Raw genomic sequence first — 139,861 nt, 5'->3', positions numbered from 1 at the left:
CATCAGTCGTCTTGTGTCGATACACCAGCTTAAAATGGTGTTGTAGAAAGAAAAAATTGCCACCTACTTGAAGTAGCATGTGCACTTTTGTTTCAAATTCAAGTTCCTAAACCATTTTGGGCTAACGCGGTCTCCACTACATACTTTCTTATTAATCGAATGCCTTCCTCTGTTCTTGATGGTAACTCTCCCTTTTCTACCCTCTTTCCTTCTAAGCCTTTGTTCCCTATTGCTCCTAAGATATTTGGGTGTGTCTGTTTTGTGCGGGATGTACGTCCATCTATTTTAAAGTTAGACCCTAAGTCTCTTAAATGTGTCTTCCTTGGATACTCCCTAGTCCAAAAAGGTTATCGTTGTTTCTCACCTACTCTCAATCGGTATTTAGTATCTGCAAATGTCACCTTTCAGGAGTCCACACCATATTTCTTGTGTTCTTCCCCACTTGCTCCACCTGCGGAGGAGGATGACATTCTGATGTACTCTATCACTTCACTATCACCGTCTTCGCAAGCACCCGCTCCCGCACCCGTTCAACCATTTGATCGTGTGTATACACGACAGTCAAAGGAGATTACTACCGCCACGCCAGCTTCTATTCCTCCCTTGTCCGCTTTGCCATCAGATCTTGAGTTGAGCAACACTGAACCTCGTTCTGACCCTAATCCTAAGACACCTCTTGTTCTAGACCCGGATACCTCTCTTGATCTACCCATTGTCCTTCGCAAAGGTAAACGTACTTGTGCCCATCTTATTTCATCTTTTGTTTCCTGTGACCACTTGTCTCCTGTGTCCAGTTCCTTTGTTGCCTCCCTAGATACTATCTCTGTGCCCAGAACTATTCGTGAAGCCTTGGCCCACTCGGGTTGGCGTGCTGCAATGGAAGAGGAGATAGCGGCCCTTGATTGGGCTGGTACATGGACCCTGGTAGATTTACCAGCGGGCAAAAAGGCCATTGGATGTAAATGGGTGTTAACTCCGAAAACTAAGGCTGACGACACACTTGACCGCCTTAAGGCTCGCCTTGTGGCTAAAGGTTATGCACAGACCTATGGCATTGATTATTTCGAAACCTTTTCTCCTGTTGCTAAGCTCTCATCTGTTCGTCTGTTCATCTCTCTGGCTGCTACTTATGATTGGGATCTACATCAATTAGACATTAAAAATGTCTTCTTGCATGGTGATCTCTATAAAGAGGTCTATATGGAGCAACCACCTGGGTTCGTTGCTCAGGGGGAGCGTGGGAAAGTATGTCGCCTTAAGAGGTCCTTGTATGGTTTGAAGCAAAGTCCTCGTGCATGGTTTGACTGATTCAGTACTGTTGTACAGAAATTTGGCATGAGCCAAAGCAAGTGCGACCATTCTGTATTTTATCAGAGAACAGCGGCTGGCATGATTCTCTTGGTGGTATATGTAGATGACATTATGATCACAGGCAGTAATGGTTCGGGCATCTCGTCCCTCAAGTCCTTTCTTAATTCCCACTTTCAGACGAAGGATTTGGGCTCTCTGACATACTTTTTAGGTATTGAAGTTACGAGAAGCAAGAAGGGCATACTACTGACACAGCGCAAATATGTCCTTGACCTACTAAAGGAAACTGGAAAGTTGGGAGTAGCACCGGCTAATTTCCATATGGTTCACTACCCACTCCTTGACGCTGATGGGAGAATACCGCCTGATGACTCTCTTGATGATGAGAAACAAATGCTTGAGGCTCAAAAGAGCAAACCATTTGAGAATCCTGAAAGGTACAGGAGAATGATTGGTAAGTTAAACTATCTCACTGTAACTCGTCCAGATATTACTTATTCAGTCAATGTACTAAGCCAGTTCATGGCATCCCCGACTGTTAGACAGTAGGAAGCCTTGGAGCACGTGTTACATTATTTGAAGGGATGTCCAGGTCGTGGGATATTATACAAAAATCATGGTCATACAGACATTGAGTTCTTCTATGATGTGGATCATGGTGGATCAAAGGCCACGAGACGGTCTACTACAGGATACTATGTCTTTGTGGGCGAGAATCTAGTATCCTGGAAAAGCAAGAAAAAAAATGTGGTGTCCCGATCGAGCGCAGAGGCAGAATACAGAGCTATGGCACAGTCTGTATGTGAGATAATCTGGATATATCAGTTACTGAAGGAGGTTGACCTCAAAACTACTTTGCCAACAAAGTTGTGGTGTGACAATAAGGCTGCCCTACATATAGCCTCTAATTTTGTGTTCCATGAACGTACCAAACATATTGAGATTGATTGTCACTTTATCAGAGACAAGCTTAAAGAGAACTTCATCTCTACTGGATATGTGCGCTCTAGTGATCAATTTGGCGAACTTTTGACTAAGGCTCTAAATGGGACTCGTGTTGACTATTTGTGTGACAAGTTGGGCATGATTAACATCTATGCTCCAACTTGAGGGGGAGTGTAGAGATATGATATGATATTATGTAAATATTATGTAATTATGATTAGAATTTTATATGATATGATATTATCATAATGAGCCATTAATGCAAAGGCTCCTCCCACTTGTATATATATGTGCATATTCTGAGTAATGAAATACAAGAGGATTATTTTCCATATTATTCTATAATCTACAGTTATAACTTTCACCATTACAACTCATGATTTCTACAGCGATAGAAGATGGTAGTTACTAATGACAATCAAGTAATGCAAATTCATAGAGTCGATTCCCTTCCAAGTGTTTAAATCAAACCTTTTCCCTGCCAATATGGCGTCCTCCGCCTTAAATTGATCATATTAATGATGAGCTTGATCTCCACAGCTTTTTTCTGGGAGTGATGATGGCGGTGATCATGCAACTGTATGGGTTTGGGATATTTCCATGGCCAAGAGGAAGAAATGCATAGAAACACTAAACAACCATAGCTCCACTGTGACTTCTTTGGCAATATCTGAAGATGGATGGACGTTGCTTAGTGCTGGAAGAGACAAGGTAGGCCCCTCGTGGCCCAACCTGTAACAAATAAATATGGGCTATTGTACCATCATTCGATATCTTAATTATTCAAGCATAACAATATTGATCATAATAGTCAAACGCACCATCGAAGTCGTACACTCACATATATCAAGGTTTTGAACTCTTACAAAGGTAATAGGAATCAACTTCATGATTTCTAAGTTGTCAACGTAGGAGTTGATCAGAAATTATTCAAATCCTTTGTATGCTTATGTTGCCTAGTATGTTTTCCCTTTTATTGATCCTAGGGAAGCTATTTCTTAAACACCCAAAAAAAAACACAAAAACAAAAACAAAACGCGCGTGCGTGCGCACACACACACTCTTTCTGCTCTTTTTCTCCAAATATATGATTGATTTGCCCCAGTCTGTGTCCTGTGATAAGTGCTTCTACCGTTTCTAGAATTTACCCCATTAGTACTGGTGGTCCTGCCAACTTTACGGGACAAGATTTCTGTTACTTAGCTTTGATCATTCATCTGTTTTGTGTTAACTTACAAGTGTTTTATATCAAGTTCTTTTCCTTTTGGTTTCTGTTCTGGTACTCTCTCTCTCTATATATATATATATTAGTTGTTTCTTCAATCCTTTCTTTCACTATCAACTTGCAATATATTGCTGCCCTAACTGATCAGCAGAATGTTCTCAGGTTGTAACATTGTGGGACCTTCATGATTATAGCAACAAGAAGACTGTTGTCACAAATGAGGCGGTTGAAGCTGTATGTGCAATCGGTCATGGGAGCTCTTTTGCATCATCTTTGGATTTATACCGTCAACAGAGTACAAAGCAACAAAATGGCTCACTAGCAATCCAATTCATTACAGTCGGTGAACGTGGAATTGTGCGAATTTGGAGTTCTGACAGGTAATATAACTTTGTCAGTGCTTTAAGTATAATGGTGTTTAATGCAGAGCCTTCAAATGATTACATCTAAAAAATGCATTTAAAACAAGATGGAATGGCTGGCTGTTTCATGGTATCTTTTTTTTTTTTTGGTTGACAGTGCAAGTTGCTTGTTTGAGCAAAAAACTTCAGATGTTTCAGTCAGTAATGATGAGGATGGCTCACAAAGGGGTTTCACTACTGCTACTTTGCTTACCTCAGATCAAGGATTACTTTGTGTGACTGCGGATCAGCAGTTTCTTTTTTACTCTCTGGAATGCAGCAGTGGAAATTTGCAATTAAACCTAACCAAAAGACTCGTAGGGTATGAGGAGATTGGGGATATGAAATTTTTGGGGGATGATGAGAAATTCCTTACTCTTGCTACCAATCTTGAACAGGTACTGAATTTTGCATTTGCTATCTAGAAATTTGCGGACTGACTGCAATTAAGTAGAGCTGTATTTTGTGTTTAAGAAAATAGTACAACTGCATTTGTCTATCAACCTAGCTGTAGAATTGCATTGATTGTCAATTTAGAGTAGAATACATTACTGATCTAAAGGATATTGCTGCTACAGGCACAATCTCATATAGCAGGGAGGCCGGGGTGGTTGTGTGGAGAAGCACACAGGCACCACCACTTTAGCCCTTGCGCTCCTTGATTATATTATCGTAGCTGTTGATTCAAGAATTAATTGGAAAAATGATGAAGGAAAAACTAAAGGTAAATTTGAGGATTACAAAATTTAATTTCATTATTTATACTATTTTTTTTAACTGTTAACAACTATTATGCAGTTGCTGACACTAGCTACAAGCTATGGAGGCTCAAGCCTAATTTCCTAGGTACATCAGCCGGACACATGAAGCACTGCCAACAGGCTTTTAATTGTTTTCAGAAGGAGTTACATCAAGGGAGTATATCTTCACTCACGCAAGCTTTAGAAAGATTCTCTGACATACTATGCCAAACCACTGATCCAGGCATACCATCAGCCAATCAAACAATACTTGCGGGATAGAGTGAGGATGGGGTAACTTATTAGTTATTTTTCAGTGAATGATTTTTTTATAATTAGTTCTCTTTTCTAGCTAATTAAGTTCTCTAACGAGTATATTTTTTCAGACTCCAGGTCTATATGGGATTACCAATGCAGAGACGAGCATAAATGTATTCACAAAAGAATATGTAACATCTGGGAGTGGGAACATCTTTGCTTTATCAATATTGGCTACAAGGTTAATTGATATTTTATAAATAAAATTTGTTTAAATTTTAGCTCTTATATAATGATACATAAAGTCCTTGTCTTATAGGTATAGAAGAGACATGAAAGTTGACGATGCAGTGGAGGTTGCCCGACAAGCAATGCATCAGGCGGTCATGAAAGACCCATTTATTGGGGGAGAAATAACAATTTGCCTTGTGAGTCGATGGGATTCAATGATAGTATGGATAGGTGACGTCATAAAGTATTACAAGGCTGATAGGATAGAGATCTACAGAGAAGATCCTCCTAATAGGATAGAGGATGAGGCTGCTTTTGATGTCATGGAGACTGACTGAGGAGAGGAGGAGTAGGAATGTGATTCTTTCTTTTAAATTTTCAAAACTTCTTCTAGTTGGCATTCATGCAAATTATAATTAAGGTATTAATGGTTTTCAAAATGGAATCAACTCATAATCAAACCGGATTAAAATAATATAATTTAATTAGAATATACAAAATATTCATATTTAATTCTAAAAAATCTTATTTAAATAAAAAAATTGCAATATGCCACCAGTTGATGAATTGAGTTATCTAGGAATATTAACAAGCACATATTATTAATTAAATATTCCTCTAAAATAATAAAAGTAAAATTTAAAGCTTTAAATATAGAATATAAAAGCATAATTATAAAAGAGATTTGCATAAGTATTCATCACTAAAATAATAAAAGTAACTAAATTATAATACCCCTAAGCACAAAAATTTATGATCTTTAAATTTAAAATGGCTTGGCTGGTAAAAAAATAAATGGGAGTTGGTACGTGAGAGGTAGAAACGAGTATGGGTGTGACTAAAAAATTGGAAATGATCTTGTTGGAAAGTGAGACAATGACCTATGATTCTTTTAATAAAAAGAAATGAAATCAAGGGTGTGAGTAAAAAATTGGAAATGACCTTGTTGGAAAGTGTGGGACAATTACCTATGACTCTTTTACCACCTAAGTTGTTCTGGCTTAATCAAGATCTCAAGTTCAAGACTTGGGCACGCACCATCGCAGGTGGTAGAGCTAGCCACATGAAAGGGTCCCTACAAGGCTCGAATACGCATTAGTCTGGGCTTGATGAGTTCCTTATGAATAAGGGCTGATCTAGGATAGGAGGTGCGGTCACTTTAAAAAAAATGAAATGAAATGAAATCATGACCTTTCATATATGATGAACGGTTATGATACAATCTCCCCTCTCTCTCTCTCTCTCTCTCTCGGTTGAATTAAAACACTTTGATTTGAGACGCTGAACTGTACCATGGATTTGGATCTAGTTTCAGAGTGGAAAGGAGAAATTCGTAGAGGGACTCTGGCGTTCAACTGAGAAAAAATCAAAAAATTACTCAAGTTGATGATGAGGTAACTTGATATAGATCTCGTAATAGAGAATATCTGACTGGTTCTTTTTTTTCCTTTTTTCTTTTTTCCCCTCTTAGTTTTTCAATTTTTTCTATCCTCGTCTTCTTCATTGCTCTTATTTCTTCCTTTCTATTCCCGTTCTTCACTTCTGGGGATGAGACTTTAAAATTACTGTGTTGTATGAAGTGATTTTCATGAGATCTTGCATCAATTTTATGTGAATCACTCGTAAATTATTAAAAAAGAAAACTATCATAACCACATATTAGAACAGACATCAATTTATGAAGAATTAGGGATGTACCTGGGGATGGCGGTTTGATACCCTGTGGTCAACGGAGGAGGGAGAAGTATGGGGTATGGCTATTTCTTAGTCGGGTGTGTTCGGTACTTACATCTGGGACAGATGTAGAAGTAGAGATAAAGGAGGCACCTTTACCTCTCACCTATGGCGGCAGGTCCATGGTCGCTGATGGAGGAAGACGTAATCCCAAATTGACCGTGAGGGGGAGCTGACTTTGTGAGATGAGATGCTGATGGAGGAAGCAAGCTCTTAGGTCGGCAAAAGCCAGGGATAGGAACTGAAAAAGTCAAGGGTTTCTAATCCCATCCAAGTCTGAAGTAAATCTTGTGCGGATCTCGAATCAGTACCTCGACGTGATGTAGGCTGATGGAGGCCGACGCTGAGATAGATCCAAAAGAGGTAAAACAATCAGGGGTAATGCCAGAGGAAAGTCAGGGAGGTTTTTTTCGGACCTCACATGATTGTGAAACGAGATTTTAGCCAAAGAGAGAATCAGGGGGAATCAAAGGATTTAATTCAGATAAGGAGGGGCTAAGAAGGGGAGGAACCAAGGATACAATCAATGGGAGAATCAAACACATGCAACGAATATCAAGGAAAGGACCATGGTAAAGATAACAAATAAAGAGGGGAATAAGGAGGTGGAGAAGCGAAGATTCGGAGTAGAGGTCAATAATGATGAGAAAGAATAGATCGTAGTTGGAACACAACGCAACGCCCTGCCAAAAAAGAAAACACAGGGAAAAGAAAACCTAACTGGGGTGAAAATGCGGGCCAGAGAAAAGAAAATACAGGCCAGGAGTCAACTAGTGGATCACAACAAATATGGTCCACAAGCTCCTTTGCTGCACTAATGATTGGGCAGTCCAATTTTGAACAGGCCACCAATCATGACCCAATGAAGGGAGGAAATGAGCTGGAGGGGATGATAGACTGGAGCAGTGGGTCGGGTAAAGAGACACATGATTATAGAGGAGTGACTATACGGACCCAAGAGGACATAATGATAGGCCAAGATGGGCATGAGAAAAATGAGGAAGATACTCATATGGATGCGATGAGGGTCCCCCCTCTCGCAGAAAGTGAGTGTTCCCCATGAACTGCTTACTATGGAACACTCGCGGGATCGGGGTCTGCTCTTTCCCTAACCTCATCTGTGAGCTTAGGATGAAACACAACCTGGACCTTGTAGCCATTTTTGAAAGACGTAATGCAGGAGAGAAGGCTCACAAAGTCACTTCAACTCTTGACTTCTGTAATATGGAACTGGTTGATGTTGAAGGTTACAGAGGAGGAATTTGGTGTTCATAGTCAAACAAATTTTGAATGGTTGAAATAGTGCTAACTAATAAACAATTTATCCACTTGAAGCTTCAAGACGATGAGTTAAAATTTTGGGAGATGACTCTCATTTATACTAGTCTGAATGTGGTGCACAAGCGCGAACTCTAGTCAACTTTGAGTGAAGTAGGGAGAAACACCTAGAACCCGTGGTACGTTGGGGGTGATTTTAACGTGATCACATCTAGGGATGAACGAAGATCAAGTGCGTTAACCTAAGAGCCCGATAAAGAGTTCTGCAGGTTCATTCTCAACTCAGGACTTAATGACATTGGGTATGTAGGGCCACAATTCACGTGGCGAAGGACAAGGGTTGAAAGCTGAATTGACAGAATGCTCAGGTCGTTCGATTGGATGGAGCTGTTCCCGAATGCTCTAGTCACTCACCTACCTTTCTATAAATCAGACCGTCGCCCATTGCTGGTGTAATTTGACGAGGCCCGACAGAAGAGACATATCGAGAGACCGTTTTGCTTCATGGCTGCATGGGTCCTTAACAACCAGTTTGAGACCCTAGTGAAGAATAAATGGAACCCAGCAACCTCTTGGACAGATACTATTAATCACTTTGCTGAGGAGTGCAAAATCTGGAACAAGGAAACCTTCAGACACACAACGCCGAGGAAAAGGAAACTCATGAAACGCCTGGAAGGTATCACAAAAACTAAGGCCACTTATGGGTTAAACGAGAAACTAGAGGAACTCTAGAAACAGTTGTGGAACAAGCTAGAAGAAATCTTAATCCAAGAATCACTAATCTGGGCCCAAAAAGCTTAAACAGAATGGATGATAAATGGTAACAAAAACACGAGATATTTCCACTCATGAGCCAATAGACGAAGAAAGCATAACCATATCGGAGCAATCAGAAACTATAGTGGGGAGTGGAAATATGATGTGGAAATCATTAAGAATACGGCCACGATGTTCTTCTCACACTTATTCCAGGAAGAAGCCCAAAACCGAGAAGAGTGTAAATGCAGCATAACCTACCTGAGTAGGTCGCAAGATACACTGAGAATGATGGGTCGGACAGTTGGGGAACTGGAAATAAAGACGCTCTTTTCAGTATGGGTCCTTTGAAGGCACCAGGCTTGAATGGTTTTAACCAATGATTAAAGAACCGGACCGGACCGGACGGTCGGACCGGTTGAACCGTCACCCGGACTCGTTAACGGCTCGGTTTAGACCAAAAAACCGTTCACATAGTTGAGCCGGATTGGACCGGAGTTGAGCCGTTATTAAGCCGGAAACCGGAGTTGGACCGGGAACCGGAACGGTTTTCAGAAAACCGGACGGTTTTTTAGCCTGACTGAAAAATACTAAAATTTTTTTAAAAAATAGAAGAAAAATAAAAAATTGATCCCCTTAAATATCCTAATATATTTTTAGACTAGTTATAACCATATAGTATTATTTCATTGAAAATTTCATATATTGTGGTGTTAAAATCGTGAGTCGCTAGTCTTTTTGTTTCGATATTTGATCTATCTTTTAAAAAAATATTTTGATTTGAATGAATTGATAATTTGTAATACATTAAATATTTTAAACATACATAAAATTAAATATATATATAAGGTTTTAGTCCATTTTCAATGATTTTATTATAATTTTAGATTATTTAAATGCATTTCTAAATTATTTAATAATTTGATATTTTTTATATATACTAATTATATGTATATAATATTTTTTTAAATTAATTATTGCGTCACCGGTCTGACCGAACGGTCCGACCGATTGAACCATAACCCGTTGATCTTTCCGGTTCGACTTCCGGTCCGACTTTTAAAACATTGCTTTTTTCACTCGCAAGACTCTCGCGACAGCAACATTTAAGATTATATCTCCATCATCTGAACTTGACCCAACCCACATTTTATGGACCCAGCAATGCAGCCCAATACGATGATAATTTTCAAAACTAAGGCTGACTTTTTCTTTTCGGCCGAAATAAGGCTTGACTTATGAGAAAATGACATGCGTTATCCCATTATTGTTGTTTTGGCCCCGTTTCTCATCGGTTGATATTGCTGACAATCGGAGATGGATTTTATCAAATCAAACAAACCCAAAATTCCAAAAGCATAAGATTGAGAAGCCTATCTAACAAAGAAAGGCCAAGGAAATGGCCTCTCAATCACTGTCTTTGGAATACTTTTGGGAAAACAAAATGTGTTTTGTTATACTTTGGATCGTTTCTTTTCCTAGTAAGAAACGTGTAATTTTGATGAGAAAAAAGCTGTGAATTTAGCATATAAAAACTCTAATAGCAAGGCATGCATCTTATAAAATATGAATATGAATATGAATTTCTCAAATTTCATGCTGCACATGAGACTCTGTATGTTTAAAGATACAAAGAATTATGATTATTTCTAATGGCTAAAAGTAATTACTCGATAATGCTCGTATTTGAACTTTTAGCAGCTGGGAAGCAGAAAAGCGAGGTGAGGAGAAATAGGATTATGAAGAAATGAAAGGTGGGAAAAGTATGGTAATAGACAAAAGAGAAGGGGTTATGAGTTGGAATGGAACAAAGCTTTTGTGGTGTTGTGGCATTTGAAATGATGAGGTTGGTTGTATCATGAAGCACAAGCATCCACCACATTATATTACAACGGAGCAGTTATTTGATCCTAATGCCGTCATTATCAGAAGTTAATCAGCCCCTCTCCTACAGCATCCATCCACAATCCATGCATGCACCCGTCTTTGATTATCCATGTCTGCCGCCAGGGGCCACTCCCCCTTAATTCACACATCAATTCAGAAAATGACTCCAACAGTCATCACGCTTCTATTATTTTTTTTTTCTCGAAAACCAAAGTACTCACTCTGCTTTTAAATAGATAAGCTAGTTAATTATGAGTTTATTTTAATCATAAATATAATACTCTTCCGGTCCTTATTATAAGACCCAATTTGACTTTTTATTTGGTCCTAATTATAAGACCCAATCCATTTTCTCTCTTATATTTATGCATTTTTTTCCAAGATAATCCTTCTAATAATGATAGTTTTAGCCAATATACTTAATTAACAAGGATATTTTAGGAATAACAACACTTATTTATTATAAATAACCAACTTAACTTACTTCCTTAATCTCCTCAAATAAGTCAATTGGGTCTTATAATTAGGACCGGAGGAGTATCTCAGTTTGCTATATATGTCTCCTAAACTTATATTATTTTTTTCCAAACTATTCGGGTTTGTGTCAAATTCAATATAAATAATTAAAAAGAATATTTTAGAAAATCATCAATAATACACAATTTTTACAAGTAACTATCTAAATTAATTTTACTAATTTTGATAAATTAGTGATTTGGCCCTCATATTAAGGACGAAAAGAGAATAATACTTTAAATTTTAGTATGAAAATGCAATCTGCAGCAAATTGAACTATAAAAAAACCTGAACATTGTGATGAGCAAAAATTCTCTCACTGCTCTCATCTCCTGCTCTTTTTTAAGGTGTATTAGAATACACTAACAACTTTACTTTTTAGTCTCGTCAAGTTAAACATCTTGTCACATTTTTCTTCCCATTTAAGAAGACTTGGACGTCACCTTTTGGATGTATTTGGTTGTTCCTTGAACACAATCAAACCTGTGTTTTGCAACTCAAAAGTTGCTTCTTCCATCAAAATCAGCAGAAAACCAAATATACACTAAGGCACTAAGAGAAAATTCATAAAATTCACGAGTCTCTGTCCAACCATTTTCTGGATTCTTTACAAGTGTATGGTGCCCACCCGCATCTATAGATGTAGATATAGACACATGCCTATGTATGCCCCACGTTGTGTGCAGTACAAAATATTAAAAAATACGAACGGATATGAAAATGTACACATAATAATTGAGAATGCATAGGAAGGGGTGGTGGCCAAATCATTGTTTCAACATACTTCTCTTCCATAAAACCTGAACAACAAGAGAGCCTTTCTTCATTGGTTGTCTCTCAGAATCTCTCTCTCTCTCTCTCTCTCTCTCTCTCTCTCTCTTCCTCTTACTCTCATCATCTTCACCACTTCTTCCCACAATATTCTTCCTCCGCAGTCTCCCACCCGCACATGGCTTCCACACGCACACTTTGTCCCTGTAATCATTTCATTGGTCCCCACTCCTTCATGCACATATCTCACCCTTTGTTTGTTTGACTTTCTGCCCACCATCACTCGGTGCACAGGAAGCCACGTGGCATACATGCATTGCCTATCTATGTCTTGTTAGAGCATCATGTACCTTTGATTGGAAGGCACGTTCAATTGAGATTGCTGAGCAACCCCATTGGGTTTCTCACACATGCCCTCCTCACTTCTTTCTCATTCAATTCCTCTTCTTATATAGTAATAAACTATTCTCACGTCAATACTTCCTTCAAATTTCAGATAAATATTTCAAAATTTTAAACAAGAAAAATGTAACTTGTACCTTTGCTTGTAAGATAAATTTTTTTTTGAACTTCACAGCACAAAGTAATTTTCAAGTTGCATTTTACTCCTCCGGTTATTAATATATGACTTAATTATTAAGTTAATTTTGATCATAAATATAAAACCTATTTTTCATATCTATTAATTTTTTTTTCTAAATTACCCATATGGATACTGCTTCAATTATAATCAAATAAGTAAGGAATTAAGGATATTAATTAAGAAAGATGATTATGGTGTTTAAAAAAAACATATCATATTTCTTATAATTAACTAATTTACCTAACCTTCTTAGTCTAATCAAATTAGTTAAATAGGTGTTATATTAAAGATCGGAGGAGTATTTCATTTTCCCCCAAAAAAGGATAAAAACAAAGCAGTCCAGTCACTTGGCAAATGTTTCACACACACACACACAAGCATGATACACTATTTTAATTATGGAAGGTTATGATGAGATAACCCCATGGTCACTCTTGGTACAATAATGGACATGGATGCCATGCTACAGGTTATTTTAATTAAATTTAGTAGTGGAGTTGTTGTTCCAACATTACATTAATGATAAAGGTTTAATAAAAAAAAATATTTTGAGCTTTTTTGTACGCTATTCAGATAAACTTGTCAAAATAAGTTTTTTTCCCCCAATACATATCCTGTACATGTTTACTAGCTTGCACTCTTTCAATAACTTCCTCATACATCGAACAATTTTTCATCTTTAACCTTACTATAATCACTTTTTTTTTAAATCTTAAACGAAGTAATGTAAATTGATTAACACAAAACATATAATTGGTGTTTGCTAATTGGTGATATTTTGGATGGGAATGCAAAGTTATGGGGGGCACACAAGATTACGCAGTGATTGGTGCCTTGCCTTTTTGAGATAACATCAATGTCCCACCCTTTTCTTCCTTCTTCTTTCTCTCTTTCTCTCTCCTCCATCCCATTCTATTCTTCTCTCTAAAATTATGGCTCCCAACTTACATACTTTACAGCACCACCACATATTTCTCCTTGATATTATCATTAACCTGCTATAGCTTTAATTATATTCTTCTCACTTTTAAAATAATTACTCTCTTCCCAATGATTTTTACGAGCTACCCACAAATATACTAATTATGTCTTCATTTTTACAAAGAGGGGGTGAGACAGAAATTGAGTGGGGGAAATAAAGGAAAAATATGAGAGACATATAATCAAATGAGAATTAAAATGGAAAAAATATATATTAAAATTTAAAAAAGAACCAAACTTATTTCAAAAACTGCAACTTGTAAAAAAGACTTGAGCGAGTATTGTCTCAGGCTATGCATTACATGAAGGAAAATATCAAATAGCTATGATATCTAATATAATCCAAATTCTCTTATGATAGATATTAAAATATCATTAGCGCTTGATATCTATCTATTATAATTTTTACTAATGAAAAATAATATTATGCAAAAATAACTAAATATTTTACAAACATGTAACATGTGCATGAAGAAAGAGAAAAAAAAAACAAAACAAAGCAAAACAGAAATATTAGTTGGATGTATTTCCCCAGTCGCTTTCCCTACTTCGTGAGAACCTTTGTGTAGGAAAATGGAAATGATAAGGCTGAGTGCGCAAAAAGGCTTTGGCTGTACATTACCTGATTTTACCAATTTGTAAGACAATATTATTTATATATGTGTTCGTGTTTTATTATAATTTCTTGCTATTGATGCAAAAACAAAAGTAATTACAAGCAATTTATGAGACCTAGTGGCAATTACATATTTGATTAAACGTACTATAATAAATGTCAAGTTTAGTCATTATCACTTGAACACTTGAGAGAGAACAATGGTTTGAAAATAGTTAATTTTAATTCAAAATCTTAAAATTTAAAATCATGGGTCTTGTCTCTCATACTGCCTCCGGTCCTAAATATAAGAGCTAGTTGACTAATTTGAGGAGATTAAAGAAATAAGTTAAGTTAGTTATTTGTAATAAATAGATATTGTCTTTCCTAAAATATCCTTACTAATCAAATGTATTGGCTAGAACTACTATTATTAATTAAAAAGACTACTTTGAAAAAAAATGCACAAATATGAGAAGCAAAGTAGATTAGGGTCTTATATTTAGAACTAAAATAAAAGTTAAATGAAATCTTATATTAAGAATCGGAGGTAGTATTTATTTATTTCTTTTCCAGACAGTCCTTCTAATAATAGTAGTTCTAACCAATAAACTTGACTTGCAAAGATGTTTTAGGAAAAACAACACCTATTTATTACAAATAACTAACTTAACTTATTTTCTTAATCTATTTGAATTTGTTAACTAACTCTTATATTTAAAATCGAAGATACTACTAGTAGTATTTATGGAAAATAATCAGCAAACTAAGCTACCTCATTTCTCGGCAAAAAATTTATTTACAAACTACAAATTTCCAAAAAAGTAAAAAAAAAAAAACACTAATAATTTCACCGTTAATGATAGATTGGATGCTATAGTTGCCGCTGAGCAAATGCCATCAATTAATAAAATAATGTATATTTGGCAGCTCAGTCGCCGCTGTGTAACCAATTTTGTAATAGCCTATATAATAGATAACAATTCAAAATTTTCTCAAAAAGCCACGCTAAATTTTCCAATATTTAAATCCTATTAGAATATATTAAAATACAAAAGAAAACAAAAAAAATTCTATCAAATTCAATAGAAATTAGAAAGTGGGAAAAATTAAAGGGCAAAAAAGGCTGTATGCCATCAAGAAAAGCCACGTTGGTTATATAGCCTCTGAACAGCTGCTTTTCGTGGCTAACTGATGAAGCGCATCTTTCTTTCTTCTTTTTTTATGCACGTGCTTGGCGTATATTATATTAAATTGATTTCGTAAAAATTACATACATTTTTTTCTTAAAATTCAGCAACAAACCAATGTCAATGTAAATAATAAAGTTTATAAAAAATTATATGATCAAAAACTTTGGAATAATGTTGCTCATTATTTAGAAATCAGTGCCATAATGAAAACATGTCTGATTTAAACATATGAATAAAATCAACCATCAACCAATATTTAAATCCATGACATGCTACATTTTTTGTAAGTTTTAAGTAGTGTGTAATTTCTCTGGTCAAAAAATAAGTAGTGTGTAATTTATTTCTCAAAATTTATACACACTAGATCATAACCTTAGGGCAAGATTTCGTCGCAATAATTATATTTTTAATTATAAAAATTCAAAGACGTTAGATTGTGTTTGCCAAATATATTTTAGAATGTTTATTCAAATATCATATTATTTCTAGTTATTAATATAAAAGCTGGTTGGCTAATTTGAGTAGATTAAGAAAATTTATTAAGTTAATTCTTTTTAATAATTAGGTTTTGCCCTTTTAAAAATATCTTTGGTAATCATATGTATTAGCTAGAATTGCCTTTCATAAAATTTTTAACATGTGTAACTACTACAAAAACTATTTTGAAAAAACTAGATGAATATGAAAGACAAAGTAAATTGTGGTCTTATGTTTAGAATAAAATTAAATGTTAAACTACCTCTTATATTAAGGACGGAATTACTACCTCTGATTTTTAATATAAGACCTCGTTTGACTTTTATTTTTGTCGTAAATATAAGATCTTAATCCACTTTGTCTCTCATATTTATGTATTTTTTTTCTAAGGTAGTCCTTTTAATAATGGTAGTTTTAGCTAATATACTTAATTAGCAATGATATTTTAGGAAAGATAATACCTATTTATTACAAATAACTAACTTAACTTATTTCCTTAATCCTCTCAAATTAGTCAACTAGTTCTTATAATTAGGATCGGAGGTAATACTCTTCTAGTCTTTAATATAGGACCCAATTGTTGAGTTGGTTTTGGTCCTAAATATAAGACCAATTTCTCATATCTATTAATTTTCTTTAAATTACCCCTGTAGATACTTCCTCAGTCATAATCAAGTAGAAGAAGGAGATGTGGTATTAAGAAAGATGATTATAGTGTTTTAGAAATAATGTGTCACATTTTTTATAATTAACTAACTTACCTAACTTCCTTAATCTAATCAAATTAGTTAAATGGGTCTTATATTAAGAACTGGAGGAGTAGTAACTTAGAATGTTTGTCACATATCGTTGAGTGGTAACGATCTGGGTGTAAAAAATTGACAACCCTTGAGGATATACTACCTCCGGTCGTAATTATAAGAGCTGATTGACTAATTTGAAGAGATTAAGAAAAGAAGTTAAATTAGTTATTTGTAATAAATAGATATTGTTTTTCCAAAAATATCCTTACTAATCAAATGTATTGGTTATTGTATTGGTTATAACTACCATTATTAGAAGGACTAACTTAAAAAAAAAAGGTATAAATATGATAGACAAATTGGATTGGGGTCTTATATTTATGATTAAAATAAAAGTCAAATAATGTCTTATATTAAGGACCAGAGGTAGTATTAATATGAATTTTTTAGTTGGCAAAAAAAAGACTTTTTAGCATTAAATTTTAGCTAAATTTGACTATGATAATTTGGTTAAAAATGTAGCTTTGGCTCTTTGCACATCTTTAACACATATTTTCTATATTAATTAATAAATGATTGTCACATCAAGAATCATGAATCATGAATCATAAATCAAACGATAAGAGAAAAATGTGTTCAACATTTTTGCTGTTATATAATTTAACTTAATGGTTAAGAAATTACTTTTTCTTGATAAGATTGATTAAAAAATTTATATCAAATAAGTATACAAAGCATCCAGGCATTATATTTCTCTTATTTCATCTTTAATATTATACGGTTTACTATCTTAGTTTTACATTAGGGTGCTAGGGTAACTTAAATTTTAACACAATATTTATGGCATTTTTTCTATTCATATGGGAACGATAGCTTATTTCTTTTATTTTTTCACTAAATCACAAAAATATTTTTAATTATAAATTATTTTTAGTTTTATTTCTTTTTTATTACATTTCATGTAACATACCAAATTTTCTTTAAATTTTACGGGGATTGATCATGACTATCTATACATATAACTTGATGTATAATAATGTTATGCAACATCCTAAAATTCGTGATTATTGTTCGTTATGAAGTTTACTAGAAGCCGGATATAAAATTATCATAAAAAAGAAATATAAAATTAATAAAACCTTAAAATATGCTAACAACTTTGGTGTTACGAGAGTTTGCATTTTTGGCTCTTTTGAGAATGAAACTTCAAAACATTTGTTCACTTTTGATAAGTCATTGTGGTTTATTATTTTTCTACGAGATTTCAGCTGCATAGTTTTAACAGTTCTAATCAATAGGCAAGAGATATCCTTTTTTAGTTGGATAAAGATGATAGACAAGATCTAATTCAAAGAATTATAATTCTCATCAATACTCTTTGGAGTAAAGGGAATTTATTTGGCACTGCATGAAGGTAAGTCTTAACAAATAGAAGTTGTAATTAAGGAGATTCTCAAAATTTGCGTAAAATACACTAAAGTGTCTTATAAATAAGATTAGAGGAGTATTAATTTTAAGTCACATGAATCTCTTCTTGTTATTTGCATAAACACAAAGTTTATCAATTTGCACTCTTTCTCATTTGATTTGATAATGCTCAACTCCTTTCCAAATTGTGATATTTGTTCTTTTAATAGTGATTTAATTATAAACTTTTTACTATTTTTCATTTCTAGTTATTCTGATGTAGTATTGTAAACTCTGTTTTTTATTATCTATACATATATTGTCTTTTTAGTTTTTATAAATAATACTACTACTAAGATTCTACAAATTTATAACTTGAGTTTTATAATCAATTAATTATAATATTTGGGTCATAATATGTAATTTTTTTAAATAAATATAAGCTCGCCTCGTTGTCCAAACTCGCTCCGTCGCTTCTTCTCTGGCTTCTCTGTTCTAATGGAAGTGTCAGGAACTTTGTTTAAAAATTAAAGGAAAAAAATGAATATTCTTTCATCAAAACGTGAACAGTATATGCCACGTCGCCTCCCACGTAGATTTTGTGTCTTCAACCCAACCCCCGCCTGCCTGCCCAAAATTTTTTGTCGTTGCAGAGCAAGAGAGAGAAAGAGAAAGGGAGGGAGACAGGTCTAAACTTCGAAAGAGTTTTCTCCTTTTCAGTCCACTACGCTTCTTTCTCTCTCTATCTTCTCTATCTAACTCCATGTGGGAATTCATTATCGCTTCCCATTGTATCTCTTTTTGATTCTGTTCCTCCCGCATTTTCTTCCCTATCCCACGTACTCCTTTGCTCCACTTCATTCCCTCATTCTACAAGTTTACCTCTCTTTTATCCTTTTTTTTTTTCCTTGATCATGTTTCCTTTTTGAGATTTTCTTGCTTTGACTACTGCGTCCGCCTTTCTCTTTCTGGATGTTCTGCTCTCCTTTGGATCACCAGCTAGCTTGCTGCTTCTGAAATTCGCTTTTGCTCTTGCTCTCACTTTCAGTCGGCGATTGCTGGGATCAATTGGATGGTACTGGGCTTCTTCGAATTGGGTGATTGCAAGATCTGCTGTGCGATTTGCTGAACGATACATTTTTTGATCTTGCTGGCGGTCAACCGACTTATCGGTTTGGATCCGATCGGGGTAAAAACAGCGCCATCTGATGGCGCTGTTCAGAAGGTTCTTTTACAGGAAGCCACCGGATCGGCTTCTGGAGATCTCCGAGAGAGTGTATGGTAGGCTTCTTTTCCTATTTCGTCAGTTCCAAATCCCCCCCCCCCCATTTAATTACAATGAGCCTATAAACGCAAGAGCAATTGTAAAATTGGAAGCCTGTGTCCTATTATTTCCCCCCGTCCCCATACATGGAGTTTTGTACTGCTCAATTTGTGGCTTGGAGGAGGCAAATGCGGTTTAGGGTTCAATTACTAAGCTTCGTTTTCGTTTTACAATAATGCGTATGGCAACTCGTTAAGATTACGAATTTTTATGAACTCCTTTCCTCCTCCTTTCTTCATCTCTTAATGCTCCGAGTCCGGTGAAAATTGTGTTCGAAATTTTCTATTTTCCAGAGTTTTCGTTCATTTCCCCTCTTTCTGTGAACTTTAGCTGGGGAATCCTTTCTTGGTTTCTATCTGTTGCTTCTTCCCTATATGAATGGGAGAAACTGGTGCTCAGCTAAGGAGGGAAAATGTGCTGTCAAATTCACCGCGACGCGGAGGTCCAGGAATTGAGTTAATGGTTGGACACTTCTGTTTATTACTAGTCTGCAGCTCGTAGCATTTGATCAAGTCGTTGCTGGTCTCCATATAGTCGGTGATATTAAAGGAATGGGACAGTTAATGGCCAAAAAAGAAAAGAAATGGGATGATGGAGCATTCCCTTTATATACCCTGTGCAGAGCTGGGATGTTGAAGGCCCCAGTTTGAATTTGGGTACAAAATGATGAAAATGTTTCTAAGTTTTAATAGAGAAATGGAAAGCAATGTTTCAGTCAGAGACTGGCAAGTCATGATTGGAGGATTGCTAGCTGAAGAATCAGGGAACACTTTTATTCATTGAGACTTCTCCTTTAAGCCAGTGTTTTTATACCTTACCAGGAATGTTTTTGTTTCACTGGAGTGAGTTAGTAGCCACGGTAATCAGCAGGGCATAATTGCATCCATTTTGGTTGTCTAGTTGTGATTTTATTTATTAAGTCCGTGGATACCATAGCTGTTATGCTTAGTAGTTCAGTATACCTGTATAAACTAAACATTAGACTTATTCTCTCTCTGTTCTTGCAGTTTTCGATTGTTGCTTCTCCACAGATGTATTGGAAGAAGATGAATACAAAGTTTATATGGGGGGGATTGTAGCTCAGCTGCAGGATCACTTTCCTGATGCTTCTTTCATGGTGTTTAACTTTAGGGAAGGGGAGAAGCGAAGTCAAATTTCAGATATATTGTCTCAATATGACATGACAGTTATGGAATACCCTCGACAATACGAGGGCTGTCCTCTTCTGCCTTTGGAAATGATCCATCACTTCCTTCGATCAAGTGAAAGCTGGTTGTCTTTGGAGGGCCAACAAAATGTTCTTTTGATGCATTGTGAAAGAGGAGGTTGGCCTGTGCTTGCGTTTATGCTGGCAGGTCTTCTATTGTACCGGAAACAGTACAATGGGGAGCAAAAAACCCTTGAAATGGTCTACAAGCAAGCCCCTAAAGAACTTCTCCAGCTTCTATCTCCTTTGAACCCACAACCTTCTCAGTTGAGATATCTTCAATACATTTCCAGGAGAAATCTGGGTTCTGAGTGGCCTCCATCAGACACCCCCTTATATTTGGATTGTCTGATTCTTAGAGTCCTTCCGTTATTTGATGGAGGAAAAGGTTGCAGGCCTGTTGTACGTGTTTATGGTCAGGACCCTTCAAAACTTGTTAATAGAAGTTCCAAGCTTCTTTTTTCTACTTCAAAGAACAAAAAACATGTTCGCCTCTACCAACAGGTGACGTATCGCTTAAGCTGTTGATGCTATTTTTAATCTGACCAGATAGAATATCTTAGTTGGGAAATTTTAACTGCAGGCAGAGTGTATGCTGGTGAAAATTGATATCCAGTGTCGTGTTCAAGGGGATGTGGTTCTTGAGTGCATACATACGGATGATGATTTCAGTCGTGAGGAGATGATGTTCAGACTTATGTTTCACACAGCATTTGTGCGTTCAAACATATTAGTGCTCAACCGTGATGAGGTTGATATTTTGTGGGATTCTAAGGATCAATTTCCCAGGGATTTTAAAGCAGAGGTAAGTCATTGTTACTCTTCTATGCACGTAATTATATTAACCAGGAGTTGAATGTACATTTATATTTGTACCAGGTACTTTTCTTGGACGCTGATGCTGTTATGCCTAATCTGACCACAGTCAGGGCAAGTGAAGATGCAAATGAGACAGGAACTGCTTCACCTGAGGAATTTTATGAGGTGGAAGAGATATTTAGCAACGTAGTTGATGTGCAGGAAGGTAAGGTAGACTATGATTCTCTTCCGGCTCATGATAGCGTTGTAGATGATCAAAACCAAAAAGAAGTATGGAAAGAGGACTTCGATCCTCCCGCTTTTCAGGAATGTACATCAGATGATCGGACCTACAAACAGGGCAGAAGGATGGATTCTGGTACTAATGCAGTGAAAGACATTGCTATTGATGATGTGAAGTACAAGCTTGATGACAGCGTGGATTCTACTATTCATGAAGTGAAAGATATTGCTGTGGATGATGGAGAAATTAGAAATACTTCTACGATAGTCACTACTGATACCATTATGGAAATGAAGGGTGTCAATTCAGACGTGCATGGACAATTGGAAGATATGGACTGTAAATATGATGAATTCGGCAATGCAACAGAGGAGAAATTAGATTCCAAGGCTGGCCACCAGAAGCACGATATTTCCAGGCAAAAGTCTGATAAAGTACCACCTGTGGCAAAAAAACAACTTTTATCAAACTCGAAGCCAGTGGGAGATACATTTACAGCTAAGCAAAAGATTAAGCAGCTTGAATCACAAGGTACTCAGGCAAAACAAGCGAAGCCAAATGCAGTAACCAGGTGGATTCCTACTAACAAAGGTTCTTACACAAATTCAATGCATGTTTACTATCCGCCATCAAGGTATAATAGTGCACCTGCCTCTCTTTCCAATGCTAACTCTTTAAATGATAAAACTATGGATGCCAAATCAAGGTCTGCCTCTGCACCTATTGTCTCTGGGACACTTGTTTCTAGTGACAAGACAAATGGATTGAAATGTCAAAAGGTGGATGGACCAAAATCTGCTGACTCCATAGCGGAAATGGAAGAAGAAAACTTACCATCAATTGTAGAGACATGTCTTCAAACACCAAGTCAAGCACCACTTAATGGCCCAACACAAGCATTACAACCACCTGCTCCTCCACCGCCACCGCCACCGCCACCTTCATTTCATGCTAAAAACTCTAAGGCATATGCATTTGAAACATCACCAGTTAATAGACAAAACCAAGAGATGGATTTACAACCTGTAACTTCACCTCCTCCTCCCCCTGCAGCTCCTCCTCCTTTTACTAATAGAACAATCACATTAGGAGGTCTTGGAATGTCTAGTGTAGTTGCCCCTCCTACTCCCCCTTCTTGTCCTCCTCCACCACCTCCACCGCCGCCACCTCCAAGATATGGATTTTCAATCTTTCCGCCTCCCCCTCCTCCCCCACCCCCACCTCCACCTCCACCTCCACCTCCACCTCCACCTCCACCTCCACCTCCACCTCCACCATCTTCAAGGGCCATTTCTCCGTCTTTGTATACACCACCCACTTCACCACCCACGTCATTGCCCCAGTCTTCACCTTTACTTACTCAATCCCTGCCTTTTATGAAAAAAAGCTCATCCACCACCACCACCACCACCACCACCACCTCCTCCTTTTAGTAGAACTCCACTACCCTCACCATTGTCTTCTTTGAGTAAAGACCCACCCCCCACCTCCACCACCTCTGCCAGCACCTTCTTTGGGTAGAGCTCCACCTCCACCTCCACCGCCACCTCCGCCCCCTCCTTCGAGTAGAGCTCCACCACCGCCACCTCCCCCACCTCCTTTGAGCATAGCTTCACCACCAACACCTCTTTTACCTCCTTCAAGTAGAGCTTCTCCTCCTCCTCCTCCCCCCCCCACCACCTCCTCCTCCTCCTCTTCCTCCTTTTAGTAGAGCACCTCCACCTCCACCTCCACCGTCAAGAGGAGCACCACCTCCCCCATCAAGGGGAGCACCATCTCCACCACCACCTCCCCCATCAAGAGGAGCACCTCCACCACCCCCACCTCCAATGTCTAGAGCCCCACCTCCTCCCCCTCCTCCTAGTGGGCGAGGCATACCTCCTCCCCCTCCTGCTGCTGGTCGAGGCCCGCCTCCTCCCCCTCCTCCCGGAGTGCGTGCTCCTAATGCTCCAACTCCCCCTGGACCTCCAGGTGGTACACCACCACCACCTCCACCTTTGGGCTCAAGAGGTTCAAATTCTGATCCAAGGGGAAGAGGACGTGGACTTTCACGTCCTATTGGGGTTGGTGCAGTAGCACCTAAACGTTCCTCCTTAAAGCCTCTACATTGGAGTAAGGTGACAAGGGCATTGCAAGGAAGTTTATGGGAAGAATTGCAAAGACATGGAGAACCTCAAATGTAATTTGACTCATTTCTATTGTCTTTTGTTTGCCTGAGTTATTTTGAAATTTTATAATTATACATTTGTCTTTTTGTTTTTCACATCCTTTCCTTTTGTGATGACTTGTTTATTGTTCTATCTTAGTGCCCCAGAATTTGACTTTTCAGAGCTAGAGAGCCTTTTCTCTGCAAATGTTCCTAAACCTACTGGTTCAAGTGGTAAATCTGGAGATCGACGTAAATCTGCTGGGTCCAAACCTGACAAAGTTCACTTGGTATCATTTATTATAATGTTCTTTAAATTCGGTATTTTGACTTAAGGCATGTGTGAATGGTGGTCTGATGGCTCTTTGTCTTTCTAAAGTCCCAAAATTTGTTGTTTCATTTCTTGAGGAAGTTTTAATACATTTATCGCTTGATTTATATTTGAATCGGAATGTGATCCTATTATTTGGTGTATGTGAAACAAGTCAGCTTCGTTATGATCTGAGTTGTGAATATTCTAATAGGCATTTGATCTTAATTTGTGGGGGAAACGTATTTTATAGCTTCCCATTATTTATAATTTCAAGGAGATAAACATGACGCTAATGAAGTTGAGAAGTATGATTACACTAATGAAATACACTGTTCTGTTGCCCCTTTGTAGACTCCTCTTTGTTCAGCAAACTATAATTCTATTACTGCAGCTTGAATTAATAGTTCACGCTGTACTTGTGTGGTTTTTCATTGTTCCTCTTGACTTATTTTATTTGTCACTTCTCTAATATACAAGCAATAATCTTTTTTATTTTTTAATTGTAGATTGACCTGAGGAGGGCCAATAATACTGAAATTATGCTTACAAAGGTTAAAATGCCCCTTTCAGATATGATGGTAAGCTGATACCTTGAAATTTTTTGTGCTTCTATGGGTAACTCTTCTAGTACATTTATGAAATTTGGGCTTGACGCATTGATAATGAATATTAGTTTTAAATTGCAAGAGGTTATGACAAATGTACTCATGAACATATGACTTGGGGTTAGCTAAGGTGTTGGTTGGCGGGGGATTTGGGTAAAGGGTAGCATGTTCTATCCTGTTCTAGTAGCATTTGAAAAGCAGTCATTAAGAGTTCTTATCTTATGTGCACCCTTTAGTGATCTTCTGCCATGTTGTAAGCGTACTAACTATTCCAAACTTCTGAGATTGTAACATGTAATTATCAACTGTTAGGACTGTCTAACATATTGAAATGGTTATTCCCAGGCTGCAGTACTAGCTATGGATGACTCCGTATTAGATGTTGATCAGGTTGAAAATCTCATCAAATTTTGTCCTACTAAAGAGGAGATGGAACTTTTGAAGGTTAGACTTCATATAATGATGGCTGCTTCTTGCACATTATTCTGGCTATTTGGGGCCCCGTTTTTGGGATATGCTGTTATAATGGCTTGCACACATTTACTTCGATTTGCTTTTTTACTCCCTTTTTATTCCACTTGGTTACAATCAGGGATATGCTGGGGACAAGGAGAATTTGGGAAAGTGTGAGCAGGTTGGTTAGTGACTTTTCTAACTGTACTATAACTTCTAGTGTTTTAACAGAAAGGTGTGAGCACATTGAACTTGCATTGGTGTTGTCAAATTGCGTGAATCATGACTGGGTATTTATAAAAATATAATTTTCCTGGAGCATATTAGTGACAAAAAATAATCATACTCTGCATTGTAAATTGAATATATAATATTCATTATGAATTGTTGTTTGGCTCTTTTTTCCTTTTCATGTTATGGTTGCATTAAAATTGAAAAGAGAGGAGCAGATATTGTTGGGAAAAATGTGGTGCAAGTCACATTTAAGAGTTTTGAAACTATGTTTATAAATGAAAGTTGATTGTAAGATGTAAAATGTTTAAAAAGAGATCAAATTCAAGTCAGAGGCAATGTGCCGCAGTTTATGCGGTTTTTATATATATATATATATATATATATATATAATCATATTCTTATATACGTTTGATTGTATTTATTTCAGTATTTTTTGGAGCTGATGAAAGTTCCCCGAGTGGAGTCAAAATTAAGAGTATTTTCTTTCAAGATCCAGTTTGGTTCTCAGGTTCTGTGATGTCTTCAGTATCTATAATTTTCTTAGGAGGATTCTTTTTCTCGTGCTTCAGTTGTAATTCTTGCCTCTTTATGCAGATTACTGAATTCAAGAAGAGTTTAAACACTGTGAACTCTGCCTGTGAAGAGGTACTTAACTCATGATACTAACATTTATTCGCTTGTGTATATTTCTTGACACTGTTCACTTTCTCTTGGTTCAGGTCCGAAAATCTATCAAGCTTAAGGAGATAATGAAGAAAATTCTGTACTTGGGGAATACATTGAATCAAGGAACAGCAAGGGGTTAGTAATTTCTTAGACCAGCATCTTTTCTACTATGAACATCTAGTTTATCTTTGGCATTTCATGTGTTATCTTTCAACCTTTTATGTATTTCTCTAGGATTTGATCCTATGTAGAATATCTGGTTTGTGGAAGAAACTTTTAAGTAAGAATGTTGTCATTTTATGCAGGATCTGCAGTTGGATTTAAGTTGGATAGTCTATTAAAGCTCACTGACACTCGAGCTTCTAACAATAAGATGACACTGATGCATTACCTTTGCAAGGTACAAGTCTATATTTCAATAGATGAAGATACTGTTTGGTGGCTATATTTCTTATCTGGAATTAGGTCCTTGCTGAAAGGTCACCTGGGCTCCTTGATTTTCACCTGGACCTAGTCAGCCTGGAAGCTGCTACTAAGGTGATGATTTATTTTTGGTCACAGAAAAATGGTTTTGATGCTGACTATCAGGTCGGGATAGTTGGATTTCTCTGTATATTTATTAGTAAATCACCTTGCAGATACAATTGAAGTCGTTAGCTGAAGAGATGCAGGCAATCATCAAGGGATTAGAAAAGGTCAGGCAGGAGCTTGCTGCATCTGAAAACGATGGACCTGTATCTGAAGTTTTCCGCAAGGTGTTTGGCTTTTTAGTCTTATTTCATGGTTCATATACTAGGGGGAAAACTTTTTTTTTTTTTTTTTTTGGGGGGGGTGGGGGATCTAAGGGACTAATATTTTTGAAAGAAAACTGGAATGAATTTATATGCTGATTTCCTGCGCCATGAATTTTTTTTTTTAAAAGTATTTATATTAATGTGACTTTAACATCATCACGGGATTTAAACTTTTGGTTACACATTGTTATTTCTTGTTTAGATAGATAGATTAGCACTCGCCCCATTAGGTTCTTGGTTATAATTGGTTTACAGTATCTCTAATCGTACTAATTCAGTTTTGGTTTAAAACCCCCTCCATTTTTTTTTTTGAAAAAAAAAAAGTTTTGATTGCCTACGCAAAAGGGTGAAAGGCCGATACTGTTGTTGAATATTAGGGAAGGGTATATTAGTATATGTCAAGATGTGGTGCATTAGGTATTAATATTCCCCAATCTAATCAAGGAAAAGATTGGTTTGAAAAACCATAATAAATCAGAAAAACAAAATTGTAATAAAAAAGTGAAGGGAAGTTGGTGGTTGGGGATTCTGTGGTCCCAACTAGGTCTTGGATTCAGCAGCAAAGTCCTAGATGAAACTCAAGCTTAAAAAAAGCCTGAAGTTTAACTGGAGTGGGAAACTCTTGCTAACTCTGTAGTTTTTGACTTTGTGTAGAATTGATGGTGAAACTCCTTAAGAACCATCTGAAATCAACTTAATACCAAATATATCAATCAATTGGAAAGGAGTGAATAAAACAATAGTCCAGTAGTCCTATTTATAGACAGAGGCTGCAAAAGTTTAACAGGAAATCAGATTTTAACTAAACTAAAACTCCTAACAAATATATAGTTAATTTGATACCAATCATTTCAAAATAAAAGGAAATTCAAATTCTTGAGTTAGAATCCTGTGTAAATCAAAACTAGATTAATAAAATTTGGCATCTGCATCACTTACCTTGTCAGAAAGACACTTTCATGTGCTTCCAAGTTTTAACTACGGTGGTGGTGAAGCGATTAAATTAAACCTGTACTGTCATTTTGCACGTAACTAACTATGAATAGAAGAAAATACTTATCATGTTCAACTTTAGATTTTAAGTGCTTGTTTTTTAGGTCTTAGTTTGCACTGATTGCTAGGACTTAGCGTATTTGTCCGTTTAAACTTTCTACTATATGTTAGAACTTTTGTTTATCACTATCACCTTTATTATTGTTAAAAGAAAGGAAAAAAGGGAATCTTCTGCAAAAATGTCTACCTTTATTTTAATGGAAGAATCTCTTTTGTTTTTTATGCTGATACATTTACTTTAACATCGTTTCTTGTTTGGCTTATATTCCTGCAATTTTGACTGATTTTTAGTTTGTTTTAGACATCAAAAGAATTTGTTATTGGTGCTGAGTCAGAGGTGACATCTGTAACAAGTTTATACTCTGTGGTGGTAATATGTTAACCTTCCCTTTGGCACATTATGCTGTGTTTTAAAGAGAGAGGATGACCATCTATTTGTCCATGGACAGGGTAGAAATGCAGATGCACTAGCACTTTATTTTGGTGAGGATCCTGCCCGTTGTCCATTTGAGCAAGGTAAGTTAAGGATTAATATTTGGCCGTGTTGTTAGTCTGACATGCGCCCCTTTTTTCTGGTAGTAATGATTTCAATTGTATTGGATTATAGCACATTGAACTAATGTCTCTTGTGGTTTTAGATTTCCATGAGCTCTGTCTGTTGCATCTATGTTTGTGACCAGTGTAAATTTTCTTAAAATTTGGGCTAAGTTGGGATCTCTTAACTTAGAGTTAAGGATATTCCTACCTCTTCGAGTGTTTAGACTGGGCACAGATTGAGTAGCTTTTTTGAAAATAAAAAGGAAGACAGCCCTTCTTGGATCCTTGTGTAAGTGCTGTGAACAATTGGAATAAGACGGAGAGAGGTGAGGAAGAGACAATAGTCATGTGCAATAAGATATATGGAGAGGAAAGCCTACAGGACTTGTCAGAATGAAGTTTCATCATCTTAAAAGTAGTGATTTGTTCCTTTGGAATTCTCAGGCTGATTTCTACTTGTTTCTGGTTTGTTGATTGCAGTTACTGCAACTCTCCTAAATTTTATAAGGTTGTTTCGGAAAGCACATGAAGAAAATTGCAAACAAGCAGAGTTAGAGAAGAAGAAAGCTGAGAAAGAGGCTGAAATGGAGAAGGCTAAGGGCATTAACTTGACAAAGAAAAATGCAAGGTAGTTGATAACTGGCTGCTTGCTCCTCTGCACCGACATCATGCTCTTGCAAAAGAGCTAGAGGTCTGCCCTTGCGGTGGCAAGGTAATGTATTAAGGTGGAAAAGCAATTTCTTGCCAGCTTCAGACCTTTGAATCATCCAACAGGCTTAGGCATTGATTCTTTGACAACCAGAATCTTATGGCCTATTGATCTTTGTGTTTGAACACACTGGAAAGATCAAAATTTGAGACAATGGGTGCTTATTGTTGTTGCTGGAGATGCCCTTAGCATCCGGCAAATGCTGTAATGCTGTAAAAGGCGATGGATCTGGTCCCTCGTGAATCATTTCAAGAAGAAATTTTGTGGTATTGAAGATTGAACACGGCTTCCATTGCAGAAGAACTGCCTCTGACTTCCATCATACAGCGCCAGAGCAGATGCTTTGTTTTGTGAAGTACTGAAGTCGATCAGTGGTAGTGTAGTATCGAAGAACTTTGTACAGAGTGCTAACCCTCTTCGTTAGGATTCAATTCTTTTTCATGTAACATAGAAATTAGTTCCTTCCTTTCATTTTGATAGATTTTCGTAGGATACAATCGAGGAAATGTTGTATAGCAATCGGGTTTAGAATAGAAATTAGGGGCTAAATCTCTGTATTTTAACTGTAATTTAGTGAAGAGCAGGCGGAGTTAGATGATTCTCTTCTTTTTTCTTGTGAAATACATTTTTGTGAAGTGTAAAGGGTTTTTGAAATTTAGCATTCTGGACCAGATGACTCACTGATGATTACAAAGACAAATCCAAATTCAGACAGGAAATCCGCGAGTTTCACCATTGCTGTCCGGAGGTATTTATGCTTCTTACATCTCTGGTTGTATGCTTTTTTTCCCTAGGGCCGAAATGGCAACACCGTCATACATTATGAGACTCCTCAAGGTGCATTAATTCAGATTGTTCATCGATTCCTGTGATCATTGATCGGCCAAACCATCGAATTTTTGAGACTGTCACGGGTACATGGTGCTTATCAAGGTACATTAATATTCTCCAGAATTCTATTAACTAGATATAATTTACTGTATGGAGTTCAATAAATATGTGGTGGTGTTTATGGCTTGTGAATCATGTGCTTTGTCACAGGTTTTATATTTGGTATTGGTGATTAACACTTTACTATCGGTTCTTATTTGCAAATAGAGAGAGGGCAGGGTCTATTAGAAGTGTGTTTCGCTCACCGACTCTTCAACGAAATGGTTCATCCTGTGGGCCCTGTTTAGTTGGATTTGGATTCATTTCAAATCTGCGCATGCTTGGTTTGTAGGACACATTTCATGCTGCTTCCTACGAATTTGTTCCTGAATAGAACAAGCAGATTCCACGGTTTGGGATTATAATTTCTTAAAATTCGAGTGAATGAATCAGGTTACCTAATGAGGGATGGGTCGAGACTCTTCAGAGCTTCAGCAAACTTCTATGGCTTTTCAGTTTTTACTCGAGAGGGCAACAGCTTCTAAAACTTTCTAGAAGACTGTTTTATCATGTTTATGTTTTACTATAAAATAAAATTATTGAAATTTCATAAAAGAAATAAATTTGCATCATTCAAAAATGAAATAGGAAGGTGACAACAAAAACAAACATTTCATTAACATTATTTTTTTCCCGTATTTATTCACTCCTCATGCCCTTGTGCAAGCGGCCCGTTATCAAATGAACAAATCAACTCCTTGTATCATGTCGCTTCCCTCTCCCTTAACCCTTACCCAACAAAGGGGGGCTCTAAGCACAAACTTTTCAGTTTTGACTTTAGGGTCCTTGGGGACACCCTCGCTCTCATTCATATTGTCATCTCTCCCCCTAGTCGGTAATTTACATACTTCCATCTCTTACCTCTCATATTTCTACAATGCACATTAAAAGCAAAATACATGCACGTGTATATCTAACCGTATCAGGTTCTACTTCAAGTAGTTCAATCATTAAAAAACAAGCAACTCAATCAATCTTATCTATTCCAAAAAGTTTTTTGAACTATAACTCGATGTGCTTCAAAATGAGTCAAACGAATTTTTGTGCGTGGATAGAATACCAACGAAAATTGAATCAAATGGACAGAGTTTGTTAGTTATAGTGCATAGTCTTGCGTATAAAAAAATTATAAATAACCAAATTAATATGTGTGCATGCCCGCGCTTATAAGGAGAGTTTAACTGCCCGTGTGGTTTTACTTGCTTCGACTTGAATTACACAAAGTGCCCTTGAACAATATTAGATGCTTTTATACCAGAGATATAAATTAGTTTAACTTTTACGGGTAATTTGAATTGATATATTTGAAAAATCATGTGCTTAATGGTTTCCAGTTTAATGATTAATACAATCATCAAAATGTTGGCACGAACACTCGAGTTTAATAGAAAGTTAATCTAATATCTGATTTTACATGAAGAATCCTACTATACGAAGTTTAATTGCCGTGTTTAACTAATTCTCTCCTCTGAAGATGTTCCTTTGAAATATCAGAATGCTTTTGCTGAGGATGAAGATAGTTAAGTTTGGATGCGACCGGTTTCGGTTTGGTTCTCTAAGCTTTGCTTGCCATTTTTTTTGGTTGGTTAATACTGCTCTGATTCTAAATATAAGATCTCTTTTATAGTATAATTTACATTACAAAAGAGGTCTTATATTTAAGACCAAAGTAGTATAATTTTTTGTTCTTGAAACTTGGATTTATTCTATTTTTAGTCTCTCAAATTTTAAACCCATGATTTTAGTCCCTAGAATTGATTCTGTATTAAAATGTTAGTGTTTGAAAATATAAAGTCATAAATTGTGTTAGAGTGGTGAAGCTAACCGGATCTTGTGTGAATAATAAGAGAAAAAAGAACAGATCCTTAAAACGTACTCTTCTGGTCCTATTTATAACACACTTTCGGCATGTTTATATAGATAAAAAAAAAAAACCTTAAGCTTCATTAACTCTTATTTAAAATTTAATAACTTTTCAACTTTATTCCTGTTTAATATATATTATACTTCATGTAAACAAAATCAACACAATAATAAATGAGGAGTAAAATTATATATCTATATAAAATATTTCTCTCAATGCTCTATAAATAGGACCAAAAAATACCTTCTCTCTCTACCCTATAAATAGGACAAAAGGAGTAGCTCTTTAGCCTTCTGTTTTTGCTACATCACTACTCATTTTCAAGAGAAGCTGTTCACTGTGCTGCATTTTATTATCCACATAAGACCCTGTTAGATATTATTTAGTGAGTCTATGTTACCATTTTTAACATCACAACATTTCAGTAGTTTTTAATGCCATTCATTTTCATTGACTAATATTTTAAGACATATTAAATTTCAGAGACTAAAACCAGGGGTTTTAAATTTAAAGACTAAAACCAAAATGAGCTCAAATTTTAGGGATAAAAAATTATATTAATTTTTTTTAAGGGACCAATCCTGTCCCTTTTCTGGGTGTGCAATACACCGTCAGATCGAAAGAACGAGACACTGTCAAAAATTCTTGGGTCCAATGGCACTAGACTCTCTGTTTTGAGAGAAAGGTCACATGTTTAAATCTGCGCCTGCGTGTTCGGATGTGTGTGTGTGTATCTGTGTGTGTGCTGAATATTTGTGTGTATTTCATTTTTAAAAAAAAGAAAGAAAAGAAAAGAAAAGCGAGGCTCATACAGCTTGTGTAGAAGTTCATGTGTTTCCAGAATAAAAGCGCATGAACAGAAGTGTGTTGTATCATTATTCACATTGTAAAGTGTGAAACAGAACTAAACAAGTTACTGGACTTGGTGGAAAATACCAATTAGTTTATTATTGAACAATCGATCAATATTTATACAGCAGATATGAACCCATAATGGGCTTACAGCCCAGTACATCAATACACTGGACACCTATCTCTTAACACCCCCTTCAAGTTGGGGGCTGAATAAGCTAACAGCACCTAACTTGCGTATCAATTTCTCATGATCTTCACTACCTAGAGCTTTTGTCAAGACATCTGCTAACTGATTCTTACTACTAACATGTTGCAAATCAATGATTCCCTGTTGCAGTTTCTCATGCACAAAATGACAATCTATTTCAATGTGCTTCGTGCGTTCATGGAAAACGGGATTGCTTGCAATATAAATTGTAGCTTTGCTGTCACAATAAACCTTCACTGGCTCAACTCCTCTAACATCCAGATCCTTGAGCATACGTGTCAACCATGTAACTTTAGAAACGGCTGATTCTAGAGCTCGATATTCTGCTTCAGCTGAGGACTTGGACACTGTGGGCTGCTTCTTGGACTTCCAGCAGATTGGAGACCCACCAAATTTAATTATGAACCCAGTTACTGATCTTCTTGTATCTTGACAAGCTGCCCAATCAGAGTCTACATAACACTCTAAGTCTGTTCTACTTGTTGCAGCAAGAAATATTCCCAATCCAGGATTGCCCTTCTAGTATCTCACAACTCGTGTTGCCACCTCCATATGAGATTTCCGTGGAGCACTCATAAACTGACTGAGAGTCTTCTGCCTGGCAGTCACTACATCTCCCAAGCAAATATAGTCATTCAGCCAAGCAGGGGATTTTCTGTCCCTGCTTGGTCGATGTGACCCTTCCATGTGGTGTTCAGGATCAATATGAACTTCATCACCATGATCATTATAGTCAATAATATTAGGATTAGTAGTAACATTGGTCTGTGTGGAACTAGATTGGACAGGAACATCTTCATCATACAGAAAATAATCTGAAACAGATTTACCAATTCCATTCTCTGAAGTACCAGACAAGGCATCTTTGAAAGGAAATTTGTTTTCCACAAAATTGACGTGTCTACTTACAAACAGAATCTTTGTTTTGAGGTTATATAATAAGAATCCCTTTTGACTAACAGGATAGCCCATAAAAATACAAGGCTCAGCCCTAGGTTGAAATTTATCAAGATTATTCTAAGAAACAGCAAAAGCAAGACAGCTAAAAACTCTCAAATGATTCACCTCAGGTTGTTTTTGATATAGAAGCTCAAAGGGAGTTTTGTAATGCAAACTTTTTGAAGGAGTTCTATTAATCAAATAAGAGGCAGTTTTAATACTTTCTCCCCAGAACTTAATTGGAATACCAGAGTGGAAAAGAAGACTTCGGGCCACATTAAGTAAGTGCCTACGCTTACGTTCAACTACTCCATTTTGTTGTGGTGTATATGGGCAGGTTGTTTCATGAATAATACCCTTGTCAGTGAAAACAGTTCTCAGTTTGTTGTTGGTAAATTCTAACCCATTGTCAGTTCTTATTCGTTTTATCATTGCTGAAAATTGGGTACTAACATAAGTCATAAAATTTAACAGCAGCTGAAAACTATCATTTTTATTGATCATCAAGAAAGTCCAAGTACATTTGGAGAAATCATCAACAATAGTAAGAAAATATCTGTCCTTTATAGGTAGGCTCCCTATAGGGACCCCAAATATCAACATGTATCAATTCAAAGCAACAAGAAGTAACAGAAATAGAATGAGAAAAAGGGAGTCTTGCTTGCTTAGCAAGAGGACAAACATCACATTTGGGACTGGAAAAATCTATAATATCTTTCTTTATCATATCTAGATGCTTGAGAACTTCTAAAGGTGCATGCCCTAGCCTATAGTGCCACAGTTGAGATATCTCCTTCTTTGTCCCATTGGACTGAAAATTCATAAGAGCATTGTTCAAATTTAAAATTTTCCCAATCAAGTACAGTCCACTACAGATTCTACCAATCACTAGAGACTTCCCAGTTAAAATCTCCTGCAATGTACAAAACTCAGGGTAAAAAGAGATAATGCATTGTAGGTCCTTAGTTAATCTAGACACAGAAATGAAATTATAACAACATGCAGGAGTATAATAAACATCAGATAATATAATGTTAGCAGAAAGTTTTACTGTGCCAGTATGTGTTACTGTGATCTTATCTCCATTTGGTAACCTAATTTTTCTAAGGGGTCCAGAATAAACTATAGCATTATCTAACATAGTAAGACTGCTAACAACATGACACGATGCTCCTGAATCTAATATCCAATGGGTTCTGCAAAGATCAGAGGAAAGTGCATTAATATTACCAGAAATGTGTTCCTCAATATAGTTAGCCGTGCCGATTACTTCTTCGTTAGCATCAGTTTTGAGTAGTTGCAGTATCTTATTATACTGCTGCTGTGTAATGGAGGGCTGTGTCCCAAGATTTGCTGAAGTTGCAGATGAACTAGATTTGGGCTTTGCTATTGCTTGGTTCAATTGAGGCGCTGGAACCCTTCGACCTTTGAAGTTAGGAGGATATCCCACCAACTCAAAACACTGTTCTCTCTTGTGGCCCCGGCGATGGCAGTGACTACACTCATCTTGTGATCTTCCTCTGCCACGTCCTCTACCTAGTCTCCCTCCTCTAGTTGCAGCAGTAGTTGCCTCAAATGGGTTATATGATTGATGTGAGGATATAAGTCATTGGTCTTCATCTTGGCACACCATGGCATATGCCTGATTAACATTCGGTAAAGGAGACATAAGAAGAATTTGTGACCGGGCTTGCTGAAAATTGTCGTTTAATCCCATAAGAAACTGGAAAAGACGTTGCTGCTGGACTATTCTGATATATTCTCTGGCAGTCTCGCACTTGCAGGTAGGTAAGGGTACTAACAACGAATATTCATCCCATAACTCTTTGAGTTTGGTATAATACGCAGATACCGTGATAGTCCCCTGAATTATAGAAGAAATTGCTTTCAGAAGAGAATAAATCTTGGCACCATCAACTTTATGAAATCTTTCTTTGAGATCATCCCACACGGCATGTGCATCATTAGCAAATACAATACCATTAGCTATTTCCTTGTCCACAGAATTAATGAGCCAGGAAAGAACTACCGCATTACAGCGGTCCCACTGTTCCTTATGGTGCGATTCACTTGCCCGAGTGTAACTACCCTCAATGAAACCCAGCTTATTTTTGCCTTGTAATGCTAGGCGCATGGCTCTGCTCCAAATAACGTAATTACTGGAGCCGGTGAGGATTTGGGAGACTAAGGTGGTGGCTTGGGTATCTAAGGGATGCAGAAAGAGTGGATGATTTGCATCAATCACTGAAGTGTTGGAAGTCGACTTCTCACTCATCATGGTAGGTTCTTGAATAATCTTTGAACGTGTTTACGATCAGTAAAACTAAAGTGAAATTCTGGGAAAATTGTTGCAAGTGGATCACTGGCGCAGCGGATGACAAAACAATCAGAAACGTAGCAGTCTTCAGGATCTCAGTGATGACAGATCATGGAATCTTGATGTGTCTTGATTGAGGAGACGCAGAAAGATTGGTTGAGGAGATGCAGGAAGATTGAAACTCACCTGCGCACCAGATGGCAGCGGTGTAATCGCGGGAATCTTCAGAGTCTCAGTGATGGCGGTTCCTAAAATTGTGATCTGGCTTGTTGAGAAGCAACCGAAATGGCGCAGTCACGGACCTTTCTTGATGATCCGAGTACTACTGATAGCGCCGATATCAATATCTCTTACGCAGAACAAAATGAGAAACCCTGCTAGATCACAGATTGGGTTTCGGGTATTGCAGATGGTGTTGCCGAAACGACTGTGTTGCAACACGGTAATGATTTCTGGTGAGGAGGCAATGGGGCCTTCGACTTTTGCCAACACGGTGATGATTTCTGGCGAGAAGGCAATGGGGCCTTCGACTTTCACCTTGCAAACGGGCTCAATCACTGGACCTGACGCTCTGGTACCATGTGAAACAGAACTAAACAAGTTACTGGACTTGGTGGAAAATACCAATCGGTTTATTATTGAACAATCGATCAATATTTATACAGCAGATATGAACCCATAATGGGCTTACGGCCCAATACATCAATACACTGGACGCCTATCTCTTAACATAAAGGATTGCCATTTTACAAGATAAAAATCCAGAGAAGACGAGAGTCCAAGAATGCAAGAAAGAACAAGACAATGAAATCAATAAGAATGGTGACTCTAAATCTCTGGCTTCTGCGTTTTTTTCCACATAGCCAAACTCTTTTATGTCTTACGACGCTGCTCCGTCCGTTTCCTTCCAGCAGCATAAATAAATCTTGCACCCAAACACCTCCTATACATACCTTTTTTTTAATACTATATTCATAATAATAACAAAAAAAAAAAATCATCATCATCATCCCTATCTTATCCTTCACATAGCCATGAAGATTGCAGAAGCAGAACAGAACATCCTCGATGACTAGTTCAATGATCCTAACCTTATTTCAAGGCAATTCTTCGAAATTCTTGTCTTCTCGAACTCATAATTGTCCTCCCCTGAGATCTCAATCCTGACCAATAATTTTCCATCTTCATCATTAATCCGTGACCTCGTCTTACAAATTCTGTAGAACATGGAGGCCACAATAGTATCAAGGACGATGAAGATTGAGTACAAGTAAGCAATGAAGATAGCCTCTAAAGCCATCGAAGGTTCTGCTCGTCCACCAACACGATACGCTCTCACGACCCGAAAGTGAAACAAGGCTTCAATGACGGCCAGAGCCATGTTCATGGGCAGAGCCAAGAGCAAAGCCATTGATGTTCTTCCCCTTAAAAGAACACAAGCCTTAAGAATCGCTAAATACCCTCCACGTCCTTCCATACCAGACACAGCCATCGCCATACTGCTGATGACGAGTGCATTGGCTAAAAGAACAGAGAAGATAACCGCCCCACATGTTGTAACCAAGAACAGGGTATCAGGGGAAGTGTCGTCCAGTCCTTCGACGACACCAAAGGCAAAAAACATAAGACAATACGATGTTGCAATGGCAGAAATAACCAACAATGAGTTGCTAATGCAGGTTTTTAGGAGTGGCTTGTACAGAAATATCATGGAAGTAAAAGAAGAAGCAGAGGAAGCTGGCCTGTGGGGTTGTTTCAGAGCCTCAAAAATGGAAGCTTTAGCGATGATGAGGAAGCTGAGGGTAAAGGGAAGGATGAATATTATGGAAGCGATGGTTTCTGAAGCCTTGTGGCCAAAAAGGGTAAATATTTTTGAAGAAGAAGAAGAAGGGAATCCCGCAGCATCGAACAGAGTCTGCAAGCGATTGGAGATTTGGGGAAAGAGCGATGAAGAGGAAGGGACAAAAGCTTGAGAGAGGAGAATGGAAGCAGAAAACGGAAGAGCGAGGAAAGCAGAAACAGAGGTGAAATAGTGATAGTTCAGAAGGAAACCATGAACTGATCTTCTGAGAATCTTGCCTGCAAAATCCATCGGAATTGGATGTGAGAGAGAGAGAGAGACGAAAACTTCAGAGTAGGTTTTGAAGAAGAGAGAATTTCTAGAACGGAATGTGAAGTTTTGTGAGAAGGGGATTATAAGGAGTGTTGGCTGGCAACACGAAGAAATGGCAAAAAGGAATGGGGCTGTTTGGACATAGTTTTCACCAAAGATTTTGGAAGTATCCTGTGGGTTATAGGAATCCTCACCCGCTAGCTTTACACAAGACAAACAACACAGCCCTCCCTTTCCTGTTCTTACTCTTTCTGTAACTGCAATAATGAAGTTGGTATGGAAGTGGAATTTTTGAGAATTTATCAACTGACTCCGCAATGAGTCATACCAGATTCATTTTATCATTTATGATTTTTATTTTGCGGGCACTCAATTCAATCATTCATTGCATATATCTATTCAGGTCCTTTTTCTCCAGATTATGAATGAAACTTTAAGGGAGTTTATCCATTAGGTGAAGAAAGATTGTGCATTTTTCATTTTACTATTTGGTCCGTGATTTTTTCCTGGAGTGCTCTAAAAGAACTTAAACACCCAGCTAATTTGAAAGATATGCATTTTAAATATTGTTTAGTAACTAGTCCAAGATTAAAAAGAAAGAATCTTTCAAATAATAAGCCAACATATTTATGAATGTCAAGTATTATAGTCCCTGTATGTTGTTTGAGAAAGGATAGCTTAAAATGCACTTTAAGCTATAGACTTAGAATTGGTGGCTACAGTATTTTTCAGGTCCAAGTAACGTACATTTTAAAAAATAATCACAAAATGAAGCATTCAGTTCAATGTGCCCCACCTTTCTTGCATCTTTATGCTTTTTATCTTCAAGTATACTGCAAATTTTTTCAAAAAATCCAATTGAATGGAATGCTTCAAGTAAAAATTTGTTGAAATGGTTTTAGTTTTGATCAAGTTGACTTTAAAAGTTTTAAAAGCCATCCCGCCAAATAATAAAATTATTCACAGTAGTACTAGATAAGGGAGCAGGAATAAGAAGTCAAAAACCATCAAATACAATAAAAATGAACTTGACATGGAATTAGTCAACGCTTAGGTTTTTAAAAAAAAAAGAGAGTTAGGTTTTGTTTATGATATTTCATGTGGATTTGTTGTAATTTCGTGTGCGCAGTAATATTTTCAAGAGTGGTTTTAACAATTCAATTTTAAAAATTTATAGAGCAGAATTATTTAGTTAACAATGTATTTAAAAATTTCATTATTGGTTGAACACAATAATACTATGTGATTTATGTAACCAATCTCATTTAATGAATTGTTATTGCTGCTGCGATTTTAACTTGAATCATAAGATTAAAAAAAAATTATGGATCATTCTTATCATTGCCCACTTATCAATATGTTCCATTTTTCATTTTGCGTCAATGATACCTTGAAATAAAACAATTATTGGGAAAAAAATAAAATTTAATCAAAGATTTCATATCATAAAATGAACTTTATAATTATTTGTGATGCGTGCTCCATATGGCAGGTCACTTGGGTACTTTTCACATGGTGCCTCAATTATTATTATTCTTGGCTTCCAAGATACAATAACAATAACAATAACAATAATAATAATAATAATAATATAACACCAACAACAACAGTAGTTATGCAAAGGACAGATCAAAATGCATATTAAAATGGGGGCTATCTTGTTTTGTATCAATAATAGTTAGATTAAAGGGACCCTTCACCCTTGCTATATCTGGTCATTACAAAGGGTAGACTTAATTTAAAATCACTTCACATTTGTAAAACGTTAATAATTATTAATTGCAAATTATTGTACGCATACATAGACTATGATAAAATGAGTATGTATAACTCTACATTTTTCATTGATTTATATTTATATTTACTTTTCTTATTGCGTTTCATAAAAAAATAAAATGAAACCAATAAATTTCTTTTATTTAGCCAAACAGTAACGTTTTTTTTTTAAATACAGTTACTTCATATCCCATACGATTGAGTCAAAGTAATTAAATAAATCATGAATCAAAGAACAAATTAATATATCTATAAATCAAAGAGAAAAGTAGAAGTAACATTTTCTTAACATTTTTACCTCAAACCCACTCATAAAATCTTACATTGGCAGTGAGATTCGAACTCACAATTTTGTGGAGTATAAACTGACTCTTTATCAACTGGACGTCTCTCTTGTTAGCTTAAACTCTCTCTATTATTCGTATATGTGAAGGGATTTTTTTTAATCAACGGTGTAATTTTTAATACATATTACTACTTTTGGTGCTTAATATAAAAACTAGCTGGCCAATTTGAGTAAATTAAGAGAATTAGATAAGTTAGTTATTTGTAATAAATATATATTATTTTTCCCAAAATACCTTGATAATCAAGTGTCATTTGTTAAATATTTAACATGTGCAACTACTACGAAGACGTTTTTTGAAAAAAATAGATAAATATGAGAGATAAAACGAATCAGGGTCCTGTATTTATGACCAAATTGAAAGTTATACTAGCTCTCATATTAAGGATTGGAGGTAGTACTTAAAAGGGTATTTTAAAAAACTGAACACACATTTTACATAAATAAATAACTTAACTAGTTTTTATTTGGCTATGATTTAAGTACTAAATATACTAAGAAAAATTTTAATAAGGTCTCATTCAAGAGAATTAAATACAGAAAGGTCCTTTGAAATTATCAAATTAGTTTAAAGTCCCAAAAGACCTCATTATAATAAATTTTATTTGTTTAATTACCAAATTACCTTTGTTTTTTTAAAGGTATGTATTGACAATTTAAAGTGTAACGATTAATAACTATCGCAGCAAATATTGACAACTAATGCATTACGTTTTTATGATGCGTTGAAAAAATGTGTTATTAATATTTGTCGCTATAATTATTAATCATTACAATTTAAATTGTTAACAACAGCCCTTCTAGTTGTTAATGCATAGTTAAAATGAACAATTTAGTAATTAAACAAATAAAATCTCTTGTAATGAAATTTCTTAAGACTTCAAAATATATTTAATCCTCTTGATTGATTGAGATCTTATTACAATTTTCTCAGTATACTATCTCACATTACACGAAATTTAAAAATGAGGCATTTTGAGCTTGAAGTGGGTGTGTTTAGAATGAGCTGGGCATAAGTGGGGAAATGTGGATCTGGTAAGGTGACCTTATGACGGAGTCTGACGTATTTTTTTGTGAGTTAGAGAGTTTAATTTTTTTTTAAACAATATTTCAGAAAATAATAAAAAAAGAATTTGGTCTTGTTTGGCTATTATATGGCCTAGTATTTGCTTGCCTTGGTGAGATGTCAACATATTTGGCGACTTTCTAACTGAAAATTGATTGTAATTAGGTGATCCATTCCAAATTGACAAACTTTTAATGCCTCCCCTCAATCAGCTCAAAAAAAAAAAAAAAAATAATGCCTCCCCTCAAATTAATTTCTGCCTTCGTCCCAAAATTCAAGAAAAGGTGTGTCGGTTGCCTTTTTTTTTTTTTTTTTGCCCCCAAAATACTATTTTATCATTAAATATTATCTAATTTAGTCCGGTTTGTTTGGTGGAATTATACATCACTCTCTTGAACTTTGTGTTATGTGTAGATATTTTTTAAAAAAACTTTAAAATTTACAATAAATCCATATGGACTCTTACATTTATTTTATGCAAAATAAATCTCATACTAATCATTTTATTTATTATTTATATAGTTAAACATACATATAACTCAAAAGGTTGAAGAGTTATATACACAATGATTTAAGAAGATATATAATTCATTGTTAAGATTTATTCGTACAAAATTAAAAGTTTAGGTTGATTGGTTATTAAGTTTTAAAATTTGAAGAGTTATGTACATATGGTTTAGAGTTTAAAAGAATTTTGTGTAATGTTTCCAATTCTGAATGATCAATTTAAATACTAGCATGTGTTTTAGTTTTTTTTTTTTTGGGTAGAGTCTGACTTATTTTTTTAATATGGTCAAAGACTTAACTCTGCCTTTCTGATAATCTAAAATAATACAACCATATCCCACGGCTTCATTTTCTTTCTTCACAATATAATACTCCTCCGGTCCTTAATATAGGACCCAATTTTTGAGTTGGTTTTGGTTCTAAATATAAGACCCATTTCTCATATTTTTTAATTTTCTCTAAATTACCCCTATGGATACTCCCCCAACCACAATCAAGTAGAAGAGGGGGAGGGGGTATTAAGAAAGATGATTATGGTGTTTTAGGAAAAATGTGTCACTTTTTTTATAATTAACTAATTTACCTAACTTCCTTAATCTAATCAAATTAGTTAAATGGGTCTTATATTAAGGACCAGAGGAGTACTAGCATAACCATCGTGAATTAGTTAAAACTGAGTTTCAGATTGATAAAATAACCCTTTCCCAATTATGAAACAAAAATGAAGCATGTTTGGTGGAAGGTGAAATTTCAAAAAGCATTTGTCGTTTTGACTCTCTACTTTCTTCATGCTTATTGCCTGAAAATAGTCGTAGCTCATGTCGTTTATGCAAGAAATGGAATAATTTGAAGAGTATGAAAATAGAACTGTCATAATAAGTATATAAATATTTATTTGCTTACAATAACTTGGAAACCCATAATTTGAATAATGATTCAGAGGATTTGACATGCATTGAGTGGTTTGTTTATTTGGCAAAATCAAAACTTGAGCAGACGCTTGTTATCAAATGGGAATAACCAAAATCCACTAGACAATTATATAATCTGCCTCTATAATTAATTTGTTTGGATTAATTGACTACATATATATCATTATTTATAATATTTGCCACGGAATCTTCCAGATTGATGGTGTCGGTGAGAAGGGCATGGTTGAGCCCTGCTAGTTGCGTTAATATCATTTTTGAGATACTAGATTGGGCTCTGAAGATTGGGCCCATGTTAAAGCCCAAATTGCGGACCAAATGTTCAATTTATTTATTGGGTATGCGGCCCAAAAGATAATGCAATGTTTTTCACAAACTTGTAAACTTTTTATTTACTGGAAGTACTATGTTCTTAATATAAAAATAGCTTAACATTTAATTTAGTTTTAAAGATATCTTAATATATTTATCTCTAATATTTATGTATTTTGCCATCAAGTAATTCTTATAGTGATTGCATATGATAAAGTTACTACTAATAGATAATTCAAACACACATGATTAATAAGGATATTTTAAGAAAGATATATCGATTTACTACAAATAATTAATTTAACTAACTTTCTTAATTTTTTTAAATTAGGTAATTAGTTTTTATATTGAGGACTGGAGGTAGTTTTCTTTTTGTGGTTGGAAAAAACATCATTATTCATATTCAGTTTCAGCTTTAATGAATATATAAATAAATAAAATGAGATTTATAACAAACTTTGCCATTTTATCATTAATAAGTCATAAATTTTTTTTCAAAAGGAAAAAAAATATCCATAAAGTTGTTGTATCCATGAAATTTTAATCTTATGTTTTGTAGTTCAATTTTTTTATTCAGATGGAAATATAAAATAAAATTAACCATAGCGACTTTTCATTTGCCAATTTAAAGAACGATACTTTTAATTGAGCATTAAAAAATTGAAATGGAAACCATTCAAATAAAATGGTTAGTGTTCATGAAGGAAGAAACTAACCCAAATTCTTACAGCTGAGTACACTATCCAGTGATATCTCTGGCCAAAAAAGGAAATAACAAAAAGAACACAATACACAACATACCCTCCCATAAAATTCCCTACACTACTGCATTTATCACCATATGATACACCAATCCATTCTGGAACATGAGACCCAAGACCTTCAAAGCTTCCACAGCTTTCACGGTCGATTATGGCATTTCGACATTCAAGAACTGATCTCAAATTTTGCAGGTAGTTCTCTTCTCTTATCTATGAGGACTAAAGGAGCTCGTCACAGACATGCCACCTCACCTTCCTTCGAAGTGAGCAATCTGAGAGAACAACATAGAATCAACATCGGTCACATCAGATTCTTCAGTTGCCTGAGTACCAGAATGATCTCCTTTCTCGCCACTCTCATTAGGCTGTTGTAACGCAATCGAACTCGCTGTTGTATCTTCTTTTGTATCGATCCTCGAAACAACTTCTTGAAGCTGCAAAGCATACTCCAGGTTCCACAACACATCCCCCATGGTAGGCCTATCCGCCCCATTATCCTCCAGACACTTCTCCGCGGCTTCAACGAACTTGTTCAACGACCCAGAGGCAATGGTTTCGGCAATACGAGGATCGATGATTCTATAGAGCATACCTCTCCGATGTTGCTGTAATGCCCAATCCGCTAAATTCACTTGTTCCCTTGGAAGTGTCGGGTCAAGCACTGGCCTCGCACATAGTGCTTCCATGAGCACAACCCCGAAAGAATAAACATCGGATTTCTCAGTTAATTGCTGGCTTCTGAAGTATTGAGGATCGAGGTATCCAAAACTACCCTTCACTGCTGTACTCACATGGGTTCTCTCTGGGTTTGCCTTGGATAACCCAAAGTCTGCAACTTTAGCTATGAAGTTTTCGTCTAAGAGAATGTTTGTGGTTTTTACGTCTCGGTGAATGATGCTTTGTGCTGCGCCTGTATGGAGATAGTGAAGGCCACGAGCGGAACCTATGCAGATTTCAAGCCTTTGTTTCCATGATAATGGAGGTAGGTTGGAGCCGTAGAGATGAGAACGAAAAGGGCCGTTGGCCATGTATTCGTAGACGAGAATCATCTCTGAGTTTTCATCACAGAATCCCATTAAGGAAACTAAATGTCGGTGTCGGAGTTTAGAGAGCATTTCTATCTCTGTCCTGAACTCATTTATGCCTTGTTCTGAACTTGGGTTTCCTCGTTTTATGGCAACCTTTGTCCCATCTTCTAATGTCCCAAGATAGACTTTTCCGAATCCTCCGACGCCAATCACTGCTTTTTCTTCAAAGTTATTTGTGGCTTTTTGGAGTTCATCGAAAGCAAAGAAACGTCCGATCCCGGTTGGTGTTAAATAACCAGAGTAGCCGCTTTTGCTCTTGCGGGAACCAAATATGCTTGACCTTCTAGAGCTGCTTTTGCTTGAAGCAGAACATAAACTTCCAGGATGGGTGGATTGAATAGGAAGAAGCCATGACGAGAAGCTATCTCTAGCTTCCCATCCACGAGGCCTCGTCTCCATCGGAAACAGATCACGGCAACAAGAAACATCGCAGTCACAGAGAATCCTAACCCAATAACGGCAGCCACTTTCAGAACCATTGTGCGTGAGCTCGGACCCCTGTATTTCCCATCAACAGAGAAAAATCCATCTAAGCTATCAGCTATGTTGCTCATCTTCATCACTTCGAGTCCATTAAGAATCGCATTGGGCATCCCTTGTTGGAGATTCGCGGGACCCACTTGTACCAAAATAGATCCATTTGTAATAGCAGAAGAATTAAGTACGAAGTCCTGGTAAAAAGCAGTGGCTAGAGCTTTGGTTTCAGAGGAAAGATCTAAATTTGCAACACCTATCATCTCGTTTATGTACACATTGAAGTATAATTGGCTAAGGTTTTGGCTTACAATGTCGCAGAAGTGCAATCTTATCAAGTAGGAGAAACTCTGGTCTACGTTCATTCTCCAAGAGAGGTTGAAATTGCCTTGGTTTACTTTGGGATCTTTCATTTCCATAGCTGAAGAATATACAGAGCTAGGGGCGATCAGTGGAGTCACCTCACCTGTTTCTGGGTACTTGATCAGTTTTGTCGAAACAGAGACATTCTGGGACAATTGCGGGAATGCATTATAGGAAGTATCAGTCTCCCATGATCTTAACAAAGTGTCTCGGTTTGGAGGATGGGTAGACCTCCAACATTAACTCTGTAACATACCTGAAGAGCATGGTTAAAAATCCCATGGAAATCTCCTTGCGAGGAAACTAAAGTAGCCGCATCAGGGATAAGAGGGTCAGGGGCGGAGACAACCTCGATACCGTTGATGAAAGCGAGAGACTTTTTCTGGGGGATCAACTTTAAGGAGAATCTGGTGTCGGAGACATTAAGGAGGTACTCTTTGAACACAAAAGAGGTATTATCTTTGACAGAGAAGTCATGCAAGAGAACGATTCGATCAGTTTGGACGGAGAAAACCGCCTGGGTGAGATTATAAGAAGGATGAGGAAGTGGGAAGAAGTAAAGGCGAACCCAAAGTCGACCCATCTTGGAGATATAGAAAGTGTATGTGGATTTATCCGTAAAAATCCTGGCACTATTGAATAAAGGGAGCGAGGTAGGAGGAACCGAGGAGGAAGCATTTATATTGATGGAATCAACTGAAGTTTGGATGTCCTCGTCGGAGGAGAGAAGAGAAGTGGAATCACGATCAGACCTGAAGGTTCTTCCATCTTGGAGAAGGGTCTGCTTCGAGGAGCCACAATCAATCAGATAATTAACAGGGGGCGAGAACAGGCTAGTGATTGAAGCAGCATTGGAAAGGGAAATGAGGAGGAGGAAGACGACGAAGCAGAAGAGGGAAAGAAGATGAAGGGAAGACTGGCCGTGAATTACCACCGCCGATATAAACCCTCCGGCCATACTTCTGTGGGGAAGAAAACCACGGAGGGACGGTGGTGGGGGGATGACGGAGAAACGAGGAAGAGGACTAAGCCATGGAAGAGGAGGAAGAAGGACACGGACATGGATGACAGGTTGGAAGAACAAGAATGGTTGCAGAGGTGGAACATAACAAGAAGGCGGCAAGTCTTCGTAACTCCAATAATGAGTGAGAAAGCATTTACTTTTTCAGAGGGAGGAGTAGTTGATGGAAGTTTTGAGTTTTTTTTTTTTTGGGGGGGGGGGGGAGACTAGGTAAAAATGAGTGGAATGTGGAAGAAGGAGCTAGCTATGCGTTGAGCCCCACAAACATCGTTCAAAGTAGTTTTTTTTTTTTTTTGGGGGTATGGTTCTTTTCCTTTTTCTGATGATTGTTTAACTGTTTCATGATAGTCAGTTGGGACGTTGGTTTGTTTGTTCGCCAAGGAATGTGTATTTTACTATTTTATTCAACAATCCGTTGCAAAGACAATGTGCTTGTCAAGCCCGCTGGCCTGCTTCATAAGGATGCTGGTGATGCTTGGATCTTCCCGTATTTCCCCACATCTTCGCCAAGATCTCATTGGCCGTTGTAGTTGTCAATTTTAACTGTAAATTCGTTTTTTATTTTAATCTTTATAATAATAAAAAAGAATTACAATGAAGTCCTAACAAAATTATAAAAAATTTACAATAACAAGCAAGAAGTTATCATTTCTTATATTGAAACTTATTACTAGCTATCTTATTGTTACTGAGACTTCAGGTCTCATAACGATTATAACACTTCTACTAGTATATATTTGAAGAAAAAAACAGTTATCTTTGATATAAAATAATTAAAAACATATAGAGAATCAAAATTATTTGAGATAGGGAATTTTATATGAATTAAATTGAAAGCATATAATATACTTACAATTATTAAAAGAATAATAAGATTAAGCATAAAGAACGTAGGAATGTCCTGTATGTTTTTTTTTTGGCCACCATGGAGTGTCTTGTAGCAACATGCTCTTCATTATTCTCTCTAAATACATGATAAAAAAATTACTATCGATAATCTTATCTAAATTGTTTGGCAAAGGATACACTCAAGGAGTTAATGAACTGCTAAAATCATAACCACAAGCATTTTCTTGATCAAAAGATGACTTTTTATCATTCACAATTCACAATTCAAAAAATGTCTGATCACAGTACAGTAAAAACGATGGGTTTAGCTTCATGTGTTCATGTGGCAACTTACAACAAAAATGACCTCATTAATGCCATTCATGAGGCCAAAGAATGTTGAATGACTTTGGAACAATATATATATATATATATATATATATATCTCTATAAAAACTGGCATTACATAATAGTGTGAGCCTGCCATTTACTGGATTCTGCACCCTTGTTCCTCAGCTCGCAGATATATCAAACCCCGCCTGATCCTCTACGAGGAAACAACCAGAAAATTATGGTTGGAGAATAACAAGCAAGGATATATCAATAATCTGGAGCTAGAGAAAAACAACCAGAAAAATGGAATAAATGAAAAAAAGGGGTATACCTCTTTGGTATCTCTCAAGCGCAGAAGATCAAGTTTTTCTGAAGGCCTCCGGTTTGATAAGGTAGCAAGCTGCAATCAAACATACATCAGTACAGGGGTCAATGAAAAACAGAATATCAAATTATATATATGCTACATTTTCTCCTTAATATAAGAGCTCAATAACTAATTTAAATATATTAAAAAAATTAATTAAGTTGATTATTTGTCACAAATGTGTATTGATCTTCTTAAATTATCCTCTTCATCATGTACAATGAATGATTAGAATTATTTCTTGATAAGAGCCCTCTCGCAATCAATAGAGATATTTTAAAAAAAAAAAAAAGACAAAGTGAATTAAAGCCTTCATATTTAAGACTAAATTTAATTCTCAATTGGTTCTTATATTAAAAACAAGAGGTAGTATATATATTTTATTGCAAAGAAGGCGAAAAGCACCCAGAAACTGAAGCGCTCAGGGTCTTGTAGCGGGGGCATCATCACTTCAACATTCAACAGTCTCTCGAGTCGTCTTTGATCTGCGTGGAATTCTGTAGTTAAATACTGACGCATTCCATTGTAAGGATTAAAAAAGGAAGGGGGCAGGAGAATATTAAATATATTTTAAAATTTCAATCAACACCAAATTTAAGACATCCCTTGGGAATCACAATGCAATTTTACCTTGTCCTGCTGCTTCTTTAGCCCTTCTGATCCATGATCGAGCACTTTCTGCCGCATTATTTGTTATTTCCTGTAACTGGAAAAATAAATTTATAGAGATGAAATTTATCAGAATGAGGGATCCTCCTATACAGGTCACCATCAGACTTGAGAGAGCTTGACCATTTTAGTCATAAGCATTGAAAATTTTAAGATTTTATGCAAGGTTCTGCCATATCTTGATTCCAATACGATACATATCGGGTTCTTGCTTGTTTATATTAACTAGAGACGCTCCCTGTCCCCTCCAAGACCAAGAGCAAGACCAAGACCGTCGAATTTGGAAATAAAGCACATATTGATGAATCAAGATAATAAGCCCAAAAAATCACATTCAAAATGCTCCCCAGTGCCCAGGTAATGTGACAGCGTTATTTACTTAAAATTACCAGCCTATCGCATGAGAAGCCTATCAAAATTGAAGCTTGATATATCTTCAGAAAACAGTACAAAATTCGCCAACATTCCAGAGAGCCTAAAGATAAATTGGAGCCGAGATTCCAGTAAACTTACATCTTCTCTCTCTCTACCTTCCGATGGCATAATATCCTGAATCCATTCGACCTCTGCAACACGATACCTGAGTACAAACATTAGAAAGGCATAAAGGACACGTTCCTATAAGTCCAGAGATCAGCAGCAATATAATTTGTTAAGGACAAAAGCTAATAACAACTTACCCATCTTGATCCCATGATCGGATGATGCGAAATCTCCTACGACTTTCAATCTGCATGCAGTGGCAATTTATACTCATGTACAACTTGAATAAACATCTAAAAAGAAAGTAGAACTTAAGCGAATATAGATCAACATCAGAAGCCTCAGAAGTGTCTTTGAACTAATAACACCAAGCCAGGAGAGTGAAATAGTTAAGCGACACCACCTTGAAACTGAAGTTACTCAACTCACTATTTTTCTGATAAATTATCTTACACTTGCGCAGAAAGCCACAACATAATATTAGAACAAGCAAAATTTCAGTCATCCAGGAGTTTCTGTGAAGATTTGTCAAATATTAATATGACTGATTCTTTCTCGAAGTTGTAAAATCCCAATAGACTGATTAATGCTGTGAAACAAGAATGACGACGACGACAAACCAGTCTATAATTAATGTTATGAAACATTGTTATCTCAGGTTTACGTTGCTGCAGCATATGAGAATGTATAAATAAACACTCGGCCTGTAGTATTAAGTTTCAAAAAACTGTTGCTGAATGTGGTCACCTGTGATTAACCTCCGCCAGCTCAGCCATAACTTATCCAGCATACAAATGCTCTTAAATAGAGAATGAAATACGGCAAGAACCTCTTTCACAAAAGACTAAAGAAAAGCATCTCATTCTCAAAAGTAGAAAGCAGTATAGAAAATTTTACTTCCTTACTTCATCTCACAACATGCTATAAAGCATCATAACAAGAGAAGAGAAATCACAATTATATTTGCACCTCTATATAGAAACGTCCATCCGGAAGTGGTTCACACCTATAAAATCAAATATAAAAATCATTCATTGTAAATAAGCGGCATACATGAGTTTTGTCAGTGTTATGTATCACATGAACTTTTCTGAGGAAACAATAAACCAAGCACCTACTCAGTAATTTCCACTTCACAGGCAAACTCAGCCAGGGAATCTGCTTCAGAATCGATTATAACCTAAACGGTGAATGGACAAACCCCGCGCAGTAAACAAAGGAATTCGGTCAGTCCATTATACCTAAATAAAGAAAAATGGGCAAAAAAGGACCATTGCTGATCTACCATTCCCATCCGGCGATTTCCTTCCATTATTCTTCTTACCTGTTTTAGAAAAATGCAGAACAAGTATGATGAAATCATATATAAAATCGAATTCAAAACATTTAATTATCAACACCATTTATCACTAAAAATTGGATTACTTTAAAAATCCACGATAACTGTAATTTACCAATGACCCTCTCCCAGTAGTTCTTTTGTGAAATTGTAAAGAAATTACAAACTTTTCACAGACCATATCATCCATCAATATTCCCCATGGCCAAGTAAAAGGCCTCGTCTAACTCAAAACAATTTTTTTTTTCTGCTACTATAAGCTTTCAAGTTTAGGGGATCACTACTCTATAATTACCCTAACCTGCGTAAATATGCCTAGAAGTGAATGTTTAAAACAACAGCAAATGCCTAATTTATTAAGAAATGTATCTTCTGATCTGTTATTTAAATTAGAAAATCGAAGTTCAACTTTTTCTGCTATTGTAAGTTTTCAAGTTCAGTGATCAGTGCTCTGTATCATTATACGCTAATCAGCATTGCTAAGAAGCATGTCTAGAATTCAACAAGGTAATTAAGTTTAAAAAAACAAGAGTACATTCATAAATCATCAAGAAATATGTCCTCTGATCTGCTATTGTCGCATAAACATCAACATTCTCCTAACTGAAAATTAGCAGGACATCCTCTTGATTAAAAATAGAAAAATGAATTCTTCATTTTTCCTCCTGAATAATAATTTATGCCCCTGCCACTGCTCAAGCAGGCATCACCATAACTTCCCAAGGATATTAGTCATAGAAATATGAATCACTTATTTGACATTCAAGATATATTTAAAATTCAAATTTCCACAACAATCAACAACAATAGACTAACTCACCATCAGTCTATAACGGGGTTCAAATATATGGAGTGGAAACTTTTGGCATGGAATGACAACATCCATGACAAAGAGAGGGATCAAATCTAGGCCCAGGTTGCTCAAACTGTCATTCTCTTGCTTCCTTTCAGCATATTCCTCCGGAAAATTCTTTTGTATAATGTTTTTCAATGTCACACTGGAAAGTTCACAGCAATAATAAAAACAGGGGAAAAAGACTTAGTCCCAGATTTCTTATATCAAATCCACAAAGGCATACTCTTGTAACCCTGTTAATTTATGCTTGGCACAGCTATAGGGGTAAAAAAGACACTCAAAATTTAATGGCCTTCACCACTCACTGAAATAGGTATGTGAAAACTGCTGTGTTCTTCCGTCATTTTGAGTCTAGGAAAACGCAACATTATTACCATGGAGAAGTTTTGCAAGCAACTTTCCAGCAAAGGAAAAAGGCCACTCAATAAAGTAATTTCTTACATATATGCTGTACAGGCCTAAAAATATGGAAGTTTGAATCATTGAATGCCTGCCCTACTTGACTACTCCCACGTTTGATGAGAAGGAAATAAAAAGACGGGAATCCAGGGCCTTTATGTGGTTTGATGAATTGGTATAAGCATTTAAAGTCACGATCTCTAATAGATGACCCACCTCACGGAACATGTTCTAGGACTAATAAACAGAACTGTCCTGCACAACGGGCACCTGTTGCCTAACAAATTAAGACAAAAGTTAACAGATTTAATATGTAGTTAATATATAATACGGGCTCCCACTTCAAAAAAATCAACATCAGAAAGTACCAACCACGATCCATTGACTGAAATAGACATGACCGGCAAAAAGAATGTCCACAAGGGGTTGTAACAGGTTCATAAAGTAACTTGAGGCAAAGAGTGCAATCAAAGTCATCAGAGCGCTCTGGCTGTCCATGTTTACTCATCTTCGCCAAGCTAGCCAATGCTCTTTCCAGGTTTGAAAGAGACACACGTAGAGAATTACTACATTACACCAGAAAAGAATCAAATGGCAGACATAGATGACACATATAGTTCAGTAGATGACTGTTGCAAACGCTAAAGGCTCTATCTGAATCTCCATAATATTTTCAAAAGGAAAATGCAGAACAGAAATTAAAAGGATCCCAAATCTGTAGTACCTATATGGATCAACTTGAAGGCCCGAAAGAATAACATCCCGAGCCATCTCATATTTCTCCAGCTGTCAACTCAAAGCAGCACAACGTCAATGTGACATCATTGATATGGCATATATATAAAAATGACTATGGACAAAGAAGCATGGTGAAATAGTCTCTTGTGAATCACTCAGTGCTATATAAGAAACATCTTTGGTACCAACTGGCGTTACAGCAGTATTAAATTTGTCATGTACTGATCTCTGCATAATGAAACCATAGGAGATCTGCAAACAATAGTTTACCATGCAAAAAAGGGACCACATTTTTTATTAAAAAAAATTTAAGAGCACCCCACAGAACCATTTTGTTTCACAGTGCCTCTCCAATAAAAGAAGCAAACAAACAATGCCTATAACATTTTCCCATTGTCAAAAACTGATTACTCTTGAATCACTATAATAGCACTTATGGACAACCCTACATTTTCAATTCATTCAAGATTCAGTAGTGCCTTTTTATACAGCTAGCTCAGCACAACTAAGAAACTATTCCATCCCAAGAAACAAATATCCTAAAATGGGAAAACAAGCAACTGCCACCTGATAGAAAGAAGCATGCATCCACATGATTGCCTCAATAAATGACAGGAATTCCCATAAACTATAACGAAGATTAACTACAAGGGAGACTTTACCAGAAAAAGAGCATTGGCCTTCAAAAGGTATGATTTTACTGAAGTACTTCGGATGTTGACAAGCTTCTCAGCATCCTTCAAACCAAGCTGAAATGGTTGCCAGCTGTTAACTTCTAAGTAAAAATCAATTTATAAACTCAAAATTTTCAGCATGATAAAGACAGTGCATCAAAGTATACTTCAGCATGTGTTGTAGGATCAAGCCCACTCAACGGACTATATTCTGAAGCTGATGGAGGTCTGTGTTTTAAAAATTGGCTAATTCTGTACAAGAGAGGAAAAATTATCATTGACATAAGATCACTGAAGCCAACAAAATTCAAGCAAAATTTTTCCACAACAAAAACAAATTTTTATAGGTATTTAAAAGCCACAAGGTTATTTATGCTTAACCTGATATAAGCCGCACTTCGGTTATTGAGTATGACTGGATCACCAGTCCTGATGCTATTTGCTCTAGAGTAAAAGTTGATCGCCTGGAACGGATAGTCTCAGAGGTCAGCACCGGAACGACATTTTACAAAGCATTATAAATATTTTAATTGATAATGAATCACTTTCAATATCATATGTTATCCTCTTTAAAACACATGAGAAATGCATTCTTTCCTCGCAATGTTACAACTAAAACTTCTTCAGAAAGAAGACCACATGTCGTAGGTAACAAAAGAGAAGGACCAGAGAAAAATGCCACATAACTCTAGCATAAGCATAACTTAACTAACACCACATTGAGCATCCCACACTAACCATGCAGTGAAATGCCAATCAATAATTTGTCAAGATAATGCCTTGCTTATATTTTGAAAGGCTTGTCACAAAGAATTGGCCTTTCAAAAAACAGACCAGAAAAAGATACAATGATCGAACTCTGTAAAGGTTATCAAACAAAAAAGAAAGCAATGAAGACATATTTGGAGCTGCGTAGAGATTTTCTCAAATTTTAGCTAAAGCCTAATATTAGCATGCATCCGATATATAACCACAAGAATATAATGGAATGTGTTAACAAGTGAACTACGGACAAACAGATAATGTGAATGAGGAAGGGTGGGGGAAAATGAAAAAGATTCCAATCTATGTAGTTACATGAAGAAAAATAGTGGCTAGATGGTGGAGAACAAGAACCATTCTTCTATTATTTCCCATGCAAATGAGACCTTCACAATAATGTCAAGACCACAGTCAACTGCCAATATAAATCTTTCCAAATTTCTCCACATAAAGCAACAATAATTGGATTAACAGTCTCATTCGGACAGGCTAACCCCATTACATAACTCAAGTTTAATTTTTTCATCACTGAAATTCATGATAATTTGTTTTAATTCAATTTCTGTTTCATAGGCCAATGGAGGCGCTAGTGAGAATGGTAGATCGGACAGGAGTCCTATGAAAAAGGGCAAAGAAAACCGATGAGAACGTTCAATGAGGTCATTGAACAAGACCTCAAGATCAACAACATATCCAAAAACTTAGTTGTTGATAAAGCATAATGATGTCGTGCAATTCATGTAGCCTTATCCCACTATATAGCCTACCCCACCTAGTGATATAAGACTTGTTGTTGTTGCAATTTCTGTTTCAGTTTCCCTTACAGGTGACACATATATATCTATTTCAACTTCAACACAAAGTTAAGAAATACAAAAGACAAGTGATTAATATATATCGAGACACTATATTTGAATGAATAGTCAAAGAAATAAGTGAAGTTCTCCAAACATCAAAGATTAAGTACAAGCATCACCTCTTCCATACGGTCATCCCGAAATGCCACATTGCCATTCTGCATAAGCTCATATAAATGATGGTATGTTTCCCTTGCCAAACCCTCCGGTTCAGATGCCTGAAATCTGACTTAAGCTCAGTCTTTTGGTGCATTTGATTTGTCAGTATGAAATTAATAAAAATCATGAATTATTGATATGCAAGGGGGCAAATGATTAGATTCTGTTTTCTGAATACCTGTATTAACTTGGGATTGACAGTAAGAAGAAAAATAAAACACTCAAGTCCCCACTTTTCAATACATGAACAGATGAATACTATACTGCGCCTATGCCAAATAGAGAAGAATCTTGCCAATGCCAAGTGCACAGGCCAACAGATATATTTCCAGCTTCTCCGTTTCTTATGGAAGTTTGAAAACAGCTGACACTAAGCAGTCAGTATTATTCAATCAGCAAAACGAAGCATTTACTAAAAACCATAACGTATATTAATCCTGGAGCAGCGCACATGAAACCTTAATTATGATTCCTTTAATAGAAAAATGGCGCAAAAAAGGCCCTCATTTTCAATTGTTTTTTTCTTGTCCTCGGATTTCTCAACGCCTAATAAATAGTAACTGCTAACAGGAAAGGGAAAGAACGGTAACAAGAGAACTTGTCTTTTTAGCACATTCTTCTCAGTAAACTGACCAAAATAAAGGAAGCTATTAAAAGGCATTGACTTGAAGGAAAAATCCGCGCAGAGATGTTGGGTAAGAACAAATATTATGCGCGATCTTTGGATACTGGAAAGTGGAAGCCTTTCAATTGTTCATTTTTATATCTCAATTCCAACAACCAGAAAAACCATCTACGCGAAGCAGAACCCCTATAATACAATTACAATATTTGGTCATGGACTTGAAAGATTTCAGAGGTTCAAAAAGGGGAAAATGGTTCGGTCAAAAAAAAAAAAGAAAGAAAAAGAAAGAAAGGAAAAACGGAACCTAAACTTTCAAAACCCGATAATTCTAATCACATTTTTTGGGCCATGAACTGTAATCACGTGTTTAGAGAAAAACAAGAACCCCCACTTTTTCTTTTCTTTCTTTCTTTCTTTCTTTTCTGTGATTGAAACCTCCACTTCTTTAGTTTCAATCTATCATATGCCGAACAACGTCTCAAAAGAGCATTCAAATAATGCACATACAAAATCAATTACAGTCCATGAAATTTCTCTCCATTTTTTTTAATGATTGAAATATTCTCTGCAACATTTCATCAGCGCATAAAAACCTCTCAAAAGGGAGAAGAACTGACCAAACGTAGTCTTCCACATCGTCAAGACCCTCCATGCTCAATACAGTAGGAGACGAAGGCGATTCCTCCTCCGCCATTCAAGGAAGATCAAAGGGCGCACAGGCGCGCCCGCACTTAGTAGCTCTGCAGTAGATGAAGATTCCTGACTAGCGAAGACAGCTGAAAGAATGAAACTTTGAAGGTCTCGGCAAGAGGGTAAGGATGAAAAGAAAAAGCATCGGTGTTCAACCCTGTGTCCTTCGTTTCATACACGGACCAAATTCCACCAAGTCTTCCCACTCTCTCTCTCCCTGTCTATCGGTCGTTCTATCTATCGCTATAACTCCACGTCTCAATCTTCTACGTCCAAAAGTAAGTTCAATTAATGCATCAGATAGAAATGATACTAGCGAAAGGGAGCAAAAATGCAAAATTAATCACACTGGCATTTTGTGAACGAGCTTTTCGCTCCCTTGAGCGATGCGAATTACGGACTCGACGAGTCGACCATGGGGGGACAAGGCAACGGTTGACTGTTAATAGCCCCATGGTTAGATGGTGTGCCCGGACACTCAAGCCACTAGAATTGCTTATTTTCAGTCAAGTAGTACGCGTGTAAGGTCTTCATTTGATAGAAATCTGGAGTACGTCTTCTCACTTTTCAGAGTCATGCTCATTTCACCGCGAGCTCTTGCCGCGAAGCGTTTATTTTTTGGCCAGACTCGAAGCGTTTATAATTTACGCAATTTTTTTCAGAGAACAATGAGACGCCAAAGTGTCAAAATGGTAAAATCGTTTCAAAACTCTTGGTATCTTCGGGATACTTTTTGGGTCATTTTCAAGTTTATTTTCATGTAGATTTTGAGATTTTATTGAATGATTGTTTAAAGAAGGAATTCAGAAAATTAAAAAAATTAATTAAAAAATTTGCTACGTTTGATTGTTGAATTCTTGAATTTCCAGACATCTTATGACAATCATCAATCATGGTAAAACAACTACTAATTAAAAACCTTGTAATATATTATCTATCATGCATAAAACTTCAATAAATCATTCACAACATAAGACGTGTTTGGGATAGTATTCATATAAGTCGAGACAAAACTCTACTCATTTATTTATTTCATATTCTGTAAATTACGATTGAAAAGTTATTTATAAATTATTTTCAAAATTTATTTTTCACATTTTAAGCAATCAACTCTTTTTTTTTTGGGTAAGAGTTTGGGTGTACTAGTGATAGTTAGATTATGGGTTATCTTTCCCCGAAATTTTATTTGGGTTTCTATCTAATAAGTAATAAGTAAGATAAGATTATAATACTACATCCGATTCTTAATATAAGAGTTAGTTAACTAATTTAAGTAAATTAAAAAGATTAGTTGAGTTAATCATCAGTAATAAATATATGATTTTTTAAAAATATTTTTGTTAATCGTGTGTATTAGCTAAAATTATCATGTAATAAAACATTTCACATGTACAACTACTACAAATATTATCTTAAAAAAAAAAGAGAGAGATAAAGTGTATTAGAATCTTATATTTAGAATCAAATTAAAAGTCAAACTAACTTTTATTTTAAGAAACAGAGGTAGTATGAGTTATTCTTATAAACTAGGACATTTATAAGCTGACTTAATAGGGTTGCTGTGGCGAATGTAATTCACATAGCATCTCGACCTCTAGCAAGAAGGCATATCTTTCCCCCCTTAAAAAGATCAAAATGATAATATATTAAAAATGAAAGAGTACAAACTAAACTTAATAAGACAACACTTAGAGAATTCAAACATGCAAGTGGAAAAACTCTTACTAAAACCTATTCTCACAAGAACAAAAGAATTAACGAAGTGAGGTTATTTGATTCATCCGATGTTCGCCAGTGGAGATTGATCCTCTTTTGCAGTAACCAAAAGGTGGAGTGAGGGCGATGTACGTGAGAATAAGAATGAATGAATAATCCAATACAGACTAGCTCTCAGAGAATCTTCTTGGCGTCATTTATTCCATATAAAGTGTTGAATAGCTTGACCTGGAAAACATATTCAACCATGGTAAAAAGGAGTCTCCCTATCTTCAACTTATGACTTTGAAGGATAACACTCCAACCAGTCTAATATTTTTATTTTTGGATGATGAATATGATGACTGAGACTTGAATTTATGTTATCCAATTTTGACTTTGAGACTCACCTTATACTATCTCCGATTTTTCAATATAATAACTAGTTTAATATTTAATTTTGGTCATAAATATAAGATCTTAATTTACTTTGTCTCTTCTATTTATTTACCTTTTCCTAATATAGTTATTGTAGTAGTTACACAAATTAAAAATTTTATCAAATGGTAGTTCTAGCTATTACACATAATTAGTAACGGTGTTTTAGGAAATACATCTATTTATTATAAAAAACTAACTTAACTAATTTTCTTAATCTACTCAAATTAATCAATTAGCTCTTATATTAAGTATTTTTCACAAAAAGAATTTTTTTAATAAAATTTCCAAAAATACCTGGATTTGTATCATCTAATTCAAACTTTGAAACACTTTAATTGATTACTGAGACCTTTTTTGTCAAAGTCTGGATGTGTGTTGCAGTAACAACTCGAATTTTTAATCTCATCCTAAAATATTCCGACTTTGGGCCTGACTATGGGCCCAACCATGACTGACAGTTTAAGACTAATTTCCCATTTCCCCCTATTTTCCACGCATACCATTTTGTCCTTGATATAAAAATAAAATTACAGTTTTGTCCCATTTGACCCAGAACAGGGAATGAGAACTCGGAGAAGGGTCAAGATGGGATCAACATTTTCATGGAAAAGGGAAAGCCATAGCCCATAGCTGCGAAGCTCAAAAGCTCCCAAATTGAGTGGTTGTGCTGGTGGTGTAATAATGGAGGATGACCGTCAATGGGATGGTTCAGAGAAGTCGGAGCAAGCCTTAACCTCAAATCTCCATTACCTCCACTCATCAAAACTCCAACAAACCCAGTTGCGAGATTGTTCAATGGTGGTTATCAGAGACATCCGGCAACACAATGACTGCTCCGTCTTCCCGCCAGTTAACCATGAAAACCTGCACATTTCTTCATTGTCACACCAGTGTGACGACATTTCGATATCACCTTCGCCGTCCTCCATTTCTTCCTCTTCCTTTTCTCGTTCGGAATCTTCGTTTTCACCCTCCGATACTGATGCTTGTGGCATATCATCGTCATTACCGTCTGATTCACCGGTAGAGAAAATTGATGGGTTTAATGGGTGGATGAGAATTGGCTTGAAGACCTTACGCTGGAAGCTTTTCGCGATGATTAATTCGTATCGAAATTTTGCTTCCAACAGAAGTGTCATCTTGTCAATTGGGCCGGCGGTTTCTACGGTAATATTGGCGTGGTGGATATGCATACGGGTTTGGTGTTGGCTGAAGGAGAGGAGGAGGCGCAAGCAACGTGAAAATCACCTGATGACCATCATTAAAGAGAAAGACAAGGTTTGTTAAGTTTTGATATATTTTTACTTGTATTTCAACAGTTGTAATGGTCAAGTTGCATTTATTTGATTGAGTTTGGCTGTTTGTGGAAATTCTAACTGCAGACCATTATGTGCGATCGACCCCCTAATTCTGCTCAAAATGTTGGATTTCTGTTGTTGTAGTAGTATTAATGGCGGAATTTGCATGTGAAAAACTTATTTTCTCCTGATATGATCCTAAATATCCATTAGTTAGCACAGGATTTTGAATATTTGCGGCTAAGTTTTGGTGCATGCTCTCTCCATCCTCTCACAAACAATACTTTATAATAATCGGAAAAAAAAGGTTAAAGAGCGTGCAGAGAGGATGCACTAAAAGTTATAGTAATTGGAAAAACAAAAGTTAGAGAGGGCGTAGAGAGGATGCACTGAAAGTAAAGATTCAAAATCCGCTAGCAGAAATGAATCGAGCAGGAAAAAGGCTACAAATGGTGGTTATCCATCATGTACCTCGTTTTGGGTTTTAATGGATTTTGTCTAAAAATTTTCCCCTTCTTCGAGTTCTTATTAGTGGTATTAGAACTGGCCTTGCTTGGCCATGTCAAAGGCCACTCAATTGCAATCAACTGATGGATGACTAGTTGTCTGTATTATTGTCTACAAATGAACAAGTTGATGGCTTAGAAAACTAATTCTATGGGGTTTTCCTTCAGCAAACTGAACCCTCAAGGCAATTCAAATCCAAGGATATGTGACAAGAAACAGTATAACTTCACCAAATAATGAGAATCATCAAATATCACGAGGTGGAATGAGTTTACGCAATTGAAGCAGAAGAGAAGTGCGATGGAATATCAAAATGTGTTTGAAAGTTTGACTGTAAATAAATTTGGCTATTACTCGGCTGGACTGAAGGAAGAGATTGCCTTTAGGGAACATTTTTTGAACCTTCTACCTTGCTCCATGCCTTGCAATTGGCCAAATTACTATTCCTCTAGTCTTTAATGTAAAACCTAATTAAGGAAGTTAGTTAAAATAGTTAATATGATATGTTTTTTCTAAAACATTCTAAGCATCTTTCTCAATTCTCTCTCTCCCTCTTCTACTTGATCATTATTGAGGGAATATCAATAGGGTTAATTTGGAAAAAAAATTAATAAACATGCGAAATAGGTCTTATATATATGACCAACATTAAATCCCCAATTAGTTTCTATATTGAGGACTAGGGGAGTACTATAAATATTTGGAGTTTCTCAATATAAGAGTGAACAATGGAGGGGCTTTTGGAAATCCTAAGACAAGTGGAACGTTGGATTCAAAAGTTCGTCCCCATATTTGCAGCTTTATATGTTAAGGGAGATGATGATACAGTGGGCAATAACATAAGAGAGATTCAACCTGCTGCTCCTTCAGAAATGTATAGTGTTTTGTATAAAAATTCTCAAAAACGGGGATCCAATTCTCTCAGGCATTAATTGTATGGATTAGGTGAAGTGTTTCATTCTTTTCAACTGTGTGCTGACCAATTTGGATGACGTGCCTGTTTTCTTTTCCTTGTGAATTCTGGGTCCTAGCTTTGAAAGATTGGTAGGATTGACAGAGAACCTTTTGGTGTTTGTCCACTAATGAAATTGGGAAGAATTTAACACTAAAGTAATTGGGAAGAATGACTTTAGGAGCGGATTGGATTATATAGACTTGTTTATTTGAAGTTGGATTTGCAAAAACGAGTGGCAATGATGAACAAGGTTGTGCCTTGGTTGCAGAAAATCGGTTCCATCTAGTGCTAGATGCTGGGTAATTCAGATCAAATCAGAATTTTGTTCTCACTTTGACCCTTGGGTTCAAGATTCTCTTTTGCGAGTAGTTCTGATGCTATCCTGAATATGCATTAGCTAGTTAATGAGGTGGTAAAGCAGTCAGTGGGCTGGCATAATTGGATCGGTTGGGAAGAAGGTTATACAGTGTTGATATGCTGAATACCTTTTCTTGTTGAATCGTAATGGAATTTGTCTATAAACCTTCTTTTACTTCTCTGTTTTCTTTGTATTTCATTTCCAGCTCTTATCATATGCTTGTGTCAGTGTAGCGTATGGATTGAATGGTAATGAGCCTTTTGCTTGCTGGCTTAACTAAAACCCATTGCTGGCATATGTTTGACTAATGTATGCATGTTGATTTGCGTCATTTGTGAGGAACTCGACTATTAACGGAGGGTGAACTTTTTTTAACTATTATGAGATTCTTGATCTAAATTTTTTTAAATTGGAGAGTAAAAATCTTGAAGCAGTTCTAATGGTGAGAAAGCTCAACCTCTTGAGATGTACAGAGAACTTAATGGAAGTACCGTTTGTTTTATTGCCAAAAAGGGTATAGTCTTTTCAGTGGTTTGCTTCTTTGCTATCCTCTTAACTTCAAAATCTGATATTTCCAGAGAATCGCTCAACTCTTGGAGCGAATTATGCAAATGAATGAAGTACTTATAGATCGTCACAAAGCTTTGGCAGCCAAATTGGCAGAATGATTGGCTCATGGTGCGGAATATGGTAGCTATGGTAAGTCACAAACTCATACAACAGGACTTCGATGTAGACTGACGGCTATACTTGATCGTTATTAATTTTAAATCCCATGACTGATACACAGTTTTCGTGAGTCTTTGACAGGTTTTAATGTAAAAACAATCTCATGGTGATCATTCGCACTGCTATAGCAGAGTGTCTGAACAGGTACTAGAGTGCAGCATCTCGACCGTAGTGTAAGAAAACAAAAAACGCCTGACGAAGGAACCGTCATCTCCGGATGTACTATTAATCTGGTCAAAATAGGAAGAAGTTATTCAACTCCTCCAGAATGATTGGTTCAGCAAGGAACCACCAAATTTTTGTAGGAAAGCCAGCAGAGCTCTCTCATATTGTACCTGCTGTTATTTTACAACACTAGATGTAGGTTTTGTGTGCACATGGAGTTTGATGTAAGCCGCATTATATATATATATATATATATATATATATTTTATTGCCTTTGTTCAAGCTTTTTTTTTTTTTTGGGCTAAAGCATAAGTATCTTCAATAGAAAGCAATCATGTTCGAGGCTCGAAACACTGTCAGGCATTAAATGTGGACATCTTTTTCAGCAGGGATTCAAATTTTGGTTTGTCATGTTGTAAGGGACTAACTCTTTCCACTAGAATCAATTCTTGTTGGTCTTTTGTTCAAGCCTTTTATATCTACTCAGTGACTTCAATTTCCTATTTCTCATAAACATACATGATTTGATGATTCTATCCCAACTCATGGTGGCATGTCAGTCAGGCCAAATTTTGCTTACGTGAAGGTGAAAAGGATGTCATATGCGATGAGATAACATTTCTTTATGAGAGGCGTGTCCAATATAGATCGATCTTAAGGAACCTTTTGAACACCCTCCGGCCTCCGGCTCCATGCAAAAGTCACTAGTTTTGAGTTAATCAAGTGCACTGAAACATTCATGCAATTTTTAACTATGAACGTCTGCATATGAATTCTCCTTCCCTACCCGCAAAAGACTATAAACAAACAAGAAAGCAGAAATCCATCACCAAAAAAGAAGGATGAGAGGAAAAAAGAAAAGAAAAAGAAAAAGTACTCGTGAGTCGTAACTTGTTATGTGCGGCATGTATAATGGATAAACAACCACTGGAACTATCAATCTACCATCAACAATAACAAAGTACAAGTAACAGCAGATTCCCTGAAAAGGCAACGTCCAAGTCAGTTCGTGGGGTATGGAGAGTTGCTTTGATTCATGTTTATTTTTCTTCACTTTTACTGGTACAGATCTGATATAGCACATTTGTCTGCAAAAAATGAAAAGAAAATTATAAATATATAACTAAAAAGGCCTACTCCGTATCTCTCCATTTATTGTTGTTGTTGTTGAAATCTAAATCCTTTCCAACATGTCACCAATACTGCGAGTAGTGTTTCTTAACTTTCTTTTGAGACCAACCGTGAATGTTAGAAGTTGCGCGAAAAGAACCATCACAGCAATTTTTTTCCTTTGAAAAACCAGCGAACCAGAACAGCAATTACACCATCGTATTTAGCGAGATATGATACTTCATTATGAGCAATGGTGACTGGAACGCTCAAGAAATGCTCCAATATCTCCCGCAAGGCATAGTTGAAGTAATTAGGAAGACTAGACCTCCGGCAGAACAACAGGAGGACTGCTTCTGGTGGAGAAGGTCGACAGATGGGAATTTTAGTGTTAGACAAGCCTACAGAATGGTATTCGAGGAAAGCAGACAACCAGGTGCAGGGATATGGAGGAAGATCTGGAAACTTGCGGTGCCTGAAAAAATCAAATTCTTCCTTTGGCAAGTTATCCATGACAGATTGCCAACAAATTCACTCAGAGCTAAGAGAGGAATCATTACCAGTGAGGAGTGCCCTTTTGAGTGCTTAAGAGAGGAAAACACTGTACACATACTAAGAGACTGTGAGAATGCGAGAAGAGTGTGGACTAATATTATTCATCCTAACTGTCTATTTCAATTTTTTCGTTTAAATCTGCAGGATTGGCTGAAGACGAATTTTTCCAGAGACATGGGAACTAGGAGTTTTGACAGATGGCCTTGGACCAGAGTGTTTGCCATCGTTTGCTGGCTATTATGGAAAAACATATGCAAAGGAGTCATGGAGGGAGTCAGGCATCAACCGAATGAGGTAATACATATGGGGCTTCACCAACTCATGGAATACACGGAGCAAGGACAACTCAAACACCGTCTCTTTGGGTCACTGAACTTGATGGATGATAGGTGGAGGCAGCCCCCGGAGAATTATGTTAGACTCGACACCGATGGGTCAGTTAATAATCAGCAACTAGCAGCAGGTGGAGGTTTGGTTCGAAACTCCACGGGAGAATGGATCGTGGGATTCAAGCAACAGATGGGATTCATGCCATCTACTGCAGCGGAGCTAAATGCTTTATTGACAGGACTGCGGATTTGTAAACAATATGGATTCAAACAGATTCATGCGTATACCGACTCGCTAGAAGCCTTCCATCTCATCACAAGAGACGGCGGTCTTCAACATCCTTTGCGACCTACAGTGGCGGAGCTAAGGAATTTGATCTTCTCAGAGTGGGATCTCACCATCAGTTATGCACCTCGGTCAACCATCAAGTGTGCAGATATTTTAGCTAGATTAGCTCATCACCAAATTCAAGACTTGTTTATTTTACAGAACCCACCTCCTGAGTGCGATGCTCAGATGAGGAAAGACTTAGAGTAGTTTTATTTTCAAGTTGTACTTGCCTTTGGAAGAAAAAAAAAAAGAAACCAATAGGAAGAGTGTCCGCATATGTGTATTGTTTTAAGTTCCATTAAGTAGGATGGTTGATAGTTACATGCAACATCATGCGAAATTGAACTGTTGTTCAACTGGAGAAGGAAGAGCTTAAAAGCGAAACAAGTCAACCACACAGATTAGAGGTTCAATATATTATCAGGGGTTAAAGTCAATGCATACCTTGACCAATTCATTGTTTCCCTAATTGAATGATACTATCTCTCGTCAATTAACTAATTCAGAAAAATTAAAAAAATAAATTAATTACTTTAAAAAAAATTTATATTTACTATTTTTCTCCGTACTAATTTACATAATCTGATATATAATTTTATATTAAAAACCGAAGGTAGTAAACAAATCATGTCTCTTTTTAATGCATTATATGTATTCATAAATTAAAAAGGCCAGTTCCTTAATTTCAGTATCACTATTCGGCTCAGCTCCCCAGATCACAAATCCAAAACTCACGATGCAAAAGAAATTTGAATTGATCAAGATATTTTAAGAACTGCTTCTTCCTAGTCATATACAGAAATTCAAGCATCAAAAGGACTCACTTGTTGGTATTGATTTGAGATTAGTACTTCATACTGGCTTCATGGAAAATTAGTCATTTCCTTTTCTTTCTATGGAAAATTACAATCAAGGTATGCTTGTCAAACAAAAAAGAAGAAAGAACTACTATTATAACATGTTACAACAAAACTCAATAAGTTACAAGTTCATGAATTCATGCCTCCTGGAAGAGAGAATATAGAAGAATGTCAGTATACAGCAGAAAAAGTAATTTGGCACCTAATTACTCAGACATAGAAGAAAGAACAAGATGTCTCGACTTATGAACGAATTCTATCCGGAAGTTTTCAGAAAAGAACCAAGACAACTAGCAAACAAAACTTACACGTGAAGGTATCATGATATCAGATCAAATTCCAACTATAATGGTTGCCCAATCACCCTAGAACATGTTTGTCGCCTCACTAGCTTTTTGTTTCACTGCTACCCGACGGCCTTCTCCTTATATCAAACAGGTCAACAAACTCCAAAGGAGTAGCGGTCTCATTTCTGATTCTCTTAATCTTAGGGCTCAAAAGACCGCGATGTCTAAACCCATAGAGCTTGAGCACCTGATTATCCGCAAAATTGTAAGCCCTCTCCATGCTACGGAGGCACCTCTCAACAGGATAATCTCCGTAGCTCCCACAAGGCTTGCAGCCCACAAAATGGGTGACAAATGGCCATCTCTCATCACCTAATCCTGGATGATACTTCTCCACCATCTCTTCATAGCGATCAACCAATCCTGCCCAGTAGCCATGCAAATAATATGAATTCTCAAGAAAAACCTTATCCATCCATTTATCCTTCTCTGACAACAAAAGATATATCAATGCTGATTGATCGTCTGCCTCAAATGCTGGCCTCCCCTTCAGATTTGCAGTCAAAATCTTCCCTGCCTCTTCTCTAATGGGACCCTTTGGACCCATTGGAGCCCACGCATCAAGCAAATCCAAAGACCATTGGCAATTCCTAAACAGAAAGCTTCCTGTATTCACAGCAATCCATGACTTCTGGTCGAATAACAGATCAGGGTACCCATGAAGAACCAAGTTATACTTATCATACTTCGATAAGGGAAGCTCAAAGACCATATCAGTAAAGAGCGCGTCACTATCCATCCACCAAATCCACTCTATCTCCGGATGTGACAACATCAACCGACGAATCATAGGCAACTTTGCCCAATACCCAGCAAGTTCCTTATCCAGATGAGACAAATTATACACAATCTCAATCCCGTGTAATCTACAGTAATCAATCTTATTCTTTATCGACTTCAGTAAGTAATGATCCCCAATTGGGTTATCGCAAGGTTTCGGAGGTGAGCCAGTTAGAAGCAGGATTCGAGCTTTACCTTTGACGAAATTTGGGAACTCAGGATTCTGATCCAGCCAAGCCCTCCGCTCCTGGTCCCAATCGGTGATCTTCGGCCCAAGAGTGAATGTGATATTCGGATTCAACTCGGTCTCAACAGGCTCGTCGGGATCAGAGGGATCACTGTCGGATCTAATCTCCGCGAGAATCCGATTGGTCTCTTCAATGAGGTTCTGGTTGACGGCATCGACGTCAGAGCTTCCAAAATTAACCCCAATTGTACCGCGAAGGACGAGGATGGTGACGAAGCCACAAAGGATAGTTATCTTAATATTGTTAAAAGTCTTGTGGATCTGACGGCCACGAGGTAAGCCGGCAAGAGCACGGCCTCTGCCATTAGGAACGGTGGTAGTAGTGGGCAATCCCACTGAATGAGTTCTCTTCTGAGCGGAAAGACCCTCTTGCCCCATCGTAATCTTCTGTTCTCTACGAACCCCTCAGTGCCTGAGCGGACTAACTACGAACAGACAAACGAGAAGATTCAGGGGTTCGTGAAATTTCAAGAATTAAGTAAAAGGGTGATTTGAAAATGCATAATTTTGGAAATCGAAGAGGAAGATAGGGATATCCTGGAGTCTGTTTGGGCAGGAAGAAAATTAATGAAAGAAAACGAAAATGTAAACCCTAGGTGTGGAGAGAAAGATGGAAGCGGAGGAGCTTGGACATGGTGGCGGAAAACTAGCATGAGAAAAGGAAGTCAGTCTGGTTTTTCAGAGGAAGAGGGAACGGCCTGTCTTACCGTCTCGGGAAGCGGACATAGACGTGTCCATCACTTTTTCCTGTTAAGCGATTTTTATCTGATTTTAATTTTTATATTGAATTATTCTTCCTGTATATATAAACAACTTATGTTTAGAACCGGATGAGTAATTAATTAGTCCGGTCTCCTATTCACTTCATCATCATCTGTTTGGGTCCTTCCTTGCGTTCGGTTTGTGCTCGCGCGTGCATGTAAAGAAATAGGAGAAAATCCACTCATTGATGAAATAGAATGGTAGTTATTTATTTGGCACAAAGAACTGGTTAAATTTTGGGAAAATTACAAATAAAGACCCTCCAATATATAAAATAGCTATCAGGGACCCTAAATTTGGAAAATAGCTTCAAAGGACCCGGTCCCAAATTGCAAATATGAAATGATGGTAGAATGTCCAAAATGCCCTCTGCTTTTCTCTCTTTCTTCCTCTCCAGATCATCTTCTTCCCGACCTTGCCTCCTCATTTTCCTCTCTCTCTTCGTTCTCTCTTTCCTCTCCAAGTTTCCTTCCCTCTCCTCACTCTTTTCCCAGAGTATATGGAACTCCCAATGTCTTTCGGTGGTCCTCTCCTCATTGTCATCCCCGTCACCTTCTTCTTATCTTGCTTACCTGCTCTTTCGTCAACAATGAAGCCTCTTCCATCATTCTCTCTGTTGCTGTGGAAGGAGAGGAGAGTCGGGAGTTTGAGGGAGAGTGACTGTCATTTGTAATGCTTGTAATGTTTGCTTGCAATGTGTGCGGTGATTGCTTGGTGCTGAGACAATGCCCAATAAATCTGGATTTTTATTCTTCATTTCTATTTTGATTTTCAACTTGTGTTCGTAATTGAAAATAACGAGTTTGATAAGTTGTTGAAAATAACAAGTTGACAAGTTCTGATACCCAGTTCACGACAAGTTCAGTAATGCGAATAACAAGTTTAGCAAGGCGAATAACAACTTCTGATAAGCAATTCATAGAAATTCGAGTTTCTCTGTTAAAATGACAGCATTTTCAGATTTCTTTAGCAGATGACAAGTTCTGATACACAATTCATGACAAGTTCAGTAAGGCGAATGACAAGTTTAGTAAGGCGAATGACAACTTCTGATAAGCAATTCATAGAAATTTGAGTTTCTGTGTTAAAATGACAGGTTCCCAGTAGGTTTTCATCATACTTTTTCCTGTTAAAATGACTGGATTTCCACATTGATTTATCAAATGACAGGTTTATAATAGAAAATGACAAGTTTTCATAAGATTTTTATGCTTTTTTTTTGCTGGAATTACAATTTGCACATTTCTGATAGCAACAACTTCTGATAAATACGAAATGACAAGTTCAGAATGAAAAATGACAAGTTAAGTATAGCAAATGACAAGTTCCCACAATGTTTTCATACATTTTCATACTTTTTCTGCTAAAATTACAATTTGCACATGTCTGACAGCACCCACTTCTGATAAACACGAAATGACAAGTTCATAATGGAAAATGACAAGTTAAGTATGGCAAGTGACAAATTCCCATAATGTTTTCATACATTTTCATACTTTTTCTGGTGGGATTACAATTTGCACATTGCTGATAGCAATCACTTTTGATAAACAATAAATGACAAGTCCACAATAGCGCATGACAAATTAAGTATGTAAAATGACAAGTTCCCATCACGTTTTCATACAAATGTAAATTTCTCTACTGAAATAACAATGTTCAGATTTCTGACAGCAACCACTTCTGATTAACATCTTTCATCATCAACTTCACCTCTCATTTCCTCCTAATGTATAAAACTATAGCACCAGAACTCTCATAAGCCCCTCAAGAAGCATGCTCATATCAACACCAGTGGCAAATGCACTACGATGATCATATCCACTCACAAGTGCATCCTCAACCATGAAATCCCAATTATAAATTGCCATATCATATGAACAAGAAACCATCAAATTCTACATATAAAGCGAGAACTTTATTCGTTTAGCACTGTATTTAGGGCTCGTTTGTTCCTCACATGCCACACCTTGATCTATTTTTCCACCGAAATACAATCATCATACTTGATTTTCACAATTTAGAGCTTGTTTGCAATTATCAGAAGTGGGTGCTGTTAGACATGTGCAAATTGTAATTTTAGCAGAAAAAGTATTAAATGTATGAAAACATTGTGGGAACTTGTCATTTGCTATACTTAACTTGTCATTTTTCATTCTGAACTTGTCATTTCGTATTTATCAGAAGTTGTTGCTGTCAGAAATGTGCAAATTGTAATTCCAGCAAAAAAAAGCATAAAGATCTTATGAAAACTTGTCATTTTCTATTATAAACCTGTCATTTTGATAAATCAATGTGGAAATCCAGTCATTTTAACAGGAAAAAGTATGAAAACCTACTGGGAACCTGTCATTTTAACACAGAAACTCAAATTTCTATGAATTGCTTATCAGAAGTTGTCATTCGCCTTACTAAACTTGTCATGAATTGTGTATCAGAACTTGTCATCTGCTAAAGAAATCTGAAAATGCTGTCATTTTAACAGAGAAACTCGAATTTCTATGAATTGCTTATCAGAAGTTGTTATTCGCCTTGCTAAACTTGTTATTCGCATTACTGAACTTGTCGTGAACTGGGTATCAGAACTTGTCAACTTGTTATTTTCAACAACTTATCAAACTCGTTATTTTCAATTGCGAACACAAGCTGAAAATCAAAATACAAATGAAGAATAAAAATCCAGATTTATTGGGCATTGTCTCAGCACCAAGCAATCACCGCACACATTGCAAGCAAACATTACAAGCATTACAAATGACTGTCACTCTCCCTCAAACTCCTGACTCTCCTCTCCTTCCACAGCAACAGAGAGAATGATGGAAGAGGCTTCATTGTTGACGAAAGAGCAGGTAAGCAAGATAAGAAGAAGGTGACGGAGATGACAATGAGGAGAGGACCACCGAAAGACATTGGGAGTTCCATATACTCTGGGAAAAGAGTGAGGAGAGGGAAGGAAACTTGGAGAGGAAAGAGAGAACGAAGAGAGAGAGGAAAATGAGGAGGCAAGGTCGGGAAGAAGATGATCTGGAGAGGAAGAAAGAGAGAAAAGCAGAGGGCATTTTGGACATTCTACCATCATTTCATATTTGCAATTTGAGACCGGGTCCTTTGAAGCTATTTTCCAAATTCAGGGTCCCTGATAGCTATTTTATATATTGGAGGGTCTTTATTTGCAATTTTCCCTTAAATTTTTGTCTTTTTTAGCAAGTTTTATTTTATCCTGTTATAGCGTTATTAATATTTACCTAATTTATGGTATTTTTGTTTTTATTTTAAACGAACTATGTTGGTCGGAGCACTTCATATGTAAGAAAATAGGGGGGGCAAAAAGAAATGGAATTATCATACAAATGAAACATGATTTATGGGATAGCAGATGACCCTAAACAAATAAGAAAATGTTGATTTGCTAAAACACACGTATATATTTGGAGTTATATTATCATTATTATTTTATTGCGTTAAAATTACCTTAGCTGGATTACAAATTTTTTTATCTGTGTGGTTGCATGATGGAAAATAATAGAGATAATATTTTTACAATATTTTATTGATTATTAATGATAAATTATTATTGAGTCACGATTACAAGTGTAGTTTTTCTGGATCTAATAATTAGAATATTGATTTTAATCAATTAGATGAATTTAGGAATTTCTGCTTATGAAAGGAATTTAATGAAATCCTAGAACCTCAAAATCATGATTCCAAGAATTTGACCAAGGTGAATCATGTCTCTCTCGTACAGTTTCAATTAGTTAAACGTTGAAAATGATATCAGCATTAAGATAACGCGGTGTCACCGGCCAAGTTCCAAGATGAAATTCCAACTCAAATCCGACATTGAACTGATAAAACACGGTGTCACCGGTCAACGTTGAAAGTGAATAATGGGCTGTTCAACTGAAATAACGCATTATCAAGCAAAGATAGAACATGAACATATATTATCAAGGAAGGCATAAGATCCAACAACAAATAGGCATACAATTCAATAAAAGTAGGATCCCACTGTATTATAATCTATTTAATGATAATTAAATTGCAGCAATGATCCCAAGTGTAACTAGGACTTCATACCAATTAAGTAGTACTATGATTTCTTTTTCTTCTTTTTCTTCATACTCCTTTGTTTCCCCAAACGTTTTGTAGTTCTAGCTTTCTTTGGAGGCTTAGCTTTTGAGCTGTCCAAGAGGATAATTTTTTCTGGCCTCGTGGGTTTGAAAACTTCTGTTACTGAAGGATCCAAAACATCCTCCGAGCACTGAAGAGCGATGCCCATGCGTATAGCTTCATCCCAGAGCTCCCTTCCTTTCTCAAATTGTCCTCCTCTACAAAGCTTTGGAATGAGCACATCATAAACAGGTCCATAACCGCCCGATGAGCTTCTCTTCATTATTTCAAACAATTCAAGAGCATAATTAACCCTCTCAACTCCGCAAAGAATGCCAATCAAACTGTAATAGAACTTGCAGTTTGGTACTAAGCCTTCGCTGATCATCTGATCCACTATTGCTCTTCCCTTGCCAAATCTCCCACTCAGAAACAACACCTTAGCCACAAGATAATAGCTAACCCAATCTGGAGCACACCCAGAAGTTTTCATCGTTTCAAGAATTCGACACGATTCCTTGACTCTTCTAGCCCTCCCCAAGCAAGAAAGCACTATGTTGTAACTAATTGAGGTCATGGAAATCTTGTAAGATCTCATCTCCATCATCACATTCAAAGCTTCAGGTACAAGTCCTGAAGGATTATGCCTCAGGTTGCGCTCAGAAAGGCACCTGAGAAATGTGTTGTAACAAAACAAATCTGGGATAAACCCATCTGACTTCATCTGTTGGATAACTTTTCGAGCTTCCTTCACATTCCTCTGCACAGACCAACCATGAAGAAGACTTCGATAAATGCAAGGCATTACACCTGCGATCTTGTCTTTGTGATGCAAAATTACACCTTCGGCCTTCTTAGCATGCCCTTTGGAGCAAAGGGCACTGACGATAGCAGTGACTGTGAATTCATCCTGAGGACACTTGTGCTTGTCCAAGTTCTTGAAAATACCCAATGCCTCATCTTCTTTTCCCAATTTAACCAAAGTCTCAGCCACAAGACCAAAAGTATGAGCATCCATGACTCGACCCTCCTTCTTAAGATCCCCAACCAAGATACCCATTGCTATGTGGTCTTTCTTTTCAGCGAAAAGTCTAAGAGCATAGTTATAGTCCCTGTCTTCCAAATTGCAATTCAAATTCTTGCTAGACCATAAGAAAAACCTAAGCAGTCTTCTGGTTTGTGCCTCATATTTACAATCCTCAATAGTCTGAGCAACAAGAGACGAAGTTAAAGAATCCTTAAACTTATTCAGACTCAATTCCAGGTCATCCAGTCCACCACTATTTGACATTATAATGCTGCGGAGCTCTCGCCACTGAGGCGGTGCAGATACAGGCTGCAAAGTAGAGCAGAGAGAGATTGAAAGTAGTCTGGAATTCTGTACATTCATTCTGTGAAGTGTAAAGCGTTTCAAGGCAGAGTTCAGCACGACATGCATCTTTGATTTCATTTGAGAATATCAACAAACAGTTTGCGCGCATCTCCTGGTTGCGAGGACTAGTGAAGAGAAAAGAAGAAGTTACCATAGTTCAATGAATCTTGGAAAGAGAAACACACACACACACACACACACACACACACACACACAGGGAGCGCATAATTGAAAGAGGGTTTCGTCCTGCACCACAAAGTTTTCATAGCAGTCATGGCAGCCGGTATGAAACAGAAGTGAGACCTAGCAGAGTACCCAATACAGAGAAGACAAGAACGAAGAGACGCGCACTACAGGGTTCAAAATGCAAGTGAGTAATGGGCCAAGACATGGCAGGCAACAAAAAGTCAACAAAAGATCTATATATTCGGATGTGATCGACATCGACTGATCGTGTGGGGGTTGTCGGTGGAATGTAGCTATGCCTATAAAGAGCCGCAAAAAGTGAGGGAAAATATGTATGGTATATTAATTAATAAAATATTAATCCGGTACACTTCTGCCTCGCTTCATGGAATCTCTGAGCTGCTAAGCCCAAGCTCAGCGCAACAAGCTCCAGTAACTTCTATGCCAACTTGTCCATTTCACGACCATACTCTTCCAATGTCTCCCTATATATACACAATTTTATACTGGTAGTTATTAAGAAAATGAAAATGAAAATCTGTGTAAAGTTTTCTGAGATAATACTGTTAACATTACCAGAATTCAGGTGGGTAGTGGGGCAATCGAATGGTGATTGTCTTCGTTTCCTGGTCTTCGAGATGAGGAGAAATTGGAACTTCCAGAGAGTTTTTAACAAGATAATCGTACACCGCTCGCCGTCGTAGTACCCCGATTGGTTCACTGCCGACCTGAGAGACCAACTTTTGGTTCTCGAGGGAGAGATCGATTACAGGTATTTCGCCGGCGACGGGGTCGGCATCGGCGTCCGCCTTGTCAGGGGTGGGACAATGTCCATGCCCGGGGGTGAGGACAGATTTTATATTTTGGCCAGCGAGGAGCGCAAATTTTGTTTGCTTTCCATGTCATAAACTTGGACGTGTATTGTGAGGAACATTTGTAGCAGATTTCCTCAGCATCCACTCGCATCTTTTGAGTTGGTCCGTGATGAACATGGGAGTGAAGGTGGGAAAGAGCCAGGCGAAGATGATGATGAGGTGGCATGTTGAGGGACACCTATCATTAATGGTGAAAGGCAACGTTGAGTAACGTCAGGGCATTTTTTTGCCCTGAGCGCTCAAGGCATTATTAATATGTCTTGCAAATTTTAGAAGGACATTATTGCCCAAAAAAAAATCGACAAAAAGTAATTGGTTTCAGCAGAAGGGGCCCATATTGGTATCCACAGTGTCTTGGATTGTCTCCAACAAAAGATACGTGTAAAAAGAGAAGAAATTTCCACATACACAGAGAGCAAAATTGGATTTTAAACTTATTTTATCAATTTAACTGATTTTTCCCAAGCCAAGTTTAATAGTCGAATGACTCTGGAGTTGCGACTAATTTATTGGATTTCTAGCTAAACTTGGCTTAATTAATTCGAATTTTAAGTCATTGATACCATTCTAAAAGCATCTTTTTTTGGGGGGCTAGCGTGGACAAATACACCTCTCTCTAACACGCGATGATCGCCATTTGCGTTGTTTCATCTTTCATGTGAGCAAAAGAATTTTCTACTATGCTTTGGTTAAAAAAATAAAAATAAAAATCAGTTCCTTGATTCTCCTGAGAAGTTTTTGTTCTGTTTTTTTTTTTTTGGTGGTATCACTCTTGAGAAGTTATATCAGGTTGATTCGCAACCAAAGCTTATTTTTCCATTTCTGGTGCCGAGTCTTTCTGTAGTAATAATCATCATCATCCTCATCATTGGACTATCACTTCCACCTCAAATGTTTCAAGTTGGATCCAACCTAGCCATCAGATTTTCCCCAGAGGATTCACCCAGTTGGCATCCTGACTTCGTTTAGTTTACGCTATACTCTGTGCAAACAAAAATGGAGAGGAGATAGGCCTTTTAACTTTTGATATAGTTGTAATATTTGTTATTTAACAGTTATTCTCTGGCCATTCATAGCTCCGTGGACATAAGCAGTCACACTCCGCTCTAACATTTTGAATCAAACACATGAAACTTTGGATCACATCAGATGCAAATGGCAGGAGGAAAAACTTTTGCACAATGTATCAGCAACACTGACACAGCATGCACATGGTCATTAATCAATGAAGAGGCAACAATTTCCCATGAAACAAGGATCAGTGGAGGTCCCCATGCATGGCAATGTGATGCCAGATTAAGGGTCCTCGCTCAAAGCAGAGATTCTGCATTCTCGAGCATCTTCAGGAGATGAATCTCTCACATTGTTCTCTTCATCATCGTCCTCCTCCTCCTCTTCATCATAGTCAATGGAAGCAGGTTGTCCATTAAGATCAACAGTGACTCCGTTCAACTTTTTCGCAAACTGTCCCCTCACCCGAGGTCGCCTTTCAGCAAGCTGCTTCCGATTGACATACCTAATTTTCTTATCAAAGCATCGTTCTTTCCTTTTCTTTCTGAACTTCATCAATGCTTCTGCTCTTCTATCAACTACATCCACTTTTGCTTTGGATGAACCTGAACTTCCAAATGATGGCCGTGAATGAGCTGAGGACGTCTGACCAGGTTGTAAGCATATAGTCATGGGGTAATATGGCAAGGAAGTTATCCAACTAGCATGATTCTGTTGGTCCTGGTGATTCTTAGGATACATTGGCGCTGAGGATAGCATCAGAAGGTGATTGAAGAACCCTGAAATATAATGTGGATGAGCATGATGGGAAGGAGTACCAGGTACTTCAGTCTCAGGAATATGACTTCCATTTCTGATACAGATAACATCCTGTGGTAAATGTTCATTTAAGTTCTTTTGATTTAGAGCTCCCATGGAAGCGGGTGGAGCAGAAGAATTGTCAACGGAGAAAGAATCAGCATTACTAATGCTGCTGGGTAAATAATCTTTATTAGGTCTCTCACTTGGCACTCTATTTTCATGTGTTTTAAGGTCATAAACCCCTCGTGGACAAGTTTGATGCATGTCTTCCATCCTCAGTTGCGTAGCAGCGTTACTCTGAGCTTGAGGAATCCCTTCCAAGTTGCTCTTTTGCATGGTTGTTTTAACATAACTAAAGAAGGCCGATGATTCCCCAATCCTTAGTCCACTCTTCTTTGGTCCTGAAGAACAGTGCCCTACATGATTATAGCAAAGTCAGGGAGAAGATAATGCAACTGAAAAAGAAGCTTCCGTACAAACCATATTCATCCTTAGGAACTCAAAAAGCCCTTTTCTTTTGACTTAAAATTTACAGAGACGCTTAGGAAAGCAAACTTTTTCTTCTGAAAACAAAGCATGAGGTGCATAATGACACTAAGGATGCTGCAGAGCTGCCCCTTAGCTCAAGAAATTGTATTTGGCTGGAAGTGAGTAGGAAACCTATATTTATCATCCATTTTCTCTTTTATTTATGTACTCTAATATGCATTCCAATACCATAGTAACTGGAAGGGTGCTGCACCAAATGCTTCGTTTTTCTTTTCTTTTTTTTTTGGGTTACATAAATGCTTCAAATTTATAATGCCAGAAAGTCGTATAATTTTAGATCTCGGAAATTGATAGTTGTCATAAGATAAGGAACAAACTTGTCTGGTGATCACTAATTCCAGGCACACCAAGCAAATAATCTGATGCATGGCCAGCCGGGGGCTTCTCAGGAGCATCAGCAGCAGCACCTTTAGACTGAAAAGGGAAACCATATATGACTAGACATCATTATCGACAGTTATTTGCAGCTATATAACAATCTCTCAGCTCAATGCTAAAACACTAGTATCTGGCCTGCAAAAGTTTTAACATTGTAACTTTCTTATAATTTTGATTATGATTTCCATGCCCATGCACAATAGGCCATTGCGTTTACCCAGAATTTTACTGAACCTTTGACTTTGGAGCTTCATAATGCAATCTCATCAGTAGCATTCAAATTTGATCCAGTTTGTCCCTTTTTGCCATCGATGGCAGAATGAAAACTATGACATTAATACTGAAGTTCACAAAAGGATTACATTGGCAACATAACTGAACATTGTTTTAAAACACACACCAACCACAATTATTTTGTATAATCCAGTAAATTTAAGTTAACCATGGTCCACAAGCATATCAATATATCACGCATGATTAAGCCATTGGTTATTTTCATTCTTTCATCACTTTAGTATTGTTTTGTAAACAATCACCTCATCTTGCCGCTGGATTAACATTCCTGCCTCCGGATTAGTGCTCCTGTTGGACTTGTCTTCTGTATCATCTGAGAACAAGGCGGTACTGGTTGTATTACCATCTCCAGGGTCTGATGCTACCAGATCAGAATCATAGTTCATTATGGCCGATGCTACTAGATCAAAATTATAGTTCATTATGTTCTTCTCTGTCAGACCAAGCTGCCAGAATGGAAATAAAACACAGTTTAAAATCAACTTGGGAAAAAAAAAAAAAATCTAAGCTGTGTTTAACCTAATACAAACAGAAAAATTATCAGGCTAGAGTGAAGGGAAGATGCCACCCCAACACATCTCTATATTTTCATGCATAATTTTCTTCATTTAATTTAATGGCTGTGATGGTTTAATTAAAGCAGAGAGCATGTATTAGAGATGCTAAAAAGTCCACAAGCAAGTTAGTCTCAGCATCCATCTCTGATTTCTCCATTTTGCTGCAGTAGGTGGAGATTGACATACCAATAAACTAGGGGGAAAAAAAAGAAACACTAAAATGGGGAGAAGTAGTGCAATACAAACCATGCGCCTCCTTCTCCACATGTGTGTCCACAAATTTAATAGTTCATTAGAGCGTAAAGGCTTTATTAGATAGTCTGCTGCTCCAAGTCTCAAACACTTCATAACAATGGATACCTCATGGTGTGCTGACGTCACTTATGAAAAAGAAAATCAAAATATGAATGAGGAACATAGTATGATTTTATTGGCTTCAAAATATAACAAAACCAAAGCTTACTTATAACAGGAATTCGATGCAAATCTTTGTTTCGTGCAATGTACTTCAACATCTTCATGCCCTTCTTCATTGGAAGGTCAACTTCAGCTAGTATGACATCAATATCTTGCGCCTCTGCATTCAGTACATCAATTACCTGCCTTGGAGAGCTTACTGAAGTAACTGTAAAGCATAAAGATCCAGAGTTTTATGGATAATCCCGCCAAGCAGGCCATGAATTGTACTAAGTTCACAATATGCGAGACAAATTGTATACTGCAGTAGGAAGCAGAATGTCTAAAATGATATCACCACCCTTGAGGCATTTTCAGTTTTCACTGATAAAAGGTTAAAAGGGAGGAGGAAGAAGGGAGCATTACGTTGGTTCCTTAAATGTTCACACTTTCAAATTTTTAAGATAAAAGTTGGGCCTTAAAACAAGAGGACCTGAGCCAATTTCACACTTTTCAGGTTTCCAAAATTTGCTGAAGGGGATTCCCCTCTCCTGTACATGCTTATATGAGTCTTTTGGATGGCAACTAAAATCTTCTCTTAGTGTTATCTTTCATTTAATATTCATACGTAATGGTTTTATATATCACCATATGAACAAACATGATCAAACTCCATCGAACATCGAGTCAATTCAAGAAGCAATAACAAAGATTAGGATAGACAGCAGAAGTCCGTTACAAAATTGAATGTTTAGCATCAGCAATGACAATTTCTGATTTTCCTATTATTGACTGTTTAAAAACCCAGAAAATTAGTTACAGAGCGTTTGGAGACATAGTTAGCTTGCGGAGCAAGAAATGTAAATTTAAAATTTAGGTATATTCCTCTACCTATCTATTAATGATTTCTTATTACATCTTAGTTGAAATGCATATAAATCAAGGTGATGACAACGGCAAGTTCAAATGCTATACCCACTCACCAACTACAAAATATCAACACAGTATCAAAAGAAGAAGTGACAGAACTAAATATTCAAAGTTATACCTTGATAAGAACATCCCGAAAGAAGCGTTAGAACCTCTTCCGAACTCTTGGTATCATTATCGCACAACAATATTTTCACTTTGCTTCTATCAATGAGATCATCAGCCCTCTTGCTATGATTTCCAGCATTAGCATAGACTTTGTTCAAATCAAAGCCTTCAATCTCCATATAGTTCGAACTACTCATAAACCTCAGTTGACTCCTCAAAGCAGAGCTTTAGAAACCATCAACCAGGAAAATTGGAATGACAATCACAGCAACACCCTCAGCTCAAAATGCCGTCGTAGATGAAGTATTTCATCTTCCACAACGTCAAAAAGCCAATATTAGAGAACGTACATTGGCTTTATTTCCCCCAACACCAGAATAACGACAGCAAAAAGGTGATCCGTCGGAAACCCATTGATGGATTAAAACATATCCGTGCAGGTGTCCCATACTCGCACTCAAACATACGCCATGGCGCAAAGCTGTTCAATAGCCATCCAATTGCGCGCGGTGGCGCACGTAAGCCCCATCCTTAAACGGTAAAACTTCAAGCACTGAAACTGGGTGAATCAAAAGAAGTGGAGTGGGGGAGAGCCCGATACCAGAGACAACGAAAAAAGGGGAAAAAAAAGGACCTTTTTTCAGTGCCAGACGTCGGCGACTAACATGAAAATGCAGTGGGAAGCTTTCAGTTTATATTTGCAACCATAGCGGGTACAAAAAGAAAATATGAAATTTCTAAAGTTGAGTTCAATAAAATAGAAATGGGATGCAGTGGAGGAGTGGACGATATGATGCGGCAAAGAAGAGAAGGTGAGCGCGGGGAGCAGGGGAGCCTAGATAGTAGTCGGAAGGGATGACGTGGAAAGTGCAGAGAGAGAGAGAGAAGGTGGTGATGAAGTACTAGATTGTTTGGTAGTGGAGAGTGATAGCGAGAAAGCCACGTCATATGCAGATTTTTAAGGTAAGTAAACGTGACTAAAATACCTTATCTTTTCTTTGATTTTCAAGTGATTTTGTGCCTCATCCTAATTCCAATTCTTGGTCAATTACATACTTTCCTTTTGTTTTGGCTAGTAGTTCAAGTCACATTTTTTTTGAAATAATATTATTTTGAATCTATTCAAAAGAAATACTCTTCTTATCTTTAAATATGTGTCTATAATTTGTTTTTTTGAAAAATTCCTTCAAGCAAGGAAGTTTTGGCCTGTAGCACTGGAGTTTGAAAATAGTTAAGATGCTTATTTAATTCGGAAATATGTACTTTCTGCCAAAATAAAAATAAAAAAGTGGTTTGAATAATAACCATAGTTTTGACTAAAAAGTGAAGATCACTTTACTTTCAGCAGAACTCATATGCCGCATTATGGTGGAGAATGTTTTTGGTCAAGTGTCCTATCTTATCTCTAAGCGAAGAATTAATATAAAGACGAATTAATCACTTCCTTTTTGGAAAAATAAAGCAGTTCAGTTTAGGCTTAAAAGGAAATTTGACTAAATCTTAGGTCCAATTTAGTACAGAAGGAACTCTAATGTTGGAAATGAAAACAAAAAGGGATATGAGGTATCATGTTGGGTTTGGAGGAATCTTGATTCCATTATCAATAATACTCAAATATTAAAGTCTCGTGCTTTCTTTTAAAATTTATACTTCATGTCTATTTCATTTTGCCTTCATTTCCAAAACTTAATCAAACATCATTATCCCCTTCCACCATCTCTTGTGTTCTGTCTCTTCCCTCTCCCTCTTTAATTTGTATGCATCAATTCATTTCCCCCTCTTTCTACTATATGAACCAAACAAAATTTTACAATACTTTTCATTTATTTATTTATTTTTATAAATGTTCAGGAAAAAAGAATCCTTGGGACATACATCGGTTAAAATTGATTTTGAAAGTTCGATGAACCCGGCCATTTTACTTTTTATGATATAATGGGCTATTTTTCCTTTTATGGGAGAGAGTGATGTTATGTTTATTATTATTGGTTCCTTGTCGTTAAACTTTTTTAGGTTATTCAAAAACAAGGAAAAACTGGCTGCACCCACATGCTTTATTTAGCTGGCTTTAGTTGTAGTTTTCAATATAGCAGCAACAAGTCTTATGCTTCATATAACGACATAGTAAAATTATTTTTAATGTTAACTAAATCAAATTGTCTCAAATAACATAACTAATTACTCACAACATAAAACTTCGGATTCTTTAAGCATCTAGTCAGGGGTTTGATTCCCGGCGATATGTATGGAGAGAGTCTTGTGATCAGAACTAAAGTCTTTTCAAAAAGTCTACAGTGTGATGGGATTATTTACTGTTAACGGAAGTAGATACCTGGGCTAAACCAAAAGAAAGAAATCCTATGCCAATTGAATTATCGCTGGTCATATAGAGATGCAGTGTTATGAAACTGAATCAAACTATCTCAGATGGTTAAGCCGGAAAACTTGTTTTTAAAACAAAAGGCTCCAATTTATTTATTTCTTTTTTAAAGCCACAAACGTTTTGTCGTCACTGAAAACAGCTCAATAGCAAAAGATAAAAATGACCAACCTACTATATCTATAATAAAAAGTTTGGCCAAACAGAAAAGAAACATGTCAAGAGACCAATGAAAATTAAAATTGCACCTCCAAAAACTTAACTCTATCCCAAACTAATGTTCATAAGTGCTTTCCTTATGTTTCAATCTTGTTTCCAGAATACAGTAAGATCCAAAACAACCACGAGTTGAAACACGTGTCATGTGTCAACATATCATCATGCTTGCATGATGGCAAGTCAACCAAATTTTTAGGTATATGTTTCACTGTTAGGTATATCAATCGGTTCTGGAACACTCCAACACAATGGATGAGGTCTTATCCCTTTCTGAGCTTTTATATGCTTCACATGCAACTGTCTAACAGTCATATTATTAACCTCCTCATATAAACCAGAATAGATTCTCGTGGATATGTATCTTCCAAATTGTTTATGAGCTTAGCTTTGTTTGTTCACATGGTAAGAGATGGAATAATAAGGAGTGAAATGGTCAATTTGAAAACCCCTTTAGTCTTCTGACCTGGAATGACAAAAATTAATTCCCTTTGCCACTTGAAACCCAGAGGTCTAGAGATTGATGGAGAAATTGAATGGCAAGTGATATAATTACAGTTACAGGGTAATATATAAACTCTTAAAACGATATTGGAATGACATGCATGCGCCTTTCTATTCCCTTGTAGAGTCTCAAACACGACCTAAAGGACAAGGTCGCAATATATTATATCAGGTAATTTTTCATGGGACAATGGGGCGTTCTTTTATCGCAACGCGTGGTCGTGAGAAGTGCTGATCTTTTTCATGTGCTTGTGTAGGAAAATATGGACAAAAGGAAAGCCATTGCGTTGATGGCATGGATCGTGGTCCTAAGACCCTAATTTGGTTTGCTAAGTATGTGTGCAAGGAACTTTTATGCCCTTTTTCCCTTTCTGGGTTAGCAGCATGCTTGAGGCAAAAGATTTGATGTTAAGCGGGAAGATTTGCGAAGGATAACAAGTTAAAAACCTTCTTTCTTTTTTTTTGGGGGGGGGGGGAGGCTTGGTGGAGTTTTCAAGTCCATGCTCTTACCTCGGAAAAACAAAAAGAGGGAACTTTATTGATCCTTGCTGTACTGAATGGGTTTGAGTTTTAACCCCTGTAAAACGTGTGAACATCAAATGAATTATAAGCTTACAATGTAACCAGTTTTGCAGAGTTGCCAAAATTCAATCAATCCTGTTAATTGTGTAAGCTGCTTATCGTTATGTCTCTGTCAGTCTGCTTTGCCCATGCATTTTAATTGCCCATAATAATCTTCCTTATGCTAGCTGTGAATTGTCTTCTTTTTTTTTTTTTTTCCCCTCCGTTGGAAGTTCATTTGATGATAGTTATGAAAGGAATGCATCAGACAAATGTCCCAGGCATGGAAAGGAACCAAGTTCTGCAGCATCAAACTCACTGAAGATAAGTTTTTTGCGTAGTGCCAGGTGATTCGGTTTGGTGTATCTCTTCCGCATTATGGCCATGTCCCTCAAAATCCTATGTTGTATTGCTAGGATTAAAACTTTTAATGAAGCTACCATGGAGAACAATTTGAAGGCGCTTGATTTCATGCTAATAAAGTCTGAAGGAGGAATTGTGTATTGACTTCTCTATAGCTGATTGGTTCTTAAAGCTACAAGATATATCTATTCACAAAATTTAACTGCGAAAAATCCTACAGCCTCATATCTTACATTCTAACTAGAAAAGCATTCACACAATATCGATGTGACGATTATTTATGACATGATTAAACCAGGAACATGGACCAATATTCCATAAAACGGGATAAATTTCTTCAAATCACATCATGTAGCCAGAGTATTCCTGGCACAGGGGGGGAGAGAGATAGAGAGGGGCCATCTTTTCTGGTAATTCATGATCTCCATTCTGACCTGCTGCCAAGAATCTCTCTCTGCAATACTTTTGCAAGCATCAAGAACCATACATCATTCTGTTGACAAATGGACCACAAAGCTCAACCACAGTTGGCCAGCATGATCAACATTCTTTAAATTGATTCCAGACTAGTAAACAAATCTGAAAGGGGGCATTCTTTATGCAATGCTTCTGCCATGATAGGGCTCTAAAACAATAATACAGCAGCTGCAAACTTCAGAAACAGCAGCTGAGGAAGATATCTTATCTAAATCTTTCATGGGTATTTCATTGGATTTTTGTTCATTTTCTCTCTAAGAGAGCCCAAGCGGAAAGAACTGGCTGGACTATGTCATGATTGGCCATGTCTGATACACCCTCCTTGATCTGCAGTTCGTAAGAGGAAGAATAGGATGATTTTCCTCTTTAATTTGGTTCTAGGAGATGATAATGACACACAATTCTCGTTCCTATTTGATAAGACCTCATCAGGAAAATTATTTCAATTAATCTGATTTCTTGCGGCAGCATTTGGAGAAGCCTGCAACCTGCTGCGGATGAACATTGCAGATTTGGCTCCTGCAATGATTCATTATAATTTTCATAAGAAGTTCACGACTGATGCTGTCAAATACATCACAATGTTAGATTGGAAAGACATCTGCATAGATTGGAAGTTGGATAGCTAAAAATTTGAAAAGTGGGCAAAGAAATGCTGGATTGTGCTTTTCAAAACTTGTAATTGATCATTAAGAAGGTAGCCCCAGTATTAAGATTTATATAGAGTTCATGATGCTTGATCAAAACATATGCATGCTAATCCACTGATCTTTTACCATAAATCTTCCGGTCTGTCATATATGGGGCAAGGTTGCTCATAAAAATTGCTGCTGACAGGCATGCTCAAGAATCATAATGTCTGGGACTTACCATCCTCCAAACTGTTTGTATACTTTTTTCAAGAACTATGGCATGGATGCTGACCAAAGGCTTTACGTAGACAACCTTCTGATTCTCCAGGTCACCACTCCCTCATAGCCAAAAAATGAAATATTGTTAATGGAGAAAATTAGAATAACATTAACTGCACTTAATTAACTAGACACAGGAAAAGACACTTCATGTCTTTCTCTTGGACCTTTCCCTCCAAGTTCACCACAAGCCAGCAACACAACACTTGAAGAATTTTAAAGAAATTTTATCATGAGTGCTATCAGACCTCCACCAAATAGGTTACAAGCTCCTTCAATAGAAGCATCCCGAGAGACTTATCAAAGATACTCACATATTCAACTCACTCAGCCTGAAAGACTCCATTTCCCTCAGTCAAGTTTTCAGTCACAACTTCCATTTCTTGTAGGAGAATCCCAGGATCCTAACCAAGATGATGATGAGGCCTGGCTCGTAAAACTCGAGGAATTCCACTGCACTAGGAGACTTTATGATTTAGATGACTCTGACCTAAAAGGTGTCATGAACTTGTGCCCTAGTCATGAACCTATCCGCAAAAGTCTAAGATAAACACTATCATGAAGAAGATAAAGGGGACCTGCTAGAAAACTACTTTATGTCGCCATTTACTTTTACTTTATTAAAGTAGTTTGTCCTGTAATCTATTTCGTCTTCTTGTAATAATTAAGGTAGTTGTCATTATGGAAGTAGTTGTGACTATCAAATGACAAGTCATTATAACACCTACCCATCATAATGATATCTACTATTAGGATTTTGTCATGTAATGACACCAAGCCTCTATATAAACTCCACTCTGCCTCTAGTTACAGGCAGAAGGAGTTGTAAGAATTTCCTTGTATAATACTAGTTTGTTTTTCTTATGAGTTCTTTCTAAATTTCTCTTTTCTGAAAGTCTCACTTAAAATGTCTAGTGTAGCCATATGCAATCAACACAAGTCAATAGCCTTGGACCACGTTTACCAATGTTTCAAATTTTTTCCCTTGCTCTCTATAATTTAGTAAAATTTTAAATTATTGTTTTTGAAAGATCAAAACTTATGATTTAAAACATGAAAGAGTTAAACCAAAATTTGCACAAATTTAAAGGACCAAAGATTATAGGTTAAAGTATGCATTTGGTTCTTCATCTTTGTATAAGGTTTTATTTCAGTCTCTTAACTTTAAAAAAACATATTTTTAGTTCTTTAATCTTAAAAATATTAGTGTTAAATGATATTTATTGTAAGAATCATAATTATTTTGAAATTTAAATTTAATGTGTTAGTATTTAAGAATGTTTTATTAATATTTAAAATCTCAATATCATTATTTTTTGTTAAAAATTTTAGGATTAAATGATTAAAAATATACTTTTTAAAATTAAGAGACAAAATTGTAATTTTGTGTAAAGTTAAAGGAGTAAAAGTATATTTTAACTAATATTATATTAATCCTAAATAAAATTAATTAAGAACTAACCTTTTTCAAAATAAAATTATAGAAAGATTTTAACAAAAAGCGTATAAGGGGACGCGAGTTCTCTCGTCGGCCGTCGCACCTCCCTCAGCGGACAGCATGGTGTTCGTGTAGTGCGGATGACTCTGATCGTTCGGCCGTGCTTCGGTATTGTGGAAACTGAAGTAATGGAAAGAATTGCGAGATTCCATAATGTATTGTAATAGATGCTGTGAAAATCAATCTCAGTTCTTGAGATCCTACAGGCCGTTTTGCCATTGGTAATGAAAATCAATTTCTTTTTTCTCCTCAAATTCCATCCGCATTAATAGAATTATCTCGTGCTGTTTCAATCTGTTACTTGGACATCAATAACTACGGGTTTAGTTTCTAGATATTGGCTTCTGGACGATTGCTGTACCAAATAGAGAAGGGCCCGATGGGAAAATTTTCTTGTAATGGGGATTTTTTTTACTTTTGTTCACTGAATCGATTGTTTAATATGAACAATTCTTCTATCGGCTGTAGTGAAAATATTCTATTCTTGATATAATCGTCGGTGTTCATATCTTCCTGTTACCAAAGCTGGTGATTTCGGGGAGTGCCGAATTAAGAAGCTTGGACACTTGCGCAAATAATATTGACACGACAAATCATCTGGTGTTTAAGGGGAATTTGAAGTGTTGGATCATGCACATATCTGCGCCGTAGGACTTCTGTTTTTACTGTTTTAACCATTGTTGTAACAGCTTAATGATGATGTTATTACTTGTTTTGTTGGAGAACTGGAGTTGTTTTTTTTTTTTTTGGTTAATCTGACACCCGCGTGCATATGATTTTGTTTATCTAGTACAGCCGGAGCCATCGCAGGTGCCATCACTGGTGCTTCAGCTGCTAGTATATTTGGAAAAAAATGGTGATTTTACTGCAAAGTGAATTGACAAATCAGGGCATATCTGCTTCTGGTTGTCAAAGATGGCATGCATTGAAGGTGCAAAATAGATCAAAGCGAAATTCTCCTCCCATCATCTAAGCAATGTTGATGCTTATTTGGCGAAAAGCCATCCCTGTAAATTTCAACCACCCTTCAACATTATTGAGATCCACATCCTTCTCACGGTCTTCTTCCTCTTCTCCCTTATCTCCATCAGATCCATGTATTATCAACACCATTCTCAATTGCAGAACCCATAATGAAGCACTATGGTACTTCAACAATGCTTCCAGGCGAGTTAATGCAGCAAGGAATCCCCAACTTTATGCTGCTATGATTCACATCTTAACAGGGGCTAAGCAGTATAGTGAAGCCAGGTGCTTGACAAAACACCTCTTTCAGAAGCTCCAAGAGTCACAAAATCCCCATAGCACATGCTCTTTTCTCTTTGGTGTTCTCATTCATTTAGAGAGTTCTAAATTCAGCACCAATGTATTTGGAGTTTTAATTGTTTCCTTGTGCGAGATGGGTCTTGTTGAGGAAGCCTTGTGGGTGTATAAACGGATAAGAATTTTGCCTATGTTGCAGGCTTGCAATGCACTTTTACATGGGTTGCTCAAGCTAGAAAGATTTGATTGCATGTGGAAGTTATATGAGGACATGGTGTCACTTGGTTTTTCTCCTACGGTTATTACTTATGGCATATTAATTCATTGTTCTTGTAGACAAGGTGACACAGTGAAAGCACACAAGCTGTTTGACAAAATGGTGGAGAAGCGGATTCAACCGACTGTTGTGATATACACAATTCTTATACGTGTCCTTTGCAATGAGGGTAGAATGGCAAAAGCAGAGGACATGTTTAGGTTGATGAGAGAATCTGGTGTAGTTCCAAATTCATACACTTACAATACCCTAATGGATGGTTATTGCAAGATTGCTAATGCTAAACGAGCTTTTGATTTGTTTCAGGACATGCTTCATCATAGCTTGCACCCAGACGTTGTGACGTTTGCTATACTAATAGATGTTCTGTGCAAAATGGGTAAAACGAAAGCTGCCCAAAAGTGTTTTGCTTATATGGCAAAATTTGGTATTGTTCCTAATGCCTATATTTATAATTCCTTAATTGATGGCTACTGCAAGGCTGGAAACTTGGATGAAGCAATGCGTTTAGGACTAGAAATGGAAAGATTGGAGGTTTTGCCAGATGTGTTCACATACAATATACTTATCAAGGGTCTGAGTGACTCTGGTAGATTGGAAGAAGCTAATGAAATATTGCAGAAAATGGACACAGCAGGGGTGCGTGCAAATTCCGTGACATACAATATAATCATTGATGGATACTGTAAAGAGGGAAATATGGAGAGGGCTGTTAAGACGTGTTCCCAAATGTCCGAAAGTAAAATAGAACCTAATGTCATCACATTTGCTACATTAATTGATGGGTTTTGCAAGACAGGAAATATAAAAGCCGCAATGGGTTTGTACACAGAAATGGAAATCAAAGGTCTTGTGCCTGATGTGGTTGCTTACACAGCATTAATTGATGGGCATTGCAAGGATGGAAACATGGACGGGGCTTTCAGGCTGTACAAGGAGATGCTAGATGCAGGATTTACACCCAATGCTTTTACAGTCTGTTGTTTGATTGATGGCCTTTTTAAAGATGGAAGGACTTCTGATGCAATTGAACTATTCTTGGAGAGAACTGGGGCTAGTTACTCTAGAGATCATATGGATAATTTGGATGAGGAAAATGACATTTTTTCTCCAAACAGGGTGATGTACGCCATCATAATTCAAGGTTTGTGTAAGGATGGACAGGTCTTCAAGGCCACTAGGTTTTTTGCAGATATGAGATCTTGCAGTTTACAACCGGACATGTTAGTATATGCCAACATGCTGCAGGCACATTTCCAATCCAAGCACATGCTAGATGTGATGCTGTTGCATGCAGACATGCTCAAACTGGGCGTCATGCCGAATACTTTTATTCATCGTGTACTGTCTAGGGGCTATCAAGCAAATGGATATTTGAAGTCGGCTCGTATGTGCTATGAGAACTTAATGGAATATGGTATTCACTGTTCTTGCAAGTAGTAGTTTGTGCTGGCTACTGAATTACTGAAACATGAAATTCTGGGTAATGACTCCGTTCCGAAATATTAAAACATGCAGTATGCTTCATGTGCTGAAGATAAATTATTAGGAAGATTTAACAAATGGCGTCAGTTAGTTACATTATCGTAACTTTAGCGTTCGGTTGTGCTGGAGATGAATATTCCGGTTCTGTTTGTATCTTCAACGCTGCTCCAACATTCCGAATGTTGGGCTAGGGAAGATGCATCCCTGTTTCTGACTTTCCGTTTGTGACAGGGATCTTGTCATTCTTTAGATAGGCTCTTCTTTGTTGGTAGCAAGAAAAATGACATGAGGGATAGCTTATTTAGGAACTCATGTCTGACTCTTGGGTACGAGGATGAACTTATATCGACGACGAGGAAACAGCGTTCACGGGACATCAATAGCTGTCACTCATCTTGAATTCAGCTTACCAGACAAGCCTCATATTGGCTGGAAATGGTTCTTTCAGTTCAATGAAGCAAATCCTTAAACAAAGCACCTTTAATGCAACTGTTACACCAACCTCTGCTTAGAAAGATAGCCAGGAAGCATATATCAACCGCAGATGTCAGAGACATGGCTTACAGTACCAGTGGGGGCCTTGCAATTTTCCAGTAATAGATGTGTGTGATATAGGCATGTGGTATTTTGCTGGAAGGTTATGTTTACTGTAGCATTTGATGAGAAACAGGAGAGCTTATGACTACTTGCCTACTAATGACTCCCAAGTCCTAACCCAAGAAAGCACGCATAATCATAGGATCGTCTTTTGTACAGAAAAGAATGTTTTCTGAAAAGAAAGTGAGGGGAAAAAAAGATTAGCAAGTACATTACCCTATGATTAGCGATTCACGTTCCCATTTCTTTACTAAACAATACATTTCCCCATACCAAACATTGCTTCAGATTTCTCTATTTTTGCACAACACAAAACATACAGAAGCATAGTATGGTCTTCGTTACATGGGAAAGATCTTATTCATGTGTTGCGTCCATCACTGGTGCTTATTCTTCCTGGTTGAGTAGACATGGGATCCCGTATTTGAGGGTCTACATAGACTTAATACTTCAAACAGAGATAATTACATTATTAACCTTCAGCTGTACAAAATTCCCCTCCCCAATTTTAGGAACTCGTCGTTTGCAAATAGCGAAATATCGTACAATATGCATGGGCCCAAAAATATGAGCTCGAAATGAAAAATAGATAAACTATACATATTGTCTGCAGACAGGACATGAATCATTCTTGACAAGCCATCGGTCCACACAGTTCAAGTGAAACGTATGATGACATCTAGGTAAGCTCCTCGCCACCTCTCCTACTTCAATATCCTGCAAATTTCATTTTCTTTTAACCATGTTAAATGCCATTGTATTCACTATTCTTTGATGAAAAAGTTGAATAATAAGATAATAATTCTAGGAACTGCTAGCTCAATCAAATGCATCTTTGGAGTTAAGTTATCCACGAATTCAGAAGCAAAGCAAGTAACAATTATCAATGAATAAGCACACACGGATGATTACTGGCGAGCACAGAGATTCAACAAGGATTTTATCCGGTATATTCAGTGCACTGGGAACAATGAATAATCTAGTATAATTGCGATTCTTTGTTGATTCTTTGTTCTTTTACGTAATTATATATTGACATTGCTATCAAAATGAGAAAAAAAGTAGAACCTGCAAACATATTGTGCAGCAGAGATTCTCCGTCTTCATGTCCTTTAAGATAACATGGTGTGGTAACTTCTTCAACGAATCCCCAGACAATCCTCTAGGTGAAACTAAGCTATGAACCTCGGGGATCTCATCGTAGCCTGTATTAGCAACCCCAACCTGTTGAAATAAAAGAAAATGATCACATATCTGGAAGTAGCTATTCTTCTGCAGACAGAAAAACAAATCTCGGGAGCAACAATTAAACGCTAAACATCTGCATGTATTATAGCATTTAGAACAATCAACATAACTAAAGTACAAAAAGGTTCTTAGTTTTATGTGGGGAAAAGTAAAATATGGCCTGTTAAGAATGAAAATCCAACCGGTCTCCTATGTGTGGTTCCAAAAACTAAATAAAAGTGGAAGTTAATAATCAGGGGAATTATAACATATCAAGTCTACAGATACAAATGCGTCGGGAATCACCATAAAATGATTAAACTTAATTCGAAACACGCGCTGCATCAGCGGAAGGCAGCGGACATCATCATATTTAGTTACACTCTTTCACAGATACTCTCTTTTCGGAACCCCTTCCCCCCCCCCCCCCCCCCCCAAAAAAAAAAAAAAAAGAATGGCAAGAAAGAAAGAGAGAAAAATGAGCGGGAAAAACAGGGAGTAAAACAACCTGCCAACTGTAGGCAGTGAGTATAGTTGGTGTAGATTGTTCCTCTACAAGCCTCCCACGAACAAGTTGCTCTATGAAATCTGCCTGAATCCAAATGGTAGAGAATTGATTTATTGCTAAAGAATTAAGACCACCTACTAGATTATTTAAAATGTCACCCAATGAACAGTCACGGAAACAAACACAGGGCATAGAAACATCTCCCAAGTAGGAACGTTTTAAACGACAGACTAATCATCTTGTGCCATATAAATTTGCAACTTACATATATCCACTCATCAAGAGCAAAAACAGTTTTAAGAGTCCAGGTAAAACTGAGACTCCAGAGCAAAAGTTCTACCAACCATGGATGATGAGCTCCTTGAGCCAGTTTGCTCTAAACACCAATAGGCACGGGAAGCTTCTAACACCTCGACAGATATTATAGCTCCAGCAATGGCCCCCAGTGAAGCTCCACGGAGAAAACCGCTCTCAGAAGCCCTACTCGCTAATGCGCCAGCTATAGCTCCTGTGATGGCTCCAGCTGCAATCGGAAATGGCATGCAGGCAGATGTTGGCTTAATAAAAGAGCACTTTACTGCCTTAACGACGTTCTAGTAGCAATAAAAGATGCTATTAAAATAATAAAGTTTCAGTAAAACCGATTGACGAAGTAACAAACAAACAACGAAAGAATGTATTCCAATTTCAAACAGAAAGTTGCTCCTTGTTTTCCAATTGATGACGGGAAGCGTCAGGAATTAATAGAAACCAAACGAAAATCACACAAGGGTCTTCAAATCTTTAAGCAGCCGAAGCAATCAAGAGAAAGGTTAAAAAGCACACAAAAATTTCAAAAAAAAAAAAACGAAGAGAACAGTTATCGTCACCAATGGCAAAACATCCCGTGAGAGCCCCAGAAATGGCGGATAATATCAATTTCGATACAAAATGGAACCTCCCAACTCTTTCGACCTCTTCAGCTTCCATAATACTGGGAATCAACGTAGCAGTGACAAATAAACTTAGGTCGCTCTGTGCTGTCAAGAGAAGATGGGCAAACGAGCCCTAGCGGTTACATTAGGAGGAGTAGAAAAGCCGACATTTTCGGGGCAGCAGCACAGTCATCTACGGAAAAACGAAGTGAAGATTGTTGGGAGTGTTGAGGATAAAATTGAGTGTGTGCAGACGAGGAAGGAAAGCGAGAAAGGTTCTGGGACGGAACTTGATCGGCGAGAGGCAACAGGGAAGCGGTAGCGGAAAGACGCCTCTCCCTTGAAATCCTGAATCATTCAAATTCTTTTTTGGTCAAACCAGCAAGATAAGATTCGTTTGTGCCAAACCTAATAAAATACAGAAATTCCATAATTGCAAATTAATTATTTATAGATTTCATAATGTATTCTTTTTTTTTTTTTTGGGAAAAAATAATTTATTTCCTCCATCCTTAATTATAACTTTGTAAAGGCTTGTTTGGGGATTACCTTTATTAAGGTGGTGATTGATTTCCCCAAAGTGTTTTTAAAAGTACTCTTATAATAAGTCGAGATAAAATTTCTCACATATTTATTCATATATTATAAAATTACTTTTAAATTCATAGTTTGATTTTCACTCAAACATCCCATAAATGTTTATAAGCACTTTTATGCAAGTCAGGATGAAATTTCTCTCATATACTTGTCTCATGTTCCATAAATCATTATTAAGAAACTATTCTTGAATACTCTAATCACAAAGTATATATGTTTAAAAAGTTTTATGATAAATAAAACATATTTTCACATATATTTCTAATAAATTATTAAAATCTTATGGCTCACTTTCTGCCACAAAAAAAAATTAAAGACATGAAAAATTATGACATTTAATTGAGGATAAAAGAAATAAGAAAATTTTAGACATAAGCTAAACGCCTACTTCCTCCAATTTATATTTTAAAAAAAAAGTTAATACATTTTTTTAAAAAATTTATATGTGTAAAACATATTGAAAATATCTTATAAAAACGAGAAATAACATTTATTACACAGCTACTGTAGCGCCTCGTATAAAAATATATTAGATGTTAATCTTATTGCTGTTGGAATGTTCTTCTCATCTTGGGCTCTCTGTTGCGTTTGGACAATTCTTTAATAATGCGTGCTATGTTGTATAAAATACATGCGTGTGTGGGTGTGTGTGTAACTAACAAACACGATTATTTTAAGAATATAGAGTGTGAAACTCAAACAAAACAAAAAAAAATGAAACTCTCAAATAAGAAGGCTCCCTGGACACTACTAGCAGCAAAAGTAGAAACGTTCCTTTCCATGTTCCTCTGTATCAATAATCTGCTTATTTCAATGCTTAAAAAGATTAAAATCACACAGATGCAGTGTATACAAAATCTGTGTTTGTACACACCCTAAAATTTATACTAAAAAAAATCAAGCAGCTCATTTAAAATTTCATATAAAGCATGTGATTCATAGTTTTAGTCTAAAGTAAACTAAAGGAGGTTGTCTTTCAAGCTAGCTTCATTTCTAGATCACTTTGTAACCGAGACAGATAGGAACGGCCTACCAGATACGGATAAAGCCAGGAATGAAGCAAAGTGGCAACAGCTGTCAATAAGAGAGAAATCGTGTAATGCATACAACTATCCTTTTATGCTTACAAAGCAAAATTGCTTTGCAACATGAGAGGCTACAGGGCTTTAATTTGAACAGAGCTGTTTCCGGCCCACCAAAAATATTATTCACACATTCTACACAAACTACGCTTCTCATCAGCAGCCTCAGTTCACGGATATTGCTTAGCGAGACCACACGATGTCTAATATGGCTGCTTGTTCACGGATATTGTCTGTCAAGATCATACAGAGTAAATTTTGTGAGAACAGTATTTAAATCATGCTTGAGCATATAATTTCTGAGTTTGATTACTACTCTTGGAATAATTCTGAGTTATCCTCATTGCGGCCAACAAAAGCCCGTGAAGGTAAGCGTTTGAAGTGGTGGGGTTCATCAAGATATCTATTTTAGTGGATTTCACTTGACTATTTGTGCCTATCATCAAGACATGTAAGAATTTCCCCTCCTTTAACATTGCATTATATGATTACTTCAGAAGCAATGTCCACCATTATATATATTCCTTGACTCTCTCCTACAACGGCGGCTCAAATTTTCACGTTCAACACCCAATCAGAACTTTCTATGTAGATAGTTGATGGAAAAACCTTTATGGCGGATGAGATTACAACTTACATCACGGGTAAATGTACAGCATCCTCAGGAAGTGCGCTATACAGCAACTGCTTCGGGCCTTCTGCTGGTTTTGATTCCTCTTATTGCTGCGAATTCAGATCATGAAAATACATCAAGATGATATTAAATTGCCTTGCATTACCATACATGCCCAATCACACGAACAAACATTTGGTCTTTGGTGTACCTTCAGCATAATCTTTAGCTCCAAACACAGCAGAACCAGCAACCAGAGCATTCGCTCCAGCCTCAATCACCTGCCAAAACAGATTTTACTAAAAGTTGGATCTTGCAAGCCAAATGGTCCAGCGTGTGGCTTACTAGTTGGAAGGTCCTTCTCCCAATTTGCCACAAAATTTTTCATAATTATTTACTTTCTCTACATGCAGGGTAGACCCGGTTGTTTTCGTATATGTGTTTGTGGTTATCTTCCCCAAGAAGGACGTCAGTGATCCTTATCCGTTAATCAGATTATTTTCAGTATGGAGAACAAATGTTGGAAATCTTGTTCATATATACACAGATCGAAGATGATATAAAGCATAAGGTACCTTGTAAGCATTTGCTGGACCAACTCCACCGTCCACTTCAATCCATGGATTCACTCCCTGAAAAAAGAAATGCAGTTAGAATTTATGGAAAAGAGGAAAGTTGAAACAAACAAAATATTACATCATACCTTTTCCGCACAAAGTCTTCTCAACTCAGAAATTTTCTTCACTTGGCTCTCAATAAAACTCTGGCCACCAAACCCGGGGTTGACGGACATAATCAAGACCAGATCGACCACTGTCAACAACTGAGTACACTTTAGTTCTCCAAATTTATTTAGCACCAAAATCATGGGAGATAAGGTGTAATTCATCCACCGAAACCATGATATACATTCTTTGCGAATGTCCATTCAAAAACAAAACTATAGTTACCACAATCATCTGAGATACGTTGATGCACTTGATCACTAATGTATTAATTTTTGTTTCTAGTTTCATATGAAGTACAAGCTCTCCACTTGCAAGTAGTGTCAGAACACAGTCAATTATTATGTCATATCATATAAAGATTCATTTATAGCGCATTAATTTATTAAGTGATGGAATTCATAGTTTACTGACAGCTTCTACTATGCTATCTTTTCTATTCTGAACCAGTCCAAGCCAAGGCTTGGGTTTGTTCATGGCTGATACAGCAGAGTTTTTAGAAATCCATATAAGCCACAGATCAGACAAAGCTCATAATGCACAGTGTTTATATTCTCATTTTATAATAAAAAGAAGTAGATACACAAATAAAATGGAAAGAGAACTGCAATCGCTTACCATCAAGGACATATTCAATCGCACTTAATGGGGTAGCAGGGTTTAGGACAACTCCAGCTTTGGCTCCCAGGCTTTTTATCTATGTCAAGAGAATGCAGTGAGCTAAATCGAACAACTAAAGGTGGCAAACATCTTTCCAAGGAACCATTTCTGAACTCTAATAAATGAGAGCCTTCCATCATTTAGTTGGAAGCGTGTAAGAGCAAGCAGAGCTAGAAAAAGAGACCAGCTCTGAAATGTACGCAACAGTAACACCAAATATTTCGTGCAATGGCGAAAGATAGCATCAGACAAGGGAAAAATTACGAGCATGTATGAGGATGCAAAACCCCAATCATTTGGATAATTATCATTTTCTTTAGCATCCTCAATACTGAATTCAGCGTGGAGAGCCAAACTGCACCTTATCAGGAGCAATACGGGTAAAGACAAATCCATATAGCTCTGGCTACCTGAGGAAAACTATTCCTCCGACAGTATTGTATAATGACCTAAATAGGTCATTAATCATCATTAACCCAAGTCCCAAAGCTCCCAAGAAAGGGTAAAATAAAAAGAGCGAAATAATTTTGTTATCACGTGTTCATCCGAGAAAAATTTGAGACCATGTATGAGTGGTGTTTTCCTTTTAAAAAAAAAAAAGAAGAAGAGGTTTTACTCTAAATCCAGTAATGGTTTAAGAATTGCCCTGATCAAGCATATAATGGCTATAAGTTTATTCGACGATTCCCCTCTTCTGAGCCCAAATGCTTGATGCAAAGGAGCACTTTCAAACATCCAGAGAAAACGTGCTCATAAAACATAATTGGGTTGATATTCTAAACAACAAAAGGGAATTGCAATGGGGCCATTTCTTTAACCATCCCTCAACTTGTTTTTAAATTTTACCCAGTCTCTTCATCCACATCATGATAAAGTAGGTACGCAGCCACTCCAAATAACTAACTAACTAACTAATAAATATTATATTAGTGACGGTGAAGACATTGATTAACTCTTTTGAGATTTAGATTGCATCTCCCAACATCAATATTAAGTGGGGTGATTACTGGTCCTTTACAGAATGTTCAGAAATTATGTGTCAAACTTTACAGACTTTAAACAAACTTCTAGTTCCTCCAATTTTACAAAAGCTTGCCTTTTGTTAGTCCCCTTGGTTTTGATTGCAGTGGCATTGCTCAAAATGTAGATGGATCAGAGAAACTCTTACTTGATTAACTGTACGATGTAAATGGATGGTGGAAGATTGCTCGCAATGAACACTGACTATGTCAGCCCCAGCCTTGATAAAATCTGGAACTCGCTGTTCAGGTTCTACGATCATCTACAGTTATTAAGTGTGCATCAGAAAGGGTGCAAGGTATTCAATCTCAGATTGATTTCATATACGTATAAAGATGAATACCAAGTGCACATCCAATGGAAGGTCTGTCACAGGCCGCAGAGCATCAACCACAAGAGGCCCAATTGTAATATTTGGTACAAAACGACCATCCATTACATCAACATGGATCCAATCACAGCCTGCTAATTCCACAGCTTTTACCTAGATAACATGAGTCAAACTTCATCAAACATGATTGACAAATTAAAATCAGAAACTTGTTAATTATAACTTGCAGACTTGATAAGATGATTATATAGTTAGACTTCATTGAGCGTTCAAACAGAAAGTGTCCTAGGTGTTTAGTAGAAAAACTAAAATCTGGATACAAGCTAAAGCAATTAGAGATGATAACCTGCTCTCCCAGCTTTGCAAAGTTAGCGGAAAGAATGGAAGGAGAAACAATGATGTCACTTTTAGAAAACTTGTCAACACGAGACATAGCCTTCACTGTAGTAGTCATCTTCCTTCTAAATCCACAAAATAGCAAGTAATTAAAGCCTATAAAACGTCAAGATATCCTCTACATTGAAATAACAAAAGGCGTACGTAGCAAACCATGAGTAACATTACATAGGTCCTATGAGCATGGCATGACTATGAATTGCATGCACATGCACTTCGCTGAATACGCATTCATCCTGCATAAAATCTTTCAGTACTCAAACTGAATATAAAGTGACTGACAAGTGGATGGATTTCAACTGAGTAAAGCAGTGGATTTAACGTTTATTAAGCCTATTAGAGTATGCACGGAACACCTCAAACATCATCAGTTGATCTAACTTCAAAAATCATCAGTTGATCTTAAGTATAGAAACTGGAAACAAGAGCCATTTGAGTCTTTTTTCACCACCATAGAAGGTTATCGATGTCCTATTGAATGAATATGAAAACATGGCAATGCATGCATGTGGAGTGGAGTAAATTAAATCATACAATATTCTCATAATCACGGCGCTATGCGGAATTGGGGTTATTAAAATATCAGTAAGGCGTGATACATAGAAGTTGAAGAATGAAACCTTAATTTGGAATGTAACTCTTTGTTCATGCAGAGGTAATTCTTTTCCTAAAATCTTTTTTTAATTTAAATCAGTGGAAAAGAAGCGCATAATTTCCTAAATTCTGCAGGTCTCGCCAGCAAAAACAGATCCTCTCATCCAGAATAAGTTACTACCATGGACACCCATCACCGCACAAGGGATTCAAGAACGTTTCAAGAAAATGGCGGTTAAAATCAACAATTCAAGGTATGCACAGAAGATTTACGAAATGTTCAGCATTGGCATTTTTCCTAACAACACAATTGCTTCCCAATTACACAATTTCTAATAAATGATAGCAATACCTATAGAAAGTGACGGAACGAGGTTGAAAGAGAGAAGTCTTTTGAAGCTTGACTCCCCCAGCCAATCCATTGACTTGAGATTGAAGCGTCGATGAACACAATGAAGTTGTCGCCATCTCCGACTTTCCTTCTCTTCTTCTGAGTACGCAGTCTCTAAATCTCCCTCGCGATTCAATTCAAACGTAGATAGCTCGAAAGAGTTAGGTATCTTATCCCTTTGGCCTCCGCCCTCTCTCAACCGCGCTTCAGCGCCTACTACGTCCGGTGGAATTTAGAGCGACTAAAAATGATGAAAGTGAAGTACAAAAATATCCAAAAATCGTGTGGCTGACACGTGTTGTTTCGTTTTTGGTGGGGATTTGCTTATCTGCAACGGTTGGCGCTCCTTTTTCCTCCCCATGTTGCTGACCGTGGCTCTTCTCTGGCTCTCACTTAGACCCCACATTTGAATTGTCCAAATGATATTCATACCACGTCTGATTTTAATATTTTGTGCTATTTAAATTAATTTTATCAGTATTATATTAAGAACATCTAACAAGTGATCCAAATTTCATTAATCCGATGAGATGTGCAGTAAAATTCTGTGATATAACCAACGGTTACCTAACATCCGGTGTGGTTGTGTACCAAAAAAGGAGGGAAGGGAAGCAGACACAAACCCACTGACATTGGAAATTATATTTCAATCTTCTTCCCTTTTTATATTTTTTGTAATAATAGTATAAAATATTACTTCTGATTCTAATCATAAGATCTAGTTTATACTACAAATTATATCTTATATGTAAAACTGGAGGTAGGACGTAAAAAAATAAATTCTGCAAGCCACAAGACAATCTACTTTAAAAAGAAACATTAGAGAATATCTTAATGTGGATTTTATAGTTAGAATTATAATGAATTCAATATAAAATTGTTAATTGATTTGATCAAAATTATGGACCATAAAATTAAACGAGACAAAAAAAAAAAGAGACACAAGTAATTAAGGTAAATGACAAAATACCGATTAAATATTTAAAATTAGAACAGTATTCATAAACCAAGCCCACAAGATGATTACGTAGATAATACCTCTTCGAGGTCGTAGGGGACATCAAAGTGCGTTGAATACAGCATATTTAATGTTAGCAAAAAGTCCCGGTTTGACAATACAGTTTCAAATATATCAATAACCCTTTTCTCGCTCGTGTGTGTGTGAGAGACTGAATTTGAATATCAAATTTAAATTTTTTTATGGGGTTATATTTCCACTCTTAACACTATCCGTGCTCTATATCATTCTCACTGCCATCTTCAGAGGAAGAATTGAAGGATACCTTCCCAAATAAGGAAACGATTTTCCACTTCTTGGCTAGATATCCGTTCCACTTCATCGTGGATTGGATCAGATTTTAGCTTGTTACTTTGAATGAGAATCTGTTCTCTAACATGAACCAGCGGCAAGGTATTGTAAGTTCATCTGGAAGTCAGGAATTAAAAACAGTAACGATTGCTTCTTTAAGCTCAGGGTATCTTAAGAAAGTAGGAAACATGTATTAGGAATCTACCCTACCTTCACAGGAGAGATGCTGAGCATCTACCAGTCCAACCAAGAAAGATAATAAATTTGGGGCGGAAAAAAAGAGAGAAGGAAAGAAAAAGAAAGACTACACAAAATATTGCGCGCAACTTTTTGACCATTAAGATATGTCAAATCTTTGGGATCCATTCAGAATCAAATATGATGTCAATTCTTCCACGCATTAGAAAACAAGCCTAATATACATACGGGAAACTGTTTATTTAAATCATAAACCAGTCTCATGAGACAATGAAGCGACCTCCAATCACTTGATCAGGGAACAGTTAAAATGCTCTCTTCATTGAAATCAGCTTCATTCTAGTCGAAGGCTCAGTTCTTCCTTCCTTCACATAAGATAATATGGTACCCATGCCTGAATCATCATTCATCACCGAAATATGTGTCAGCAATTGTGTCTAAATGGACAAGAAATAGGGTACACAGGGTGTTAATTTAAGGAGTGAAAATAGAGAGACATACGTTGACTTGAAAGGGGCACTTGTAGCTCCAACAGGTGTGCCAAAAGCAACATCCTGAAATGGCCCAGCCATCTTTCCTCGAGGAAACCAGCCGAGGTCACCACCTTTCTTTCCTGATGGACATTCTGAATACTCTTGTGCTATCTGCAAGGACACCAAGACTATATTGCTCATGATTTGTCATAAAAAACAAATAATTTTATTCCTCTTTTTTCATGCGACGGAACTTGTCATGAGAAGCAATAGTTCATATAAAAGTCATTGTCCAAGGCAGTACTAAAACAGTAAAACTCACTCTTATTTCACCTTATTTCCAACAGAATGATAAAAACTTCACACCACTAACAAAAGGTAATAGTTTTCTTTCTTGGATAAGGGGGGGGGGGGGGAAGAAAAAAAGAAAATAGCTGTGATACGTAATTTCTAGAACAATAGTGATCTCTGCTAAGTTGACACCAAATTCAGCAGGTACGATAGTGTACAGAAAAACATGAGACAACTATATGACAGGGAAAAAAATCAATGTAGCACATCCTAGAGAAATTCACCTTTGCAAACTCTGCTGGTGGCACTTTATCTCCATTGCTAAGCCAACCATCCTGCAGTTTCTTGTATGCCTCGTTGATCTTTCCTTGCTTCTCACATAAGACATGCCTTGCTGCAGCAAAAAGAAAGCCAAAGGGAAACATAAATACAAAAATAGAGTAATAAAAAAAAGTGATTGTACAGTTTTCTATAACAAGTACTCAGAGAGGAAAGAAGTTGTTACCTTTGACATAGGTGCAGGTACCTAGCCCATCTGCACCCTTCCCACCTTTTCCCTTGCCCTTATCATCACTTCCACTTGCTGCCTGTTTCCCCTTTCCCTTCCCGGAGTCCTTTGGCTTTGAATCCTTTCCCATGCCTCTCGGCAACTAATTACTTGTTTTCTTTCACTAAATAAGTAAAGCAAAATTTTCTAGTTGAAAAAAAAAAATAAAAAAAGTTCACCCAGAACTTCAAGGGACAAACAAAAGTGAATCATAAGCAATAAGGATAATTCAAGTAATCATAAAAGATTCAAACTATAAATCCTAAAGCATGGTATTTTTTTTCTTTCATAGCACCTTATTGCTACTAGAGTTAGGAAAATCTATCAAGCTAGCATAGATACACACACCACGACTTTGGCATGGCAAAAATAATTTAAAAAACCCCAAGTCATTTTGAGCCCTTGAGGCCCCATTACAACCTTCTAAAAGTAGAACTAGGAAACAGACAACACCATCATAATGGCTTGCTGGATTAAAAATACATAATTCCGGAGCTGTTCTGGAAAAATGTCTCAGTTGTCAGACAATGCAAATAATTTACGCACACACATGCAAGACAAAACACTTGTCATCAGTTCCATGCCATACATAAAATAGCAAAAGAAGGCTTCAGGCAGCAGTGAAGCCGTGGGCACCATCTCAGAGATATTGAAAGTAAGTTAAAAGTGAAAATCCGGGTAATCAAAGAAAAGCGCTATATAAATAATGGTAATTGAAGATTCATCCTTATCAGTGTAATGCCCATCCCGCAAGAAAGATACTACAGAGTCCTGACCACAAGTTCAAAAAATCGTGGTTATTTCTACATAGAGTGTAATCACAAATATGTGGAAGGAAGAAAAAAAGAATAACAAAACAGAGTCTTCTATTATTTCAAAATGGAAGCTCTCTAGAATCGAGATCAAAATAGAAGTTATATCTGATTTATGATCTCTTGCATCACTTTTCGCACAAGTTAACACTACATGGCAGATCGATCAGATCTTCCCATCATTCAAATCCCCGCCACGAGAGAGAGAGAGAGAGAGAGAGAGAGAGAGTATCAATTGTAGTGCCTCCGCCCATGTCATAATAATGATAGTGATAATGAAGAAGTAGAAGCTCGAGCAAAACAGAAGCGCGAACGCCCATTGCCAACTAATTGAGGAATTCCAGGGGAAAAAGAAATTAAAAGTAAGACTTTCCTAGTTAATCAGAACCACAGACATGCCCAGAAACCCTAAATTGAAAATCCAACTAAACCACTCCAAGAAGCGGCATTCATTAATGCATAAATAATTCAACGGAAACACATTTTCCAAATGCAAAACCTGGAAATCGTGAAGTGGTGAGTAATGGAAGCTAACACTGACCGCATAGAAAGTTCTATTCATTCTAGTAAGCATATTTAATACAAATCATTCCAAGGAATCAGCGCCAAAGTCCAGAGAAAAAAATATATATCACGAAAAGACCAAGTAAAAAGGCGAAAACCAACATAATCATTGGAAAACAACGAATCCAGAAACTGTGTTTACTTCTCAGTTCTCACCTCTATCTCCAACAGAGCTCAAGTCGGAGAGATTCTCAAGCGCGACAAAGCAGAAGTCGAAAGGAATATCATAACTGCTTCGCCGGCTAGAGAATCAGGGGTCATCTGTCTGTTTACATTATTGACCCTGACGAAAGGTTTTACTAGGGGTATTTTCGTAGTTACACTGATGAAAGATCTACGTGTCATTACATTGATGACAAAGCCATCCGGGGAAATTCTAGGCTAACCCCCGGTGTGCCATCACATTTATGCATTAGCCAATAATATTTTGACACCTCAAGAAATATTATCCTACTTGTCGGCCCACATGTCACACCTCCCTTTCTATTATTTAAATATTTTTCTAGTAATATGTGTTTTTTTCCTCCCGTCTAACCTCTCCACCATCTGCAAATTTTTTTCCCCAAAACTTTCACCATGGTTTACCGCCACTCCTCCCATCTCTCTTTCCCCCACCACGCCACTCTCTCTCTTTCATCTTTCCCTCCCTTCATCTCCTCCATCTCTGATATGTGATCTTGTCTCAATGAGAGGCCCTATGGAGGTTCTGATATATCACCCTGCATGAGTTTATGGGTTTCACTACTCATATCTTTTCTCCCCTCCATCTCTCTCTCATATATGGTGTCTGATTTGTTTGGAAGATATGAAAAAGAAAGAGAAGCTTGCAGCTTGTGAGAAATCAGTATCTTGTTCTGTACCTCCTCCGGCATCCACATGCCAGTCACTGATTACTAGCTCACCAAGCTTAGAGATTAGCGTCGTCACCTTTCGGAGACGGTGATGCAGCGGTCACGGTCGGCGCAGACCCTGATCCTTCCGTGGAGTGCCCCATTTTCCAGCTGGAATCGGCGATTTAAGCTACTCCCCTGGATTCCGATAGAGGTGGGTCTCATGATATCCACTTGCCTGAGAGAGGTAGATGGGAGGAGTGGGGGTACTTGAGAGAGGGAAGAGAGATGGGAGGAGTGGGGTACCTGAGATGGAGAGAGGGAAAATAAAAGTTTTTGAAAAAAAAATTTTGTGGACAGGAGAGAGAGTAGGAGAAAGAAACAAGTATTTCTAAAAGAAATTATTGAAATAACGGAGAGGGGAGGAGTTACATGTGAACTGACAAGTAAGATAAAAATTCATTGAGCTGTTTAAATTGTTGTGTATGCAAAACTCCAGTTTCTTTACATAAATGTCACTAGCCAGTGCATAAATGAGGAGGTACATTGAGCGTACATAAGAAATTGTCGGCCATCCTGGCCTAAGAAATTCAAATTTATTAGTGAGGAGAAGGAATTGTAGCTGGGAACGAGTAACATTGAACTTGTTTATGCTTATTGCGTAACAAAGAGAGAAGATGTGTATCGTATATTGTTATATCTGTTGTGACTTCCTACACACGGAGAGGGAGAAACTTTAGCGTGTTTGTAAATATCCAATCCTCTCAACCATAGATCTTAATGAGCGTGTTTGGATTAGCTATTTGAAAATGTTTTTATAATTTACTACCTCCAATACTAATTATAAAAGCTAGTTAGATTAAGAAAATAAGTTAAGCTAGTTATTTGTAATAAATAAGTATTATCTTTCTTAAAATATTCTTACTAATCAAGTTTATTGGCTAAAACTATCATTATTAGAGAGACTACTTTGAAAAAAAATACATAAATATAAGAGACAAATTAGATTGAAGTCTTATAATTAGGACCAAAATAAAAGTTAAACAAGGTCTTATATTAAATACCAGAGATAGTATGAGATAAGAATATGAGAAGAATTTTATCTCAACTAACGTGAATAAGTCTTTTAAAAGTTTACCAAACTCTAAAATTTATTAAAATTCATTTCTACCTCCCTAAGAACTTAAAAGACCTACACAAACAGAATTTCTCAAAAATCATATTGGAATCTTTTTTTGAGTAGGATGTTATCGCTAACTCAGGGTATCCCAGCGTATCGGCCAGACTAATCTCAGGGTGCCTCGCCAGGAATCGAGCCCATGACCCGGTAGGAGAACGCGCCTTGCGCCCCCGTTTGCGACCAGTCTTTGTTTCTTATTTTGGGAACGCATAATTAAGAAACCCTTCTTAGAAGGTGGCCTAATTCTCCTGTTTCCTCTAAATGTGTGTATTCTTGATTACTCCTCCAATCCATAAAACTCATTTTGTACTACAAGTTATATTACAAAATGAGTCTTATATTTAAAACCGGGAAGTATTATTTTGAAATGGTTGACTGTTCACTCCAAAAAAATTTCTCTTTTCCATATTCTAATTTTTCAAAACAGTAACTTAATTATATTTATTTTAATCATTCTAAATGACTTCGTATCTATCAACAAACTATTAATTGAGTTGGTAAGTGACGTCACTCTCATAATGAGAAGAATACAAGTTTGAATCTCAAAAAACACACCTGTTGAAAGATGCAAAAATCCTTTACACTCTAAGCCTTGAAAAGAAAACTTTTTATCAAATAAACAAAAAACGAAAAAAGACTTCACATTTATAATTTCTTTTTAACAAATTTTTTTCTCTAATTTCCCAACTAAAGATGTGCAAAACCAAACCCAAGTAGATTCGATTTTCAATTTGGTTCAATCAATTATTATGCTATACTGATCTCTTTGGTTTGGTTTGAGAAATTTCTAAACCAAACCAAACAGAGATGTTTATGATGCGAATTTTGATTGAGGGCTGAATGTAATCAATCAATATCACTCATAAAAATTTATAAAAACCCGTATTATTAACAAGTACATTGAAATGAGATGAGCAATGCCACAGCCGACACTTAATAAAAATCTAAAATATGCAATTAATTTACCCGGGAAATATTTGCATTAATTGGTAACAAGAGCTTCTTGAATCTCAGCAATGTAAATTGCTCCTACAGATGCATTAAATAAAGAAAAGACAAAACAAGATCCTACAATTGAAATTGGAATACATTTCTCAAAGTATCTGATTCTTTTTTCTTTTTCTTTTTTGGGTGAGGGGGGATGGGGGAGGCCGACTAAAAACATATCACAGGGCTCCAAGCTATCCACAGACGAGTCATCCCAGTGAAGGATCCTCTATGAAAACAATTTAAAGCTTTTTGTCTTCAAGAGACATGACATTAGCTGCTTTCCTTTAAGGAGGAGAGCCAACTTGAAAACTACTCAGAGTCAGAATCCAGCCACTGATACGCATCTGATGGCTCAAAATCAGTCATAGAAGCAGGTGGTTTTTTACTGGATCGAGTCCGGCGCCGCCCTCTGTCTCTCTGTCTTCTTTCTTCCGGTGTAGGTTCCTGTCAAAATGAAAGGCTTGCATAACGAACATTGCGTCTTCTACCACATACCATTCTTACTAAACTCAAAAACGATTTCTCGATACTATATATTTGATTCAGGTCAACCAAAAAAAAAAGATACTATATATTTGATAATCTGAGGGGAAGATGCATATTCCTGCTGCCTAACAGATTAGAATCCAGAATAGATCGCCCTATTGTTGTAATTAAACTTGCCTTCATATTTGTTTCCATCAGCAGATAGCAAGGGAACCATGGAATTCCATTTATATAATAGAATGAAGATTAGACATAACACCATTTATGACCCCAAAAGAAAAAAAAAAGACATAACACCCTTAGTCCTCATATGCAAGTTTCTAACGGATCTTATCCGAGTCCTAAGGTCTACGAAAAGTATCGGCTGAATTGGAACGCCATTAGAAAATACAATACGAAAATGAAGCCGACAATTACCTCATGTCTAGGTTGATTGGAATCATTTGACTTAGCCAAATCAGCTGGTTGGCTCCTCCGCAGCCAGATGGTCCCCAGAGAAGTTAATGCTCCCAGAAGCAGAATTGGACCAACCCTAGGGTCCTCAAGGTAATCGTATAGTCCAGCAAGAACTTCCAAAACTCTCTGCTTCATATTTTTCAAAGGAATCTTTTGTGCTGTTCTGGACCAGACAGGTTCAGAGTCGTCTTCAACAAGCCGAGGGGTTCTTAGTGTCTACAAAGGCGACAAGGTACGTAGGATTAGCCAGAATTCTTAACGGATCGCTGACATTTATTCGTAACTTAAAATACTTACAAAGAATGGTAGATCTCTTGAGTCGCCATCCGCTATGATCCCTGCAATCCATTTGGTAATCTGCTAAAAAAAATGAACAAAGAAAAAGAAAAAGCATGAGAGAACAACATTTCTTTGATGGTGTGACATGGTTAATTCTCACAGTATGCAAGATAATATGTTCATAAACACTGTGATTAGTTACAGAAGGAAATGTGAAATGAATCAAGGCAAGAAAATCAGGAATCATGCAAAGTACAAAACCTGTGAAATGTCATCTTCACCATTGTACTTAGCTACAAACTGGCCTGCCTGATCCCGATCCTTGAACAGATCTTGGTATAGGAATGAGTTCCATTTTGTTACTTCCTGTGTCCTCTTATCCACAGCAGTACTATTCCTTAAGTAACGGATGACTAATAAACGAGGTACATCATTCACACTCCTCCGTTGTCCACAAGTGTCATAGCTGGCCGCAGAACCAAGGTAAAAATGACAATAGTCCTAATAAGAGATTAATTATGCGTTTATGTTAGCAGCTGGGGCAGGAAACAATTGCAAATAAGGCGGAAAAAGTATCTTTATCCAGACAGATTAGTTAATATCTCCGGTCCTAATTATAAGACCTCATTTGTAAACTATAAACGAGGTCTTATAATTAGGGCCAGAGGTAGTATTATCATTGCCATTTCTTAATGATTCAATATATCTTGGCATTGATAAATTTAGAAATACAAAAATCAAGCAAAATGTTGCTTCGGTCATTTATAATTGTCACATAATTTTAGAAAATTTCAAGAAATGAATCTAATCCGTATCCATTAGATTCATTGAAGAATGCAAAAAACACTAAGTAAACTTACTATAGCAAGCAGACAACTAAATTTAATTAGAGCTGAAAATCAATAAATAAAAATATAACAAATGAAAGAAAAAAGATCACCTGTTGTTTTTCACCATCCAACCAAGCAAATGTCAATCGTTTTCTCTTAAATGCATCTACAGCTGGAGCTAAGGATTCATCTTCACATGGCCAATCTGACTTGGCATGCTTTGATAATGTTTCTTGAACCCTGCACATGGTCTATGAACTTATATAATTTACCTCTGCTAAACTTCAAAGAATAGATGCCTCTCAGGCCAAAAAAAAACAGAATAGATGCCTCAAAAGACAGATATTTGCCTTTGCCCCTCAAGACAATAATAGTTAAGTAACCCATACAGTAGATCTATATTAGGAATTTAAACAGCATAAAAGTAACCCAACAATGACAATCATGACTTGCAATTCTCAATGAACCCAAATAAGGATAGTTTCAATTAAAAAATAGTTACATTGTGGGATACATGAAAGAAATTTGAAAGGTAAAGAGAAGGAAAACATACTTCACGCATTTTGTTCAATTCTGGACTTAGCCTTCCTACTGCAATAGCACAATACCAAATCAAAGTATCATATCCGGCACGAGAATAGCCATGGGGATCACAACCTAACTCCATCGATGTCACACTCCTCAGTTGTGGAAGTTCTGGGAAGGGCATAAACATATTATTAATAAAACGGATTGAAAAGTTGTAAGTCGGTGTGATTATGCCAGAATAACAGTGTATCATTTATTAGAGGAGAAGCAAAATATATACAGCATTTGCAAACCCAAACAATGAAAGTATCAAAATAGACAGACTAACTAGTGAAGTGCTGGCATCTTGATGCATATTACTTTAAGACCCAAAGGTACATTCACTATCCACTCAGTTCTCTCTCCCTCTGTGTGTGTGTGTGTGTAATTTGTTCTGATGCAATAGATGCCAAAATCTTTTCCAACCAAAGTTCTGCGAAGGAACCTGGGGTACAAACAAACAACAACAAGCCTTATCCCACTAGGTGGGGTCGGCTACATGAATCACACGACGCCATCGTACTCTGTCAACAACCCAGTCCTTAGATATGTTGTTGACTAGGAGGAACCTGGGGTACAAGAGTGAAGTATTTTATTTCACTTGGTTCTTTGGTTTAATCAAAGAAAAATGGAAGTTTAATGCATCAAATTTAGGAAAAGATCTATTCATAAAGAAGTCCCAGCCATATCACCTCCCAATCCTCCTTTCTCAACAAAATCCCAAACAAAAATGAAGGCAAATTTTCTTTCTAAAAAAAGGTAGTTAACCAAAGAAATGGACAATCAATGGATTCAAAACCAAAAGTCTGGCTTACCCTGCTGTTTGTTACTTTCCATCAAATTCAGAAATATTGAATTGCTAACTGAACCTACAACCCAAAAATCATGGCATGGTTATTCAAGTGAAAAACAAAATATAAGTAAAATGGTTCTCAGGTACTACAAGAAAGCAGAAAGAGACCATGGTACACAACAGGTTTGATGCCTGGGTCCTTAAGAAATACAATAGCAGGTGCAGATTCTACCCCAAATCTGCCATAAAAATCGAAGCAGAATTTCTCAAAATACTTGATAAACCATAAGCTGCTAAATATATTTGAACATTCATAGAGCCGTTCCTTCTTTATGGCCAGAGAGATATGTAGAATGAATTTTTTAAAAGTAAATTTTGGGAATTGAAAATTCTCACTTACGCTCCCAACCAATAAGAAGATTCCTCTTCTTGCCAAAGAATTAACGCAAATGAGGCAAAAGCCCAATACTCTTTAGCTGCTTGTCGTATAAATGGACTGGCACGCTCCCCAGTTGTTGAGAACAAGATGACTTTTACCTTTAAGACAGGGGTACAGGACTGTTAAACAAGTAACTTGGACGACATAACAAAAACTAAACAAAGGTCTACTGAAGTAAAGAGCACATAAAAGAGAACCAGTAGAGATCATTTCTTTGACTAGAGATCAGGTATAGATTGGCCACCAAACTATATCTCTTTTGAGCCTTTAGCTAAAGATCAAGTCTAAGATCGCCACAGAATACAACATGCCAGATATTTAATTTTATTGGAAATTGCATCACTTTGCAATAACCAAGCAAGGAAATTCAGTGGCTAAGTTTGCATAGATGGCTCACAGTTTCATAGCCATTAGTAGTGACCTTAGATAAACTTAAAGTTCTCGGAATGATAAAGGTCACCAGGCAAAAGCAAACAAATTGGCAAAAAAATTATAACAAAGAATATAAAGAAAACTGTTAGGAGAATACAATATTAATAGTAAGTTAAGAAAGAGTAAAAGGAATAGATGCATTTTTTTGGGTGAAAGAATAGATACAGAAGTTAATATTTGACACGAGAATAGTGAAAGAGCAAGAAAGCTGTACCTTATGCGGACTAGTTTTTGCCAGGAAATTTGGCACCTGAAAATTTAACAATACAGTTTCAAGTAACTTCCAATGAGTAACCATAGAAACTCGAACAACTTAAACACACACAAACAAAAAAATAAAACAAACAAACTGTAAAGCCACAGTTTCTTGAATGCTTAAATCAAAATTACCTAATTAAGTTATTTAATTTATGCAACACTGAAAAAATGTGGTTAAATAAAAGCTAGGTACTAAACCCATTGGATAGAGTTACAAACAACTTGCAAGGATTGGACGGCTCGCTCTCAACAAGAAGCCTATCCTTCCACTATAGGTCATGGAAAGGGGGCAGGATTGTTAATAAAACAAAATAGAAAATTCTGTGATCCGTTAGTCTCATGGTAATTATATGAAAAGGGAAAGCTTCTCAATTCACCACCAAAGGTATTCTTTAGTCCATGGAACTGTTAATCTGATAGGACTCCAAGTCAGCACATTAACGCACCAGAGAAGAAATAGGGAGACTGGAGTAGTGGTTGAGTCTGGTTGCATCTTTTTAGGAGAGTTGAATGAGTCTTTTAGGTTTTATTGATTTTATTAATGATTTATTAATTGAATAAGGGGACTTTAGGTTGTTAGACGTCCACCAACGTCTCTTTCTGTTAGTTCCAAGATATTAGGGATATTTACTTAATTCTTATATTTATTCAATTGTAATTTCTGCATTATAAATATGTTAGCCATCCTATAAGCTAACATATGAGAGAAATAAATATTTGTTCAGTAATTTGGAGATTCTCCTTCTGGCTACTAAATCTAGTTAAGTGAGATCCTTGCTTAAGTAAATTTTAGTAGATTTTATCCCGGCTATTAGTGAGTTGAGAGTGAGATTCTTGCCTCAACCCTCTACTAGATTATACTTCAGTTTTTTTTTATTCTCTTAATTATCTAGCCATTCGGGTTCTACCATAATCACATTACTCATACAGTGACATGAAGAAAGATGCTTTGAAAGAAATTAGCACCATCTTTTGCTAATTTTGTCATGACATTTATGTTCAAGAGGAAATTATTCTTGCCACTTAACTACAGCCACTCCCTTGTTCATTGAATTTCGGTACATTACACTAATGTTACAATGACAAAGCAGAATACTATAACAGATAAGTACAACATCAGGAGCCTTTAGACAAATTACCAGTGTCTCCTTTGAGTAGTACATAATTTGAGGTAAATGCAGTAGAGTTGTTGAAAACCAATTTGTAACCATATCTGCAGTCAAATCACCGACATACCTATCACAGAAATAAATGTTGCAGCATTTCTGTGTTTTTGGCAATATAGATTTAATAAATATCCAAAGCACGAATAATGTGTAATTATCTACACATAAGTTACTTCAGTAAATTAAGTCAAAAATTTTACAACGGTAGGTAATTTTGAAACCCAAAGACTCACCTAGTGATGCAATTTGCAGATTGACATCCACGGGGAACAGCAACAACAGACGGAATACCTGTGCACAATTTTTATAGGTTAGAAAAGCCAAATGTGCTCCTTCTAAAAATGTCAAGGTCCTCATCTGCCTTGTAAGACACAGGATGTGGTTAAATCAAGAAGGACAAGAGACAATTAGTAAAACATCCCACTTTCCCGTTTCCAGTAAACATATTTCCAAAGCCATCAGTCAGATGAACAACAATTATAAAACATCTACTTCTTGCAAAAATTTAATTATACTTTCTAATCACATGCAGCTTTGTTTTAAAATAATTCATTGAGAACATGCAACAAGAAGCTGCGAAAAATAAGAAGCTCCTTCAAAAGCACCCAGCCTTTGATGCGTTAAGCAAACTGGCTATAAAGAAATCTGGAAGAATCTTTAACAAAAGTTAATGTAAACAAACCATAGTCAGAATAAACCATAAGATTCATGTACTTTGTCTTAGGTAAATGATTGTTACAATGAATCTTCAACGGGATTTGGAGAACACTAGTCCTTATTTCGAGCTGTTACACAATTATTCATATTTACATTATTTCAACCAAAAAAAAAAATGACAACTCCAACTATAGAACAGAACTTTTGATCAAAATCATGTTAGGTATACAGATAAATAAGTAAATAAATACTGCATTCAGGAACTTACCATTTCTAAAAAAAGGCTTTCCAGTTGATCTTTTATCGGCAAGGTAAACAGCAAGTTGCATCTCACCAAGTTCCACCATACCAATATTTGCAACCATATCCAATGAAGAAGCTAATAGTAGAGAAAAAGAATCAGAAAAGTCAAGCCCAGAAAATTTGACCAACAAAACAGAATCTTTGGATTTCAAGGAGATTTAGTCCACGTTTAAAACAAAATTTATAACATCAAACCTTGTACTCCTTCAGTGAAGAAAAAAATGCATCAAAAAAAGTAAAGGAAATGAGTAATTTTCCAGCTTGCATTTTGTCCGATAGATGAGAGATAAAATGATTGCTGAATACACAAGAAACTTATTCATTTGGTCCTCTTAGCATGAAGCAAGCTTGCACATTCACATACAAGCCTTCTGTTTTAACGTTAAGAGGGAAGTTTTCTTTCCCCTTTTCCTACCATCAATACAGTTCTTAATTTATTTTTCTTTGGGGGCAGGAATTTAGATACAATGATCACAACAGATTTGGTCATACATGTCAGAACATCTGAATGTTAGTTGCTGATGGGCGACTCATAAACATTTCAAATGATTTGAAAACCAGAGTAACATGTTGAAATATTTTTGTTTTATTGGGGATATGATATTTGTAATCATATTACCATTACAATAGAGATTTTCAGGAAATTAGTCCCATGAATCTTTGCCTCGTGTCTCTATCTGTTGTTTCTCCATTTGTGTATATATGTTCTGCTCTTATGTATTATTGAAATACGAAAATATACTATGCTTCTTGTAACGACTATCCTTTATACACCAATAGAGTTATACTATTTAATCTCAAATCATTAAAAGCCAGGTTTCAATGCTGGGAAAGACAATTTTTATTTTTTTTATTTTTTTTTTACAATTCCCAAACACAAGGTCTGATCCTGTTCAAGGAATGGGATTTTCTCCTTCATCATGCTTTACTTAAATCCATAAAATTTGGGATATTACACTTCTCTTGCTCTGTTCCAGCCTAAACAACAATTCACAAGGATAGAGACTAGCTACGTCAGAAGTTCATGTTCAAGACATACCAATTTTCTTCCAGTCCTCTGAAAACTGAGCACAGCGTTTGCTCCCAGATGAATACAACTGATCCAAAATTCATTCAGCACAAGTACCAAGTCAGAAATTCTAAAGAATAAGAGAGTTCAAATTATATCTTTTTAACAAAAAAAAAAAAAAGCCTTGTCCTGCTACGTGGAATCAGTTACATAGATTATATAATGTCATTGTGCTCTATCAACAACTCAAAACAAACAAACAGGAGTTCAAATCATGAGCATAAGAAACATTGATTATACAAAGTCCTTTGCATAAATGTCAATCGAACCTATCTTTCAGGGATACCAAGAGTGAACTTGAAACTAAATGTCGAAAATTACTGCATGGCTTTAAAATTCACATGAGAGCACAAAGTACAAACCATAAATTTACCAATTTTTCAAAATCATCAATCAGCATATTGGAAAATAAATTGTTTACCAAGCTATAGCAACATATTGTCACCATCTGGCTATTTAATTCAAAGTTGGAATTAAAGATTTCATCCAGACTTGTAAGTTAGGAGACCCCTATAATTATATCTTTTCAGAAGCAGACAGCCGCTTCTATCAAGTTGTTAGAACTAAGAATAACATAGTGCAATGCTAACATCAACCCTAATATCTCCAGAAAATTTACATGGCTCATTCCATAGTTTGAGCAAAAAATCCTCATTCTGCAAACCATAACACCGACTATGTTTAGCTCATTTGTGATTCTAAAAAATACAATTCATGTTGAAGCATTGAATACCAATCAAGCACACTCAACAAGAGAAACTATTACACACATCCATCCAAAAAGAAGCACCATGACCCAAAGGTGAAGGAAGAAAAGTACAAAATTTCACACAAAACTAAAAGTCCATTTTTTAAAACTTAAACTTATCCATTACAAGGAAATGATGATGAGGAATAATAATAAGAGAAAATAATGCTGTGAAACACTAGCTACTTCAGTTATCGTATGTCAGCATATCCAACAAGTTTTTATACCTGAATTAGCCATGGCTTTGTATCTGGAAATAAAGTCTGGAAGTCACTGGTTGTGATGACTTTATAAGAGTGATCAACAGACTCTGAAATATAAAATGAACCATACGTATAAGAATTTCCTCATGAAAAATATTACAAAGAACCTCCTCATAAATGCCAATCTTTTATGCATATTACAAGTCTCAACTAACCAAAAGAAGGGGCATCTAGCAAAGGGAAGTCCAATTCTGAAGTATTTTTCCCTGCATAATGCTTGCTGGCAGTGTCAATAATATGCTACCACCAAGCAATTTGTCAATTAAAGAGAAAAAAATATAAGCCAACAGTAAATAGGTTATACAAGAAAAAATCTTGGGACAGCTCTTACAAAATGAAAATGATATTCAAAGGAACTATCCTGAAGAAAGTACTCACAAGCTGCTCATCAATGCCAAATAAATCATAGTCTCTTTTCCACGTAGGATTTGTCAGCAACTCATAAGCATATCGAATCTGCAAACACAATATGTTGTTTTTGAATTGACGTTCCAACATTTAGGCTTCTTGCAGGGGAAAATGTCAACTTATAAAGAAACATTTTACAGTTCCATCTCATTAATGCAGATCCCGCTCTCTATAACATGAAATCCAAGACAATTTCAGGGGAATGGTTCATTGATTCCCTATAAGGTAATGATGTAGAGAAAGCTAGATGCGTATCAAGTTTCAACAGATTCAAGTTAAATTAAGCAATCAAATCTAAAATATTTGAGACTCCTAGCACTCTAAACATACACATCATACGGCCTGAACCTCATTTTCTTTGCGCAAACTCCCTCACCCAAGCATAAACACTCATGACACACTCAGACATACAGTTAGACAGCATTTCCCTGAGTAACCAAATTTAGCCAGCAGCCTTCAGATTCAACCTCCCCCAACAGTCACATTTCCTCTCCTCTTACTGCTAGTTGGTTAGTGCTGGCAAAATCTTCTCTAAACAGCTGAATTTCGTAATGTTAAGCCAGTATCTAAAAATCTCAGATTCAACGGATTTGTTTGCTTAAAAGAAACAAAAAGGTATAAATCAAATACACATCTTTTCAAGGATGACAATGTTCAAGACAAGCCAGTCCTCTCTGGTTCTCAGTCAATAATATGGAATCAGTTGAATTTGACTCAACTCATTATAAGCAAGGAAATCAGATCACAAAATCAACAGAATTATTTTTTACAAAATACAGGCTAAGTTGAAACTAAATAGAAGGATTTTAATAGTGTCAGAGCCATATTTAAGAGATAATCCCCTATCATATACAACTTATCAGTTCCTTTCTCAAGAAGTTTCAAAAATTATCTGGAAATAGTTTCACAGCAAATCCTGTATTAAAGTGTTGTCCTTCTCATAGTGAAGAGTCTTTGCTGTAAACACTAACATTATTAACAGACAACATAGTTCATAAATGATGTCCAGAAACCAACCTTTAAAACTTCAAGAGTATCTGGAGCTTCCGAAGCCGAATTCCTGAAAGAACAACTAACTAGTGCATAAGATCATCCATTACTTGGAAATTTAGATTTAGAATGCTCATAAAAAACCATAAAAAAGGCTCAAGCGTAAAGCATGTTGCGTATTCTCAATGTACTCCTGCAGGCCACCATATTCATCTATTCACATGTTAAATTCATAAAAGCCCAATGAGAGAGGAGACTGGGAAGCAATAATAAATAGCTCACACAGACACACGCTCCAGTGAGACGTAAGAATACACAATTTATAACAAGAAAGGACTCAATTACCATTCAGATTCAAATTTCTCGTAGGCCTCCTTCACTTTCTCAACCGAACTATACCTCTCAATTTTCAGAACTACGATCACCAGAGTGGAGAAATCACGTAAATTTACAAAATTCATAAACAAAAGACTGCGAAACTCATGTGCATAGAAACGGAATCCCATGCGTAGGAATAATAGGAATTACCGTCATAATGGGAGGGAGGGAAGGATTTGGGAATAACAAAGAGCTGGTAGTACATGGCTCCAGCAAAGAGAATGAGAGGCAGAGAGTAGGCTCTGATTATCGAGGCCATTGAGGAAGGAGTCGCCTGAGATGGTGGCGCCGAAACCCTAGCCATGTTACGCCGGGGCGAATCACAGTGACGGGAGCGCAAAAGGAGGAAGAATTACAACGGAGACGGGATCACTTCCGCGGGAAGCAGCAGTGCAGCACATTCCGGAATTTCTTCTTTTTCCACTATATGTGACGGTGACGGTGATTTTGAGGAAGGAAACAAGTCTGAAACAACTGTAAAATTAATTGCTTTTTAGATAAGTCCTTTTTTTAACTTTAACTATCGCTGAAGTCACCTTTATCTTGATCATAGTAATGGTTACAAAATTAGGTTTTTGACATTTCCATCTTCTAAATACCAAGTTTAACAAAATTATAAGATGAACCCCGAAAAGAAAAAACCGTTAATCGGTCAAAAAAATGAACTTGGTTAGAACACACATCAGAAGTGATGTGAAATTGAATCACTGGAAAACTTTTAAATCAGATGAAGCAAGCTTTGAAACATGGCCTTCGTTGAGCACGATTGTTTCCCGGAGCTTCATCCTTGGTATCCGTTTAAGTCTTGGCAGAAGATTGTCACTGTCTATCGTGGGTGGCTTGTCTGGTTCCTCAATGGCAGGCAGCTCCCGACTGTGAATGATCCGGGAGCCATTATTAAAAGTGATTATTCTTGGCTCTTAAAATTCCTGCTCATTATGCAATGCTGAATTGGACTTGTAGTAGTCCAGCGATAATGCTTACGTATCTGGTGTTCATTAACTGTTACGAGTGAAGGCAAGCAAACAAATGCATTTTGAATATATTAGTACAATGATTACCAACGTTAAAAGATAAGATAATTAATACCCATGAATTGCGATCTTTTGTGGGGGTAGTCTGATCTGATCTTGACATTTTTCTTAAAGAAAACGAAATAAATCAAGAATATGTGGATTCCTTTCATCATTGAAGAAATGCGCAAGATACAAGAAAATGTCAAGGGGTCAAAGTTTTTGCGTGACAAGTGAGGAAGGTAGCAAGTTAAGGGGAGTTTGGCATTACTCAGAACTAGAAGCACTTTAAAAAAAAAAATATTTTTACACAAATCAAAATAAAAAAATTTATATATATATTTTTAATTCTGTCTAAAAAGCTAATTCAAATGGCTCTTAAGTGCGGTTTGAATCTAAGGAGTGAAAGATGTCCTTCACTTTAAGCACGTTTTAGGTTGTTCGCTAAAGGCAACCTAACTGAATTTTGAACCAAGAGGAAGTGAAAGAAAATACTAAGAGAAGATTGGAACAAAGATAAGTGAAAAACAGGAGAGAATGAGAAAATTATGTACGTAATGTACAACCTCGCATGATTTGAGCATATCAATTGGAAAACTTAATTTATTTTATCTTTTCACAAGTCAAGCCTTGCACTTTTCTCACAAGGAAAGGAAATTCTCCCTGAGCAAAGCCGAGTAAATTCTACTTTCATAGTGTTTGTGTCTTTCAAGTGAAAAAAATAACACCCTTATATTTCTAAATATACGACATATTTTATAGTATAATATATTCTTTTGGTTATAAATATAAAATTTATTTTATAGTATAAATTATATTACAAAATAGATTTTATATTTAGGATTAGTGGGGATATTTTGAAAAAGTAATTTTAACTTTCTGAAAAATACGAAACCAACCAAGCAGCTCATATGAACTTCTTCAAAATTCAAAAGGTTGTGTAATTGAACCAATTGATACTTGCGTGTTTTCTTCTATTTTCTTTTTTTGAAGCGTCGTTGGATCCATCTAAATAGTCGTCCTCGCAGCATGATTTTTTTAATCCGCAACGTTTAAATTGTTAATTTCATTGAAAGGGAATTAAACCCTTTCTATTTAAGACCCAAAAAAAAAAAGAGAAAGCCAAAACTTATATAGATTTCTCATATTTTTATATACGACCACAATTATTATTGGGTAGATAAGGAATAGCCTTGGCAACATTTTTTTTTTTTTGGGGGTAACCTCTGGGATATTGAAATTATTAACATTAGTTAAGAGCCATGGGGTCTCTCTCACTTTCAAAATATTTTCCAGCACAGCAGCAACGGCGGGAGTGTGAATACTGCAAAGAACTAATAAATAATGGAAAGCATATTCGAAATTCGGGCCACGAAGGTCACCTTCATGAGAGAATATGTGTATTTTTTGAATTCACATATATATATAGATAAAACTTAAATCATAAGCGCACATCCACATTTTAACGATTAAAACTATATCTGAATTTTGTTTTGTGTGTACATTGAAGAATATATTATCTCCGGTCTTAATTATAAGATGTTATTTGTTACAAACGAGATATTATAATTAAGATCGAAGATAATATATACATACGTTTAATTGTATGTGTGTTTTTTCACCAATTAGACTACTAAGATTTCGTTTAAAATAACTTATAAACAGCTTTTCAATGATAATTTACTGAATAGAAATAAATATAAATATGTAAGAAGAGTAGTATTTTTATCTATATATAACGTGTTTATAAGTGTTTTTAATCATAGCTTCAAAACCTAACACACCCAAACACAACACACACTTCTTCTTCTTAGCCAGTTGGAGTATACACACACGTATATGAATAATGGGTGGTGTTTGAAAAGTGGAAAGTGGAGAGACGAATGATGCATGGAAGGAATTGGCAGAATTTCCGCTACAAGTCAAGAAGAGACGTCAACGGAGCAAGCCGTTGTTCTCGTATGTGTGTACCTGTCCCCGTTTCCTGTTTCACCTACTCTTTCAACGCTCTTATACCATGCGATTCCCATACATCTTAAGAGTAAGAATCCGGTTGAAACTTACGCAATTCTTGATATATTCATCCTGTTCTAAATATAAATTACACTATAAAATATTCCTTTAGTTTTTAATATAGAACCTAATGTTGAGTTGATTTTAGTCTTAAATATAAGATCTATTTTTTATATTTATCAATTTTTTCTAAATCATCCTTATAGATATTCCCTCAAGCATAATCAAATAGAACAGGAAGAGAAGATATTAAGGAAGATGATTATGGTGTTTTAGAAAAAATGTATCATATTTCTTATAATTAACTAACTTACGTAACTTCCTTAATCGAATCAGATTAGTTAAATAGATCTTATATCAAGAACCGAAGGAGTAAATTTATATTTAGGGTCAACAAGAGCATTTAACCTACAGGCTACAGTTATATATCCATTAGCCACCCCATCAACGAGACAAATACGAAAATAAATAAATAAATAAATGGAATCAATGACATATAACATCCGCACTGTAAGAAGATGGTCTTGTTGGTGATGATGATAGCAAGAGATTTAAGTCTATATGGTACCACGGAAATGAGAAGAAGGTGAGGAGAGGAGAATTTTTAATAGGCTCGAATTAAAAAATTAAAAAAAATAATGTTAAAATTTTCTCATTAATTTTTTTAATGTTACATATGATCTTTATTAAAATTTTCTAGCCTCACCTCTTTGGATTTTTAAAATTAAACTTATTAAAATTTTCTATATCCCCCTTTTGTTTTTCTTGTACCAAAATAGGGTTAATTATTTTTGGACGTTGATCATCCAAAGTGCTATATAGTGGGAGCATGACGAAATGTGTGTGGCCCTAAACCACTACACAAATACGCCAACCCACGAAAAGCTGTGAGAGTCCACATAAGTTGAATCTAAAGTCAACGAATCAAGTATACATACATTAATATGAATTCCAATCCCTCCTCGAACACAGTTCTATTATATGACTAACAAAAGGTGAATTTAATAAAAAGAGTTAGTTTCTCATAACGTGACGAATTAATATTTGAAATTCCTGCTAAGAGAAATATTCACATTTAATACTTGACAATATCTCGAGTAAGATTACTTCTTAGTTGAAGAATATCTGTACTTGGCAAGGAAAAAAAAATATTATATGCAAATGGTATGGAAGCTTCATAGACACATGTACTCAATTAGTTCTCATAACTTGAAAGAGGAATAACACAAAAAGAAATCATTGTATATTAAATTTTAAGGCCCAAAGGGATAACTGAAGCAAATTGAGGAATAAAAATTCCATTATCCTTAATATACAACTACTTAAGACAGAATGTTATGACAAGGGCTGAACAGCTTTAAAATTACTCGCTTGAAAATTAAAAATTGACGAACAAACAAATTAATAAACAGGCCCCTGAGGCGACATCGGCCTCCGTGGAGCTCACGCAAAAAATCTCATTCACTTGGCTCAAGCGTTGAGTGGGAGTGGGCCCCGGCCCAATAATACACAAATTTCAGGTGATGAAAATGGTAGGTGCATGAAGTAAATGACTTTAATATCCTGAATTTTTTTTTTTGGTATTTTCTAATTAATTTAAGTTCATTTAATATTCATTCAACGAATTGGATTCTCTCCTACAAGATTTCAAAGCTATAAATAATAGGTAGGGTGAACCTTCAAGTTGGAATTTTTAAAAATTCTTGGCCCGTCGAGAGATTTGGGATGACAAAGATGAGCAAAATAAAAGAAAATTGAAAGAAAAAAGAGTAACTATTATTCCCTTTAATTTTTCATGTACATCTAAGTATCTGACCCTTTAAGTCTGTGCTCACAACCCTCCATTTGAGAGTTGCAAGGTGTATCTTCTAGTCTTAAATATAAAACCTATTTTATAACATACTACTTTTGATTCTAATTATAAGATCTCGTTTGTAGGCTATAAACAAGGTCTTATAATTATGACCAAAGGTAATAAATTACACTCTTATATTTAGGACAGCTGGAGTGTTAATTATGAAATGATATTCTAAAAAGGTGCTGAAGTTAAAAGCAATATTCATTCATCATAGTATTTATACCAAGTTGCGAAGTACTATCTCCGGTCCTAATTATAAGACCTCGTTTCTAGATTACAAAAATAAGGTCTTATAATTAAAATCGGAAGTAGTATTTTATTTTGGCGGGAAGGTGATATAGTTTTCATCGATGAAGAAAAATGCCAGATGGTAGAAATGATTGTAACATCCAACTGGTTTTCGCAATCACAAAACAAATTATATGATATTTTTTTCCGAAATTTGTTGGAATTACGTAAAATTTTAGCTCATTCTTACAATTTACACAATTATTCTACAAAAATATAAGAAAAAGGGCTCCCAATATTAGCTATTTAGCATATTATCGACTTCTTTATACCGCACTTGGCAAAAAAAAAAAAACAATATTTATGCTATAAGGATGCATTTCTTTCTCAGGGAAAAAAATGAAAAAATACCTATAAATAAAAGGGAAAATTGCAAAAAAAGACTTTAGAATTGCAAAAACACAGATAGGGACCCTTGACAACTTTACTTTGGTGTCAAAACACAGAATGAAGTTGTCAAGGGTCCCTATCTGCGTTTTTGTAATTCCAAAGTCTTTTTTTGCAATTTCCCCTGAAGTTGTCAAAACCCAAAGTGAAGTTATCAATGGTCCTATCTGCGTTTTTACAATTCTAAAGTCTTTTTTTGCAATTTTCCCTAAATAAAAAGGATTTTGTTTCTATTTGAAAGATTGTAGGACGTCAAAACGAAAAATTAGTGTGAACAAAAAAAGACGTAAACGACAAATAGGGATCAAGGCGTGGAGGACTCAAATTAGTGGGCTTTTGAATCAGATAGAGAAAGAGGAGGGTTTTAATTATCACGCGGCATAAATAAAAACAGCACATGGCACAAAAGAAGAGACGAGACGCATATTAATATTATATACTCCTCCGGTCCTTAATATAAGACCCAATTGTTGAGTTAGTTTTGGTCCTAAATGTAAGACCCATTTCTCATATTTATCAATTTTCTCTAAATTACCCCTATAGAGACTCCCTCAACCATAATCAAGTAGTAGAAGAAGATTAGGTATTAAGAAAGATGATTATGATATTTTAGAAAAAACATGTGACATTTTTTATAATTAACTAACTTAACTAACATCATTAATATAATCAAATTAGTTAAATGGGTCTTATATTAAGGACTGGAGGAGTATATTTTTAGACAAAATGAGAAGAGAGGATCACTGCTTTGCGGGAAATGTGGATTGAATGAATGAGCCAATGATCCGTTTGACAAATTCAAACTCGAAATCATTCATCAAAATGAATCACACATCACTTGCACACAAAACCCACTTTCACTTTCCTTGTCTAGCAAATCCTAACTAACCAAAATATACTAATATCAAACGCATCAAACCATATTCGTACACACAGAAATTAACCACCACATCAATATTCCATACCATAGCTTGTTCATCTTGACTTCACACTCGTCTTCATTTGGTCTTAGTGTTTCCACAACAAGCTATCATGGTCCACTGGGTCAGCAGAAGAAGCAGAGAGGTTTTGCTGATGATTCTCAAAAGCCCTCCTACCCATATCAAAACTTGATATCACAAAAGAGATTTCAGGATTCATATCAGTGGTGAGGCTGAGACCTGTTTCTTGTGAAAGAGTTGCAATTTGTTCTCCCTTGGAGTTAAAACCATTTCTCAAGTTTGATCCTTGGTTTTCAAGAAAAGCCTTCAGGAGGTTCTGGTCCTGCCCAGAGAAAGCAAGACCTGACATGGGCAAATTTGAAGGGGCTTGAAAAGGTTGAGAACAATAGGATGATCCAGGAAGAGGGATTCTTGGCAGGATTTCTGGAGGATTTGAAGGAATCCCCAAAAGGGAGTTTCCTAAGGAATCAAAGATCCCTCCTTGGTTTCTTTGATCATCGATTGCAATGGAGAAGCAGGACACGCATGCCGATTCAGTCATCTTGGGTTCGGTCTTCCCAACGTAAGGAGAATAAGAATCCGCGAGAGGTGGTAAAACTGAAGAACCCAATCCATTTCCGGTGGATCCAAACCTCATATGGATTTGCTTGCCGCCACAGTTCTTCCGAAACACCCTGCAAATAACCCACTCGTTCTGCGAAATCATACCTAATCCCGTTAAGAAGAGAAAATTGAGTTGAACAAGCAGTGAAGAGAAAGTAAAGCTGGAGAGTTCGCACCTTTGCAGGTTTGGCGAGGTTGTGGACAGAGAATTTACCATCTAATCTGAATTCATGCATGACCCAATCGGATTTGTCTCCTTTTGGTGCTCTTCCTCTGTAAAAAACCAGAGTTTTCTTCATCCCCACCAGCGATTTCCCTCTGTAAATCTCTCTATCTTTCCCTGTGGCCTTCCAGTACCCTGCTTCAGTAGCTCTGTTGGTTCTCAAACCAGTTGGGTATTTTCTGTCTCTCACGCAGAAAAAATACCACTCTTTCTCTCCCATTTTCGCTTTCCCTTCAAAACAAAAGCTCAAATCAAATAAAAACCAACCAACTTGTGAAGAGAATCATCAGGCTTGATATAGATTTTGATCAGTTTACTTACGTGGCAAATCCCAAGGCTCAGACCTGTTCAAATCCACTTCTCCAATGGCTATAGCAGAGAAGTTTGTGAAAGTGGCCTTCTTGAACAGATAATGAGTGATGAGCTCTTCATCTGTTGGGTGAAACCGAAAGCCAGGAGGCAAGTCCATCCGATCTTCTTCTTTGCTATACACAGTTCAACAGCTTCAATTCAGAGACCCTTTTCCCAGATTTATGTGCAGAATCTGGTAATCCGGGAGAGACGAGAGGGGGAAGACATGAGAGTGAAAAGTTGAGAACTTGAAGGATGGATGGAGAGAAATGAGCAGAGTGCAGAAAACCCCTAAATAGAGGAGTTTATAGGGAGAAAGAAACGTGGAATATCGTAAGGTGTTGTCGTTGTTTATCGCCCACTTCACCTTTTGAGTTTTTATGGGAACCGAACCATATTTTTACGGTGTACAAAATAAATATGTAGATGAGTTTATCTAGATTTGTAAAAAAATATTTAAAAAAAATATTTTTCATAATATCCAAACACCCTGCAAATCTGCCTTAAAAAAAATGCATGTTAGAACAGATATAACATTAAAATGTTTATCTTGGAAATTTACAATAAATTTCATTATACAAATATATGTCGGCATATCTGCGATAATATATCCGATTATTGATGTATGGGGTTTAAAAGTTTAATTGTTCTTTTTGGATAAAAAAGAATTTAATTAACATATATGTCAATTTTTTGACCAGAAACATATGTGTCAAAGGCAATATGCCGATCTGAAGCACAAAATGACCCGCACGCGTCTAACGCACCTCCTTCCTCCTCTCAAGCGACCCCTCACCGTGAGACAAGAGATGGAAGACCACCTGATCCCTCGCAAGATGCCCCTACTGAAGATGGTGATCAGGAGATGGAATTGGGCACCATTGTTGCCGAGACACAGCATAGAATTCCGGATGATGAGGATATTCAGTAAGCCTCCTCTTCTCATCTGTCTTATTATCATCATGATTATTGCCTCATGGAACTGCAGGGGGCTGGTAGCCAGACCTTCCCAAACATAGTTAAAGACATAACTAAGAAGTACCATATTGATATTTTGTGCTTGATGGAACCTCGAATTAGTGGCCCCCGGGCAGACAAAGTAGTCAGATGCTTGGGTTTCAATCACTGGCTGCGAGTAGAAGCTAATGGTTACGCTGGCGGGATTTGGATCTTATGGAATGACTCCAACCTATCAGTAAAATATATATGCTCGAATGTTCAAATTCTTCATTGCCACGTGATAGAGCGGACGTCCAATATGTCTTTCAAACTTTCTACGGTTTACGGCGAAACTAGTGTTGGAGGCCGAACTCTACTTTGGAACACTCTAAGTGACATCGCCCATACCACCACAGAACCCTGGGTAACTCTTGGGCACTTTAATGCCTACATATCCCCTGGAGACAAATTGGGAGGCAGTACTGCCTCAGAGACATCTATGAAACAATTCACAGACTGCATCCAGGACAATGGGCTGATGGAGATCGACTTCACAGGGGATCGTTACACCTGGGAACGAACGGGCTTAAAAGAGAGACTCAATTGGACCTTTGGTAATCTTGCATGGTTCTCTACTTTTCCCAAATCGACAGTCTCCCATGAGCTGCGTTTCAAGTCAGACCATAGGCTCCTTATTCTTAATTCCAACCAGGGTGCCTGTAACAACCTCAAACAGAGACGGTTCTCGTACCAAGCAGCCTGGTCGCTAGAACCAGACTTTAAAGAGGTGGTTAATTCCTCTTGGGCTGATCGGGACTAGATTGATGGGTCAAAAACCTTTCAGGAAACAGTAGGGGCTTGGAACGAAAAACAAGTCGGGAACTTCTGTAAAAAAAACGAGAAATTTTAAAATGATTGGAAGGAATTGACAAGGAGAGACTTCAAAATCCCAGAAATGGCCTCAAACGACTTGAAGACAAACTTTGGGAGGAATACCACAAATTGGCAGCACAAGAGGAACTGTACTGGTACCAAAAATCCCGTTGCCGCTGGTTACAATGGGGTGACAGAAACACTAAGTTTTTTCACGCATCTGCTACCATCAAGAAAAGAAGACAGAGGATCGATGCCTTGAAAGACAGCAATGGGGACTGGATAGAAGACTCTGACACCCTCAAACAAATGGCTTCTGATTTTTACAAAGACCTTTATACGAAGGATACGTCAACGACAAATCCTTCCTGTTGGGTCTCTCATTTTCCAACCTTAGACGAGATAGAGTTGGCCTGGCTTTCTAGACCTATTGACCGGGTGGAAATTAATAATGCTGCCTTCGCTATGAATGCACTGAAAGCCCCAGGCCCAGATGGGTTACAACCACACTTTTTCCAATCTCAATGGGATGGGGAAAAGATGTGTGATCAGATTAACTACTTCTTCCAACATCCGCAAGAAATGGGGAGACTAAACCAAGCTAACATTGTGCTGATTCCTAAATCGGAATACCCCACGTCTCTCAAAGAGCTACAACCTATCTCTCTTTGTAACGTAAGCTTGAAGATTCTTACCAAATTGCTTGCTAGTCGTTTCAGAAGAGTTATGGATAAGTTGATCAATGAAGAGCAATGCAGCTTTATTGCGGGGAGATCAAGCTGCGACAATATCATTCTTGCCCAAGAGATCATTCATTCCATGAGAACCCAGAAGAGGAAAAAAGGTTATGTGGCTATCAAAGTGGACATGGAGAAAGCCTTTGACAGATTGGATTGGGGTTTATGTCTCGGCATCGACCAACGAATCATTGCAGTAATCATGGCCTCCATTACTACAGCCTCCATGAAAGTATTATGGAATGGAGAGGAAGGACCGGAATTCTCACCTTCAAGGGGAGTCAGACAATGGGATCTCCTTAGCCCCTACTTATTCGTTCTTTGCATGGAATGCCTGGGTCATAGAATTAAAACCGAGTGTGTAGCTAAACGGTGGAAACCATTCAGTTTTAAAGCAGGAGGACCAACCCTGTCACACCTGTTCTTTGCAGATGATCTACTCCTCTTCATGGAAGCCTCCACAAGCCAAATGGAAGTTGTCAAAAAGGTAATGGGGGATTTTTGTGCAGTGTCTGGTCATAGAATAAATCTAGAGAAATCCAAAATGTTCTGTTCTGCCTCTATCCACTACAATCGGAAAATTGATCTGAGTCAAACCTTGGGTGTGGGTGTCACAGCTGACCTAGGCAAATACCTCGGTGTTCCTATAATACATGGCAGAATTACTAAAGAGGTTTATGGACCCTTAACTCAGAAGGTTAAGCGGAAACTCTCTATGTGGAAGAGCAAATTTTTGAGCCTTGCTGGTCGTTCAGTTTTAATCAAGTCGGTCATTACAGCTCTCCCCAGCTACCAAATGCAGTCAACGCTCATTTCCCCTGGTGTGCTTGATGAAATTGAAAAGCTTAGCAGGAAATTCCTATGAAGCCAAGATGAAGAACTTCGCAAAATGCATCTTATTGCCTGGAATGTAATTAAACAACCAAAAGAGTTGGGGGGTTTAGGGATGAAGGATCTGAGAAGTCAAAATGCTGCCTTTATGATGAAAATCTGCTGGTACATGTTAACTAAACCTGATAAACTCTGGGTTCAGTGTTTAAAAGCCAAATACAAATGTGGGACAAATGAGGTTCCTGAGATTGTACCCAAAAGCTATGCGTCCCTTACTTGGAGATCAATAACACGAGTTTGGGATCAGTTTCTAAAGGGAGTAGGAAGGAAAGTGAACAATGGCCGAAACACACAATTTTGGCGAGACCTTTGGCACCCTCTAGACCTCCCCCTTGCTGCCTATACCTGTCCCGGAACAGCTTTCAATGACCAGGACAAAGTTTGTGACCATATTCTACCGAATGGAAGATGGAATGTAGATTCTTGGTACACAATCCTACCACCACAGGTAATCTCAACTCTCACCAAGATAACACCCCCAAACCTTCAAGTGCAAGATGGATTTACGTGGAGGAACGATAAAGAAGGCTGCTTCTCTGTTAAAGCAGCTTACGAGTTCATACGTCAGAATGGTGATCCCTCACAAAACCAATTCTGGAAAAGACTTTGGAAATGGCAACTACCGGAGAAGGTTAAAACTTTTATGTGGCAGATGTCTCATGACAGATTAGTTACCAATTCACTCAGAGCTAAAAGAGGTTTAGCTTCATCTCATGAGTGTCCTTTTGAGTGCCATCGTGAGGAGAGCAGTATACACACCTTGAGAGATTGCGACAGAGTAAAAGAAGTGTGGAAATATTTTTTAAAATCTAACTCTTTTCCTAGTTTTTTTACTGGTTCTTTGCAGGAATGGTTGCAGTGGAACGTGACTCATAGCCCGGCCAACAAAAGATTCAAAAGCTGGTCTTGGCCTCGCGTGTTCAGCTTGGTATGTTGGTTGCTGTGGACATCCAGATGTCGAAAAGTTTTCGAAGGAAACACTTCATCACCCAAAGAGATTGTTCATAAATGCTCTCACCTACTGACAGAATGCGTCATCAACAATGAACTCAAACACCAAGTCTTTTGGGGAATAGAAGCACACGAAAGCCGATGGACACCACCACTAGAAAACTCAGTCCGTATAGACGTAGATGGATCAGTGTGGCCAGGACAACAAGCTGCTTGTGGAGGCGTCATTTGAAACTCCAGAGGTGAATGGCTGATAGGCTTCCATCAAGATATAGGCACATGCTCAGTACTGGAGGCAGAGCTACGGGCGCTTCACACTGGAATAACTCTTGGGAAGAATCTGAGGTTAGGAAACTTACTAATCTACACAGACTCACTTGAATCAGTTAACCTCCTTTGGAGAGGCAATACTACCAAGCATCCTCTTCGAGAACTCATAATAGAGTTAAGGGAGATGATCTATGTAGACCAGAATATTCAGGTTTTCCACACCCACTGAGAAAACACCAGATGTGCAGACTTCATGGCAAGACAGGGCCACACAGGATTGACAGAAATGATTCTCTCTTGGGAGGTGCCTAACGGTTGCAAGGGAATATTCCTGGAAGACAAGATGTTAACATGATTGTTCTGTTGTTCGTTTGTGTAGCCTTTTAAGGCGTTATTTTCCTCAAGCTTCGGCTTGCCTTTCCATGTTAAAAAAAAAAGAAACATATGTGTCAGTTTAAAGCTTTGGTTTTGTTTTAAATTAACAAGAAGCATTAGGGGAAAATTAACCCTAAATTCTTGCCCCTACTCCGCTCGCCTTAAACACCTGGCTGTCTTCGTCAATAATTTTAACGGGTGTGTGTATTCCAAACTCTAAATTCTTTAAGATTAAAGTATACATTTGGTCTTTTAACTTTGTACAAGGTTTTAATTTGGTCTCTTAATTTTAAAAAATATACATTTGGTCCTTTAAAAATTATTTGAGAATATTTTATCAATATTTAAGATCTCAATGTCATCATTTTTAAAAAAAAATTTAGGGTTAAAAAACCAAAAATATACTTTTTAAAATTAAGAGATCAAATTGAAACCTTGTATAAAATTAAAGGACCAAATGTATACTTTAGCCATTCTCTAATTTAATGCATTAAATAAATTCATAATAGTATATATTTAAAGTTAAAGTTGATGATTCTATAGCTGTCATTTTGTGACTCATTTTATAGTTCACAAATTTTAATGGATACATTTTTTTTTAGATCGACGTTATTATCTTTGTTGTGGATTCTGATCACTTCCATAGCATATTGCGACTTTTAAAATAGTTTACATGAATTCTGAAGTCCCAGTGACCAACAACATATGAATTCCATGTAAAAAAAATTAATTGGAACATCTCAACACAAAAGAAGTACTCTTCCGGTCTTAATATAAAACCTATTTAACTAATTTGATTAGATTTAAAAAGTTAGGTAAGTTAGTTAATTATAATAAATATGACATGTTTTTTCTAAAATACTGTAATCATCTTCATCATATCCTCCCTTCCTCTCATACTTGATTATGGTTAATGGAATATTAATATGGGTGATTTGGAAAAAATTAATAGATATAAAAAATAGGTATTATATTTAGGAATAAAATTAACTCTACAATTAGGTCTTGTATTAAAGATCAGAAAAGTACTATATGTACAAGCCTCTATATGCGTATGCATGTTATGTGGATAAACTAAACAAAATGACCTTATAAAACTTTTCCTTCTAATGATTATATTGGCTGACAAAACATATTTCTTAAGCAATAAATCTATATAGTAGAGCTATTTAAAACAGGAAAATTATATTTATTTTGCTGAGGTTATTGTTATTCAACATAAAAAAGAAAAGAAAATGAAAGGGAATGAGCAAGGACCAAGGAACCTTGATTGCACTTATTAGGGTGATGAAACAAGATGCAAAATTCTTTGGTTTTTCGTAAGCTATATTGTCTGGTCTATGCGGCAATTATGTGAACAACCTCGCACACCTTCTGATTCTTTATTTTTTAAAAATTTATTACTGGCTTGAAAGCTCGATCATGATCTTCTCTGAAATATGTTTCATTAACTAAACATTATTAAAAACTAGGAAGGTGTCCTCATCAAAACTGTACTCAGATTAAGTGAGTTTTTTTTCCCCAAAAAAAAACTATAATTGACTGATATAATTTTTTCTCAAGCACGTATATCCTCTTATTGGATATAAAATTGTTTCTCAAGCATGTATATCATCTTATTGGATATAATCTTCTTTGGGATACTATTAAGCACTAAATGTGAGTACTTCTATTAGTAGAGATTCAAATATGGGTTCACCACAACAATGATTTGTTCAAGACACTGTCGGATACTAAATGTGAACACTTCTTCCAATAGAGGTTTAAAACTTGATTCATCACATTGTGGAATACTAGCTTTTTTTTTGTTAGATCTAACTTCTGTTGGTTATTATTTCTCAATTTTAATTGCTTAATTTATACTCCTCCGGTCTTTAATATAAAACCCATTTAACTAATTTGATTAAATTAAAAAAGTTAGGTAAGTTAGTTAATTATAAGAAAAGTGACACATTTTTCCTAAAACACCATAATCATCTTTCTTAGTACCCTCTCTCCCTCTTCTATTTGATTATGGTTGAGGGAGTATCCATAGGGGTATTTAGAAAAAATTGATAAATATGAGAAATGGGTCTTATATTTAGGACCAAAACCAACTCAAGAATTAGGTCCTATATTAAGGACCGGAGGCGTACTTCTTTTGAGGTATGGACTATCACTGGGCCTGGCTTTCACTTTGTTCTTCGCCCACTACTGCTCTTGTTTACCCCTCATGATGGAACTTTGACTCAACAGGCCATGAACTAGGCTGTTACTGCTCTTGTGAACCCAAAAAAAATAAAACAATAATACTTGAACCTAATTTGATTGTGTTGAATATCAAACAATAATAAAATAATGACATAGAAAGAAATGACTCTCACAAAGACAAAAATAAATTACTGGAAATGAATACTTTATTATGGTTGATAGAATATCAATAAGGATAATTTAGAAAAATTGATAAATATGATAAATATGTCTTGTATTTAGGATCAAAATCAATTTAATAATAGGTGATACATTAATGATCAGAGGATTATGTTTAAAATGATGGGTACTTTAAACAAAAAAATATTTAAATCCAAAAATCTGACTTAAACCCATAACCAAGCAGCCTGCTATCGTTGGTTGAAAAAGCCTTAAAGTTTTCACAAGCATATGCATTAGTCAAAAAGTAAATGCTATAGCAATCAATTATTAACGACTTGTTAGTTAATTAGTAGATCATGTTACCCCAAAGAATCAGACTGATTAATATATGTAACTTCTGATTGGATTATTGTGGGGTTAGGCTTGTAGGGCACTGATTAGCTTAATTTAAAAGCGAAAAAAATTATATTCTAATTGTTCTCGATTTATCTGCATGCATGCAGAAGATGCCCTGACGATCTTTTTGCTCAGCATGCATGTATCAACAAAATTAAAAGCTTGATTATTATTTAGTTAGGTAAAGTTTTATCTAAGCTAATTTGGGGGTTTCTTAGATTAAAGCTTGAAAGCGATATTCCTCAATATAATATTAATTAACCAATGGAACCTGATAATACAACATTTGTTTTTTGACCCCCTAAGAATACCATCATTTGACATAAACGTTTAGAATCAGTTACTCCTCTCGTATTAAATATAAGATCCACTTTATAATATAAATTATACTATAATAAAAAAGTCTTAGATTTAAGACCAGATGAGTATGTTCATACGGAACTGCAAGGTAATACAAGCAAAGAACGCATACAAAAATTAAACTAATTAGCATTCTTTTTCAGCAAGATCTATTATTTATATATATATATATATATATGTATGTATGTATATTTAAACATGCGTGTGTATTTATGTATGCTTATGCATATGGCGGAGATTTGAGAATATATTTAGATTAGATTAGATGGACTGAAAAGAGTGCTGGGGCCTTACAGTTCAACTGGTACCGGGCATCTTTTTCAGATTTTTTTCGTTTGGGCTGATCAACATAAGATTGCGAGTTATGACAAAAATATTTATTCTCATTTATTCAATGCATTATATTGTCTCTTTTCAAGAGATAGCTCAATCTTGATTACATTGTAATATTTACATCCTTGTTGAAATAAATAAATAAAACAAGCCCCTTTGATATTTATTCAATTCAAACATATTTAGAAGATGATTATATATGTGGGAACAAAAGAAAAGAAAAAGATGAATATATATGTGTGTGCTCATACACACACATATATATGATAACTTGTACACATTTGGGGCCAACTTATTTAGCATTGTTTTTTTTTTTTAAAAAAAACAAGAAAGTAACAGAGAACTAGAAGATGCATATAAAGTACTTAAATGATGAGCCTTTCTTAAATGCATAGCAGACACTTGGACAATGGCCCCGAGCCGAAGTCTCTGATCTGATCCTAGTAACTCCAGAAGTTATCAAGCTCCAATGGTGATGGTGCTGCAGGAGAAGCAGATGGGTTTGGCTGATCATCAAAACTTGGTATCACAGAAGAGATCTCCGGATTCATGTCGTTGGTGGTTAGCCCTGTTTCATGCGAAACACTCACCATTTGATCCGTATCTGATATAAAACCATGGTCCTCAAAAGCACAATCAACACCAAGCAAGCTCTGTTCCTGCACAGTAAAGGCAGAATGTGATAGAGGCATATTCATCTGAGCTTGAATGGGTTCAGCAGAAAACAGCGTTTCATGAAGAGGGATTATTGGCAAAAGTTCTCGAGAATTCGAGCAAATCCCCAAAAGGGAGTTTCCTGCAGAATTAAAAATCCCTCCTGAGGAGAAGCAGGGCACGTGTGCCGAATCAGTACTCACAGTAGGTCCCGTTGAGCCGATGTAACAAGGAGAATAATCTTCGACAGGTGGTGAAATTGGAACTGAGGAACCCAATCCATTTTCCATTGATTCCAACCTCTTTATATCAGAAATGTGGGTTTTCTTGCACCCTGAAGCCTTCCGAAATACCCTGCAAATCACCCTCTCGTTCTGCAAAATCATAACAAATTCAGTTTAAAAGGGAATGGAGCCGGAAATGCAGGAAACAGGTTAAAGTTCGTACCTTTACAGTTTTGGAGGAGTTGTGGACAGAGAATTTTCCATCTAATCTGTATTCATGCATGACCCAGTTGGTTTTTTCCCCGTTTGGTGCTCTTCCTTTGTAGAAAACCAGAGTTTTCTTCTTCCCTATTAACGATTTTCCACTGTAAATCTCCCCATCTTTCCCTGTGGACTTCCAGTACCCAGCGTTAGTGGCTCTGTTGGTTCTCAAACCAATTTGGTATTTGTTGTCTCTCATGGAGAAAAAATACCACTCTTCCTCTCCCATTTTGGCTTTCCCTGCAAAACAAAACTCATCAAATCAAAGCATCCAATTTCTGAAGAGAATCAGATTGAATGGGTTCAGGCGAGTTTACTTACACGGCAAGTCCCAAGGTTCAGACTTGTGTATATCCACTTCTCCAATGGCAATAGCAGAGAAGTTAGTATTTGTGACCTTCTTGAACAGATAATAAGTTATTAGCTCTTCATCTGTTGGGTAAAACCGAAAGCCAGGAGGCAAATTCATCTGAACTTCTTCCTTGTTGGACAGCACAGAAATGTTCTCCATCTAAACCCCTCTACCTGTCTTAACGAAAAGCTCCACTTCAGAAACTCTTTCAACAGATTTATATACAGGATCTGGTGGTCTGAGAGAGCAGTGGAGGGATGACTAGAGTGAAGTTGGGAACTCGAAGGATGGATGGAGATGGTGTTGATATGGAGGAATGACTATAGGGAAAAAGAAGGCCCTTGGGCTTTTGGAGATATTAGAGAAGTAATGTGAATTGTAAGATAGCTTGGCTGCTGTTTATAACCCACTCCTTTAACTTTAGTGTCATGATGAGTTTGGATTTGGTTCATTGTTTAGATGTTCACTTGTGTGATTTTCATATTATACATATTTATTACTATCAAGGCAAATAATAAAAAATATATATAGATAAACTCTATTTGTATTAACTGCTTCAATACGTAATACATTTATGTCTGGAGATTTCACAATTGTCGTTTTATAATTTATTTTGCAATTCATTAATTGGGGGATTAGATTCATGAATCTACAAATTCAACTTTCATAAAGCTTGAATTTGAAGATCAGAAGCATTAAAAAAAGTTGAGTTTTTTCTTGTTTCTTTCTTGTTTCTGTTGAATTTGGATAACAACAACCAGATATTTCTACTCAGGACAATCATAAGTCAATTGTAATTCTTTTTTTTTTGTTCAAACTAGCATACATATTTAAACATTGTTAAATGATAGGATGAGATAACAATTTTAGTATTAAGGGAATAGAATCGTAGCCTGACTAACAAAATGTCAAAACTTAAAAAAGGTAGTATAATATTAACATAAAATGAATCAAGTGGTATTAGTCCTGGTGAAAAGGAGTTTTAGCAACTTAAACACGAGGTTTCAAGTTTGAATCCAGGTAAATGCAAAAAATTCTTTTAAGAGAGTTACCTCTAATTGGGTTTGATAATGCTCGAATCTAACCCCATTTGACCCAACATCAGGCATGGCTTTGTCATATTAGGCTAAAAAATTGAGGTCCAAAACCTTAGTATGATTGTTAATACACACACAAGAAGTACACATGCAATTACACATGCATGTCCATGTAAGAATAGCCACCACCTGAAGCTTTTTTAACAACCTATTTAAAACATAGATCTTAAAATAAGCTTAAAAGTCCAAGTTTTTAAAACTATATATGACCCTTCAAACCTATTTAAAAGCCCACGCAACATTTGTCTAAACAAGTAAAAATAAGAAAAACCAATCATTTGTTAATTAAAAATATATATATATTTTTAAAATCAACCAAACACAATGTACCTGTTTGGTATGGGAGGGGGAAAAATAGCTTATATGTGTGATAAGTAAGTTTTCAAATTTAGAAATTGTTTGTCACAACTTTTAACTAATTTAATTTATGGGTCAAAAGCTGCTTTTTAAAAGCACGATTACAAAAATATCTAAAACTTACTTATGATTTATACAAAAGTAGCTTTTTAGAATTAAAAGATATTTTTGTCCTTATGTTTATATTGTTCTTATACTTTTCTTTATATATCTCTGGTGTTTTCTAATCAATTTTTAGTTATTTATTTTTAATATTATTTTAAATGAAAATAATTTTTAATAGTTTTTACAATATTTTTAATTTTTAATATTATTATTTATTTTATATTTACATAAATTATGCAGAGTATATCATCCAATTAATTATGTAATATTATTTGGCTCAAAAATTTTCACATTAATATGATTTCTAATTTAAAATATAACTTCTTCATATTATGATAATTTAAAATTATAATACTTTGTAAATTCATACTTTTAATCATTTTTCATTATTTAATAGAAGTCATATCCATTTTAGTTATTTCACAAATTAAACTTACTTATTCAATTATAATCTAAATAACTTTTTTACTTTATAAACTAACTTTTATAGAAATCAATCTAAATATAAATCACATTATCCAAGTTAGTTTTTACTCAATCTCATTTTTTTAAAAATCAATTTGAAAATAAGTGGCTTTTTCTATCGCTCATCTAAATAGACCCAGTGAGTGGCATTTAAAATTAGACTTTACACTTTTGCTTTTCTCATAGAAACTAAGACATATTCCTTTGACTAATATTATAATATATCATTCGAACAGTAAAATAAACTTATAATTATTATTACGCTTCCCTTTAGCTAGCTACATGAAAATAAAGGGAGTTGGGGTGAATCAGTGTTGCTCGTTGAGCAATGCAAGAGAAGAGAGAGGCAGTTGCAAGTGGCTTATGAATGAAAGGGATGAGCTCGAATGTGAGTAATGGGATGTGAATCTGTTAAGGTTAAGTTAGTAATTTTATAAATAATTCATAAAAATGATTTAGATTATACTTTATAGGGACAATTAATCTTTTAGTCCTTTAAGTTTTAATTCACTTATAATTCAATCTCTCAACTATGACTCAGTGCAACTCAGTCCTTGAACTTTTGACTCGCTTATAACTCAATCCCTAATCTTTTCAAATTTAATAATTTAATCCTTATTATATATAATTTATTTTTAGTCATCAAATAATTATCTTACATGGCAAAAAATACTATTTAATACCACTAAAAATTGCTGACATGTCATCCAACTCAACTTATATGTATTTAATTTTTTTTTTTTAGGGGAGAAAAAAACAGTTCGTCATCTTCCCTGTCCAGTAGAAATGAAAGGAGGAGGGACCTTTGTGTCCATACAAAAACGAACATCAAAACACAAGCTTAAAAGCAACATTCTTAGCAGGAATATCATGATCAAATAGAAATGAATCAGAAGAAATTCCTTTACCTCTCAAGTTAATCACGAAAAAAGGAAGAGAAGGATTGCTGAGGATTTGAAGGATTAGAGTTGCACTGCTCGATGAAGTTTCTCAATTGGCATATCTTAGAAGTATCTATTATATTGAGTTTTCTTATTTAAGCAAGTAGAAGAGAAAATGAACATCAAATTGAGTGCCCTTCACAAAAATTCTACAGCCCTCTGCTTTGTCTCCTTTTATGAATGATGGGCTAATCGCAGCTCACTATAGGCACAAAAACTTCACAGCTCACAACTTCACCTCTTTATTGGCTCCTTTAAGGCACTTGTTCTGGGCTCGCTTCGTTCCTAGCCATGATTGGTATTTCCTTTAAGGCACTATGGATAGAAGCTGAGTTGCTTCTTTCACTTCCACTGGACAGGAAAGATGACGAACTCTATTTTTTTTCCCTTAAAAAAAATATTAAATACGTATAACTTCTGCTAGATGACATGTCAGCAATTTTTAGTGGCATAAAATAATATTTTTTGCCATGTAAGATAATTATTTGATGACTAAAAATAAATTATATATGATAAGGATTAAATTATTAAATTTGAAAAGATTAGGGATTAAGTTATAAGTGAGTCAAAAGTTTAAGGACTATGTTGCATCGAGTCATAGTTGAAGGATTAAGTTATAGATGAGTTAAAACTTAAAGGATCAAAAGATTAATTTTCCCTACTTTATATAATTACATGTGTAAATTTAAAAAAGAATAAATAAGTCAGGCCCTGGCATGCTAGGTTTTATGAAAATATATTTGACTTATTTGCTTAAATTGGTCTAACAACATGTCTAAGCTTAATTTATTTACTAAATAAGACAGGTTAGACTCAAAATAAATTAAACCATAATTAAAACTTGATAAGAGCCTGCATACTTTCCCATTAATAGTAGTATACTCCCTTTAGTCTTTCCTCCTTAATCTAAACACCTTTTAATAGTTTTTCTCTATCTCAAATCACAATCCTTACCTCTCATTCTCAATGGTTCGTATTACAAATGCTCAATGCATGACTTGAATATCTATGAAAAAGTCGTTTACAAGGCTTCAAATAATGGTTACCAAAATTAGCAAGTCAGTCCCAATGTGCTAGGGAGCTTTCCAAGCAGTAAGATCACTAATAATTTCTCCTCGCCCGTCCATTCAATGTCCACATACACATACATAGAAATTGCACACAAAATGAGTTTTTATCTTTGAATCATTATAAACCACCAAATACCCATTACACTAAAAACAAACCGGTCTCCCCATGGTTACACAAACATCATGATGCCCGAGCTTAATCACAATTTACATCGGTCTTTTGTGTACACACATATATATAGCCATAATCGAATTTCACAACATTTTTCTTACCCATTGTTCGCAATAGTTGCATCAGTAAGTTCCCGATACTAAACTCTCCCAATATTGCGTTTCCACGTTCCCACCAACGATCAAAACTCCCAACATAATGCCAGGCCAATAAGAGTTTCTAAAAGTACTTCATATACACGTATCCATAATCACTGCCCAACTTAAAAGTGAGGCAAGAACGTATATAATGTACGTATATAGTGAGCTATATTCAAATGTATGAAACATGCTTAATTGACTAGCCTCATTTTTTTTTTTTAATCTTTTCAAATTGATGACAAATGATAGATAACAATAAATAGAGAAAATACAAATCCCCAGAAGAGCACTAAAACGTATCCTTTCTGCTCGCACCATCCTTTCGTTTTACACTTGGATTAACAGAGCTAAGAGGCTCCTGACGGCATAGGTAAAAGCTACCTAGTAATTAAAGGGAAATTTTTTCTAAAAGTAGAAAAGACTGTTGTTTTTTGCTTTTTGGGAAGAATAAAGCGTCAAAGGCCCTGTGACGGAATCCGCTTATATGCAAGGGAAGGGCTAGCCAACCCAGTTTGATTCTCGGTTTCTAGCCCAATACATGGTCACTAAGTTGGGTTGGCTGGGAATCTCTTAACAGTACTAATTCGGAATGCCCATTTTAACTCCTCATGTTAATCTCAGAGATTACGGAAATACGAAAGTCCTGTTAATCTGGCGGCCTCATTCCGATTTCATGTGGCTGAGTTGAGGGGCACGTGCAGTAGTAACACATCACTAAACTTGAAAGACACAAAAATTCCATATACGGACCCCACTGA

General features: G+C 36.4%; 15 protein-coding genes, 1 long non-coding RNA gene and 1 pseudogene across 26 annotated transcripts; 4 read left to right on the top strand and 13 right to left on the bottom strand.

Annotated features, from left to right (window-relative positions):
- The first annotated feature begins 2,654 nt into the window (after positions 1–2,654).
- Positions 2,655–4,164, top strand: LOC114721819 (transducin beta-like protein 3). The gene is made up of 3 exons (XM_028907686.1): positions 2,655–2,678; positions 2,797–2,967; positions 3,644–4,164. The coding sequence occupies exons 1-3, from the start codon at positions 2,655–2,657 to the stop codon at positions 3,863–3,865; spliced, it is 417 nt and encodes a 138-aa protein (XP_028763519.1). The 3' UTR covers positions 3,866–4,164.
- Positions 4,165–18,699: 14,535 nt separating this feature from the next.
- Positions 18,700–29,985, top strand: LOC114721818 (formin-like protein 20). Its single transcript, XM_028907685.1, is given in 19 exon segments — positions 18,700–19,316; positions 20,367–21,070; positions 21,150–21,371; positions 21,446–22,894; positions 23,083–23,303; positions 23,305–23,787; positions 23,915–24,044; positions 24,574–24,645; positions 25,018–25,116; positions 25,265–25,306; positions 25,787–25,867; positions 25,954–26,004; positions 26,079–26,160; positions 26,331–26,425; positions 26,491–26,562; positions 26,664–26,780; positions 28,174–28,242; positions 28,322–28,388; positions 28,890–29,985. Coding segments are annotated over 19 exon segments (4,281 nt in total). The 5' UTR covers positions 18,700–19,243; the 3' UTR covers positions 29,042–29,985.
- A 4,395-nt stretch (positions 29,986–34,380) lies between these two features.
- Positions 34,381–35,522, bottom strand: LOC114721828 (uncharacterized). Its single transcript, XR_003738115.1, has 2 exons — positions 35,145–35,522; positions 34,381–34,827 (listed from the first exon to the last, which is right to left on the bottom strand). It is a non-coding gene; the product is annotated as an uncharacterized LOC114721828 (long non-coding RNA).
- Positions 35,523–37,027: 1,505 nt separating this feature from the next.
- LOC114721827 (uncharacterized) lies at positions 37,028–38,474 on the bottom strand (annotated as a pseudogene).
- A 5,815-nt stretch (positions 38,475–44,289) lies between these two features.
- Positions 44,290–46,924, bottom strand: LOC114721816 (probable receptor-like protein kinase At5g61350). Its single transcript, XM_028907684.1, has 3 exons — positions 46,223–46,924; positions 45,756–46,112; positions 44,290–45,627 (listed from the first exon to the last, which is right to left on the bottom strand). The coding sequence occupies exons 1-3, from the start codon at positions 46,922–46,924 to the stop codon at positions 44,290–44,292; spliced, it is 2,397 nt and encodes a 798-aa protein (XP_028763517.1).
- A 1,131-nt stretch (positions 46,925–48,055) lies between these two features.
- Positions 48,056–57,176, bottom strand: LOC114721834 (LON peptidase N-terminal domain and RING finger protein 1-like). The gene is made up of 18 exons (XM_028907713.1): positions 56,690–57,176; positions 55,412–55,510; positions 54,055–54,137; positions 53,841–53,925; positions 53,662–53,748; positions 52,986–53,047; positions 52,634–52,827; positions 52,478–52,538; positions 51,827–52,004; positions 50,953–50,991; positions 50,786–50,847; positions 50,637–50,673; positions 49,865–49,914; positions 49,698–49,764; positions 49,146–49,221; positions 48,921–49,000; positions 48,480–48,548; positions 48,056–48,362 (listed from the first exon to the last, which is right to left on the bottom strand). The coding sequence occupies exons 1-18, from the start codon at positions 56,768–56,770 to the stop codon at positions 48,303–48,305; spliced, it is 1,470 nt and encodes a 489-aa protein (XP_028763546.1). The 5' UTR covers positions 56,771–57,176; the 3' UTR covers positions 48,056–48,302.
- Positions 57,177–59,476: 2,300 nt separating this feature from the next.
- On the top strand, positions 59,477–63,153 carry LOC114721835 (uncharacterized). Its single transcript, XM_028907714.1, has 3 exons — positions 59,477–60,180; positions 62,599–62,719; positions 62,831–63,153. The coding sequence occupies exons 1-2, from the start codon at positions 59,584–59,586 to the stop codon at positions 62,686–62,688; spliced, it is 687 nt and encodes a 228-aa protein (XP_028763547.1). The 5' UTR covers positions 59,477–59,583; the 3' UTR covers positions 62,689–62,719; positions 62,831–63,153.
- A 604-nt stretch (positions 63,154–63,757) lies between these two features.
- LOC114721796 (probable xyloglucan 6-xylosyltransferase 5) lies at positions 63,758–67,979 on the bottom strand. Of its 2 annotated transcripts, none has more exons than XM_028907659.1 (2): positions 66,408–67,979; positions 63,758–64,002 (listed from the first exon to the last, which is right to left on the bottom strand). In XM_028907659.1, exon 1 carries the CDS (start codon positions 67,849–67,851, stop codon positions 66,487–66,489), a length of 1,365 nt encoding a protein of 454 aa, XP_028763492.1. In that variant the 5' UTR covers positions 67,852–67,979; the 3' UTR covers positions 63,758–64,002; positions 66,408–66,486. The 2 variants fall into 2 exon arrangements, with proteins under 2 accessions (XP_028763492.1, XP_028763491.1); XM_028907658.1 differs by lacking the exon at positions 63,758–64,002 and adding an exon at positions 66,049–66,245.
- A 4,152-nt stretch (positions 67,980–72,131) lies between these two features.
- On the bottom strand, positions 72,132–74,869 carry LOC114721795 (pentatricopeptide repeat-containing protein At5g61370, mitochondrial-like). Of its 3 annotated transcripts, none has more exons than XM_028907656.1 (2): positions 73,872–74,869; positions 72,132–73,786 (listed from the first exon to the last, which is right to left on the bottom strand). In XM_028907656.1, the coding sequence occupies exons 1-2, from the start codon at positions 73,872–73,874 to the stop codon at positions 72,329–72,331; spliced, it is 1,461 nt and encodes a 486-aa protein (XP_028763489.1). In that variant the 5' UTR covers positions 73,875–74,869; the 3' UTR covers positions 72,132–72,328. The 3 variants fall into 3 exon arrangements, with proteins under 3 accessions (XP_028763489.1, XP_028763490.1, XP_028763488.1); XM_028907657.1 differs by having other exon boundaries at positions 72,132–73,684; XM_028907655.1 differs by having other exon boundaries at positions 72,132–74,391; positions 74,483–74,869.
- A 1,188-nt stretch (positions 74,870–76,057) lies between these two features.
- Positions 76,058–80,573, bottom strand: LOC114721794 (two-component response regulator-like APRR1). Its single transcript, XM_028907654.1, has 6 exons — positions 79,816–80,573; positions 78,835–78,996; positions 78,618–78,751; positions 78,057–78,260; positions 77,460–77,556; positions 76,058–77,009 (listed from the first exon to the last, which is right to left on the bottom strand). Exons 1-6 carry the CDS (start codon positions 80,000–80,002, stop codon positions 76,078–76,080), a joined length of 1,716 nt encoding a protein of 571 aa, XP_028763487.1. The 5' UTR covers positions 80,003–80,573; the 3' UTR covers positions 76,058–76,077.
- Positions 80,574–86,753: 6,180 nt separating this feature from the next.
- LOC114721793 (pentatricopeptide repeat-containing protein At5g61400-like) lies at positions 86,754–89,818 on the top strand. 2 transcript variants are annotated; one of them, XM_028907653.1, is made up of 2 exons: positions 86,754–86,936; positions 87,511–89,818. In XM_028907653.1, the coding sequence occupies exon 2, from the start codon at positions 87,692–87,694 to the stop codon at positions 89,693–89,695; it is 2,004 nt and encodes a 667-aa protein (XP_028763486.1). In that variant the 5' UTR covers positions 86,754–86,936; positions 87,511–87,691; the 3' UTR covers positions 89,696–89,818. The 2 variants fall into 2 exon arrangements, with proteins under 2 accessions (XP_028763486.1, XP_028763485.1); XM_028907652.1 differs by having other exon boundaries at positions 87,506–89,818.
- Positions 89,819–90,653: 835 nt separating this feature from the next.
- Positions 90,654–93,395, bottom strand: LOC114721798 (NEP1-interacting protein-like 2). The gene is made up of 5 exons (XM_028907660.1): positions 92,942–93,395; positions 92,417–92,595; positions 92,073–92,156; positions 91,406–91,561; positions 90,654–91,054 (listed from the first exon to the last, which is right to left on the bottom strand). Exons 1-5 carry the CDS (start codon positions 93,039–93,041, stop codon positions 90,932–90,934), a joined length of 642 nt encoding a protein of 213 aa, XP_028763493.1. The 5' UTR covers positions 93,042–93,395; the 3' UTR covers positions 90,654–90,931.
- A 1,087-nt stretch (positions 93,396–94,482) lies between these two features.
- On the bottom strand, positions 94,483–99,608 carry LOC114721805 (ribulose-phosphate 3-epimerase, chloroplastic). The gene is made up of 10 exons (XM_028907674.1): positions 99,357–99,608; positions 98,361–98,475; positions 98,027–98,167; positions 97,832–97,945; positions 96,622–96,700; positions 95,982–96,091; positions 95,854–95,910; positions 95,490–95,559; positions 95,303–95,388; positions 94,483–94,898 (listed from the first exon to the last, which is right to left on the bottom strand). Exons 1-9 carry the CDS (start codon positions 99,470–99,472, stop codon positions 95,339–95,341), a joined length of 852 nt encoding a protein of 283 aa, XP_028763507.1. The 5' UTR covers positions 99,473–99,608; the 3' UTR covers positions 94,483–94,898; positions 95,303–95,338.
- Positions 99,609–101,011: 1,403 nt separating this feature from the next.
- On the bottom strand, positions 101,012–124,593 carry LOC114721803 (peptidyl-prolyl cis-trans isomerase NIMA-interacting 4). Of its 3 annotated transcripts, XM_028907673.1 has the most exons (7): positions 124,582–124,593; positions 123,829–123,832; positions 122,233–122,241; positions 102,172–102,339; positions 101,951–102,060; positions 101,404–101,546; positions 101,012–101,296 (listed from the first exon to the last, which is right to left on the bottom strand). In XM_028907673.1, the coding sequence occupies exons 4-7, from the start codon at positions 102,302–102,304 to the stop codon at positions 101,254–101,256; spliced, it is 429 nt and encodes a 142-aa protein (XP_028763506.1). In that variant the 5' UTR covers positions 102,305–102,339; positions 122,233–122,241; positions 123,829–123,832; positions 124,582–124,593; the 3' UTR covers positions 101,012–101,253. The 3 variants fall into 3 exon arrangements, with proteins under 3 accessions (XP_028763506.1, XP_028763504.1, XP_028763505.1); XM_028907671.1 differs by lacking the exons at positions 122,233–122,241; positions 123,829–123,832; positions 124,582–124,593 and adding an exon at positions 103,746–103,821 and having other exon boundaries at positions 102,172–102,337; XM_028907672.1 differs by lacking the exons at positions 122,233–122,241; positions 123,829–123,832; positions 124,582–124,593 and adding an exon at positions 103,746–103,813 and having other exon boundaries at positions 102,172–102,360.
- On the bottom strand, positions 106,561–117,494 carry LOC114721801 (uncharacterized). Of its 3 annotated transcripts, none has more exons than XM_028907666.1 (20): positions 117,262–117,494; positions 117,079–117,148; positions 116,761–116,803; positions 115,714–115,791; positions 115,491–115,575; positions 115,300–115,382; positions 114,295–114,352; positions 113,221–113,331; positions 112,529–112,586; positions 112,269–112,365; positions 111,086–111,121; positions 110,401–110,537; positions 110,169–110,239; positions 110,023–110,076; positions 109,194–109,336; positions 108,751–108,891; positions 108,072–108,311; positions 107,829–107,888; positions 107,493–107,747; positions 106,561–107,033 (listed from the first exon to the last, which is right to left on the bottom strand). In XM_028907666.1, exons 1-20 carry the CDS (start codon positions 117,413–117,415, stop codon positions 106,899–106,901), a joined length of 2,109 nt encoding a protein of 702 aa, XP_028763499.1. In that variant the 5' UTR covers positions 117,416–117,494; the 3' UTR covers positions 106,561–106,898. The 3 variants fall into 3 exon arrangements, with proteins under 3 accessions (XP_028763499.1, XP_028763498.1, XP_028763500.1); XM_028907665.1 differs by having other exon boundaries at positions 116,761–116,815; positions 117,262–117,475; XM_028907667.1 differs by lacking the exon at positions 106,561–107,033 and having other exon boundaries at positions 107,586–107,747; positions 108,116–108,311; positions 116,761–116,815; positions 117,262–117,475.
- Positions 123,418–125,068, bottom strand: LOC114721802 (NAC domain-containing protein 100-like). Of its 3 annotated transcripts, none has more exons than XM_028907669.1 (3): positions 124,759–125,068; positions 124,388–124,668; positions 123,418–124,302 (listed from the first exon to the last, which is right to left on the bottom strand). In XM_028907669.1, exons 1-3 carry the CDS (start codon positions 124,904–124,906, stop codon positions 123,679–123,681), a joined length of 1,053 nt encoding a protein of 350 aa, XP_028763502.1. In that variant the 5' UTR covers positions 124,907–125,068; the 3' UTR covers positions 123,418–123,678. The 3 variants fall into 3 exon arrangements, with proteins under 3 accessions (XP_028763502.1, XP_028763501.1, XP_028763503.1); XM_028907668.1 differs by having other exon boundaries at positions 123,418–124,305; positions 124,391–124,668; XM_028907670.1 differs by having other exon boundaries at positions 123,418–124,305; positions 124,391–124,668; positions 124,782–124,861.
- An 8,637-nt stretch (positions 125,069–133,705) lies between these two features.
- LOC114721815 (NAC domain-containing protein 100-like) lies at positions 133,706–134,915 on the bottom strand. Its single transcript, XM_028907682.1, has 3 exons — positions 134,726–134,915; positions 134,367–134,644; positions 133,706–134,293 (listed from the first exon to the last, which is right to left on the bottom strand). Exons 1-3 carry the CDS (start codon positions 134,913–134,915, stop codon positions 133,706–133,708), a joined length of 1,056 nt encoding a protein of 351 aa, XP_028763515.1.
- Positions 134,916–139,861: the final 4,946 nt, after the last annotated feature.

Source organism: Neltuma alba, unplaced genomic scaffold (assembly GCF_004799145.2).
Source record: "Neltuma alba isolate B1F8T4 unplaced genomic scaffold, ASM479914v2 tig00012070_pilon, whole genome shotgun sequence".
NCBI classification, from domain to species: Eukaryota; Viridiplantae; Streptophyta; class Magnoliopsida; order Fabales; family Fabaceae; genus Neltuma; species Neltuma alba.
The sequence above is the reverse complement of the archived record's forward strand: the minus strand, read 5'-3'. Positions and strand labels throughout refer to the sequence as shown.

Bases quoted from the DNA above. Each gene is read 5' to 3' on its own strand.
- LOC114721819 (XM_028907686.1), top strand. From the start codon at position 2,655: ATGGTAGTTACTAATGACAATCAA. The intron at 2,679-2,796 runs GTAATGCAAATT...TGATCTCCACAG, and splicing joins TAGTTACTAATGACAATCAA to CTTTTTTCTGGGAGTGATGA. The intron at 2,968-3,643 runs GTAGGCCCCTCG...GAATGTTCTCAG, and splicing joins TTAGTGCTGGAAGAGACAAG to GTTGTAACATTGTGGGACCT.
- LOC114721816 (XM_028907684.1), bottom strand. From the start codon at position 46,924: ATGGCCGGAGGGTTTATATCGGCGGTGGTAATTCACGGCCAGTCTTCC. The intron at 46,113-46,222 runs GTATGTTACAGA...CAATTGTCCCAG, and splicing joins TTTTTAACCATGCTCTTCAG to AATGTCTCTGTTTCGACAAA. The intron at 45,628-45,755 runs GTACAAGTGGGT...TGGGAAATACAG, and splicing joins TTACAAATGGATCTATTTTG to GGGTCCGAGCTCACGCACAA.
- LOC114721834 (XM_028907713.1), bottom strand. From the start codon at position 56,770: ATGGCGGAGGAGGAATCGCCTTCGTCTCCTACTGTATTGAGCATGGAG. The intron at 52,828-52,985 runs GTACTACAGATT...GGTGTAATGTAG, and splicing joins CTTCAAGTTGATCCATATAG to TAATTCTCTACGTGTGTCTC. The intron at 49,765-49,864 runs GTAAGTTGTTAT...GTTTGTACTCAG, and splicing joins CGATCATGGGATCAAGATGG to GTATCGTGTTGCAGAGGTCG.
- LOC114721835 (XM_028907714.1), top strand. From the start codon at position 59,584: ATGGAGGATGACCGTCAATGGGATGGTTCAGAGAAGTCGGAGCAAGCC. The intron at 60,181-62,598 runs GTTTGTTAAGTT...TGATATTTCCAG, and splicing joins TCATTAAAGAGAAAGACAAG to AGAATCGCTCAACTCTTGGA.
- LOC114721796 (XM_028907659.1), bottom strand. From the start codon at position 67,851: ATGGGGCAAGAGGGTCTTTCCGCTCAGAAGAGAACTCATTCAGTGGGA.
- LOC114721795 (XM_028907655.1), bottom strand. From the start codon at position 73,798: ATGAAATCAAAGATGCATGTCGTGCTGAACTCTGCCTTGAAACGCTTT.
- LOC114721794 (XM_028907654.1), bottom strand. From the start codon at position 80,002: ATGAGTAGTTCGAACTATATGGAGATTGAAGGCTTTGATTTGAACAAA. The intron at 78,997-79,815 runs GTATAACTTTGA...TATGCTTTACAG, and splicing joins TTCGGGATGTTCTTATCAAG to TTACTTCAGTAAGCTCTCCA. The intron at 77,557-78,056 runs GTGATTGTTTAC...TTCCCTTTTCAG, and splicing joins TAATCCAGCGGCAAGATGAG to TCTAAAGGTGCTGCTGCTGA.
- LOC114721793 (XM_028907653.1), top strand. From the start codon at position 87,692: ATGTTGATGCTTATTTGGCGAAAAGCCATCCCTGTAAATTTCAACCAC.
- LOC114721798 (XM_028907660.1), bottom strand. From the start codon at position 93,041: ATGGAAGCTGAAGAGGTCGAAAGAGTTGGGAGGTTCCATTTTGTATCG. The intron at 92,157-92,416 runs GTTGGTAGAACT...ATTTGGATTCAG, and splicing joins CAAGGAGCTCATCATCCATG to GCAGATTTCATAGAGCAACT. The intron at 91,562-92,072 runs GTTGTTTTACTC...TTATTTCAACAG, and splicing joins TCACTGCCTACAGTTGGCAG to GTTGGGGTTGCTAATACAGG.
- LOC114721805 (XM_028907674.1), bottom strand. From the start codon at position 99,472: ATGGCGACAACTTCATTGTGTTCATCGACGCTTCAATCTCAAGTCAAT. The intron at 96,092-96,621 runs GTAAGCGATTGC...AGTTGTTGACAG, and splicing joins GATTGAATATGTCCTTGATG to TGGTCGATCTGGTCTTGATT. The intron at 95,911-95,981 runs GTATGATGTAAT...TTCTTTTTTCAG, and splicing joins GAAGACTTTGTGCGGAAAAG to GGAGTGAATCCATGGATTGA.
- LOC114721803 (XM_028907673.1), bottom strand. From the start codon at position 102,304: ATGGGAAAGGATTCAAAGCCAAAGGACTCCGGGAAGGGAAAGGGGAAA. The intron at 102,061-102,171 runs GTAACAACTTCT...TTTTTGCTGCAG, and splicing joins TACCTGCACCTATGTCAAAG to CAAGGCATGTCTTATGTGAG. The intron at 101,297-101,403 runs GTATGTCTCTCT...ATGATGATTCAG, and splicing joins AGTGCCCCTTTCAAGTCAAC to GCATGGGTACCATATTATCT.
- LOC114721801 (XM_028907665.1), bottom strand. From the start codon at position 117,415: ATGGCTAGGGTTTCGGCGCCACCATCTCAGGCGACTCCTTCCTCAATG. The intron at 115,792-116,760 runs GTTGGTTTCTGG...TTGTGTTTGCAG, and splicing joins ATACTCTTGAAGTTTTAAAG to ATTCGATATGCTTATGAGTT. The intron at 108,892-109,193 runs GTATGTTTTCCT...ATAAGTTCATAG, and splicing joins AATTGAACAAAATGCGTGAA to ACCATGTGCAGGGTTCAAGA.
- LOC114721802 (XM_028907669.1), bottom strand. From the start codon at position 124,906: ATGGACTTGCCTCCTGGCTTTCGGTTTCACCCAACAGATGAAGAGCTC. The intron at 124,669-124,758 runs GTAAGTAAACTG...TTTGTTTTGAAG, and splicing joins TGAGCCTTGGGATTTGCCAC to GGAAAGCGAAAATGGGAGAG. The intron at 124,303-124,387 runs CGAACTCTCCAG...ATTTCGCAGAAC, and splicing joins TCGCCAAACCTGCAAAGGTG to GAGTGGGTTATTTGCAGGGT.
- LOC114721815 (XM_028907682.1), bottom strand. From the start codon at position 134,915: ATGGAGAACATTTCTGTGCTGTCCAACAAGGAAGAAGTTCAGATGAAT. The intron at 134,645-134,725 runs GTAAGTAAACTC...TTTGTTTTGCAG, and splicing joins TGAACCTTGGGACTTGCCGT to GGAAAGCCAAAATGGGAGAG. The intron at 134,294-134,366 runs GTACGAACTTTA...ATGATTTTGCAG, and splicing joins ACTCCTCCAAAACTGTAAAG to AACGAGAGGGTGATTTGCAG.